The sequence below is a fragment of the Heterocephalus glaber genome, unplaced genomic scaffold, assembly GCF_053883595.1.
Source record: "Heterocephalus glaber isolate CG9 unplaced genomic scaffold, H.glaber_assembly_v1.0 deba00000071, whole genome shotgun sequence".
In the NCBI taxonomy this organism is placed as follows: Eukaryota; Metazoa; Chordata; class Mammalia; order Rodentia; family Bathyergidae; genus Heterocephalus; species Heterocephalus glaber.
Genome location: NW_028258137.1, coordinates 36,102,109 through 36,246,287, shown reverse-complemented (window position 1 = coordinate 36,246,287; position 144,179 = coordinate 36,102,109). Strand labels below are relative to the sequence as shown.

At 42.3% G+C, this 144,179-nt stretch overlaps 1 protein-coding gene, 1 long non-coding RNA gene and 1 pseudogene across 37 annotated transcripts; 2 read left to right on the top strand and 1 right to left on the bottom strand.

The window, feature by feature from the left end:
- Window positions 1–41,602: 41,602 nt before the first annotated feature.
- On the top strand, window positions 41,603–41,869 carry LOC101716488 (molybdopterin synthase sulfur carrier subunit pseudogene; annotated as a pseudogene).
- Window positions 41,870–69,960: 28,091 nt separating this feature from the next.
- Window positions 69,961–73,814, bottom strand: Cbln1 (cerebellin 1 precursor). The gene is made up of 3 exons (XM_004847961.4): window positions 73,237–73,814; window positions 72,958–73,077; window positions 69,961–71,650 (listed from the first exon to the last, which is right to left on the bottom strand). The coding sequence occupies exons 1-3, from the start codon at window positions 73,498–73,500 to the stop codon at window positions 71,453–71,455; spliced, it is 582 nt and encodes a 193-aa protein (XP_004848018.1). The 5' UTR covers window positions 73,501–73,814; the 3' UTR covers window positions 69,961–71,452.
- Window positions 73,815–73,955: 141 nt separating this feature from the next.
- LOC101715908 (uncharacterized) lies at window positions 73,956–142,735 on the top strand. 36 transcript variants are annotated; one of them, XR_015449528.1, is made up of 6 exons: window positions 73,956–74,237; window positions 84,688–84,738; window positions 111,377–111,465; window positions 117,417–133,864; window positions 134,785–134,846; window positions 137,705–138,069. It is a non-coding gene; the product is annotated as an uncharacterized LOC101715908 (long non-coding RNA). The 36 variants fall into 36 exon arrangements; XR_015449509.1 differs by lacking the exon at window positions 73,956–74,237 and adding an exon at window positions 74,254–79,397; XR_015449501.1 differs by lacking the exon at window positions 73,956–74,237 and adding an exon at window positions 74,254–81,309.
- The last annotated feature ends 1,444 nt before the right edge of the window (window positions 142,736–144,179 follow it).

The window sequence follows — 144,179 nt, the reverse complement described above, 5'->3', positions numbered from 1 at the left end:
TACCTTTGTCTCCCACCTACAAGCAATGTTATCTTACTCATACAGGCTTAAACAGCAAAGGGAATAATTTTTCTCCAACAGCAATGTCCATGAGCATTGCAATGTGGCTGGATCCAGCAGTCTTGGCTCTCCACACATCTCAGCCCCACTTCCTTCTGTATTAACTTGGTTCTCACCTCATGTGGGCAGCACTTGCAGATCTAACCAGCTTAGCACCCCCAGTGGGAAAAGAATGCTTCTTTTTTATGGTTCCATAAGTGTCCTATTTGTGTCCACCCATGAGCTGGGAGGTGGTCAGCCTCACCAAAAGCTAATGGGCAAGGATGAGAGTCAGATCCCTAGAGGAAAAATGAAGGAGGATTCCTGCTGGGCAGGCAGAAACAACTGATGTTCCAGGAGCACCCTGTCCAAATAGAAACATTTTCCCCAACTTGGTGGGAGACAGGGGAACTGGGAACAACCTGCCCAGCTGGACAACCTGTAGTTCCTGTCTAACTGCTTTGTAGTGTTCCCTGATAGAAGATAGAATTCCCCTTCCTGTCTACCTGGCTTTGATATTCCTGGATCATTTCCACCTCAGTCCTCTCAACTAATCCCATGTCAATTCAGCTGGTGCACTGAACCCCACAGGCCCAGTGGGCTCCCTCCCCTGCCAAGCTAAGGCAAGCAAAGGTTGAGGTTAACCCTATGAGCCCTGAGCCAGACAGCCTGCGTTCTGATGCTGGTTTGCATATGAATTAGCTGTATGACCCCAGACTTTCCATATCTGTAAAGTGGGCTACACTGGGATGTGCTTGATAGGGTTGTTATGAAAATCAAGTGAGACATGAAAAGTGCTTACCATGATTCCTAGCACATAGTGAGTATTCAGTAAATGTCAGTCGCAGAAGAAATTATGAGAATGATAGTACTTAGAACATTTCCTTCTTGATACTTCCCTTGTCCACTCTATTTTTTACTAAGCACTAGGTGGAAAGCCATATTATAGGAGCACAGGCAGTAGGCATCTCTATCGCCTGCTGCTCAGCTCAACTTTTCTTCCATTTCTCACAGCTGGGAAGTAGCCAAGCCAATGTCAGGACACTGAGAGGAGCATTTTGCTAGCTGGTTCTGCATGCTGATGCCAGCATCTATCTTGATGGCACAGAGGGGCCCAGGAGCCATGTCTAAGGTGGAGGCTATGGCAGTGCCCAGGGCTTGCTTTCCTCTGTCTGCAGGCTGTCTTCCTTTCATCCCAACCTGGCCAAGTCACTACAGCTCGAGAGGCCCAAGCTGTTCCCTTACTGCCTTCTTAGAAGCATCTAGAATGAGTAGCCTCACCGTGCCCAGAGCTTCCCTATCCTCAGCCCCTGCCCGCATCCCTGGCATTGCACTGACCATACCCCCTGACTAGCACCCTAGCTCATGATCACCAGGAGGCAGCTCCTGCATGGGCCCAGCACAGCTTAAGATCAGCAGGCACCAAGGAATGAATGTCTATTCCCTGTGGACAGTCACCCTAGTGGCCTTCCCTTGATAATCGCAGGTTTACCAGTACCTGTCACCATCCCTGTCCTCTCCCTGCAGTCCAGTCTTCTCACAGTACTGAAGGCTCAGGTAGAGTTTGTCCCCCCTCCCTCTTACAACCCTCCACTGGCTGCATGCACTGGCCCGCCCCCTCTGCACCACTATCTCCCACCATCCTCCTCGCTCTATTGCGCAGGCCATACATTGTTCTTCTGCTGTCTGGAACATTCTAGCACTGCCTTCTCAAGGCTCTCACTCTTTCATATTCCTCCTCAGAGAAGCTTCTCTGACCACACTGTCCTATGGAGCAGCCCAGCCCAGCCTGTTTTCACTACCATCTGCTTCCTTTCCTCCAACCCTTTCTCACTATCTGTTGTTACCATTTTCTCTATTTTTACTTGTTTGCTTCTTGCTCCTGTCCTAGAATGTAAGGCCTATTTGAGCCTGTCTGCCTGAGAAACTGCTGCATCACCAGAGGATAAAATAATACCTTAACATACAGTAAATGTTCAATAAGTACTTATCAAATGCATGAATAACATCATTCACTAAAATTTATCTGCATATTGCATGTCTTCCACCCAAGTTCTCATGCTGACTTTGGGTTTTCTTTTCTACACAAGTTCTTCAGGATTTGCCTACAAATCCAGGGTGATGCTCCTGGGGGTGGAGATACCTGCCTCCTTCCCACCCAAGCTCTTCCCACTTCCATTCCTGGAGCTGTCCCCAGGTACCCTCACCCGGAGAGAGTGTGGCCAGGGAGATGGTGGGGGCTGATCTGCACTGGGCTGATGGGGCTGATCAGATGAAGGGCTGAGCCCCATGCAAAGAACAGAAAGCCTTTGGCTAGAGCTGGGGCTATGGAGCAGGGCACACAGAGCCTGGCCTTCAGTATTGACTGCTGATTCCCAGGGAGCCCTGTTTTGCTCAAGCAAGGCAACAATGCATCATATGCAGCATGGGGCCTCCATGTGTCACAGCTCAGTAGACAAGATTAGTTCTTTGCTGACTCTGACACAGTAGGAGACAGAACAGTGTGCTGTCTGGGCTTCTTTGGGTCCATAAGAATTGCCAGACCAGGGCCAGAGATTTAGCTCAGTGGTTCCATCACCTGCATCGCAAGCTCAAGGTCCCGAGTTCGATCCCTGGTACAAAAAAAAGAATTGCCAGACCAGACTCATCCGTAACCTTAGTGGAAGACATCAGCTCCATCATACTTAGAGGGAGTTGGAGCTAGACTTTGGGTTCAAGTCCCAGGTACCCAGGTGGTCCTGGGCAGATCCTGTCACCTTTCTGTGCCTCAGGTTTATCATAGGTAAAGTATATATATAAAGTGAATAACAATCACTACCTCCTTAGAAGTTCCACAAGGAGTGAGTGAATTCATATGTACAGTACATACAAAATAACATCTGGTACACAATACACCCCATATGGTGGCAGAAACTGCTTACTTCATGGCAGCCAGAAGGCAGAGAGAGAAAAGGATTAGGGTTCCAATATCCCCTTCAAGGTCACACCCCAATAACGTAACTTCCTTCCACTAGTCTCTGTCTCCTACAGGTCCTGCCTCCCAGCAGCACCACAGAGAGGGCCTCACACCTTAGCACATGGCCTGTGGGGACATTCCAGACCCAAACAATAGCATCCCCTTTCCCTGTTCTTCATCTGGCCAGCTCCTCCTCACACTCCACTCCCCACTCACATCCTATTTCTTTGAGTACCTCAAGACTTGGTTTCTACATTATATTCTGTTGTTGACTGAATTGTGTTCTCCCCTCCCCAAATTTATATGATGAAGGCATAAGCCTCAGTACTTTAGGATGTGCCTGTATATGGGGCTCGTACATTTAAAGAAGAGATTGAATTCAGATACATATGTTAGGGTGGGCCTTGATCTGGTGTACTCATGAGCAGAGAAAATGCAGACACTCACAGTGTCATCAGGGATGCCCTCTCCCATGTGAGGACCCAGAGAGAAGGTGACCACCTGCAAGCCAAGGAGACAGACCTCACCAGAAACCAAACTTGACTCAAGCTTCACCTTGGACTTCTACCCTCTGCAACTATGACAAAATGAATTTCTGTTGTGCAGGCCACTCGATCTGTGATGTTTTGTTATAGCATCCCTAGCAAACTAATACATATTGTATCACATATTCTGTTCTTTTCCTTTATACACCCACCCCAATTTGTAAACATGACTTTGAGGTGGACATTACTGTTGCTCACCAATATTCCTCCATCTCAGGACATGGGAGGACTGAACTTCCTGGCTCCTGGGGGTTAACAGTGTTTGTGTGACATGTTTTTGCTAAGGAGACATGAGCAGAGGGACTATGTTGCTTCTGATGACAGCATTTAAGAGACAGCACCCAATCCTTGGTGCTCTCTTCCCCTGCTGTGGCACTCATGGAGCATAGGTTGACATGAGGGGGCACAATTTCCAGTCACCTGCAAATCTGAGCCAATACATAAAGGACAATTGTCCTACAGAGCCACCTGGACCTGCAGCAAACTTTCACTGAGCAAAAAAAATGTTTCTGTGGTTATAAGTCATCGAACTTTTTGGTTTGTTATTGAAACATAAGTGGCGCATCTGGCCTGGTGCAGTATTTATTTGTATTTTGTTTGCATATTATCTGTCTTTACCTGCTTTGCCTCCAGTGTCAGTTCTAGGAGGATAGGTGCCGAACTCTCTTTAGAAATTTTATTTATTAGCACGTTTGTAGTACATATTGATTACCTTCATTGTGGGGAGTAGGTACGTGTGCACCATGTATCTTAATTCTTTTTCTTCCTCTTCCCCTCCCTTACCTACCCCTTCAATCTCCATTTCAAGACCCCATGTCAAATGTCTTTATATTTCCTATTGTCTATCTTTTCTTTTACTCTTTTTTGTCCAGCTCTGAATCACCAGTGTTTTACACACAGACCGGCACATCATAGGTGCTTAGTAGATTTTAGTGGGATGAATGAACTCTCTGTCCCCCAGGTGACCACAAGGCTTGCTAAGAGTTTCCTGGACTAAACAAAATGCAATAGAACTGGGTCTTCATCCCACAAGTGCTGATTCCTCCCTGCCCCACTGCCAGAGCCCAGCTATCCCTCTTCCCCAGAGGAAGTTTGTCACCCTGCCTCACCAGTGTCACTACAGCTCTTGGGTTTAACACCTCTCCATTTGTTATCTTAAGATTAACAGTCTGGCAGGTTTTGCTGAAGCAGTGCTACACTCTGCTGGGTGAAGACAATATCCCCACACACAAGACAGAGGAGCCTTCCCCCTGGAATGTGCTCACACATGGGTGGAGGCATTTCTGGCCGCCTACCGAGTGATGAAGTGGGAAAGAAAGCCAGGAGCCTTGCAGGCAGCTTGCATCCCTGCTGCTGCTCCAAGGATCCCTCCCAATTGGCTGGACACAGTTTCTCAGACACAGTGTCATGTGAGCAAGAGGGGACAATGGGAGGGGACACTGTCCTGAACATTTTAGCAAGATCAAAAGCCATGCTGGGGTGACTTCATCCTTGGCCTAGCAATGGGAGGTCAAGGATGACCAACAGGATGCAGCATCTCATGTGTCAACTTCTATAATTAAAACTGTCCTTTGGAAGGGTCTAAAGCTGACCCAGTCAGACAAATTCTGTCATCAGTGTGTGATGTTTACCCTGATGGAGGGAGGGGAAAGCAAACATGCCACATTGTTCTTGTTTCCATTATAAATATCCAAGAAATGTTGGCAGAGGCCCATAAAACATGCAAGTTGCATCCCTTGGCCCCAAAGAGCCAAAGAATATTTGAAAATGAGAAGCCCTGGAGTGGGCAGTAGGTACAGAGTGAGCACCAGTTCTCTGTGCAGCTAGCTGCAAAGACAAAGGGCCTGGACCCTGCCCTCAGGGAGTCTGTATCTTGCTTGGCATATGTACACACAGACACACACACACACACACACACACACACACACTCACAGTGACAGACAGAGTAGCAGTGTGGCTCATAGTTCCTGGGAAGCCATGAAAGTAGCAGCTATTGGAGACCTGCTGTTTGGGATGAGGATGAATAGGGCAGCCCCATGCAGGAGGTGCTGCACTGCTCACCTATGGATAACCAAGACCAGACGTCCCCACTTTGGAGGGAAGATGGCCGGAGCAGGTTTGGAAGCCAAAAACCTCGGCCACTAACAAGCCACCTGCACAGCTTGGGCAGGTGTACCACCATGCTGGGCCACCCTCTTATGTTCTCAATCATTTTGATCTTAATTTATTTATAAAATAAACCTTAAAAGATTCCTATACAAGAAGTTTTGGGGAACACTGGTCCCCTGGGAAGAGAACTAGATATAAGACTAAAATAGCTGGTAGAAGTCCTAGTGCTGCCTGTAAACATCATGGTGACTTACTGAGAGCCGACTGCAGGCCAGACACTGTACATATACCTCCTCTAGTCCTTGTCATACCGCATGCCAGGTGTTAGGATACCCATTCCCTGTCTACAACTGAGCCTCAAGGAAGTTAAGTAATTTGTCTCAAATAACCATCAAAAGGCATCAGCAGCTGGGTGTGGTAGTGCACACCCATAATCCCAGTACTCTGTGCAGTTGAGGCAGAAAAATCACAAATTCAAGCCCAGCTTGGGCAACTTAGTTACTTCGCAAGACTTGATCTCAAAATTTACAAATGTGGGTGGCTGGGAATCCCCAGTATGGCCAAAAACAAACAAACAAAAAACATTACAAAATGGAATTTACACTCAGGGTTAGCTGACCCCTGGTGCTGGGTTTTTCCTATGACACCACCCTGACCTCCCTGGGCTTCGGTGTGGTCATCTGTAAGATGAGGGAAGAGGACAAACCAGACCAGATGTCCCCTAAGGCTTCTTGGATTTTGGAGGCTGTCAATGAGAGCAGACCTAGGAAGTACACCCACTTCAGGCTCCTGGGAGTCTGAGCACAGTGAAGCACTTTGTTTAGAGAAACCCAGGAAGGTGTAGGCAGGCAGGGAATTACTAGAATGTTCTGACTAGTGCAGGCCACTCGCATAATTGACCATACACCTGAAAGAAAACAAAGTTAGGCCTCTATTTGACACTATAGACAAAAATTCCAAGTGTATTGACAATTTATAGGCAAAAAAGACAAAAAAATGAGACCTAAATTACATCTAAATCTGTGTCCACAAGGTATGAACTACAGGAGAAGACACGCTACAGAGAAATATGTATAGTAAAATTTCATTGAGAGGAAAAGACAGACAAGAAAAAGGCTACAGAAAAGCATATATATGTCTGCAATTATCTGCCTGGGCTTGGAGAAAGACCTGGAATCATTGATACCAAGCAGCTGGCCTTCATCATCTGTCTGGGGGGTCGGGAGATGAGAGGTGGGGACGGAGATGGAGATTTTAATAGTTTCATGCAAAATAGAAAGAAAACAGCACAAGTAAAACATAAAATACTAAATCCAATGTCACTGCAAATACAAATTAAGTAACAATGTGTGCAAAGGTTGTAATATAATAAACTCAAATGAAACTGATTTGATTAAGGTAACAGAACTGTGAGCAGTTTTTATCTTAGATGTCTGCTACTTAATTTTTTTTTTTTTTTGCAATGGTCTAACACAAAAATAATGTGCTACTAGGCTTAAAATCGTTAAAAGTACATCTTTCTCAATTCTCTGGGTATGTCCAGAAAGAAAAGATTATTTCAACTACACTGCCATAGGAAGTTGCTGTATGGACCACCAAGCAAGGAATGCAGGGGCACCTCTGAAGGACGAAGCTAATCCTCTCCGGAGTTATCCTCTGTCTAAATTTCTACATGATTTTCCAAATTAAAGAAAAGGCCCCTTGTGAACCATGGTTTCATCTGTAGGGCTTTCTTGTTGGTCATTTAATTTAGATTCCAGTGAGTGTGGAGAAGCCAATAACAAAATTTCCTGTTTAGCAAAGCCCACCTTGGCAAGATTGGAAACATCATCGGTTGACTTTCTGATTTCCACTTCTCCGTGGCACCCCAAGTCTGTGCTAATCAGAAAGAGGAGGCCACAGTTCTCCTTAGTCCAGAGAATGAAGGTTTTCATCTTTTATTAAGCACTGGGAATGGCTAAAAATGCTTCCTCTGAGAAGTAAGGTTTAAAGAAGTAAACTGATATATTCTGCTAATTAAATCATTGAAAACCTCATTTACGTGTAAATAAGAAAGGCCCATTAAATGTTAATGTACAGTGTGGGGTACAAGTTGGCTCCTGTGCTGAGCAGCCAGCCTCTGACCCCAGGAAAGTGATTAAAAATAGAACTCCCACCAAAGCACTTTCCAGCCCTTATTGAAATAGGAGATGTTCCCTTAGACAAGAGGCATGGGTTCTAGGGCCCAGTGGAACAGGGGATAATTACCATCCTGGCTCTCAGGATCCTAGAGAAAGGGGGCCTTAGGACCCAGATGGAGCCCAAAGGGCCTATGGACAATATTGGGAACAAGAATCCTGGGAAGCCTGGGAGCCTGAAATTGTCACACCTGGGTATAGAGCCCAGGCAGCCCCTTGCTGTCTGTAAGCTTTTAGATGACTTAATGTCCCTGGGCTTTGGTTCAGTCTCAATAAACTAGGATTGGAAAGAATCAAACCCTCTTTATAACACCTAAGGAGAATGAAATAATGTCTATGAAACTGCTAAAGCACAGTTTGGTAAAGTATAAATGACTGATAAATATTTTTATTTTCCAAAAAATAAAATGATTTCTAAAACATAACAATATAGTAAAAGTTTTTGAAAAATATACACTAAAATATTCAAGTATTCTCTTAGAGGTTTTGAATTTGTTACTATTTATTTATATTGTCTAATTTTCTGTAGTAAGTTTACATTGTAAAAATTTCCACTAATACTCAAGAGACTTTAATTTTCTGCCAGCTTACCACTGCTTACAGGAGGTGACTACAATTTACTCTGAGACACAGATTTACTTCTTACTCCGTGTATTTTTGTCTTTTTTTTAAGCCAAGCATATTCATTAACTTTTGAAAATATGAAGGAATTTAATTAATTAATTAATCAAAAATGATCATACTATTATTTATAAATGGGGAAATCTGGGAAATGAAATGGATTTCCAAGCCAGTTTTCCTCTTCCAGCCAGTGTTCTTTCCCCTCAGCATGACTTCACTGCATTTGACCCTCTTGAGATGATTCAGTATAAGAAGAAGTTTTCCCTACTCTTTGAGAGATGTGGCTCTTAAACAACAAGGTACAAATAGTAAAGAAGAACAAAGAGCCAGTGTGCCTTAGGGTTTGGCCACACCTGCACAAAGCGTGTGGGAATAGACGGGGTTGGCTGTCGATTTGCCCAGAACACTGTACAGAATCACAGCAGAGGCAGAGAGTGTAAGACACCCAGATGCAGGACTCATTTAGGTATTGAATCATTCACTCATTCAACAAACAAATATTGAGCATTCGCCACATGCCAGGCACTGTGCTAAGGACACAGAGGTGAATAGATCAGGCTTGTAGGGAGCCTAGACTCTAGTCAGGGGAGCAGGGAGCAAGTAAACAGTTAAAATGAATGAGTCTTACATATGGTAGTCAGGGCCATAAAGAACAAACTGGTGATTTGGTTGGTGGAGGTCTGTAAAGGTTCTTTCTAAAGCAATGACCTTCACTGAGACCTAAAGGATATGTAAGGATAAGTGGAAGAAAGACCAGTCTAGAAGGAGGGACTTGCATATGTGAAAGCCCAGAGACAAGCTAGAGGTCCAAATGGCCAGTGTGGTTGAAGCATATGAATTTAGACGGGGGTAGGTGAATCAGGGATAGGGTGGCATGCAACATGGGTAAAAATTTGGAGATTTCCCTAAATGCCATGGAAATCTATGAGTTTTAAACAAGGGGGTAACGTTAAGTTATAAGCAGGGGAGAGACAGTCAAATCGATCATCTGACTCCTCTACCCATTAGTATGTCTAAGAAAAGCATAATGAAAGTTTGGTTTTTGTTCACCCCAAGCACCCAAAGAGTCCTATATCTGGCCCTTAAAGAATGAAGAAAAGGAAAAAGAATGAATAATTAGATGAGTAAGCAGATGAATGAGTGAATCCCTTCATGCAGCCTGTGTCTTGAGTATTCTTAGTGGGCTGCACTGGATTGTGTTGGGGCAATGTCCCTCAGAGGCCTTCCAGGCCAGTTGGGCAGAGCCAGCCCTGGCAGGAGTAATATTGGAGAGATTTTCCCAGAGGGGCTGACTTTGCCTTTTGCTTGGCTCAACCTTTTATTCTTCAGTTCATCAAGACCAAAATGAGGCAGCCTCTGTGCCAGAGGATGATTGTTATGATCAGTGCCCTGTGAATCCATGATATTGAACAATTCCATCATCTCTGGCTGCTAAGTGATTCCAGACCAGTGACTCGTGATAGAGAAGTGCAGGAAAGTTGTGGGGTGCTCCCCCATTAGCTCTCCTGCTCCTTATGTGCATGACCCAAAGTGGCATTGAGGACACAAAGCAGGTAGGCTCCCCAGTTGGATCTCATCATCCATTACCATGGACCCTAAAGTGGGAGACATTACCTGTTAATTATGCATTCTTGCCCCTGTGCACTAAATCCCAATAGCTTTGCCACTGCACCTCCAGCCCTGAGAATATCCAAGACTCACGGGTCTCTACCAGTTTGTAGCACTGGGCTCAGGTAGGGGAGCCCACCAGCCACATAGTGAAGCCAATGGGGCTGGGAGTGAGAGAGTAGACCAAATCAGAACCAGAACTGAAGACCAACACATTGAGAATCTTTCTGAAAGAGGTGGGATGTGGATGGTATATTGTAGGAGAAGGTAGAAATCAGAAGGCAAAAGAAGGAGGAAATAAAGAGGAAGGGGAAGAGGATATTTCAAGCTTGTGCTAGTGCAGTAGAGGTCCAGGCTTGCCAGGGTGATGAGAGATATTATTGAGATGAGATCGTCCTCTGCTTTGCCGTTAGAACCATGAGGAAGCCAGCTAGTGCCCATGGAGAAGGAAAATTTTCAAGAAGACCAGCAGGTTGTGCAGTATATAAGCCACCTTTAGACTGAGTGGTTGTGTCTGCCCTTATGACCAAGAAAGAGTAGCTCTGGTTGCTTCCCTTATGCAGGCTGTTTTGATGTCCAGCTGACACTCGGAATGCTCCACCAGGCTCTGCATCTCACTCACCCAAGCTGAGTTGTAATCTTTCAAGAGCCAGCCTCTCATCACATAATAATCAAATTGAGATGGATGGAGGAAGAACACAAACAGCATCCCACTGGTTTGGCTTACAATCAGGAGCCTTCCCTAGTGAGAAAGATAGATAAGAGAAGAGGCTTAAGTAATCCTCATCTTTCACAAGATGAGTGGAACAATAATTTCTATTTCTACTCCATGCATTCAGGTAGCGAAGGCTCAGTGCAAGGGCATAACCACCACGCCCTCCATCTTGAATCTCACTACACTCTGACACTGGGGTCTCAAATAAATTGTTAACCTCCCTGAATCTTTTTTTTCCCATCTGCGGACTCAGATGAACAATACCTAGTGATCTAGGAAGGCCTCTCTGAGGAAATGATATTCAAGCTGAGACCTAGTTTTTAGGGGGAATAGTGAATTTCAGGAGAAAGTGCCTTGCAGGGAGAGGGAAAAGAAAATACAAATTATTTGAGAAATAATAACGACAATGCCAAAAGCTGGTGAGGCTGCAATAGAGTGATGGGGCAGAAAAGCAAAGACGATTGTGTCAGAGAAGTAGTGAGGAGCCCATACAAGTGACCCAAGAGGCATGATGAGAAGACATCATTGTTTTAAGTAGAACAGTGATATGACGTGATTTTCATTGCAAAAATATTATTCTGGCTGCTATAAAGAGAATGGATGGAGTGGATGGGAAGCAAGGTGTAAGTACGAAGAACATTTATGAGGCCACCGATGTCATCCAGGCAAGAGAATATGATAGCTTGCAGAACTGATAGTAGTTCAGACTAGTGATGCAGGAGATGGAGAGGCAAGCAGACTGGGGATGTGTAATTAGACTCAACAAAACATGTTCATCATCATCACTAGCCTTCCTTCATCGACAGTAAACCCCAGTGTGTGATTGACTGGAGCCACAAATCACACGTCTACTCTCTAGCAAACAGTTGTCCACACCATTGAGTGTTCTCTCCAGAACACAGTTCTTCATGTTTTTCAATATGCATAGGTTGAAAATTTTCCAAATTTTCAAGTTCTAGTTCATTTTTGCTTACCAATTAAGTGTTCAAATTATTTCTTTCCTGTTTCATTTTACTATAAACAACAAATAGAAACCAGGCCATACCTCCATCAGTTCACTTAAAATCTCCTCAATCAAATAGCCAAGATCATCACATTCATGTTCTGCTTTCCACAAATCAGTAGAATGCAATACAGCCAAGTTGTCTGCCACTTTATAACAAGAATTAAATTCCGTTCCATTTTCAACAATGTGTTCCTCATTTCCATCAAGACCTTGCCAGAAGCAAATGTAATATTCACATTTCTAGTGATGGTCTGTCTCTTCAAGGAAATTTAGACTGTTTCTATCATGTACCTCAAACTCTTTCAGGCTTGCTTCATTACACAATTCCAAAGCCACTTCCACATTTTAGGTGTTTGTGTCTAGTATGTTGTTGGTGCATGAAGTTGGTGAGAAAGAATCAGGGAAGAGATCTTAGAAAATGCCCAGATTTCTTTAGCAGGATTCATTGAGTGAAGAATAGTGCCATTTACTAGAGTGAAAAGACTCAGAAATAGTAAGTTCAGGGAGTAACTGTTAAACACACATGTGGGAATGTAAATAAAGTGTTCAGAAATACAAACTTGATTTCATGGGACAGTTCAAGGTTTGAGATAGATTTTTGGGAAATCATAATCATGTAGATGGTAGGTAGAGCAGATAGCCAAAGAGTGAGACCTAAAGCCTTCTAACTTTTAGAGGTCATAAAGAGGAGAAAGTACCAGTCTGGAAAACTAAGGGGCAGCAGCAAATGAGGCTGTGGAAAGGCAAAGTGGTAAGAGCTTTAAGGAAGTTGGAGGGTTAGTAGATGTTATGTTTGGATCTAAAATATTCTTCCAATAAACTTAGAGAAGGGAGATTCAGGGAGCAGGACAGAAAGGGGACAGAGGTCATGGGGGTGACATAATCAAAGTATATTATATCCATGTATAAATGTACCAAAATGAAACCCACTTGTCTATCTAATATGTGCTATTTAAAAAAAGAAAGGATAATCTGTTCAGAGGTGGAGCTTTTAGAAGATGATTGGATCATGAGGACTCTAATTTCATCAATGGATTAATCTATTGATTGAGTTAAAATATGATAATGTACTGTACAAGGTTGGGCTTTCTTGTAGGAAGTAGGTCACTAAAGGTATGTCCTTGGAGAATGTGTCTTGTCCCTGGCCCCTCCCCTCCTCCTTGCTGGCTGACATGAGGTGAGCAACTTTCCTCTACCTCACCTTTCTGCCTTGATGTTTCTGCCTCGCCACAGATCTAGAAGCTATGGTGCCCCCCTTACCATGGACTGAAACCTCTGAAACCATGAGCCAAAATAAACCTCTCTTCACCTAAGTTGTTTTCTCATGTATTTTGTCACAGCAAACCTAACTAACACTGTAGATCTAAGACACTTGGATAGAACAAGAAATACCAGAATAGAGTAACTAAGATCGAGACAGAGGGTAAAAGGTGGGAAATTGTCCCTGGTACTGACTCCAGTTATCTCCATGGAGGTCCTGAGCTCCCCTAAGGAGAGGGAGGAGCTCTACAGGGCACAAAGGGAGGTCAGACACCTATCTTGGCAGTCTCTCTCCTGTCCTTACCCAGGAGCTTGAAGAGAAGGAGGAGGCAAGGCTGAGAGATGCCAGATCAAAGAGCCAGGAAGAGAGCAATTTAAAAGGAGGAAGAAGAAAGGCAAGTACAGGTATGAGCTCTGATTCTGCTGGAACAGAAGCCAACCTGTGAGGGCAAAGTCTTATTCAATGGTGGTTGTCTCTCTTCTGGTTGGTTTACCTAGTCAATAAGTTTAGTTTTCTCTGGGGAATTTTATTTTATTAAACCTTTTAACTTTAAGCAAATATCTAACTTTTGTGGCACCCCCCCCCACACACACACCCTATTCTGTACATGTGGTGGAATGGTGTGGGGAAGGTGACTCTAAAGTTGGCTTCAGAGAGATAAACATCACCCATCTCTAGTCAAATAGCATATCCCATTATCCTGGCCTCAGTGACTGGTTCAGGCAAGACATATGGCTCAATAAGATTAAATCCTGGTACTTTTGTTCAAATTATTGGGAAAAAGACCTTCTCATTCCAAACAGGTGCCAAACTAATAGAACACAAGCCTAAAGCTCCCAGATGTGATGACTCAGCCACCACATAGGAAGAGCCTGCTCAAGAATATAGTCAAAAACACAAAAGCAATGCTGAGAGATGGAGATGAAGCCAGCACTACTCTTGAACTCCTAAAGTTCATAAATAAACAAATATTTCTCTCCTTACCCCCACACAAGTTAATTTGAGTCAATTTTCTATCCTCACTAGTGGTATGCCCAATGTGTGCAGCACTGACTTGAATACTGAAATAGCAGAGGCAAGCAAGACAATCTCAGAATCACTGAGGCAGGTAAGGAGGTAACCTCAATTCAACTTAAAGGACAATAGAAGGGGTCTTGAACAAAGTCCAAAAAAAGAAGGGCTCCAAGATTAGCTACAGAGAGCCTTGGGATTTTACAATGTGCCATACAACTTTTATATGCATTATCTCATTTTATTCCAGAGCAGCCCTGTAAGCAGCAAGGGATCCATACTCTGTTTTGTGATTAAGAAAGTCTTTTCCAAAAAGGAAGCGGGTCTCACTCCACCAGATCCTAACCTGAGTTTTCTGACTGTACAAGGATACTCTGAAGGCCTCCACCAGCTGCCCACTGGGCTCCTTTGAGACAGTTAACAAAACATGCTTTATCCAGGCACTCATAGCCCCTTAGAGAGTTGGACTGACTGTTGTCCTCCTTTAATTCACAGCAATGACTGTCTACCTCTTATCCCAGTGCCTCTGTGCATAGCAAGCTTGTTCACTGTCCCGAGGCTCTGGACTCTGTTCTACACATCACATTTCTACTTGGCTTCCTTCTTTCTTTTTCCTTTCATTTATATTCTGTGTGCTCTTATATTGGTCCACTTTTTTATCTGAAACAAAATACCTGAGCCTAGGCACAGAAAAGAGGTTTATTTCATGCACTGATTTGGAAGTTGAAAGCCATAGTGCCAGTATCAGCTGGTGATGATGGCAGAAGTGTGTAGGAAAGGAGAGATCACATGGCAAGATAGAAATCCAGAGAACAGGGAAGAGCCAGGTTTGCTCTTCTCTAACCACCTCTCCTGTGGGAATTAACTAAGGTCCCCGGAGAACCATTTTACTCTCTCCTGAGGCAGGCAGCATGCCTAATGGCCTAAACACCTCCCATTAGGCCACACCTCTTAAAGTTTCCACACTAGCTCTCAACACTGCCACACTGAGGACCAAGCTTCCAACACATGAACCCCTGGAAAAGTCACTTAAACTACATTCAAACCATAGTACTCCTCTTTCTGCCTCAGTGAATCCATACACAAAATGCAGTTGGGTAAATCAAGGATCTCCAGCAAGTTTTTCTATTGTGAAATTCTATTTTGAAGCCTCAGCTGAGGTGTAAGAAGGAGCCACCCATGGAATTCTAAGCATCCCAACAGCATTCCTAAAATCACCTTTGTTCTGATCACAGTGTCATCTACCACTCAATTCCTTCAGGTTAAGCCATTGAAGACAATTATCAGAATGTGGAACTGGAAGCTCACCATGGCTAACTACTGTAAATTTAACATATGTCACTCTGTTTCGTTTGAGATACATATTATTATAACTCTTTCAATAAGGAAAATGCCAAGGTCAGAGAAGTTAAATAGGTTCACAAAAGAGACAAACCTAGTTCTGCCTGTTCCTAGAGCCAGAATCTATGCACCAGATCTTCCATTCACCACCTCTTATTGCTTAATTCCACTTTACCAGGTTCCACCCAGGACACTCTAGAGATTCAGAGCAGCAGAGTTTTGATAAGAGAAGAGTAGAAACCACACTTTCAGTAAAGCTGCCATCTCCAGGAGAAGTGGCAGTGTGGAGGCTCTGGCAGCATGGGCTTGGCTTTTACTCAGAGTCCCTATCAAACTATCACTTCTCCATGACATGCTGGGTGACTACAAGCACATTCTTTCACCTCCCTTGGTCCTAGATTTCTTGTTTGCTGGAAGGGGACTTCAGGTCATTTTTCTTCTTACCCAGCAGTGCTGTCATAAGGGCAAGGAGAGATGACATGTGACCCAAGGCCATGCCAGTGAAACAGCTTTGGCTTTATTAGGTCAGGACATTTGATTCTTTCTGCTCTTGCTATGGCTACAAGTCCACTTTTTAAATTGTTGGCCTGCATCAAGAAGCCACAGATTCAACCAAGGAATGCAGTCATCCTCAAGGAAAAAAATACTGTCTCCTTTGAAAAACTCCTTGAAAGGGTAAAGCAACACTTGAGCATGTCCTTTGAGCTGAAGTCACATCCCAAATTATGCCGGCCTTGGTATCTCCTTTGCAGGTGCTGAGCGAGGTTAGATCAGGGTTATTGATGCACCATTCCTATTTTAAATGCAAAACAAAAGAGACATCATTCGTCTTGAATGCAAAATAAAACCCCAGTGCATTTTTCAAGCTGCTAAGGCACAATTGGTCTAATATTCATTTCTGTAGCAAACATAGAATAAGCAAAACTTAGCAGGTTTGAGGTGTTTGTTTCCCTGTGTTTATAATTAAACAAACTCTAAGGAGACATTTGCTAATCTGCTTTTGCATGGACTCCTTAAATTTATATAAATAGTACTAGAAATGAAACCCTTGTGTCCTTACAATATTCCATCTTATTTCTGGAAACTAAACTTCCTTAAATTTCCAAAACAATTACCAGTAACTTAACATCAAATGCGTAATAACAAAAGTGTTGTTCATCATTTTTGTAGCTGCTGTATTAGCAGTGATCTTTAAAATAGCCTGTCCACTAAAGTTTTGCATTTGCATAGAATCAAATCATAAATATCTGCTAAAAAGCATATGGCTCAAAGGACCTCTGTCGGCCTTCCAATATCTGCTGCTAATTTTCTTTTCATGATAGTGTTGTCTTTCTTGCATTTGAAAAAAGACAGCAGCATTACTGAATCATTATAATAATTGGCCCCCAATAAGTAAAATTTTCTTTAGATGATTAGATTAATTCTATAGGAGAAATGTAATTTTCCAGTATCTCTGTTGTCTTATATCTTCCTCAAAGAAATGATCACCTTTCTCACAGCCCCACCCTTCTGATTGCATACAAACATAGACAGCAATAATTTGCTTCCTATTAAAGGGCAGTGTTTCATCTCTGCACTTGAGAGCTGATGCTATCATTCTCAAGGCTTTTTTTCAATGGGTACCTACAGAAAACTCATTGGTGATACTGGCTGGAGAAAGGAAGTGGTTGTATCTCAGTGGAATTCCAATCATTTTCCTCCTGGCCCTCAAGGCCAGGCACTCAGCTGGGTGGCAATCAAGTTCAACACTTCCATTCAGCTATACAAGTATTTACTAAGAAAGGGACTGGTTAGTCAATGCTGAACTCAGAACTTTGGGACAAACATGACAGCCAATGCTCAGCATGCTAAACTGCCCTGGGTTATGTTCAGTGCAAATGTGAAGTACCATGTGATTACTAGCCCAGCCATGAGGTGGCAGCAGGCAGAAGGGGCTAAACACGAGATAGAACTGGGTTTTAAGTGTGACTTTACTTTTTAATTGCTGTAGGATCTCCAACAAACAGATTAACATCCTAAATTTCCTTTTTCTGAAAAGTGTGGCTGACATCCTCATGTGTCCATTGGAGATGAGGTAGTGTGCAGGAGGTGCATGCTCAGCATATAGACGCCATGAGGTGCTCAGGAAACAGCATAGAGTGAACTAGTCAGAGACAAGAGGAGCACTGTGGCCCAGTGAGATGAGCCATAGGCTTCTTGGAGCACTCAGGTTTCAAAGGATAAAGAGTAGCTAGGTTTTGACCACTTTTAGTGTACAAATAGCTGGATGAAAGGCATGGTCCATAAAGAAGATACAGAGAAGAAAGCCCTAATTTCCACCCTGGATCTTTCCATCACTAATAACCACATTCATCAGTCTGAGTGACTCAAGGGATACACATTGGTTCCTACCAGTTGTCTGTTTGACTTAATGGAAAAGGCAAGATTGCAGCAAACTAAATTGTGAGAACATTCCAATTTGGGGTATATCAACTAATTTGAAATATCACGGAGCCTGCAAATAGCAGGTGCTCAATAAATCCTTGTTCATAAATGACACTGCTTTCTCCATTACTATGTATAATAATGCATAGAACACAAATTATGTATAGTATCAATTTAATATAATTACCCAAGATACTAATATTTTTGTTCCTTGCATCCACTTTTGAGAGAAAGATATAAATGATACCCAAAAGAGCTCAGAGCTGACAGTGTTTTGAGGATGAGTCACTTTCCATAGTTTGGTCTGCAGTCAGTTAGCATTGAGCTAAAGCTCTTATGCCTTCCCCACTTCAGTTCTGGATAAACAGGAACTGAGATTCAGGATGAGGACTTGAGATCTTACTGGGCCTTTTACAGAAAATAAATATTCTTCTGGAGTGTCCTTGCTAAGGCAGGAAATTGGACCCATGTATTTTCATAGAGTGTTGGAGCTAGAAGTGACCTTAGGGTAATCAATTCCAATCTCTCATTTCTGGGAGAAACTGAGACCTAGAGAGGAAGAAAGACTTATTTAAAGACAAAGAGCAACAAGCACTGGAACTCACCTTAGAATGCCTAACCTCTTCTCACCTTATGTGTACTAGAAAGATCACTAGTAGTAAAAAAAAAAAAATTTTTTCCAGTACTGGGGATGGAACTCAGGGCCTTGTGCTTTTGAGGCAGGCATGGTGCCACTGAGCCAAATCCCTGGCCCAGTAATAGTAAAAATTGAACCCAACCAAATAAACCAATGCTACATAGATTAGATAGCTAGATTGATGGGAAGATAGATAGAGAAAGTAGACTCTTCATTTCTCATGTTCTTGGATAACCTAAAGTTTAACCAGTTATAACACCCCATTTCTACTCAATTAGCAGCTTCATTCTTCACTTATGTCCTCATGAAGCAACCTCAAGTTCTACTTTCCCTTCAGAACAGTCCATTTCCAATATAGACTCAATTTGTGTGTGTGTTTATAAAATATTTCATTATCTTAGTAAAAGCCAGCCTCCTTTATTCTAAACTAGAGATGGCTGTCATTACTAGATAATTATTCCTGGTAAATCTGGGGACACTGTAAGACTAAATATCCTCTGTGGGCAAAAAGCCTGCCTCTCCTCCTCTTACATTCTCCATAGCAGAGATTCTAGAGCAGCGTTATGGACTTCCTGCATTAGAATTGCTTGGGAAGCTTTTCAAGTCTGTTCCTTGGCTCCATTCATTGAAACTCTAATTCAGTGGGTCTGAAGTGGGACCAATAGCCTGTATTTCTACAAAGCTTCCCATGTGATTCTGAGAATTAATGGAGCTTTGCAGCACCACACACTGGACTAATATCCCATGAGGCCCCCATTAAATACCTGCTAAATGACCTTTGAAGGAGAGATTCAAGCCTTTTCCATAAAACCAACAATTTTCTAGATATATGAGAGTTTTTTGGTTCAACTATTAGGTTGTAAAGACTGCAGGACATCCTCTTGTCATATTCTCATTTGAAATCATAAAGGAATTAATCTTGTTTTTAGGATAATTTTTTACAGAGTGTGCAGGCGGATGACTAGAAGATATTTAATCATTTATAATCCAGCAGAAGTTAGCCTCAGTGTGATGTAAAGGTATTAAAAATTACCTTTGGATCATTTGACAAATAATATCAGAGAAAGAGGGAGAAAGAAGATGAAAGCCTGAGAAAGAGGGACATTCCCTTGCCAAGACCAAAATAAACTACACCTACTCTATTATGACAACTGCTCTGCCTGAGAGAGATTGAAAGGAAGATCATAAATAAAGATGTTCATGGCCAGAGGCCCAGTATCTTCCTGGAAGCCAATGGCCAGTGCTTAGGCACACTGCCTATTTCAAAGTTTCAAACACATTTCCAATAACTGGATCCATCAAGGTGACCCAGGGCTAAGATTGATCTATCCAGATGTTGGGTGTGGTCATTTATTTTAATAATTTTTACTAGTAGTGAGCAGATGGCTTAAAGGGCAGAGGACAGTTAGTGTAAAGATCCAGGATTCTCATCACAGGGTGAAGTTGAAATCATATGACGGTCCCAAGAAAGATCCCTAGCTCCAAGGTCTAAACCTTAAACATGGTCAGATATTTGAAAGGATAGACAAGGGGATATTTGGTCTACATGTGTGGAAGAACCAGCTTATTTTGCCCAAAGAAGACACCATGGAGGTCAAACTTAGAAGCAAGTTGATGTTAAATCATGCATATGGATAAGAGCTGTCGCAACTTGACTGATGACAAAGAAGACTTCTGAGATACACATTTTTTTAAAAACCTGCTGGCCTCTTCTTGTCTCTAAAATAATAATATCACAAGAGATGAGCCAACTGGCAAACATCCATTAGCAAGTGGTCCTAGTGAGAACTGCTCATGCCCTGCCCCCCTGGACAATGTGACACTCTGCTCCCCAAAATGCCTGTTCAGCAAACTTCCAACAGCTATGTGTCAGCACCTTGGCAGAGCAAAGTCACTCTCAGAGCAGAGAAGAGCTCAAGGAATTTGGATGAAAATGGACCTGAGAACCTGAAGATAGGGCAAGAAGATTCATATTATTATGTTATGTGTGCCCTTTCACGCACAATCAGGAATAAATGAAGTGGTAAGAAGCAAAGAGTAATTCTTGCCATATTTATCCAGTTGAATGCATGTTAGACAACTCAGATAAGGTTTCTGAAATTTTTCTGAGCTCCTTAAAATCGGAATATCAGAGAAAGGGCACACTTTTAGACATCTTGTTTGTAGGGCCATTCTCTCAATTGACTAATGGAGAAACTGAAACCAAGAAAGTCAGAGAACTAGGTAAATAACTAGAGATAAAGCTCATTTGAGAGTCCCATTTTCCAAAATGCTCAGTTCTTTTCCACAAATACCATGAAAGAGAAAGGCACAAGGGGTGAGTAGGTGGGTGGATAAATCTCTGGCCTTGGTGCATAGAAAGGGTGAGACACCTGTAGAAGTGTAAAATCCAACCTAAGTTCTTGGATCAGCAGTTTCTACTTTCACTAACTCCCTCATCTCCTCAGGAGCTGAATGTCCCATAATTAAAGCAATGAAATTCCAAAGTAGGAAGCTCCTGTGCTCAATTTCCCACTTCTATTGCTATATATCCCCACTCCTTCACTGATCTTATCTAATCTCATGATTGTACATTGTCATCTAAATGTTGATATCTCCCAAATTTGTATCTCCAGCCTGGACTTCTACCCTGAACTTTAGACACACATATTAACTTCCTGTGCTACATCTCCCCTTAAATGTACAGCAGATATTGTAAACTTGCATGTTCTGGACTTCTAATCCTCCACACCTGGTCATCCTACAGTTTCCCTCATATCAGTTAATGACAACTTTGTTCTGATGGCTTTAAACTTGGAATCACCAATAATTCCATTTGTTCTCTTATATTCCATATCCAACCCATTGCTATATCTTGCTATACCTACTTCAACAAAACAACCAGATTTTAGAACCTCTTGGTACTGATTCAAATCTTGGTCCACGATACCATGATCTGTTAGCTGGAGCCTTGTAATAACCCCCTAAATCTTTTCTCCAGTTCTACCTTGTTTCCTTTCAGGATGTTTTCAACACAGATCAAAGGGATCTTGTTAGTATGTAATGTAGTTCATGTAGCTCTTCTGCCCAATTCAGAGCCTCCCATTTCACTCAAAGCAAATGCTAAATTCCTTAAAATGAACCACAATTCTCCACATGACCCAGATGCTCTCATCTCCAGCTTCATCCTCTTCTCTCCTTCCCAACCTGCCAGCACACTCAACTTCTTACCCCCCAAGAACTGGGCACCATCTCAGAGCATTCACCCTTCTATGCACTTCCCCGGGACCCCTCCCCCACAGTTCCTCCATGCCTGCTTCTGCTTCTCCTATGTATCTTTATTCCAAGTCACCTTCACAGTGAGGCCTCTTCAGGGTATAGTAGTTATAATTACAACCCCTACATTAAAAAGTTCCTGGCCTCTTCTTTTATTTTTCTTCCATATCCTATGGTTTCACCAGCAGTCCATATTCTACCCAGAAGTAGAAGAAAGTTAAACTGCCTCTAAAAGTAGCCACTTTGTCTTTCTTGGTCTTTTGCTTCCTTTTTGTGGAAACTATGCAAAGTTATGAGGCTTGACTCTTTCTATGTTTCCTTGGAAATCGGGCACTAAATCCAGAGTAACAGGACAGAATTAAAGATATTGATTTGCTTAAATGAAGCACACTTTCCAACATCTAGTTTAAAGGAGAAAAATCTCTCTCTATGCTGTCAAGAAACTCTATATTTTGTAGCCTTGAAACAAATGCCAGGAGAATGTCATTTCTTTTGACTCTTTTCCCTCTATAATACTTCTATTGTATTTTAATTTACCCTTTCTAAATGCAAAAGCAGAAGAAAAAAATCCTACCATGGTATGGATAGAGAGAGCTCTCTACACACACACACACACACACACTTGTCACATAACCTTCTTCACAAGTTTCTTTATCTCCTCTTTCTGACTCAGAGACATTAGCAGCGCAGTTTGGAAAGTGGGGTGGGTACAGGCTGAGATCCTGCCTAGGTAGTGACGATGTTAAGGAAAAGGGTCTGATGGCATTACTGTTTTCTAGATTCATTCCTTCAAGCCCACTTCTGATTAGTGATCATACCACCACAGACATAATGAATACTTCAGTTGATTGTCAGCTCTTATCTGCTCACTACCACCCAGGCTTCTCTCATTTCTCTTTTCCATTCTCACACTCACAACTTCTCTGTTCATTAAGGAATGTAGTGATTTAGGAATACTTGTGATTGACTCTCAAAATCCTCACCTCACGTTTTACCTGAGTGGTCTGAACGTTTTCTTCTGCTACCTACAGATATAATTGTGTATGTCCTTGAGTTCTAACTTCCTCCTAGGATGATAATGATTATTGTAACAATCTATTGTTTGTTGAGACCTCAGTATGTCTTACGATGAGAACATTCTAGTTGATCTTCCTCCTTCAGTCAACCAAAAAACACCTTTTGTTTTCTTTGGGGGGGGGTACCGGGGATTGAACTCCGGTACTTGCACTTGCACAGCAGGTGGCGAAACCACTGAGCTAAATCCCAGGCCCAAAAAACACCTTTTGAAAGAGTAAATCAGAGGTTATTATTCTCCTTTTCAGAGCCTTAGCATGAATGAATTGCTATTGAGATTAGAATACAATCCTAATTCTAGCACACATTTTTTTCATGATCTATGATGTAGTTTGTTTCCCTCTCAACTTTATCTTACCTCTTTTAGTCCATTCAGGCTGCTATACCTGAATACCATGGACTAGGGGGCTTATAAACAGTGCAAATGTTCCTAGAGGCTGGAAAGTTCCAGATCAAGGCCCCAGCAGGTTTGGTTCCTCATGAATGATGCCTTGCCATGGTTGAAGTTGCACAGAGACTCCATGAACCTCTTTTATTATTATTTTTGTTTGGTACCGGGGATCGAACTTGGGTCCTTGCGCTTGTGCAGCAGGCGGCGAAACCACTGAGCTAAATCCCCGGCCCCGTGAACCTCTTTTATAAGAGTACTAATTCCATTTGCGAGGGCTTCACCCTTGAGATGGAATCACTTCCTTAAATCCCACCTCTTAACACATCCCACTGAGGACTAGGTTTCAACCTCAGAATTCTGGAGACCCAAACACTCAGACCATAGCCCCACCTGTCCCCCCCTCGTTTATTATACTCCAGCCACACTGACCTTCTTTCTATTCTTTAAACCAAGCTCACTCCTGCCTTAAAATCTCTACATTATTTGTGACTTTTCCCTGAAAGGCTCTTCTCCCAGATGCCTGCATGGTTGGCCCCTGAAATTACCCCAAGGCCCACTGCTTGTCTTTGGGGGCCTCACCTTTCCACCCCCACTCCCAGCACACCCAGGAATTGCCCTTTGCTACTTTGTTACTTTGTGTAACACTAACCTCAAGCAAGAATTCTCTTATTTATTGTTCACTTATCTTCTTTATTTGAAATAGGAGACAATACTAGCACCTAATTTTATGAAGAATAAGAGAACATATTTAAAGTGTCCCAAATATCTATATAAGTGAGCAAAAAATATTCAGGAGCTATTGCTATTATCAACATCTCTCACTAAGTAATGTTAAAAATTGTGTGAGGATAAGACAGAATAAGAAAAGAATCTCTCTGGTCCTTCTAATCCTTGATTCCATGATTCTACAATCTTCCAGACCAGCCACTCTCTGCTTCTTCCCCTCAGGGCTGAGACAATGTCCATCTGAGTCCTCCAGATCTTCCATCATGAGCCCTCCCTTTCAGAGAAGAGAGGTTGCCACCTGCCCCTAAAAACCCAACACTTTTCTTAAAACTGTAGCTCAGAGCCAGGCATGGTGGCACACACCTGTAATCCCACCACTCTGGGAGGCTGAGGCAGGAGGATCCCAAGTTCAAACCCAGCCTGAGTAATTAAGCAACTTAGTGAGACCCTGTCTCAAAAGAAAAATCTAAAAAAGAACTATGCATGTAGCTCGTGTGAATGCCCTTAATCTCCAGCTCTATTAAAAAAACTGCACCTTAGAAGCACAAGCATGCGCACCTTCACATGCTCACACCTGCAATTGGAATCCTGCTTACCTTTCAAAAAGAAGAAAAACATCATTGATGGTGATAAGAACAGTGCTCTTATCTGATTGCGGTGGTTTATGCTACAGTCCCCACACTTCCCTCAGGTCTCTGCCTGCAGAAAACACACTCAGTTTATTTCTTTTTCCTCACAACCAATTGTACAGACTTTGAGGACCCTTTTAAGACATTTTGGGGTATTGTTTCCTAGCATATGTGGGCAGCGTTACTCCTTCCGCCCCCTCAGGACTACTTAACAACATCAGCAAAGCAATTAAGCCCAGTTTTCAGGAAGATGCCAGCGGCTCTGCAGTGTCTGGTTGGGAGTCTCAGCCCAATTATTTCCAGCTAGTTGTGAACTGCAGAAAAGTGGACTTTACTTCATTAGAACTTCAGCTCCCACTGATTAAAAGTCAGTTGTGTTGGAGACAGTAAGGAAAAATGAAACAATTAAACTTGTCATCAATAAAATTGCTGTGTCTTCCTCAACACAGGGCTTTACTTCTCTCCAGAGGAGTGATTAAAATGAACTGATTGAACTATAATTTGATTGACTGGAGAGCCTCCATCCATTGCATTGAAACTGAACTTCTACTTATTGCTCCTCTTAGCTTGGGACATAAAATCATCCTGAGGGCCTACCAGAGCCCAGTGACAGATGCTCAGAATCCGGCAGGTGCAAGCCCTGCCCAGGGATCACCTGAGGAACTGTGGCAGGCAGAAGGATGCCCTGATAAAGACAAGCCCTGCCCTAGACTCTCCACCTTGATGACAAAGGGGACTTTGCAGATGTGAAAGCAGGAGAGTGTCCTGGGTCAAGTGGGAGAGCCTGGTCTTATCACACGCAGAGACCCTCTACCCTTTCCTGGATGGGTCAGGGTGACTACAGAAAGTCAGAGATGCCACCCTGTTGGCTTTAGTGATGGAGGATGAGGCCTCGAGGTAAGGAAAGGGGGCAGCTCTTAGGATCTGGGAAAAGCAAGGGAATGGATTTTCCACTGGAGCCCTTAAGAAGGAACACAGCTTTGCGATACCTTAATTTTAGCCGTGTAAGATGCAGGCTGAACTTTATCTAACTTATAAAACTAAGACATAACACCTCTGCATTGTTTTAGGCTACTAAGTTTGTGGTAATTTGTTACAGCAGCAATAGGAAACAAAGGAAGGGATCCAGCCAAAGCCTGGCCAAGAGGGCTGGCATGAAAACACTCACCTCTGAGACTGAGGATTGGAACCAGATGCCAGGAAGGGAGCAATCTCGTGTGTGCATGGTGCAAGGTCTCAGAGGAGAGGAGATGGGCAGGATATATCTAATGCCCCGGACATGTCACAGAGCAACTCCAAAGTCACTGGACCCATGGTTTGCAAAGGAGATTGCATTTCTCGTGTTTAGCCAAGACTCTGCACACAGCAGGTGCTCAATAAAAGCAAACTGATTTAAGGATGAATAAAGTGCATATTAAAAGAATGAATGAATGGATGCTGAGTAAAATCGCCATACCCGAGTTTACTGTGTCAGTCCATTTTCTGACATTGGGACAAAATACCTCAGATAAACAACTTAAAAGGAAGGAGGTTTCAATTCAGTCCCTTGGCTTTGTTGTTTCTGGCCCTGTGGTGAGGCAGAACATTATGGTGGGGAGCACATAGTAGAGAAAAGCCTTCTCATAGAAGGGGGGGGGTAGGGAGAGAGAGGAAACAAAATATTCCTTATGGTAACCTACTTCCTCTAACTGGGCCCCACCTCTCAATAGCTCTTTAAGATATGGATCCATCTGTGAATTAATCCATTCACAAGGATAGAGTCCTCATGATCAGTCATGTCCCAAAGGCCCCCAACTCTGAACATTGCAACATTGGGAAGCAAGTCTTTTAATACATGAGCATTTGGGGATATATACATATGATCCAATCCATAACAATTATAAATGTGGACACTTTAACACTGGGCCAGGAAACTATATGGATTTTACCCATGGAAACCAAGGAAAAGGACTAGAATGAGACAAACTATAGGTCCACTTCCAAATTTGCTTTATGGCTCTGAGCACTTTGCACCAATGTCAAGGGCTTCTCTGAGATATGTACCTAGATTTCCCAATTTCTAGAGGTACATTGAATATGAGATGGGGCATACCATGTGTCTTAGTCAGCTCAGGTTGCCATAACAAAATACATATCCTGGGTTTTGTTTCTCACAGTCCTGGAAGCCAGAAGTTCAAGATCATGTGCCAGCCAATTCAGTTGATGAGCAGAGCTCCCTTCCTGGTATCAGACCTCCAACTTCCTACTATGTCTACACATGGCCTTTCCTTGGGGCCTGTGTGCCAATATCTCTCTCTTCCTGTTCTCAAAGGTTACTGATTCCAGCACGAGGGCCACACCTTCATGACCTAATCTGATTTTGCTTACCTCCCAAAGGTTCTATTTCCAAATTCCATTACACAGGGGGTTAAAGATTCAGCATATGAATTTGAGGAGGACACATGCAATCTTCACACCATAACAGCTGTGCAACTTTGGCTAAGTGGCTTACCCTTAGACAACCCCATCAATTCATCCAGAAGGGTTTGGGGTACAGTTAACAGGCAGCACTTACTTAGTACCTGTGCCAGCCTAAGTTTTGTGCTAAATGTTTTTTTGCCATTAAGCCTCTTACAATTTCTCAGTAACTCTGTCCAGACTGAGTATATTATCACTCCTGTTTATATACACAGAAAAGTAGCTTAGGAAAAATACAGTGATTAGTCCAAGATCACAGTAGCAGAGCCAAAATTTGGACTTTGAATTCAGAACTGGAAATATTATAGTGAGGCTCGTATCATGATTGCTTGAAAATGCTTCAGTGGTAGAAACATTCAAGGAGTGAGGCAAAAGCAGTCTGAGCCATGTGAATTTCCTCTCAAGAATTCAGAGGCTCTAAAATGTCCAGAGATGAATAATCAGGGTGTGTGTGCTTGTGTATGTGCATGCCTGCATACATTTTCAGACACTGTCCAAAAACTGTCATTGTGCAATAGAAATGTTACACATGGAATATAAAGTACTGCACATGGCCTGCCATTCACACAGGGTCCCTGAACAATTGACGCCTGCTGCCATTTTCCACTGGATGAGAAATGTGATTTTTGTATGTCAGGAGACAGTCTTTAAAAGGCCTCCAATGATTCATATTTCATTGCGCATTTAATCCACCCTGGCAAACAGCCTCTGTGGAGCCTGCCCACTGCCTTCTTCCTAGCAACCAAGGCCTTTTGTCATTGTGGCATCAAATGGGTTCATGGTTGCTTTGTGTGTGGACTCGGGTTCCTGACACCAGGGCCTGCTTCTCCTCTCCGGCTCACTGCATTGAAGGAAAGATGAATTAATGTAGCCTCTACCTGAGGAATTAGTTCAATGTTAAAGGTCTATGTCCATCTTGTTTATGACACTCCACGGGCACTACCAGAGCACCATGTTTCTCAGAAAAAAGGACCTCATCCTGGTGTTGGGGCTGAGTGGAGATCGCACTGTTCCTCTCTTTGAGGCTGGGTTCCCACTCCAGCCTTTGTACAAGCCTCCAAGGGACCCACCCTCTATCTCCCATGATGGAAGGGGAAGGAGGCATAGAGAAGAGGGAAGGGAATTTTTGCTTCCTGAGCTTCATGTGACTCTGCACATAGATCTTGTCTCCTCTTTATAGATCACATCTGTTCTTGGCTTTCAAACAGCATCTCTATGCCAGTGATTCACGAATTTAGTCCCCAGGCAAAATGCCTTCATTAAACTATGGACCCAAACAGCCAATCTCCACCTGGGTGCCTTATAGACATCTTAAATTCAACATGCCCACCTGGGTGATCTCTCACATGTGTAAATACATGCTCTTATCTCAATCTTACCCATCTCAGGAAGTGACACCTGCCTTTCTAGGGCATTATATCCCTGCTCCCTTTCCACTCTGACACACAACTCATCAGCATATCTAGATGATCCTACTTCCTAAACACACCTCCAATCTACTTTCTGCATCCTCACTGTCACAGTGATCTCCAAAATACTATAGAACTTCTAAATTATTCACACTCTGGCTCTTCCTGGTCCCCCCCAAAACTACTCACTTCATAATCGCAAGCGATCTCTTTTAAAGCAAAAACTGGATCACATCCCCCTGCTTTTAAAATATTTTATGGCTCCCCTTTTCACTTAATACAAACGCCCCCAGTCCTTGCCATGGCTACACTGCTCAACATGATCCAACCCCACTCCCTCTGCATCTTGTGCTTCTCATCCCCTCACAAACTCTGGTCCCCTCACCCAGACCTTCTCTTGAGCTCTTTCTTCCCCCATGGCCTTCCTCCACATGTGCCTGGGAAGGTTTCACTCCTGCTTTCCCCAGAGTAATTTCCTCTTCTTCCCTCCAGCCTCACAAACCCAGATTTGCTACCCCTAGTCACATGGTTTACCCACTTCTCACTCCTCCATTCCCCATCCCTTCACACACTTCATCTTTATAGTACTCACCACAATTCATTTCCATCTTTTATTTCCCTATCCTTTACTGTCCATCTCCTCTTGTAGGTTGGAAGCCCCAGGTGAACTTGTTGTATGCCTGCATCAGAATCAACATTCAGTACCAACTTACTTAGTTACTCATTGTCTAGACAAATGAGTTAACTGCCCAAGATCCCATAGCCGACAAGTCCCAAAACAAGATTCAAACCCTGTCCTTGCCAAAATCCATACCCTTAAGACCAAAGCATGGTTTTAGGCCTCTGGGCTGATTGTTGGCAAAGTTGTGTGTCTCCCTGTCTCCACTCACTGATGCTAGAGTTAGTGGTGTTATGCTGCCATCACCACTACAAGTTTCAGTGTAAAAGGTGATCCTCTCATAGACAAATCAGGGGTAGAAATACAGGCATCCAAAAGGAGAGATATGGGGAGCCTCAGTCTGGCTGGTATACCCAGGGTAGCTTTATGGTATATTTGTGTTTTAAATTATCCCCACCTAGGACAAATACTCTGATTCCATGGCCGGCATTGGAATAATCAATATTTCCAGTCATCTCTGTATCCCCAGAGACTATATCCTGAGTGAGTGAGACCATGAATACTTTCAGGTACTTTTTGGTCATCTAGGGGTCTGTTACAAATAATTTATGGCATTGGCCCACCTAACTTCCATGCAGCTATGGGACACCTCTCCATACCAGCCAACATCCTACCCCAAGCAGGCTTCAGTGTCTTTTCACTTTCTGTACTAAGATGTTATTCAAGGCCAAGGGGCCCTTTGGCCATAGACAGGTGCAGCCCAAAAGTGCATGCTGGACAGTACCTCAAAGAGCACCCTCAACCTATGAGGGATGGGAGTCAGTGCACTGATGCTCCTGTCCACAGTGGCTTTCTGTTCTCCAGAAAGACAAGTCTGAGATGTATGCTACACAGCTCCTCCAGAGAGCTCTAGCTACTCACTGTGGTGGTCCACTCAATGGCACACTGTTTTTCTGCTTTTTACTGGCTTTTTGTTGTTGTTTTCCTCTCTCATTTCTTCTGCTTCCTCACTGCATATTTGGATCATCCACAATTAAACTACTTACATCCAACTCTATGTCTCATGCTCTTCTTTAAGGGGAAGCTAAATGAAGAAAGACTCAACCCCCCCTTAGTTAGTCACCACCCCGGAAACTGGTGTTTCTTAGGAATTCAAACTGAAAAGAAAGGGGGAAAAAAGCCAAGTGTTGGCTCTGAGTAAATCCCCAACATGAAAAACAATTAGAAACACAGATGATGCAATGGGGAGAAACCATACTAACCAAGTCAGCTGCCCTTGATCATCAGTGACCCTGAATTTTTGAGGTCATCACACTCTGTTTTATATGTCCCTGTCCTCTTAGCATGATGCTTGGACCTTTTGAAACTTGGCTCCAACTTACCTCACATCTAGCCTTGCTCTTCTCCCTCAAATGATCCCTCTTACACCCACACTCACACTCCTGGTTATGCTTTATATCTGAATGTTACCCCAAAGCCTTATGCGATCATAGGTGGGGCTTTGGGAGGTGACTGGATCATGGGTACAGTACGTGATACTCCTCACTGGATTAATCCCTCTAATGGGTTTATAGCTGGTTGTGATATTGGGAGGTGAAGCCTGGTGGGAAGAGGTGGCTCAGTGCAGATGTGGCCTGCAGGGTATATATATCCCTCCTCCTCCTCCTCCTCCTCCTCCTCCTCCTCTTCCTCCTCCTGTTTTGATCCTGCTCTGCTTCCTGCCTACCATGCCATGAGCTCTCTCTCCTCTGCCATGCCACTCTGCCTAGGAGCTAGCTGACTATGGGTGAAACCGCTACAAACTGTGAGCCAAAATAAACCTTTCCTACTTTAAATTGTGGTATGATGTCTCAGCAATGATAAAGGAACTGAGACACTCCCATCCCTTACTGGAACACCAGCACTTCTCTACCTCAGGGCCCTTGCTCCTTATCCCTCCATCCTTCTTGCTCAGAAGTCATCTGGACAGGGCCAGCTTCATGGTTCTTCAGCCTGTGCAATCTCCTGGGCCCTACACTTAGAAGGGCCCTGTACCTGACTTAATGTTCTGCTATTTCCATTTATAAACTCTTATCTAATTTTTGAACAAGGGGTCTTGTATTTCATTTTGCACTGCACTCTGAAAATCCTGTAGCCAGTCCTGTTTTCAGAGTTTGTAGGATGAGAACTGGTTTTCAGATAAGAACCTACATATAGGATTGTCACAGAATCTCTCATATCAGGCCAAAATCTCACTTTTTCATCTCTTATCTCTCACACCAAAACATGTTAAAAGTCAAAACTGGACTATTGTTATTATTTGGTGAGAAAGAGAAATTGTTGCAAGGCTGTCTCTCTGCCCACTTCCTTAGACATTTGGGACCAAGGGCAGAGTTCATCACTAGGAGGGCCACATGTTCCAAAATATTGTCTAAAAGTGGAGGTTATATCTATGAGTTGCAAGGAGAAGAATTCCACGAGCGCTTTTCCACACCTCCTTTGTTGAGTCTCAATGTCTTATTTTAGTATTTTGCAGGTCTTTAAATACCCATGGTTTATTTATGAACTGAGGGTTATTAACTGTTTGAAACTTCATTAAGTCCTTCCCTGGGGATAGTCTCAGCTGAGGTCCTCTCAGATGATCCTTCCCCAAATATCTGTCTAATTTAGATTTAATAGAACAGTTTATTTTATGTTGATAAAATAATAATGAATTAATAAAGCCTTCGCTGAGACTTAGGTAAGGGATACATAATCTATCGTTGTTAAGGAGCCATGCAAATGTTTTTAATAATAAGCATTTAATATGCAGCAATCCAGATGTAAATCCAGCCTAAATGCTCATTTGGAAACTCATTTTAAGAAGCTCATGAGTTTCTTGAAGATGGGAAAATCTTAACACTGGTTGTATAGTGGGTCATCTGGCATCCTTGACTCCCTTAAAACCTGGTAGGGATGCTGGGGCCTTAACTCAGGAAAGGCAGAGAATCCACTGCTGGACAATGCCCCAGCTCCTCTCCCCAAGATGAAGAATGGCAGATTCTTTACGTTTCTGTCATATGTTTTAAGGGGCTCCACCCATTAAAAAAAAAAAAAAAGAATCCTTCTAACATAGGGATTCCAAACTCTAAATCCATGTTCATTTAAAATGTGACAAGGACCACCACTTAGGCACTTGCGGGATGGTAAATGGGATGCACTGACAACTAAATTTTATCTGATGTTTATTTCCTCCCTATCTCAGACTTGCCCTCCACTGGAGTTTTCCAGACAGGCAAACTACTCCAAATATTTAGCTCAGCTACCACATTAAAGGTTATCTTTTATCTCATTTCCTTATATCTTGTCCTTAAAAGAATACTGGTACACAGGTGGCTGGCACTTACAGTTATCTTGAATTTGTGTAAGAGGTCACATCTCCGGTTGGAGTTTTTATGCTCTTAGGTAAGTACCCAGGAGAGCTGAAGGCAAGTTGGCGTGTTCAACCCATTCACTCTTGTTCCAAAAGTTCGAGAAGGTCATCTCTGTTCACAGACAGAGACCTAAAGTATAACCAAACTATCTCCATCATCCATTGACCAGTTTCATTGCCTGAGGCTCCCGCTACTCTCACATTTCTTTGGAATTAGCTATAAAACCAAACTTTGGTGAAATAAGAGAAGTACTGGATTTGAAACCACAAGACCTGAGTCCAAGGCCAACACACCATCTTTCTAGCTGTGTACTTGGAGGGCCCCTTTCCTTCTGTGAGCAAAAGAGAGAAGGCTGGATTTCATGAGCCTGAAATACACTTTCAGTTTCTGCCTTCTGGCACAGGAAATAGAAACACAATTCTATTAGTAACCATACTCATCTCAGCAGATTAGTTTGCCCAATGGGCAACACTTTGGAAAGCAGAGAGCAGGTCAATGAGAGAGCGACCACCACCTCAGGCCATTGTAAAGTTAAATTGATTGGGAGCTAAGTTGGTATTGGGTGGACAAGTTGCAACCACAGTGGTGTCCCAGAGAGGAGCTGTGGAGGTGAGAGGCAGAAGGATGAAAGGGGAGAATGACAAAGGATGCCTTGTTCCCTGAGATGGCCCTTTGTCCAAGAATGACTTCTGGTCACTGGGAACAAGAAGTTCCCAAGCTGTGAAGCTCATCCTAGAGAAGTGAGTGCACAAGAGCTCATAGCACCTGGAGCCACATTGCAAGCAGCTGGTTCTGGAGAGTTGCTTAAACTCACTTTGCCTTCATGTCTTCATCTGGAAATTGAGAATAATATTTCTCCTAGAACTATTGTGAGAATCAAATGAGTTCATATATGTAAAACCTAGTTCAATGCGGGTTTACTATCACTATTATTCCCCCTTACCTACTGTGTACCTATTTTAGGGTCAGTGAGAAGAGGAAAGAGCAGGGAAAGAAAACCTAGTTCCTTTTTCCTTTAGCTACTTCCCCCTTAGCATTCCCTTTCCTTCCTGCCAATCTTGTCATCTCTCTGTCTGCCAAGCCAGGGCCAATCCCAAAACACCATAAAAAGGATTTATAGCCAAGCTGGAAACTCAGCCTGCTGTCTCCAAAGGGGGAATTTTATCCTTTGAGGCTCTGAAATTCTAAGGGAGAAATTATAGCATCAGCTCTTAGCTCTGCAGTGAGTACCTGCCTAACACTCCTCAGCCTTTCCAAATGTGTGTATACACAGATGCACAAGTGTGTTGGAATGTACATACACCCATAGGAATATGTGTCCAAGACATAACTGCCCTCACAGACATATACAGATCTGCAGCGAGACACACAAATATGCTTACATATGCATTTTCACAGATTTATGTGTATATGTATTGACATGTTGATGAAGACTGATAAGAGACAAATGTGCAGATTTATGTGTACACAATAAAATGTCACATGGCACAGTCACATTGTCACAAACTGTACATCCATGAGGTGGAGCATATGTTTGGCACCATCAAGAAACAGAGAACTTAGAAAGCCATTTCCCCAGACTTACTCCAGTCAAAGTCGACACTGCACAGGCCAGATTTGTGGCCGTGCTGAAGGCCCAGCATGAGGGAAGGCAATGGCTCAGAGGAGCAGTGGCTCCCCTGCTGCTGGGAATGTCCATCTGTTGTGACATGAAACCCCTGAGACCCATGGAAATAGACTCTGGTAGCCAATGACTCCATTATCCAGAGAAGGCCAAGCAGGAGCTCTTGGTTTCTTAGAGCTCTCAGTCCAAACCCAGCTATGAAAAGAAATTTCCAAAGAGCTCCTGGCAGACCAAGGGCAGAACCAGCCAAGAGTGTGGCAAACTTCATTCCAGTTGAATTTACCAGGAATAGGGGAAGGGGAGGTAGCTGATGAGGAACACCCTGACTCTTGGTATCTCCAGGATGGCTTCTGCTTTTTCTATAAGAAAGCTCCACCTAGGCAATTTCTGCCACATTTCTCCATGATGATTTCTTGACTTTGAAACATCCATGGCTCCTTGTTTCCAGATGCCTTCCCTCTGCCCTTCATGTTAGGGTTACAGCTCCAGGACCAGAAACCTCACATGGCACCTGTTGCCTTCTTGAAGATGACAACTACTACCTGCTCAGGGAAGACCCCAGGGCTACCATAAAAAGAAAGAAATGGTTCTAAGCAGTGGAGGTCACCAGAATTACTGGTCCCACTGAGAACAGCCTGGAACAATTCACATTGCAGGCTCTCCATAGGCCCAAAGGAAGAGGCAAAGCATAGCTGCAGGGGAACTGTGCCCACTTTGACTCCCTAGGGTGACTCAGAGTGTCAGCTCTCAGGGATTCCCCAACCGGTCTGCCGAAGTTTATCTGCCACCATTTGTGAGAGAGCTGTACTCACATGTACTTGAAACAAGTAGCATATTTATGATTAGGGGCTGTTACCAAAAGTAGAACTTGTGGGACAGATACAATGGACCCTCAAGTTACAACCAGCCTGACATATAAACAACTTGGGTTATGACCAGAATTTTAGTTTTAACTTACAAGCAAAGTCTTGAGTTATGACGCGAATGCCGGCCACTTGTGCTTCCAGATGGTCTCAGATACAGATTTAACCCTTCAAGAGTTCTGGAAGGAATATTGCAACATCTTTTCCTGTGTGGAGTTAATTGAGAAATTCTAGGCCAATGTCTCTTTAAGGACTCTGAGATCTGCCTGTGTACAGGAGAGAGACTTTGAAGGCTGTGTAGAGGAGCCTGAGCCTTCGGTGACCAACTTGTTACAATCATCCCTTGGGAACACATTGAGTTTGTAAGTCAAGGGTCCACTGTAACTTTTGATGAAGGCATTCTGAGATATCATCTGTCAGTTTAAAGGCTACCTCCTCTGAGGGACCTACTTTGACCCAGCTTTTCTGGAGGCTCAGTGTCCTCGGAATTCCCTGAGTACAATGTAGAACATTTTGCTTTCTTTTTAATTTCTTGGCTACTTGCAATTTTTTAAAGAAGAATACATTTATTTATCTTGCTTATCTTTTATCCTTAAGAGTAGCGTGGAGCCTGGTGTGCAGTAGATAATGAGTACAAGTTTCACACATACATTCACCAGAAGAATGGAAGACAGCCAGTGTCATAGAAAGAATATGGGCTTTGGAGCCAGACTATCTGGTTTCTCAACCTGCTTCTGCCACTTGTTAACTTGGACTTTGATTAAGTCCCCAGTTCTCTCTGTACCTTAGCTTTCTGTCTGTAAATGTGAAATAATAATGGGGTTGTTATAAGGAGCAAGTGAACTGATATATCCAAGATGTTTAAATAGTGCCTAGTTTATAGTAACCACTCAATGCATGTTAACCATTACTATTCCATCAAACAAGTCCAGACCCATTCCCATCTGGACATTATCAGCAATTCTGAAGATTTCTCTACTAACTCAATACCATCAAAGAAAACACAAGAAATAACTGTACTTGCCCTTTGGGTCTTTAACAACCCCTTCTCAAGGCTAAAGCACCCCCTATTTAGGCTGAGTGAACTTTATTTACAAGGGTCTGGTTAATCAAGTCTATCTGTAATGTAAATGTGCTTCTCATTATGCTAATGCAAGCACTAGACATGCAAATCCATAAGCATTTGCATGCCTAATGCAACAGTTCTTGTCCATCCTGTTCTGTTGCTATTTACTATTTAGTTTTTATGACTTATGGATTTCCAACCCTTTAAATTTATATCAGCACCGTGACATATCTGCAAGCAGCGACAGTTTTATGAGCACTAAAAAAGCTGCAACACACCACCACTAAATACTAATGACATAAATGGTAGCTGTAATGGCCTCTATTTTTATTACAATACCAAACCTCAATATATTGCAATTACCTCTGCACTCAAACCAGACCACGCCACAGTGTACAGGAGCCATGCTGGTGCAGGGGAGACAGACCAGCAGCAGTTTCCGGTGAGGAGCTGAGGTCAGCAACTGCAGCAGGAATTTCCTCTGAGCATCCCAGGGGCCAGCAAGTCAGAGGCCTCTGTCAGGCACACGTGTACCTGCATGCTTCAGTGGGTCTTGCAGGCAGACATTTCCCAGGCATGGCTCACAGGTTGTAGCCATCCACTCTGCCATCCCCATGAAGGGGAAGAGTGGAGTGGAGGAGAAGCCACCAGGGTTACCCAGCCCCAGTCTCAACTGAGTCTCTAACCTGCTCTGTGACCCTGAGTGAATCCCTTTCCCCTCTGGGCCTTAGACTCCCCATCAGGAGGAGTAGGAATACATATCTCTAAGGGAGCTTCCAATTCTGACATTTTAGGACTGACACTATGGAAAATTCAAGCTCAAGATATAGCCATTAATTTTCTCCAGAATGAAAATATATCCACCAGGACATTTTTATGCCTGGTTTTATAAGTTCTGATTTTGCGTCTTAAAATAATAACACCTTGAATTTATTTTATGGCATTTTCCATCTAAAACACTTTTCTGCCTGTTAACAGCATTCATTCTCAGTATCCCTGGAGGGTCATCCTTTCTATTGCACAATAGAGAAACTGAGGCCTGGAAAGGGGAGGGTGCTACCCAAGGTTGTAAAATATATCATCAGCATTAAAGCTCAAATCTTATTTGTAGCCTTCTATTAAACCCACCTCTCTCCAGCAACTTCCCCTTCTAGAGACTCCTAGCAAGAATGACACCCTCTTTGTACAGTGAGGATAGAAAGGATCCAATACCTTAAATTCCACCACTGTAGTTTTGTTCATTTGGCTTTTGAATCTTACCCCTGGGAAAGGTCTGTCCTGTCCCTAAATAGTTACCTATCACTATCTCAAGATGGACCAGTTTACAGCAAAGCTTTTCCCTGGGGCAGACAGTGAAGGGTATCCTTGGTGGATAGTTGTAGATTGCATCAGTTCAGTACACAGGGGCATCTTCAGCGCACAAGAGGCCGGGGTGGAGATATTAGCTGGTCAGAGGACACCAGGAGCAGAACCGACTTGAGAAGGAAGAAAAGGATCAGCGAGAAAGGCTGCCTGGACAAAGGCCAGCCCTACTTTCATTTGCCCCTGGCCTGTGACCTCTTCTGGGGATGGATGGAGTCCCACTGGCTGAGACCAGGAGCTGGTACAGAGAAGGTGCTTAACCCATATTTGCTGAGTAGCATTGCAACACTAGAGCTTTCGATCATCATTCCAGTAAGAATGATGGGGTAACCCACCCAGAATTCAGAAACAGGGCTAGGACTGATTGAAAGTTGACCTTAGGGACTGAATTCATTGTTGAGGTCTTAACTCCCAATCTGACTCCATTTGGGGATAAAGGCTATAGAAAGGTGATTAAGGTTAAATGAGGTCACAAGAGTAGAACCCTAAGCCAATAACTGGATGTCATAATAAGAAGAGACACCAAGCCTGTGCAGGCACAGAGGAAAGGCCAGGTTAGGGCACAGTAAGCAGGTGGCCATCTATAAGCCAAGTAGAGGGACTCCAGAAGAAATCAAATCTCCAGACACCTTGATCTTGACTTCCAGCCTCCAGATCCATAAGAAATACATTTCTGTTGTTTATGCCACCCCATCTACAGTATTTTGCTACAGCAGCCTGAGCTGAGTAAAACAGGCAGGAGAGACTTGATACTATGTTCACCTGTGGGCCAGGGGAATGATTAGTCTACTGCCCAGAACATATTTGGGAAGGAATGGAAAGAGTTGTCATGCAGCAAAACCATTCTTGTGGAGTGGTAGGTGTTGGGGTCCCCTCTGAGCAACACTTGGGTATATCTCTACACTCTCTATCTGGAGGGCAGGTCAGATGTTCATGAAAGAATCTCCCTCAACATGGTGAGGTGGGAGAAATCTGATGGGAGGCTTTCACACATTTGCTCAGAGCAGAGAGAAACAGCCAGTCAGTGAACCATTGCTGCTGGACCAAGTTTGTAATTTTGCCACCACCCAGCTGTGTACTCTCATGCCAGGCTCTTCTTTGTGCTGCTCCTGTACCTCTAAAACAAACCACTGGGCTAAATCAGTGTTCCCCATCACTAGGTACTTGGTACAAAATGTTTGCATAGCTGTATACCAATTGAATTGTTATTAACTGGATTCGTCTCCTGGGACTGCTGTAGCAAATTAGCACCAAATGAATGGCTCAAATTTTTAAAAATTACATTTTCTGTCATAGTTTCAGGGTCCCAAAGTCAGGATGGCAGTAGGGCTGTGCTCCCTCTGAAACTCTAGGGGTGACTCCTTTGTCTTGTCGTGTCTCGCGGCTCCTTTGCCTATGGCTCTCTGCTTCTATCTTCACATGGCCTTCCGCCCATGTCTCCTTTCTTCTTCTAAAGACAACCACCATATTGGATTCAGAGCCTAGTCTATTGTAGATAGCATATACTATATATATATTTTAGTACATAATTTACTGTTCTTATCCATTTAATTCAAATTTCCAGGGCAGAGACTATATTCACAATGCCTCAAGCAGTAACTGCCACAAAAATATCTCTCACCCCTTGTGCCTCTATATTTTTGCCTTTTCTTTAAAAAATACCAGTCACTGGATTTAGGTACTACCCTAACTCTGGTATAACATTATCTCAAGATCCTTAACTCAATTACAACTGCAGAATCTCTGTTTCCAAATAAGTTCACATCATAGATGCCGGGGATTAGCACTTGGACATATCTTTTTGGAGGACACTATTATTCAACATATACTACGTGTAATAAATATTTTTATTAAATTGACTATCAGTTCACTTTTTTCTTGCTTTGTAATAGCCACAAAGTTACAGGTTTGATGTGTTCACTCTATTTTCTTATAAACATTTTTTTTGTACCAGGAATTGAACTCAGGTCCTTACGCTTGCAAGGCAGGCAGCAAAGCCACTGAGCTAAATTCCCAGCCCTCTTATAAACATTTTTAAAAGTATTTCAAAAGTACAAGAAAAAAACTGAGAATAACATAATGAACACTTGTGTATCTACCCTCGGCTCTCACAAATGTTAGTACTTTGCAATATTTATTTCAGATCCCTTTTTCTTTCAAAGCATAAAATATCACAGGAATACGTTAGGCCTACTTTGTATGCTTTCGGACTCCATTCTCCTACCCAGAGGCAGCTACTACTTGAGACTGATTTATATTCTTACTATGCATACTTTTATACTTTTGGGACATTAATATGTCATGTAACACATCTGTCATATGCAGTCTCTGATTATGTATTTTATTCTTACATAAATACTATCATTATACTCTCTTCATTTGGAAATTTGCTTTAATCATTCAACATAATATCCTTTTGAGATTTATCCATGCTGATACTTGTATCTTTACTTCATTTACTTAACTAAAAGTTGCCCAAACTTTTCTGTAAAAAACCTAATAGTAAATATTTTTGGCTTTGCAGGCCCCACATGGTCTTGCTCAAAACTATTCAACTCTGCCATGGAGTGAATGTAGCCATAGATGATATGTTAATGAATAAGAATGACTTTGTTTCCATAAACTTTATTTATAAACAATGAAGTGTAATTTTCATATAATTCTCATCAGTTATGAAATACAATTCTTAAAGATATTTTAAAATCATTTGCAAAAACAGGTGGTGGTAGGCTGGGTTTGGCCCAAAGCTTACCAACCCCTGGGTTAAGTGATGCCCAAGTTGCCATCTGGACCACTGAAAGTCTTCTCATAGTCTTCTCATTTGATCTCTCATTTTTGTGGGTGAGCCAGGAGCCTCCATTACCTGCTGCCTCAGCAGCTTCTGGGGCCCTGGCTGGCCTATAAGCAGATATGGCTCTGACTGACTCCCTCTGAGTAAAAGACCAAACCTCACACTAAATGGAAGTCTATGTCTAAGACATTGTGGATATAAAATTTCAGGGAAAGGCCGACTCTTCAACAAGAACGTATCTTAGACATCTTCGAATCCCATGCAAGAATGGTCCATCCGGAATCACATACAGACAATTCTCCAATTTACAATTGTTCCATTTAGGATTTTCCAACTTTATAATGCTGCAAAAATGATACACATTCAGTAAAAACAATCTTTCAGATTTTGAATTTTGATCTTTTTCTGGGCTAGTAGTATGCAGTCTGATGTTCTCTCTAGATGCTGGGTAGTAGCAGTGAACCACAACTGGCCAGTCACGCAATCAGGAAGGGAAAGGACTGATACTCTACAGTGTGCTGTGCTGCTAAGCTAAGATTTTCAGTACATACAGATGTACTAAATACATTTTCCACTTATGATGTTTTTCACATTACCGAGGCTTTATCAGGACATACATCATCTTAAGCCAAGGAGCATTTTTAGTAGGAAAACTGCCCAGTAAACTCTGGGTAAAGAGTAAGACTCTTGGCACTTGAATTGTACTTTCTTTTATGAGGGCTGAAATTCTTCCATTAAAGGGCCATGTCCTTATTAAGGCATTGTTCTCTTGCATAACAGAGTTTATTGGCCACAGATTTTGGTTTCAATCAGGACATTTTTGGTTGGCAGGAAAAGTAAACTCAGCCCATATGGCTTAAACAAAAATGGATTCCTTTCATTAAAGGATCCAATAGGTAGAAAATCACAAATAGAAGCATTTTCATGTACTGTTGGGATTAGGAGCTTAAACAATATCACTAGCACAGGGTTCTCCTCTGTGTTGCTTAAATCATTTCCCTCCCTGTTTGTGTGATTGTCATCAAGCACCTCCCTTCTGATCCTATAATGCCTGCTAGTAGCTCCAGACCTCATTGGCCCCAGTGAAATCATGGAAATCATTCTGAACTAATCATTGTGTCCAGGAAAACTCAAGACTCTGACTGGCCAGGGCACAATCCCATGCCTGGAGACAGAGAAGAAATGGGTTCACTTGAAGTTCATTGCTGTGAGGGCACATCTTCAACAGAAAATTGAGAGCTCCTACAAAATGTAGGGTGAATGGATTGTTGGGCAGTCAAAAGACAACTAATGTCCGTTTGGCATGATTTTCTTTTACAGATAAATTTCTGAGTGATACTCTCAATGGTTAGGAGGAGGAAAGATAGAGTCATTAGTCAAAGAAGAGGTCTGAATGGGGCTCTGGGTCACTTCCCAAGGTGAAGGCACTAAAAAGGGAGAAGACCCCCGACTCCACCTCTACGGTTGTAGTTCAGCCTTGGGGTCCCAGGCAGGATGGCACCCAGCTGCCAGGTTGAAGTACTGTATTTTTCAAAAAGTGCTGAAATAGCAGGAGTTCGTTCGGAGACCATTTCTGTGCCACAGGAAATAAAAGTGTTGCAGCTTTGGAAAGAGATAGAAAGTCGACATCCTGGATTGGATGATATTAAAAATCAGGTGATATGTGCTGTTCATCAAGAGTATGTTGAGCTGGGAGATCAGCTCCTCCAGCTGCAACCAAGAGACAAAATTGCCATTAACCCCCCAATTAGTGGAGGATAATGCTTTTCAGCCATGTAGGAAAAATATGGATGAAGGTGAAGAGAAATCTAAAGACATAATAAAATGCACTGCCGAGAAACTTTCAGTAGATGAAGTCTCACAGTTGGTGATTTCTCCAGTGTGTGATACAGTGTCCTTATTTGTAGGGACTACAAGAAATAGCTTTGAAGGGAAAAATTCATTAGTTTAGAATATGAAGCATATATACCAATGGCAGAAAATGAAATCAGAAAAATTTATAGTGACATTAGGCAGAAATGGCTGGTAAAACACATAGCAGTGTTCCATAGACTTGGCTTGGTTCCAGTGTCAGAAGCAAGCATAATTATTGCTGTGTCCTCAGCCTACAGGGCTGCATCTCTAGCAGCTGTGAGTTATGCCATTGATACTTTAAAAGCCAAAGTACCCATATGGAAAAAGGAAATATATGAAGAACCATCATCATTATGGAAAAGAAACAAAGAATATTTTGGGGCAACTAATGATTAATCACATATTTTAGAGCATTAAATCTTAAATTTGGCAAATTTTCATTATTGATAATCTTTTGATTTTTCTTCCACAGAAAAGATAGTTTCCTGAAGCACGATCTCTTAGGTTTTACCAATGGATCAAGTAGAAGAAAAAAGAAGGAAAAATAAATGGTTTGGGGGATCTAAGAACTAGAGATGGGGAAGAAATGAAATAATTTAACTGTGAGGAAAGATGTCTGTGGTAGACATACCCTTCTATGACTAATTTCTAATTATGACTCAACTCATATTAATGTGAGGCTCCTCCTCACCAACTTCAACTGTTTCAGAGAGACCTCTTTGTCCACTGGCCCCAGTGCATTGATAGTGTTATCATCAGGGACGAATTGTAGAAATGTTGGGAGAATTGGAAAGTCACTATCAGACAATTTCGCTATTGTGTGTGTTAAACATTTTCAGAACTTACATATTTAAAAAAACCTAATTCCGTGATTTAGTGATAAACCTGAAATATGGAGACTTCTAATATTTTAGTCTATGATTGTACCATCATACTTGTTGTATTTTATTAGTTATTATCAGTAGACGAGTCAGCATAAAATTGTTACGAAACTAACAACAATATGCTTTGTGCTAAAATGTTACGCAAAGTTTAAAATTTAACATGACTGTTAAAGGAAATTATATTAGAGAGATTAATATTAGAGAAATCACATGATTTCTAAAGGATTTGAGGGTATTTTCCTGGATACTAGTACAACCTTATCATTAGTGAAGTCATTAAAAATTAAATTTTCTATAAGATTTTTACACTAAATGATACAGTTTTTGGTTGATCAGCCTATATACTCCCTTTGAGTATATAAGTCTCATTCTTTTTTTAAAAAAAAGTTATCAGCCTACTAAGGTATATTTGACAAATAAAAATTATATATATTAAAAAAAAAAGGGAGGAGAGTAGGCCTGGGAGCAGGAGACCTACAGGGGACTGACAAAGTTCTTAGCCCCACCATGTTGGGAAGCCTTGGTAATGATGGCAGGCTATGAGGTGTGGGGAGAATAACATTTTCCAGTGAAAAAAAATCAACCTTGTTCTTCAGGACCCAGCTCAAAAGTTATCTCCTAGACATGTGGCTCTGACATGGTTCAGTTCTGCCATGGAAAAAACTTGAAAGTCATCATTCCTATTTTGACAATAAGAAACAGCTGATAAAACCAAGTATTTTCTTAGACACATTAGAGAGAGATTACAGGGCAAACTGACTGTGCAAAATCTGCAGAGATAGGAAAATACAGAGACACAGCCAAGATCAGCTTACTCAGAGCAGAAGCCATTGGTGTATAATTGTTAGAAACTTGAATGTAATTCTGGTGAGTAGCAAGAGCGTGAATGTGGATAAGCTTGAGTGAGAAAATCATGGTGAGGGGGGTATACTAGTTTTAAAGATATTCTCAAACTTTCATGCATTTCACCTCCAGAAACCCCATCAGATTTTCATAGTGAAGAGACATGAAAAATCCTTTGTGGAAAAGTAACCACTCTGAAATATGTCCAGTGCTTTTTCCATCACAAAGGACTATTCCCCAGTGGGAGCCTCACCACATACAGGCAGAAGGTCAATTACTCTTTAGCCTCCCTGCCTCCCCTAAGTGTGGGGGCTAGAGAAAATAGCAAACACTGGTGAAGGTCTCAGCTCAGAGAAGCAGGCCCACTAAAACACTAAAACTTAATCAAAAGATTATAGAATACTTTCCCTCCCCAAATTAAACATCACAGGATCAGGGCTCCAAAGTAATAACAGGCTTATGGCAAAAGAGCTACAAGGCTCAGGTTCTATGTAAGAAGAAAACTCAAAGATAACAGTCCAGACCAAAATAAGGACACTAGAGGACTCTGAAGCTACTAGCACCTACGACTACAGCAAACATGAAGTCGAGATCAACATCTAACCAGATCAATATGAAACCTAACACTAAAGGCCCACTTTCCTCAGCTCATATTACCAAATATATTGCATCTGACTTTCAAATAAAACTACTTTAAAATAACTACAATTAATATATTAAGATCATCTCTAATGGAAAAAGTAGACAACATGCAAAAATAGGTAGGTAATGTAAACAGTGGTGAAAAATCTAAAAAGAATTGAAAAGATATACTAGAAATCAAAAATACTATAGCCACAATGAAGAATGCCTCTTCTGGGCTCATTAATTGACTCAACAGGGATAAGAAAAGACTCAGCAGGCTTGAATGAAGTTCAAGAAATTTCTCAGAATAAAATATAAAAAGTAACAAGAAAAGAAAAAAAAAGTAGAATATTCAAGAATTGTGGAATAATTTCCAAAGGTTTAACATACAGATAATTTAAATATATAATATAAAATAGGAGAGAGAACAGGGAAGAAAAAAACATACTTTCTTAATGGCCAAGAACTTTCCAAAATGATAGGCACCAAATTGCAGGTCATGGAAAAACAGAGGACCATCAACCAAGATAAATAAACACTCTAAACTCTGGCAATCATATTCCACCAAAGACAAAGAGAGTATCTTCAAAGAAGTTACAGAAAAAAAATATCTTACCTACAGAGGAAAAAAATTACAGTAAGCTTCTCATCAGAAACCACACAACCAACAAGAGAGTAAAGAAAAAGATTTAAAGTATTAAAAGGAAAATCTCTACCAACCTAGAATTTTATATCTATCAAAATCATCCTCCAAAAGTGAGGAGAAAATGAAGATCGTCTCAGGCAAAATCTGAGGCCATTCATTGCCAACAGATCTTCCCTGTAAGAAATGATAAAAAAGAAGTTATTTAGGAACAGGGAAAGTATATAGGTCAGAAACTCAGATTTATGTGATAAAAGGCAAAGCATCAGAGACAGAAAAGATACAAATAAAATGAAATCTTTTGTTTTTTTCATTACCAATTGATTTTACAAGTAAATGTTCAAAGCTTTAATAGTGACAGTGTATTGTGTGATTACTGTATATGGATTAATAGCATATAAAATTAATGATTATGGCATATGAAATTAATGAGAACATTTTTATAAGAGGTAGAAGAATTGGAAATATCCTCCTTTAGAGGACCTTCTTTACCTGTGAATTATTTATAATATTATTTGAAAGAAGACTTAAATTAGTCATAAAGATTATATTATAAACTTTAGGATAATTACTAAAAACATTTTTAAAAGAAGTATAATTGATATGCAAAGAGAAGAGAGAAAATGAAACAATAAATAGTATAATAATCAAAAGCAAAGAAGGAAAAACAAGATGAAGGTTCAGAGAATAAGTGCAGTGAATAAAAAGTTACTGTTCATCAAGGTAGTTACCAGTAAATACTTCAAATGTGAATAGTGTACATATACCAGTTAAAAGATGTCAGAGTGAATTTTTAAAACATCAAACTGTATGTTGTCTAAAAGAAACTCACTTTATATGTAAGTGCACACACAAGTTAAATATAAAATAATAGGGCCAGGGATTTAGCTCAGTGGTTTCGCCACCTGCTGCGCAAGCGCAAGGATCCGAGTTCGATCCCTGCTACCAAAATAAATAAATAAATAAAATAAAATAATATAATAATGTACTGTATTTCAAAATAGTTCTGAAAAGATTTTAAAATTTCTCATCAAAAGGAAATAATGAGTATTTGAGGTGACAAATATGCTAGTTAGAATGACTACATGGTACCCACAAATATATAGTTATTATTTATCAACTAAAGATAAAACAAGAATAAAAATAATGCTTCCAAGTCAAAATTTTTTGAGAAATAAGTGAGTTGACTGGCACCAAAACCAGACAAAGATATTACAGGAATAGAAAATTACAGGTCAATATTTCTGATGAATATAGATGCAAAAGCCCTTAACAAAATACTAGCAAATCTAATGCAACAGCTCATTAAAATAATCATATACTGTGATCAAGAGGGATTTATTCCTGATATAAAGAATGTACAAGATACAAACCAGTAAATGTGATACCCTATGTTAACAAAATGAAGGGTAAAATCATTTGGTACATACAGCAAAAGCATTTAATAAAATTAAACACTTTTTAATGATTAAGTCTTCAATAAATTAGGACTAGAAAGAATGTACCTTACCATAAAAAGACCATGTGTGATAGCCAAAGCTAGTATTGTACTCAATGGTAAAAAGCTGAAAATTTTTCTTGTAAGATCAGGAACAAGACAAGAGCACACATTCTTCTACTTCTAGTCAAGGTAGTGCTGGAAGTCCAAGAAATTAGGCAAGAAAAATAAATGAAAGGTAAACAAATTAGAAAGGAAGAAAGATTTGTGGTTGACATGGTCTTTCACAGAAAACCTTAAAGACTCTACACCCCAACATACCCACACACAAACTTGTAATAAATTCAGTAAAACTTCAGGATATAAAATCAATACACAAAAGGGTGTTGTGTTTTTCCACACACAATATATTATCTGAAATGGAAATAAAGAAAACAACTGCATTTATAATAATATCAAAAACAACAAAGTACTTAGGAATAAGTTTAACCTAAGTGTGGTGAAAGGACTATACACTAAAAACTATAAGACATGATGAAAGAAATTAAAGAAGACACAAAAAACTATAAAACATGATGAAAGAAATTAAAGAAGACACAAATAAATGGAATGCTATCTTATGTTCATGGATTGGAAGATTTAATATTGTTAAAATGTTTATGCTATCCAAAGCAACCTACAGATTCAAAGCAATCCCTATCAGAATTCCAATGAAGCCCTATAAATATATACAACAATGAAAAATTTTTAAACATATGTGTAATTTTATTTTTAAAATTCTAATTTTTCACAGAAATAGCAAACCAATTCTTAAATTCATATAGAAGCATAAAAGATTCCAAATACCCAAAGAAATTCTGAACAAAAATACAAAAGTTGGATATCACAATACCTAACTTAAGCATAATACAAAGCTATGGTAACCAAAACACCCTAGTACGGTACTGGCATAAAACAGACCAATGGCACAGGATAGACTGCCCAGAAATAAGCCCACATATTTATAGCCAAGTGATTTAGGGGCCAGTAGCACACAATGAGGAAAGGACAATCTCTCCAATAAGTAGTGCTGGGAAAACTAGATATCTACATGCAAAAGAATGAAATTGTATACTTATACCTTAGACAAAAATAAATTCAAAATGAATTAAAGACTTATATGTAAGATTTGACACTGAAAATTACTAGAAGAAAACTCTGGGAGAAAAATTCACAACATTGGTCTAGACAATGATTTTTAGATATGACCCTGAAAGAAACCACATCTGACAACAGCAAAAATAGACAAATGGAATGGTATCAAACTAAAAAAAATTTTGCACAGTAAAAGAAACAGTTTAAAAAGTGAAAAGACATCCAACAGAATGGGGGAAAATATGTTCAAAGGACAGATATGATAATTAATATCAAAAACATATAAGAAACTGAACTCAATAACAAGAAAACAAATAGCCTGATTTTAAAAATGGGCAAAGTTCCTGAACAGACACTTCTCAGAAGACATACAAATGTTCAACAGGTTCATAACATGAAAAATGTTCAGCATCAGGAATCATTACAGAATTGCAAATTAGAACCACAATGAGATATCACCTCACACCTGTTAGGATTGCCTTTATGTAAACAATGAAAGATAACAGGTGTTGGAGAGGATGCAGAGAAAAGGGAACTCTTACACATTATTGGTGAGCATGTGAATTAGTACTGACACCATGGAATGTGGTATGGAGGTTCCTCAAAAAACTAACTCTAGAAATGTTACTTGACCCAGTAGTTACATATCTGGGTTTATATCTAAAGGAACTGAAATCCACAAAATTCATATTTCAAGGAGATATCTACAATTCTGCATTCATGGCACTATCATCCACAGTAGCCAAAATATGGAAAAACTCCCAAGTGGTTACTGAAGCACTAATCTATATGAATATATCAAAAACACAACAAATAGATTATACACAATAGAATATCACTCAACCTTTGAAAAGGAAGTAATCTTGTCATTTGTGACAACACGTATGTACCTGGTCAATACTATGTTAAGAGAAATAAGCCAAAAACAAACAGACAAATACTGAATGATCTCATGTGGAATCTAAAAATATTGAACTCATAGAGCAAAAGTAGAGTGGTTGTTGCCAGGGGCTGCTCTGTGGGTGAAATGGGGATAAAGAGTACAAAATCTCAGGTAAGAAGGATGAATAAATTCTGGAGATCTAATGTACAGCTAGGTGACTATAGATGATACTGTATTGTGTACTTGAAATTTGCCAGGAGATTTAAAGGTCTTCATACAGACTCATACACACATAAACACGCAAACATGCACACATACACAGTAATTATGTGAGGTGATGGACATGTTAATTAGCTTGGTTGTGGTAATTATTTCACAAAGTACATGCATATAAGAACATCACATGTCATACCTTAAGCAAACACAAATTTTATTTGTCAATTACACCTCAAAAAAGTTAGGAAAAATAAATATTTTTTAAAGATAAATGAGTTGCACAGAAAGCTGGGATAGCTGTATTAATTTCAGGCAATGTACACTTCAGAGCAAGGATGATTACCAAGGTGAGTACTGCAAACATGTACTAATAAAGATATAAAAACTGAAAAAAAGATAAGCTGGGGGGTTACACAGTGGTAAAGGGGTCAGTTCCTCCCAAAAGATATAATAGTCTTTAACATGTATGTACTTAACAACAGAGTATCCAGTTACATGAAGTAAAAATGAACAGATTTTCAGGGACATTATAGATACAATCTAATCTCACAGTTGGAAACTTGAATAGCACCCTTTAGGTAATTGATAGTTCAAATAAGTAAGGATATAGACCACCTGAACAACAGTATAAGCAACCTGATCAAAATGGCGTTTCCATACTACTCCATCCAACACCAGCAGACTACGCATTCTTTTCACACTCACATGGAACACTCTATAAGTTAGAACATATTTTGAGCCATAAACATAACAAATTTTTAAAAACAGAAATAATACAAAGTATGTTCTAAAACTACAATGAAATTAAGCTAGAAATCTATAATAGAAAAAGATCTACAAAGTCTCAAATATTTCAAGATTAAATAACATACTTCTAAATAACCAATAAGAACTTCCAAAAGAAATTTTTAAATATTTAACTAAATGAAAAATTTAAATAGACATATTCCTCATTTAATGACCTATTTGTTTAATGACTATTCAAACTTACCACTGAGGTATACTTTTCAGACTTATGACCCATTTTTTTTTTACAGTTCTATACATCTTGTTTATAGAGCTTCATTGTCTTTTTTAATTCAGTACATTTTCTTTATATTACTATTAGTATTAGTATAGTATTATTATTTTTGCTAATTGTACTGTATAATGCAGTACTGCAGTTTTATATTCTGTTATACATTTCAGTACTGCATGGAGGAGTTATGCAAATAAAAGTAAAGTCATTAAGTTGGAGTTTTCTTTGACCATTTCTTTGTTCTGAATATTGTTATGTACATAAGATTTAGAATTCTTCATTTAGCAACCAATTCATTTAACAACCTAGTCCCAGGAATGGAACTCAACTGTTAAATGAGGAATATCTTCATAATTTAATAAAATGTGTGGCATACTACTAAAGCAATAGTTATAGGGAAATTTATAATGTTAAATACATAATATTAGAAAAGAAGAAAAATGTAAAATCAATAATCAAAGCTTCTACTTTAGGAAACTAAAGAAAAGAAATTTAAGCCTAGAAATAGCAGAAGAAAACTGGTAAAACTTAAAGTAGAAATAAATGAACTTGAGAATAGTAAAATGATAGAGAAAATCAACAGAACCAGAGCTGGTACTTTGAAAAGATCAATAGACTTGACAAACTTCTAGTCAGGCTAACCAAGGAAAAAAAGGGGAAAAAGACACAAAAGGCGAATATCGGAATAAAAAAGGGTGGGCCATTACTGCTGATTCCATGGACATTAAAGATATCATAAAGGGGTATAGAATAACCACAATTTGACAGCCTAGAAGAAATAGAATAATTTCTTGAAATAGATCTGAATGGATCAATATGCACTAAAGAAACAAAATCAGTAATTAATCTTTCAAAAGTAAAGTGCCAGATCCAAATGATTTTTACAGGTGCATTCTATAAAACTAGCTCCCTACAATCTTTTTCAGAATACAGAAGCAGAGGGATCATGTTCCAGCTCATTCAATGAGATCAGCATTAGCCGAATACCAAAACCAGATAAGACATTATAAGAAAGAAAGACTATAGACCAATACCTCTCCTGAGCACAGATGCAAAACTCCTCAACAAATTACCAGCAAATTAAATACAACAGCATACAAAAAAAAAATTATACACTACAACCACATGGGATTCATTCCAGGTATGTAAGATGGTTCTACATTGAAAATTAGTGAATACAATCACAGTGTCACCAGGTTAGAATAAATGAGAGCAAAAATATATGATCAAACCAATTGATGGAGAAAAGGCGTTCAACAAAATCCAGCACCCGTTCATGGTAAAATCTCATCACAAACTAAAGATGAAGGGGAATTTTTCAGCTTAAAGAACATTTACAGAAATTGTACAGCTAACATCATATGTAGGGGTGAGCAACTGGGTATTTTTCCCCCAAGATTGGGAGTATGGCAAGGATGGCTTCTTTGATCACTCTTATGCATCATTGTACTGGGAGTCCTACCTTGTACAGTAGGATAAAAACAGAAAGTGCTGTACAAAGTATACAGATTGAAAGGAAAGAAAGGCATAAAAGTTTCTTGTTTTTTTACTATTGACATGATTTCCCATGTAGAAAATCGCAAAGAATCAATGCAATAATTCCTGAAACATATATAAACAGTTATAGCAAGGTTGCAAGTTACAAGGTTAAAATTTATGTTAGCTTTTCCTTTATACCAGCAATAAGCAATTGGAATTTGAGAATTAAAACATGCCATTTATAATAACATTAAAATATCAGGCATTTAGATATAATTCTATTTAAATATGTGCATTATCTATATGTAGAAAACTATAAAAAAGAAAGGGAACATCCTGATGCAAAAAAGAAATTATAGAGACAGAACTTACACCCTTCTCAGAAATTAGCTCAAATGAGTCATAGACCTAACTGTAAAGTGTAAAATGACAAAAGTTCTAAAAGAAAACTGGAGACAAAAGAAAAAAAAAAGGAAACTGGAGACAATCTAGATGACAATGGATTTGGTAATGAGTTGTAGGCACAACACCCAAACCATAGCCATGAGAGAGAGAAAAAAAAAATTGACAAGTTGCATTTCATTAAAATTTAAAACTTCTGCTGTACAAAAAGAAGCAGTATGTTAATAGAATGAAAGAACAAGCCACAAAGTGAAAGAAAATATATCCGGAACACATACCTGATTAGGGACTTGTATCCCAAATATTAAAGTACTAAAACTTAATAGTAAGGTACAGACCAATTTTAAAATGGTCAAGCAATCTGAACAGACTAAATTAAATACGCAAGTGGAAAATAAACATTATTTGTCACTATTCAGTTAAAATTAAAACAAAAGTCAGAATGGCTAAAATCCAAAAAACTAAAAACACTAAGTGCTGGGAAAGATATACAGCAACAGAATCTTTCATTCATTGTTGGGAATACAAAAATGATAAATCCACAGGCACAAAATGGTAAGGCAGCTTGGCAGTTTCTTCCAAAGCTAAACATAATCTTACCATGTGATCCATCAATATACTCCTAGATATTTACCCAACTAACCTGAGAATTTATGTTCTCCCAAAAACCTGCAACAAATGTGTATAGCATCTTAATTCATATTTGCCAAAGACTAAGGCAACCAGTGTAAACTTCAGTAGCTGAATGGATACATCCACTCAATGCATAAAAATAAAAAATGAAGGGCTAGGGGTGCCACTGCCTACCTTGCAATCACAAGGTCCCGAGTTCAATCCCCAGTACCAAAAAAAAGTAACATACAAAATAAAAAATGAATAAGCAATTAAGCATAAAAAGACACAGAGGAACTTTGACTTCATATAAGTAAAAGAAGCTAGCCTAAGAAGGCTATATACTATATGATTCCAACTATATGACATTCTAGAAAAGATAGAAATAGACAGTTAAATGATCAGTAGCTGCCAGGAGTTGGAGAGAAAGAAATGAATACATGAAGCATAGGGAATTTTTAGGATAATTAACCTAGTCACTATGATATTGTAATTCTGCATGCGTGCTAGTATGAGTCTCTGAAAATCTGTAGAGGTTTTCAACAAGAAGAGTAAATTCTAATACATATAATTTTTTAGATTAGGAAATGTATCAGTCAGTGCTTACTGGAGAAAGAGCTGTAATGCAAGATATAATAATATATAAGAATTTACCAGGTTGGCTTACAATGGCCTCCCAAAGAGTCAGGTGTGGAAGAGTGCAAGAGGTCTGTCTGTGCACTGGGGATCTGAAGGATCCAGTTGAGGGCCTGGAGCTCATCATAGAATCCCGTGCAAGTTCCTATCAAGAGGCCAAAAGGTCTGCAATGGAAGGCTGAAAGGTCTGTGCTGGAAGCCAGGAGAAGACATCCAAGCTGAAGGCAAAGACTGGAGCTCCTCCAAAGAAACAGAAGCAAGCCTTCCTTCTTTGTTTCCCTTTTATACCATTCAGGCAACAAGCCTACCAAGGATGGGTCTTCTGTCTTCAGGAAAATCCCTCAGCCACTCCCAGAACTATGTTGATCCAATTCAGTTAGGCAATTCTTACTCAACTTGACACAATTAGTTAACTATCAGGGCAGATTTGGGGATCTCAGGAAGGAATGCAAACTGCAACAACTGAATCTTGTACATTAAAAATGTCTGAATCAACTTCAATGAAGGTGCTCAGAAGAAAAGATGCTTACCTAAGTAACTTCAGAAAAAAGTGGAGTCTATAAGACTGAAGGCAAAAGGAACATTACATAAGCACTATATTCTGATACATAGAGCTATTTTCTATGTGAGTACAGGTTAACAATTCTGAAGTCACTATACATGTATACTGGGATGGTAGATGATGACAGCCATTTTTCTTATTGTTAGAGTGGAAATTTACAGAGAAGCAAGAAGTGGAGGCTAGAATTACCCATGTGGTAAAAAGGAATAGAGTTGGAGACATCCTGATGAACTCATTTTTATCTATACACGGTTATGTATAGATATAACTATTGATATATTCATATAAACACATATATTTTCTTGTCCTATCAGCTAAGAAGTCCTATAAGCAATAACACCTCATGGCGATGAACACATACAACACCCAGATCTTGATTTTTGTATTACGAAGCATTTCAATACCATAACCAAATGTCTGATACAAGCTGCTTCATAAAGAGAAGAAGTTCAGGAGACCTGTGTCATAGCTGAATAGAGGAGGAGTCATGTCTGAGAAACTCAGAGAAGATCAACTAAAATCAGCTAATTGGAAAAGGGGAGGGACATACACCCTGAGGCAAAAAAATCAATTTAAAGAAGAGATAAAACATACACATAGGAGTTTTAAAAAGGAGAAACAACCTGCAGGACTGGTCTGCAGGGACTCTGCCCTCACCTCACAGGAGCAGCCATTTTGAGAAGTCCTCAAATAGCTGGAGGGTCTCTACCTGAATAGATTCACAGGATAGACCTGGGGCATACAGGCCCTTTGTCTCATCATCTCCTCTCCAAACACAGAGGAGGCTGCAGTCTGGTAACATATTTTCTGGCACACACCAGAGAGAGTGACCAGGGATAGGAACAGTTCCCTCCCCATCTGCCCCTTCTCAGACTCTGAGAGGATAAACAAACAATTGCAGTCTGTGTAAGGAGTCTTTAATATTAGACCCCAGGAACACCTGAGTCACCACTACGAGCCTGTAGTTTACCCCATCAGTCATCCAGTACACAGAGCTAACACTGGTCCAATTTGAGTCCATACTCTGTGGCACCCTGGGCTCACTTGATCCTACACTCAACTCTCACACCCCTGCTCCAATTCTAGACCTGTCAGAGACCCTGTCTAACATAAAGAGAAAAGGTTTATTTAGTTCACAGATTTGCAGGTTGAGGGGCATGGTGTCTTCACTGGCTCAATTTTGGTGAAGGTTCTATTGCAGATGATGGATGGTAAAAAGAAATGGCAGGTGTTATGGTTGAAATGTGAAGTGTCCTCCAAGACTGATGTGTTGAGGACTTGGTCCCCAGTACAACAGTATTCAGAAGTTGGTCTTAAAGGGGTGATTGGGTTATGAAGAAGTTAATTTATTAATCTGTTGATGAGATCACAGCTGAATGGACTATTAAGAAGGTGGGACCCAGTTGGAGAAAGTAGGTCACTGAGGACATGCCTTTGAAGGATATATCTTGTCCTTTTCACTTGTTTTGGTTCTTTCCTTCTCTCTCAGCTTCCCAGCTGCCATGAGGTGAACAGCTTTGCATCACTGTGCCCTTTTGCTATGATGTTCTGTCTCAACTCAGGCGCACAGCAATGGAGTCAGCTGACTATGGACTGAAACCTCTGAAACCATGAGCCAAAATAAATCTTTTCTCCTTTAAGTAGCTGTTATCAGGTATATTGTCATAGTTATAGAATGCTAACACAGAAAATTGGTACCAAGTAATGGGGGAGGGTAATTGGTGTGACTATACTAGATGATTAGGCTTAAAACCCTTTGTAATGTGCGGAAGGAGTATGGAAAGATTGGAGATGCAGACTGAAGATACCCTAGAATGTTGTAAGCAGAGTTTAATGAGTGATTCTGGTATGAGCTCAGAAAACCAGAATGCTGATAGGAATGTGGGCAGTAAATATCCTGCTCATAAGGTTTCAGATGGGAATGAAGACTCTGTTGCAAACTTGATAGAAGCCATTCACGTTACATTCTGGTAAGAACTTATCTGCATTTTGCCTATGTCCTGAAATTTTGTGAGAGCTGAATTTAAAGGTGATAGGCTAATCGGGCAGAGAAAATTTCAAGGTAGCACAGAATGGAGGCTGCGGCATGAATATTGTTAACTGCTTTTAGCCAGAATCTCTCCTTTTACAGTAAGAACTGGTAGCAAAAAGCATAGAAGAAAGATTTGGAGAACTTGCAGTTTGGCTCTAAAAGGAGTAGCTTTAAACAGGACAAAGAGGGTGTGATTACCGAAGAAAATTAGTGCCATTAAAAAGAAGTCAAGTACTTTGCACCAGGATGAGAGGAAAGATGTCTTGAAGGCAACTCAGGAATTGGCCAGACCCCACCCCTCACAAGCTGAACTATGTAAAACTGTAAAGTCATTTGAAAGACTGCTTTGAGAATAGGGTAGCTCTCAAAGGGCCACCTAGGAAGTTGCCTCCCAGGATTTATTTCATCATTTTCAGTCACCCACCAGGCACTCAAAGGCCACTGCAGCTATGGTCCAAGCAGCCTGGTTACTGCTGTAGCTGGGCACAGATCTTGCTTGGTGTTGTCCAAATGGTGCCAGTTTTGCAGGCATGCAGAATACAAGAGTTCTGGGGCCTTGAGGCTTTCACCAAGATTTCAGAGGAAGACCTTAGAGGCCAGGAAATGTGTAATAGGGGTAGAGTCTTTGTAGGCAGCCCCTGAAAATATGATGCGTGAAGCTGTGTGAATGAACCTCAAAGCTGCAGTGGAGACCTCAGGAAGTTAGAGATACCAGGAACAGGGAATATTCTGACAAGGAAAGCCACAAACACCAACCAAAGACCATCCAAAAGAAAGACCATGTAAATTGCAACTGGCAAGGCCATAGAGGCAGGACTACCTAAGTTCTTTGGAACTCACATTTTGCCACCATGTGCTCTGATGCTAGACATGGAACTACAAGACGTAATGTTTGCCCCAGTGGGTTTAAGTCTTGCTTTGGCCCAATTCCATCCTATGTCTTCACTCCTTTTTGGAATGGGAATGCTTATTCTATGTTAACATATCTTAGGAGTATCATTTGCTTTGTGAATTTCACATGGATTCACAGCTAAGAATTGCTTTGAGTCTCAGAGATTTTGAACTTGAACATTTGAGCAAATGCTAGAACTGTTAAGACATTAGCAACTCTTAGAGATGGACCAAATGCATTTTTTCCTAATAAGGTGGACATCAGCCTTTGGGGGCCTCAGGAGTGGGATGTTAGTCTGGATCTAAAATGTTCCCCAAAGGCCAGCTGATGAGCTTGTGGGAAGTGTTCAGATCAAGAGAGCACTGTACCAATAAAAGAATTTAAGGGGGAAAAAAAAGAGAGAGCACTGAATTCATACCTGAATGGGCTGGTAGGAGATGGGATCTACTTGAAGGAAGTGAGTCATGGGGATATGACCTTGGGGGCTATATCTTGCCCCAGGCCCTCCTGTTGCTTTCTGCTTCCTGTCCATGAGGTGAGCTAATTTGCTTTACCACATGCTCCCCACCATGATGTTGTGCCTCACCAAAAGTCCAAAAGCAATGAAGACAAGTGATCATGGACTTACCCCATGAAATCATGAGCCAAAATAAATTTTTCCTCCTTTAAGTTGATTTATGTCAGGTATTTTGTCATCGTGTTGGAAAGTGAACTAATACAGGAGAAGTACATGTTGAGTCAAGTGGGCACATCTCAAGCTAGGTAGCAGAGAGCACGAGAGAGATGGAGGTCATACAATTCCTTTCAAGGGCATGCTCCTACTGACATAAACACTTCCCATTATGCCCAACCTCTTAAAAGTTCTACTTCCCAATACAACTTTCCCAATGGCCAAACCTCCAATTGCAATGGACTCTTTGGGGTCCACATGTAAATCACTGCAGTTTCTATCATTCTTCAATTCAAAGAATGAGGGTTCATTCAAGAAATGACTGATTTTAGGACTGGAGCAAGAAATGTTCAAGATGAGCCTGGAACACCATTATGTTCCCCAAAGTGAGAAAGATCCAAAAAATATGTACATCAAAGGCAAGGTGTCAAGTGGATACAGCTGCCAACTCAAAGAGCTCCTGATGTCCAAAGATAGAACAGAATGAGCAACAAAATTATAATCCAATGTATAAAATAAATAGCCAGAGTTCACAATGACATAAACAAATGATTGAATAAATAAATAGAAAAGAGATAAATCCCCCTTGTAAAGGAGTTTTAAATAACTTATGAACTTGGCAAGTAAGAAGGGAAAAATAACTCTTCACTCTTTAAATGTAGGCTGCACATGGTAACTTCCTGCCAAAGAATACAGTATAGAAATTACTGTAGATTAACTTTATCATGGAGGAACCTGGTAAACACTACCTCATCCAGGTGGCAAAGGTCAAGATAAACAATGACAAATATGTTGATGCACATACATTAGATACAACATGATGAAAAACATCTTTTACTTCTAGTTTTCCTCCCCCAAATCCACAACTCCAGTCAAATCATGAGAAAAATATTAGACAAATTCCCAAAGAGGGGCATCCTAAAAAATACTTGACAGTTCTCAAAACCATTGAGGTCATCAAAAACAAAGAAAGCTCAGGACTTCACAGTTGAGAGGAGCCTAATGAGATATGGCAGCTAAATATGGTGTGGTTTCCTGGATGGGATACTAGATGAGAAAAAGATGGTGAATAAAACTTTAAAAATTTTTTGAATGAAGCATGGATATTAATTGATCACAGTGTATTAATATGAACTCGTTCATTGTGACAAAGGTATCATACTAACATAAAATGTTAATAATAGGAGAAATGGGGTGAGGATGGTGTGTGAGAACCATGTGCCATCTTCCTCATTTCTCTGTAAGTCTGAAACACTTCTGAAAAATAAAGACTATTGAGAATAGAGTCACCTCCTCCCTGAAGCCCTTTGCTTTTACCAAGACATCATAGGACTTTGGGTACCTCTTTCTACCATGACACTACCATGACATGAGCACATGTGTTCATGTCTATTCCCACCTGCCCCTGAACCTCCCCTGTGCACCAACACTGTTATCATTTGAAAAAAAAGAGAATTCCATCTTCTGAGAATTGTTTTGAAGACATCAATCTGTGCTTGCATACAGATGTTCTGGTCTCTTCCTGAAACAGCCATGTTCCTCTGCTTGTTACCATCTCCAGGCACACTGCTGTCTCCATTTAGAGACCCACCTGTCCCCTCTTTGTGAGGCACATTCCAAGTTAGAGTGCCAGAAGCAGAATCCAACTCAGTCCTTTCTCCTCTTGCCCAGATGCCCCCCATCGCCAGTCTGGAACACAGAGTCTCTTGCCTCAACGGGGATCAGTCGCTTAAAATCAGGAACACTGGCTTTAATCTGGATTCTTTTCCCCACCTGAAGCAGTTAAGCGGTTCTATTTTTAAAGCCCTTGGATTCTCTCTGTTTCACTCAGATGGTGGCTGATGCTCCAGGACTCTGCTTAGGATAAATGCTCCATCTTTTGCTCTTCCCTCGCTCCTCAGCTTTTATGCCATCGCCAATACTGTCCTCCCCCTGGTGCTGTCAGGGGAAACTGAGCTCATAATTCTTCCAGGGAAGGCATTAGAAAGAAAGAAATTAAGTTCAATCAAAGTGTCAGGCTTGAATTGTTTGTGTGCTTGGGTGTAGGTGAGAGGAGCTTAATAAGACCCTCTTCTGGGCCTCAGAATCTCCTCCCCCAGCCACCATAATGTAGCCCCTTCTGGATCCTTAACCTTTATTAGGTGACAAGAGGAGCTAATCAAATGAACAAGTCCCAATAGGAGGTGAATCCCACTCTACAAGAAGCCAATCATAGAAGCAGCCTCAAGAGGACAAATTTGGCTATGAGAATGAACACACACACACACACACACACACACACACACACACACACACTGAGAAAGAGAGGGGCAATAATTTAAGTCTCTGCAACAACATAACAGCTTTTGCTCAGAGCCTTCACTGACTCTTTTTGTGCCTCCCCTCAGGGCTTCTTGACTTACCTGAAAAAGGCTGAGGTCCATGTTTATTCCTCTAGTTCAGACCCATCCTCTGACCTCCAGACCCTGATATCTATCTATCTACTGCTATTAACATGAGATCTCAAAGGACCTCATATCCAACATGTCTCCCATTGATCTCACAGCCCCTTCTCCCCCCAGGTTCAGTTCTCCTCAGATAGTGCCAAGCCAATCCTATAGCATGACCAGAAATCTCAGGGAGATCAGAGACCACCACCCATTGATAAATCTCTCTTCATTGCCATGTCATCATCCATCTCTAAATGCTAAGGTCTTGGTTGCCAAATTTCTCTCAAGTCAACCTCGCTGTCCCTGTCCTAGTTCAGCTACCTTTATCTCTAAGCCCAGTGATTGTCACAGTTTGTCCCCATGTACAAGCTTCCACTCCTTTCCTCTCCAGGCCTTTCTCTTCCAAGCAGCCAGCCAGTGTCCTGCAGATGCAAAGAGAGTTGTGGCTCCTCTGCTTTAAATCTTTCAGCAGGGGCCCACTGCTATTAGAATGAAGACCTAAGTTCTCACCCTGGCCTCCTAGGTTTGCACGATCTGGATCTTCTTCAAGCCGCCAACTTCATTTGACCTCCTTTCCTAACCTATTTTGGGGAAAAACTGACCTTTTCCTCAGACCTTCCGCAGTTAAGATTTTCCGCAGAATGGAGTTTTGCACACACTGTTCCCTGTGCCTAGAATGCTCTACCCACTCCAGCTTTGGCCTTGCTAATTCCTACCTTCACATCTGAGCTCAAAATCTGACTCCCTTATGGTTCATGGTTCCCTAAGTAGGCATTTCCTCCATACCATTTGTACCTCTTGGTAATTATGCAACTCCATGGGATGATTAGATTGAGGTTTGCCTAGGGGCCTAAGGGCAGGGTCTCCTGTGCGTGGCTCAAAGTAGTGACTTAATCATTGGGTTTTACATGAATGAAAAATGGGTCCTCCTAACAATACTATGAAGTAGGTATTTATTATTCTGCTTCCTATGCAGCTCAGAGATACTCTGCCACTTACCCAAGTCAAACAAACTGTTTGTGGCAGGCTCAATACTTGAACAAGATCTAGTTTCCTCTGAAGTCCATACTCTGGATCAATCCTTTGTATTGCCTTGTTCCTCTGTTCATGGGCACAAGGGGCTGCAAAAGTCTTGAGGCTTTCTTCTTCCTGACCAGACTCTACTCACATTGGGGGAGAAGTTAAGAAACTATGGGGATACCTGATCCAGGGGTTGGAGGGATATACAAAAATCCATGGAAAGAGTACTTGCATTGCTGACCACCCAATATCAACACACACACACACACACACACACACACACACACACACACACACACACTCCTTACTAGTAATGACTAACATTCATGGAGTACCTACTATGTCATTTAAAAATCTTCACCACAATCCTAAAAAATAGGCATTATTATTATCCTCATTTCTTCAGATGAGGAAACTGAAGCCCAGATAAAATAAATAACTTGCAGAAAATTATGCAGCTGATCATACCAGAGCTAGGATACAAACCTAAATAGCTTGACTCGAGTGCCCCTACTTCCAGGCATCACTTCAACCTGAAGAACAGCACTAGCACTTCTCTCTACATCCTGGTGTGGTAAAATATCAAAATTCCCAGTCCTCCTCTAGATGAAGGGCAAGCTTGCGATTCAGTCCTCTCTCCAGGGACACAAAATGTTGAGCCTAGCTACGTAAGAATGACAGGTGGGTTCCCAAAGGGACTGTCATCAACTCTTATCTCCTTGCCTCTCCACTTCACAGCTAGGAGCTCGCTGCTTCTTTCCAAAGCTTTCCTCTTTATCCTTCCCTTTGCTTCTGTAAGCTGCCCAAGGGCATGTGAAGAAATTCATTTTCTGCTTAAACTAGACAATTTCTGCTCCTTGCAACCAAAGAATCCTAATAGAACCCTAAGATGAGGTTCAAATCAGAAGACCATGAACTGGGGCCCTTGATGTTTGGTGGCAGGTTTTCTTTTACTTAGAAATTAAGCTGACATCTTAACAAAAAGAGGGCAGCAGTTCCTGTCACAGCAATTACTCAAGGAGGTAGTGGAGAGTGGGCAGAGTCTTCTAAGACCATGCCAAGGGGTCAGGACTGCACAGCCCAGGGAGGAAGGGTGAGGGAGAGAAAGTGCTGGTGTTCATATTTAGGGGGACAAGAATGAACAAGAATGCCAAAGGGCAGGAAGGGATAGCAGACTTTGGCAGTGTATGTGGCCAAATTAAAATGACAAGAGTCAGGTGGGCAGGCTCTCCAGCAAGTACAGTTGGTACAAGGGCTCTTGTGAAGCTGCCTTCATTATCCTTGCGGAAGCCAGACAGAAACACAGTGTGCTGCAGTGGGCTGTCACCATTAAGGTAGAAAGTGAAGGATGCAGTCACCAAACAGCCGCCCAGGCATCCTATTGAGAGGCTGATACTTTAGCCAACACGGGCAGGTTGCCCCTTTCTCCTGCAAAGCGAGCTGATGCTAATTACACTTCTCAGATTGTCTCTTCAGAACTGCACAGTCACATCCTTTGTATAATCAGATTTCATTATGGGAGGTAATAACTAACCCTGTTCTCCTCCCACCTTCTACTTCACCCGAACACCACACACAGATGCTGACTCCACTTGGCAGTTGTTGAATCTCAACCTCCTGGCCAGAGCCCAGGGCAGGTATCATGAGCAATTGTTTGCAAAACTGGGCTACATAGCAAAATCACAGGTAGAGCTTGTGATGATGCAGAAGTTCCAGGTCCAGCTCAGAGTTATGGAATCAGAACCTTCAGGGGCAGAAACAGATAGGTGCAATTCACAGAACCCCCCAGGTAAATGGCAGATGAAGTCAGGGAAGCAGTGAGGTGGAGTAAGGTGCAGGCAGATCACCAGGGGCCATGGTAAATAGTTTATATCACATTCCAAACGAGTGAGGAAGCCACTGGACCAGTCAGCAGAGGAGGACCATGATCTGACTCGCACCTTAGCAGGATTGTGCTGTGGCTACAGGAGGAAGGATAGATGCAGGGCAAATCAGGACACGGTAGGTGACTTCCTGTCCAAGGGAGAGATAATAGTGCCCTGGAGTCATTGACTATGGGTTGATTTTGAAGGTAGAGCTCATAGGACTTTGCTGATAGGTTGAATGTGAACTTTGGCAGTCGGGTTGGCTGAAACAGGATAGCAGAGGGGCATGGTGGAGGAAAAGGTGCTCAACCCATGGCAGCAGAGGGAGAACGGAGGAGCTGGGGGGAGCAATTTATCCTTCCAGGTCACACCCCAGTGACCACCTCTAACCAGGCCCCACTTCCTAACAGTGAGTCAGCTATGTACTCATGAGTGGACTAGAAAGGCCTGGTAAGTGTAGCGCACACACACACACACACACACACACACACACACACACCATGATCTATTCACTTTCCAAACACATGAGACTCAGGGGACATCTTTGCTCTAAACCATAACAGAGGGAGAAGGTTAATGCTAGTAAAAGAGATATATGTCCCCAACCTTAATTTCTTATCCTTCTCTCTGCTACACACTCTTCAGCTAGAGTGTAGGTAGGTAGGCTCCATGCCTGGGTTCTTCCCTAGGACCCATGGGGCAAACCTGCTGCTGAGTATGCATGCAGTGGTTGTGAAGCAAGGATTGTCAAATGGATATTTGACAAATATTTCTTTTGTCGGGCAGGGTGGTTGGCAGCCTAAGGACACATCTTCCCAACAACTTTAGTCTACCTTGCTGCTATTTTGGCCCCTGCTGCTGCCTTCTTCTCTCTCGGGGACAGTTAAGAAGCTGCCTCTGATTCTTCAGCCCTCACTCTCTTCCCTCAGTCCTCACCTCGCCACTCATCTCTGCTCCAAGCTCAGTTACACTTCCAGGAATGACATCCTGGTTACTAGCTTCTCTGCCCCTAACCAAGCTCCCTTTGCTCCTTATTCTTGTGCTTATGTATTGCAGGATAACTTCAGTAGGAAAAATCCATCATTCACAGATAACTTCAGTTTTCCCTAACCCAATCTCATGATTCAGCTGAATTTATCAGTCTTAAAACAGACACTAACAAGCAAGAAGCCCAATCCTTTGGCATGTGGCTGAAAGACCAGTTTTCTAGCCCTCACCCTTGACCTCATGGCTGGCAGCATATTTCATCTCAGTATGACTATGGCTTCTGATGGGTGACATTTATTTAAAGGCACCCTTGAAAGACTCCTGAGCTCCTGAGTGGAGGGCCAATGAGGAGACGGCTCTGCTCTGATGGAGAAACATGATTGGATGGATGATTTGCCATTCAATCATTCATACATCAATGGGATCAAGCCTACCCTCCCAGGCTCTCCTCTAAACTCTGGGAATAAAGTAAGACATGCAGCAAATCAGCTCCCTGTCCCTAGGGAGGGAGAGAGACAGCGAACCCATAAGTAAACATTTCTTAGGATTATGACTTCTATATGAAAAGTCAACAAGGGCAGTGTGGGAGAGCTCAACTGGTGGTAAAGGAAGTGACCTAAATTAGAGTCATCAGGAAATGGTGGCATCTTAGCTTAGATTCAAAAAAAGAGAAGAAAGGACTCACTCAAGTGGAAGATGGATGAGAATTCTTTGCTCCCAAAGGATTGACATATGCAGAGTTCTGGCACATAAGAGGGCTTGGCATTTTCTAGAAATGAAGAGAAAGTCAGATTTTTTAGTAGGGAGAAAACAGTAGAAGATGAGGTCACAGAGGTCAGCAGGTCCCAGTCGTGTAGTCCTGTGGTCACTGTAAAGAGATTTGGTTCACAACAGGTGGTCTTATGTGAAGGACTCATCAGGGTTTTGAGAAGCACATTTTGGCCCATTTGGATTCAAGGGCCAAGAGAATCACATTACAGCTTCAAGAGCTGGTCATCGAATGGCTTATTCAGTGGACTTGGGCTACAAACCAGGATTCTGGTGACAATTTTAAGCTGGAAACTTTGACATGAAAACCTAACTGCCATTTTAGGAAGTTTTGCATTTTGTAGACCTCTAGTTGTCATGGGTCCATACAGGTTGACAGTATCACTCCTTGGACGACAAGCTTGCTTCTGCACTCACCCTGGATCCCAACTACTTATGACAGAGACAGGGACACATTTGGCGATCAAGGAAAACAGCTGAAAACTCCAGAGCCTCAAAGAGCACCACTGTCAGTCACACCGATGCGGGAGATGATTTAGTCCCACATGCTGGCGAACCTGCCAAGTAAGCTCCCACTTGGGAAGCATCAACAGCCCAGAGGAGGAGGAAAGAAAAGCACCAGACACTCAGATGCCACGTGAGAGTGAGCTGTGAGTTGGCACCCACAGCTCAATTGGTATTGCTAACATACCCTCTCCCTCAGCATCTCCAGAATCAGTAAGTAATTCGTCTACCTGAAATGAACTCCTTCAAGAAGAAAGGAGAGAAAGCATTTGGAACATTGCTGAGATGTAAATTGACCAACTTTGATCAAGATGAGTTAGTAAAATAGCAGGCTCCTCATCAGCTGCATTTTAATACCATATTTGGAGCCACTCAGTCATTATAAAATCATCTGAACTTCTCAACAAAGTATGCATTGGGGAGTTTATTTTTGAGTCTCTCAGAATACAAAGGAGTCTTTCTAATACAAGATCTGGACAGAGCACACAGCTTCCTTTTAAATGAGGAGGAATAAATGCCCAGTTGCCTCTCTTTTGTTAGTAATTCCCTCTTCCCTCTTTGAAAGTTTCTCTGAAAGTGTGCAGTAATTTCTGATGATGGAAGAAAGAGCTCCTGGTGCCTCACCTGAGTAAGCAGGTTGCTACTGGCTAGCAGAGCTTTCCAGAGAACTCTTTGTTGGGCTGAACTCCCAGCTGGACATTGAGGCTAAGGAATGTAAGGGATTCAGGGAATCCTTGATTTTCTTTAAAGGAAAATAGCTGAGCTAGCTCCACCTCCATGATCTGCACCAGAACCCATAGCTAGAAGGGACTGCAGAGTTCACTCTGCTTTCAACTCAAACAAAACCTCACATACCCTATGGCTGCCACGAGTGAAGACTTACCAGCCCCATCACTGGCTAAGACTCCAGGTGGCTACTGTTTACACCTGGCAGCCTACTGGACTTCAACAACTCACTGGCACCACAGGATACCACCACCACTAAGGCTTTCAGTACCTATTCATTGCTACAGACTAAATGGCTTGATCTTGGATTCATGGAACAACCAACTAATACTGAATCATGTTATTTGATGCTGGAGAGAATGGAAAGATGCTCTTGTCCTTTAAGAAAAGTCTTGGCCTGTGAGGTAGTCATAGCATATTGGGAATGGGATGGGGAAAGAAGCATGCAAAGACAACTTGTGCAGCAGGTTCAACCCCAGACAACAGATACAATGCAATTTCATCCTGAAATGTAGCTGTTCAGGAGGACAATGATGATTTGCAGAGGAGCATAATGCTGAGCCTGCACTCCAGAATCTCACAGACCAGTGAGTCCCATACCCAAAGTACCATATTTATTAAAGAAATAGTTCTTATGCTGGCTGTATTCAAGACACTCTACCAGGTACTTAGAATATAATTGTAAACAAGGGAGATAAGGTAGATATCTTTGTGGAGCTCATAGTCTGGTGGGTCAGGCAGATGTACCCACAATGCAACCATCCACTGCCCTCCCATTCATGTGTTCACTTATTTATTCAAGGAACGTGGAAAGAATATATTCTTCCACTGTGTCAGGTCCTGGGTACACACTCCAGGGAATGCACAGTCCAGGGCCTCATCCTCATGGAACTTAGCATCCACCAGTATAGTGGTCAGGGTGTGATCTAACCCACACAGTTCAGGTGGCCAGAAAGGGGGAGGCCCTGCAGACAAGGCGGAGCTCAAGCACAGCCCTGAGGTCGGGTTGGAGCCTGCCCAGATCAGGAGTCTATCTCTGGTCCCTAACCCTATGCCCCTTCCTAGAACTCTTCAGAATTCACCAAGGTAAGGAATGATGTTTTCAGGGTCTAGGCTAGGCCACACAATTGGAAGGCCTTTCTAGATCACCATGAAGTTCTCCTCCTTGACATCAGTTGTGCTGTTTCCTCAGTATTGCTGAAGCTCAAGCAGCCTCATTCATGTACAGCAAATCATCTTCCCAGTAAGAAGACCTGACGACAAACCTGCACATTGACCGATACATCTAATCTTGGCCTCTTCCCCATTGTCTCTTCTCACTGCCACCTAGGGTCACAGCTGTGACTTCCTGGGAATAGCTTGAGCTTGGAGCAAAATGGAAAGAAGAGCCAGAAGCAAGTACAGACATTTAGGAAATAAAAGTTTCTACTCTATTTGTTGATGGGGGGCAGGGATGAAATAAGGGTCAGGTAAAAGAAAGAACACAGGATCCATTCACATCCCTCCCCCTCCCTGGTTTCAGTTTACCCCTCTGTTCAAAGTGGGGAATACACCCAGCCATTCCCCTATATCTTGCTTCTGTGACAGTGTGACCCTCCAGGTATCTAATAGTCTTCATTATTGCTACCATTTTTTTTTAGCACTTACTCTGTGTTGCCCAATGCTGAGCATTTTAAAATACCTTTCATCGTAGTTTTCCCAACTACCTTGTTGTGAAGACATTATTGTCCCCATTCGAAATGAGGAAACTGAGGCTCAGAGAGAGTATGAATCTTCAGTGAGGAGCTCTATGCAACAAGATCATGAATCCTTTGTAATGGCCCCTGGGAAACCTTTCTTTGTTCCATGGAATAAGCTCAAAAGGAAAAGGGCCTAAGATTTCCCTCTGGGCTTGGGCTTCAATCCAGGAAATGCACCCCCACCCCCAGTGGGTGAAGTTTCCTATTTTGTTTGAATGCCCTGGGAGTGACAGGACTTGACCAAGCTCCTGCCAGGAGGTGCTTGACTGAGTGAGGGAAAGGCTTAGACTTAGGGACAGACTCGTGGTTCTGAAAAGTAAGGCAGCTGGAGAAAGCCCTAGCTGTCTTCTAGCTCACATTTACATTTGTGAGCTGAGGGAAATAAGGCTGGGACTGGGGGAAAGCATCGTGTAAGGTCACGTGTAAAGCCAGAGGCTGCATGCTTGCAGGGCACAGGCCTTCCCTGTTGTCGCTGGCCCCTAAGACTCAACCTAAGCCCCAAGGGAGAATCCGGCCCCTTACCTCTGCCAAGCAGCCCCCACTACCATCCCATTAAAGCAACAATTAAGGAGCAGGCAGAGGCTCCAGCTCCATCGGGGCTATTATGTTCTCATCAGGAGCCAGAGCGGACTGGCCCAGGCAGTGAGCTCCAGCATCAAGGAAGGTGCAGGAAGGCATGCTCCAGCTCTGCACATGAGGAAGTGGAGGGGTACAGGACAGCTCAACCTGATGCTGCTGGTTAGAAAGCAGTGACTGGGACCCTGGCCTACTAGGATCAGGAAATGCTTGACACAGTGTGAAGAGCCAGGCAGAGAAGCCAGCTTGTTGGGTATTAGAAGCCTCCTGAATTCCCCTTGCCATCCCCTAGGCCTAGAAGAATGCTGAATTCTGGGCAGATGATACCCAGACCCAGGCACAGAGACAGGCTTGCTGGGAAGCCACTAGCAAGAGAGATCACTCTCCAAAGAGGGAGGCCAGAGAAGGGTGACAACTCTGCTCAGAAGAGGTGAGGCAGGAAAGGAGGAAGTAACCAAGGTGATCCAACTGGGGAGGAGCCTTTCAGAGGCTGAAGCGGAAGGAGGGGGTGGTCCTGGACCCCCTATAGCAGTGGCCTCAGCAGGCTGTTTGTTATCACTGAAAGCTCTAAAAGGTTCACATACTGCCCTACAGGGTCTGATCTAAAATATTTTATGTTAAATGAAAGTAGGAGGCAGGGCCCTGATCTGCAAGGACATAAGAAGATTCAAAGCATTAAAGGAAGCCTTTAGGACTTTAGGGTCCCCACCCCCCAAGTCTCTGGTTGGGGCAGGAAAGAGGTCCTTACTGACCTGCAGACCTTTTCTTCTCCATCCCTCTGGATGCCCAACACACCAGTTGAAATCTGGGGCCATCCAGTCTAGGCGAAGGTGACTCACTTGCCCTTCAAACCCCCTTTTCTTCTCCCCAGACATGAGAGGTGCCTGTTTCCTGGTGTTAGGCCCATGAGAGGAGCTATCCACAGCCCCACTCAGACTAATGGGAGGCTCAGGCCTGAGGATGAGGCAGTTTGGGGGATGTGAAACCCCAGAGCCCTTAGGGCAAGGACACCAGTTTAGCACTCCTAAGGGTTTGCTGGTTTGGGCCACCGCTGCCCCATGAGACAGAAAGTAGAGTGGGGAACAAGCCCAGCCCCAGATAGCTCTAAACAAGGTCTGCTTGGAGAACAAGGAGGGGTGGTGATCCTCAGGACACCAGTGCCTATTCAGTGTGGACAGGAAAGCGTCCGAGAGGAAGCACCCATGTTGCTGAACTTCACAGATCCTCTATGGGATAGGATTTTGAAAAGTGCAGGAGAGAAAAGATACTTCAACTTCTGAACAGGAATAACAGGAGTGGAGACCTAAAGACAACAATGGAAGATGCATTCATCAAACGGCAGAGGAAGGAATCAGCAGGTGGAGGAAGAAGAGGCTGCAGCCAGACAGAGAAGGGTGTCTACAGAACAGGAGGGACTCTTGGAGATGTCTGGATTATTCTGTCTTTATGGAGATAAACAAACTGGGTCCCAGAGAGGAGGGAGAGAGAGAGAGAGAGAGAGAGAGAGAGAGAGAGAGAGAGAGAGAGAGAGAGAGAGAGAAAGAGAGAGAGAGAGAGAGAGAGAGAGAGAGAAAGAGAGAGAGAGAGAGAAAGAGAGAGAGAGAGAGAGAGAGAGGGATCACAAAGTCACTCAGCTAGGACACAGCCTGGTGATCTCCCAACTTCTGGGACCACAACCCTAGTGATTCTGCCCTCAGGAAGAGGGATAACCACACACCCCTAGCCTGATGACCTCCCAGGTGCTCTGGACTCTGCTTCCTTGCTGGTGACAAGAAGCTTGGACAGCCTGGAGCCTCTGCCTGCAGGGGTCTCTGCTTGCCTAGAGAACAGGCTCTGCACTGCCGTTCTGTTGGGTCAAGGTAGATCTACATCAGAGTTCCTGGCCTCTCCTTCCTAATAGGAAGACTGCAGGTAATGTGTCTCTTTATGAACAAAGAACAGTTTTTCTTTTCAATTCCTTAAAAACCCCCTGTTTCTCCTCATCCGCACTTCTCTTGGGACTGACTGGGGAGAAGGGGAGCTGTCGGACATGAAGGAAAAAAGGGGCTCTCTCCTCGCTACTCAGTCCCCACCTATCCCCAGGGGACCTCTGGCCTCTGAGGCTGCAGGGCTCTCCTGAATTGCAGGTGCAGAAACAGAGTCTGGATCTCAACCCAAGAAATCTCTAAGTCAGACAAACTGTAAAAATAAATCCGAGCAATGTCGCTTATTGTGGCCTTATCATCCCTCCTCTTCCTCTCTTCATCCCCCTGGAGCCAGTAATTCAACCCTGAATCTCAGCCAAGAAAAAGCCCCCAGGAGGGAGTGGAACCAGAGGAGCCCACGTGGCCTGCCGGGGATTCTGCCCTTTGCCCTCACTGCCCGCCTGCTCCCCAGAGCCCAACCTCCCTGCTGCTGCCAAAGAGACCAGGTCAGCTTTCCAGATTTAAAACGAAGTCGTTTATTTCAATTTTGCTTTCACATTATGTTCCGACACAATCTAAATTCTTGGACGAACCTCTCCAATAAAAGTCCTGCGAATGAGTGTGATCACAGATCCAGGGCGATGGGTCTTTCGGCAGGTGACTCGGGATTCAGAGACGTTGGTATAAAACGTAGGCTGCTTCGGGAACTGCGGAGCAGAGGAGGGTTAGGGGCATCCAGGTGCAGAAGGCCAGAGGAAGCTGCCACTTCTGGGAGGGTGGTTTCGGGTCCTGGAATGGGGGCTCATTCCGGTGCAATTGGAATCCAGAAAAACCCAAACTTTGCTCCCAGGCCGGGCCATGCCTGGCCTAGCATGGTTTCAGCCACATTTCTTAGGTTTGTGCCAAGGCAGAGCCCACAGGCGAAGCAGGGACAGCTTAGGCCTGGTGCAGGCGGGAGCGCCGAACCAGCTTCACGTCAGCCTTTGCGCCTGTCCTTTCTGGTGGCGTTCTCATGTTTCCTGCTTCTGAACCTAGCCCCGGACACCGTCGGCCCCCAACTTCACCTTAGTAGCCTGGGAAGATGCGGAATTCAGAAAGCTGTTTCAGAAAAATAAAAGTCCCACTTCGACTTTATTGGATTAAAGCAAAATTAAATCTTGGCTATTGACACGTATGTTACAGAGGACAAGGAAGCGTCCGGAAGACCCTCCTGGGCGTTTAGTGGGGCCACAGAGCACGAGGGCGTTGACAAGCATCAGAACACCAAGCAGCCTTAGACTCACGACCACTCCGAATAGGACATAGAAATACGGAAACACAGCCAGTTTCCACTGAGAAGAGTTCTTTGTGTACAAATGATATATATTATGTATATTTTAAACCAGTCACCAGTGAGGTGAGTCCAATCTCCGCTAACAGGGAGCCGAGGATACAAAGTATCTTCAGCAAATTAGCGCTTGAGCAGTGTTTTAAGAAGAGCAATACTTGTCAGATTGAAACTACTTTCCCTATTCAGAAACAAAAACGGAAAACAAAACAAAAACAAACAAACAAACAAAAACCTCTTTCCCTCTCCAAACTAAAAAAGGAGGGAGGAAAATATTAAGATTTCAGTAAATGGAAGGATTGGGGGAGGGGGATAGGGAGAAATAGTTCACATTATATAGTTAAATACAAAGTTTCTTTTAAATAAATCGCTGGGAACACGAACGTAGGAGTAACAAACAATGACAAGGCAGCCTCTTTTCTTGATTACTGGAACTGAATTGGGGGAGGCGAGTTTATTTTTGGAAACGGGAGTGCGCAGAGCTAAGCGGAATTTACTTGTAACAAGGAAACACCACGTTGTCCCACCGCCGGTGCGCGCCTGATTACCCGATGGGGCTGGGGAACGTGTGGGAAGTTTTAAGTGGTGCCGCTTTCTCGCCTTCTAAATTTCAGCCTCTTTGTCTCTCCCTCTCCTGCCTTCGCCCTCTCCCGGCCTCCATCCCGGTTAGGAGCCAGTCAGAGGGGAAACACGAGGAATCCGGAGAAGGTCGAGTACTTCCAGCCCCCCATCAAGTTCCCTCGCTCCAGCTTGAGGTATGCTCGGTCGCCTTTCTCCATTTGGATTAGGACTCCATTGCTGGCGGCCTCCCTGGTCACATCCTGGTCCCCAGCGAAGGCCGAAATCACCGGCCACCCGTTTAACATGAGGCTCACCTGGGAAAGAGAAAGACCTGATTTAGAACAGGAGCTACCGAGGCGGGGCGCAGGCGGTTGTGCGGGCGAGCACCTCCGTGCCGGACCGCTCCGGAGGAAAGGCTGCATAGGCCTCAGGGAGAGGTCGGCCGGCCGGAGGAAGCGGGTATTTTCAACTTACTGCTGAGGGCCCCATGGGGACCAGAAGCCAAAGAATGTAGGTGAGAGGAAGAGTATGCTCCCAGTATGGGAGTCGTCTTCCTTCGTCCCTGTTCTCAACTGCGCGCGCCTAGAGAACCAACTCTGCATTATCCAGTTTAGTGAATCGCAGCTGGCTCTAGCGCGGGGAGACCTTCCCGGTCTCTGCTGCTTCCCTCAACCCCAAAGAGAAACTCAGGCAATTCTGCTCCAGATGCTCCCGGAAAACCAAAACACCAAACAGGAAAACGGGACCTCCCCGTCCTAGCTGCCGGGACAAGGTGGAGACCTCTGGAGAAGCTGAGCGAGGCTTCCCTCTGATTAGAAAGCGCGCTCCGAGGTGCAATAGGCTACATCTCCAAAACACTGGCTCCCTCCCCGCCCAGGTCCAGCCCGCGCCCGCTGCAGCCTGGTTTGCCCTTGCGGTGGCCTCGCCAGCCCAGGGCAGGGTGCTGTCCCTGGCCGCACTTTCTTCCGGCTTCTGTCTGCGCTCAAAGGACACCTGGGAGTCTTTGGGAACCCGAAAACAGAGAGTGCTGGCTGGGACAAGGCTAAAGCCAGGAGGAGTGGTACTGTGCATCCTCCCTTCTCTCTCCACCCTTCATCCTCCAGGGCTCTGAGCTGCTAGTTCAAAAAAATCGGAGTCACCCATAAAGGGATGCCCCCAGGCCGCCAGATTCGAGGAATGGGACCCGGTCCTATCCGCGGGGCTGAAGGTGGGAGTGCAAGCTGCCTCTTAGCTCCTGGGCTGCAGCAAGGGCTGGGGGGTACTGGTGAAGGCGACAGTCCTGGGAAGCCTACAGAAGATGGAGCTGTCTGTGTGGCTAGCAGCAGCTGTCACAGAAAGTCCCTGGAATCCCCTAGGGAAGCCCGAGAACCTCTTCCAAGGGGCCCAGAAGAAGGAAGCAGAAAACTCTCTCCGGGGATGAGGATGGGATGCCAGAGCCAGCGACTAGGAAAGCAAGGGACAGTGCAAGCTACCGAACTGTGAAGCTCGCCTGTCTGTCCCTCCAAGCTACGCAGGCATAAGCAGCTGCCACCTCTGTCCCCCACCTCTGCAGAGTCCCCGCACCCCCGCGGCTAGCAGTTCCCTGCGGGAGACCAGGGCCTGGCCCAAGGCGGCAACTGACCTGAATGGTCTGTCTGTTGTAGACTTTTACCACGTGGAAGTTAAAACTGTAGATCCCTTTGCGCGGGGCGATGAAAGTGCTGCGTTCGGAATCAAAGTTGTTCCCGATGTTCACTAGCACCTATAAGGGGACGGAAGCGAAGGAAGGAGACCGGAGTCAGTCCCCGCTGCCCTTCCGCGCCTCCGAGGAGCCCTTGCAGATCTCGGGCATCCGTCTTCGGCCGCTGCTCCCCCTACCCCGCACCCGAGAGCCAATGTGCACACCGAGGAGAGCGCTCACCTGGTCGAAGTAGATGATCATGGTGCGGTTACTCATTTCGGACGGCTCGTGGTTGGTGCTCCGGATGGCAGAGAACGCCACCTTGGCGCTGCCAGAGCGCACGGAGATGCCCAGGGCTGTGCCCGTCGGGTCCGACGTGGGGTTGGAGTCGCACACCACCAGGCACTTGCCTTCCAGTACGATGGGCTCCGTCTCATTCTGCGCGCGGACCGGGCCTGCCAGCCACGCAGCGCCCAGCAGCAGCAGCTCCAAGACGCCCCGCATCGCGCCGCCGGCGCCCACCCCGCCCCCCGCCCCGGGGGCTGCCCGCGCCAGCCGCCCCCCGCCCCAGCCCCTCTCCGAAGCCCCCTCCTCAGCTCGGGGCGCAGCTCCACCGATGCCTCCTGGTCACTCCTGCTGTCCCTCGCGCTCCGGGACGAGCGTCCCCGCGGGATGCTCCCGGAGCCCCGCCCGGGCCTCAGGGGTGCCGCGGCTGCCCAGCCGCACTTGGATGCATAGCCGCTGCTGCCGTCGCCTCCTGCCCGCACCCGCCGCCGCCGCCACCGCTCTGAATTATTGATGCAGCGGACGCTGCAGCCGGAGCGGGGCGGAGAGCGCGCGCCGGGCACAAAGGCGCGGACCGCAGCCTGGCCCCGCCCCCGCCGCCAGGCCCCGCCTCCCTCATCAGCTCCACCCCCACCCCCGCCTATTCCCCGCCCTCCACCCAATCCTGGCGCGTCGCGCTCCCTGCCGGGCCAATGGCGGCGTTGTCCGCGCGCGGCCACCTGACCCCGGGCGCAGTTGTTATTAGGCTCGGCGAGGCGGGCGGCGCGCGGCACCAGGGTTGGGCTCTGGCCGGGAGTCGACAGAGGGAGCGAGGGCAGGGAGCGCGCCCGTGCGTGCGCGCGCTCTCGCGACCGGACTATCCGCCGCGGACACTCTTTCGCCCGCCTTACACTTCGAGCCTGGGCCCCGCTCAGCACCCTGGGCCCTTCCTAAGCGCCTCCCGCGCCGGCCCTCAGGTAGGCGGTGGCGCGCTCCAGGGTCGCGAGCAGAATTGCAGAGGGCCGAGAGGCGCGCGCGTGGGAGCGCGGGGTGGAAGGGGAGCGCCCCCAAGTGGGCACAGGGAGAGGGGCGGCCGCACGGGGCGGCTCTTGCTGGGGCGGCCAGGCTTCAGGGCGCGCGCACGGGGCGGAGCCGCGCCAGGGCTCGGGGTGGTGCACGTGGCTCAGTGGCGACCCGGCTTGCTCCGTCCCAGGCGGGTGTCTCAGCTGTGTGCTGTCCTCTCCCCGGCCCACGGCCGCGAGGACGGAGCTGGGCCTCTCGCCTTGCTCCCCTTGTCGAACCGCCTGCTCTGGGCGCTCCGGGGGTCTTAGGAGCCTCCATTCTTTCATTCATTCATTCGCTCGAGGTTGATCATATGAAGGGCCCAGCCCTGGGCTGGGTGCTAAAGATGTAGTGACGGGCAAAGGGGAAAGGCCCCTTACAGACCAGCGTTCAAGGCGGTAACAGGTACAGGGGCGTCGCATTCAGGCTCATTTACTTATTACTGCTGTTTTTCGTTTGCACTTGAAATATCTTGCATCCATACTTTTTACGTACTCTGTGCCCTTTTGGCATACTTTATACCCAAGAGTTCCTGTACATCATTGCCTCGAGTGTAGACACCAAATCCTGTGATTTATGGGCTATCTATCCAGGGTGATCTGGACCCTAAGTCAATTGCTGTCCCGCTTGTGGAATTAAAACCACACACAGACACAACACAAACACAAGCGCGCGTATTTACAAACGTGAACGTAAAAATACAGCGCGCGAGAGAATTGAGAGATTGAGGCTGAGATTCGCGGTGATGGTTGGAAGAAGGGCGCATCCTAGCCTGGGTTCGGGAAAGCAGAAATCTGGAGGATGAACGCGGCCAGGGGATCTGTCGGGGTCAAATCCAAAGCAAGGCACTGACTCTGGAGCCCGACAGAGGTCGGCCAGGATGTGCCAGGCTCCTGGCGCTCTGCCCACTGCTTCGCGAAGTTGAAGCTGCCGTGTTCAGCCAGGCTGTAGCGTGCGGCAGGTGGGACTCAGCGCGGACCTGGCGATATGGACGGGCGCGGAAGGGGTTCCCGGGGCTGCCCCTCATCTTCCTAGTGGGGTTGGAATCCGGGTTCACCGAGGGCAGGTTCTCCGCCCTGCTAGGGTATGCTCTACCCAAGCCCGTCCTGGAATCCCCAACAGCCACGCCTGTCTGCTTCTCCATCTCCTTTGTTTCTTCCAGACTTGATAGGAAACCCATCTCCGACTCCCGCCTTCATTCTGAGCCCTACCGGGTCACTGGGTGGGCAGGAGAAAGGAAAGGGGGCGGGGGGGGGCAGCCGCTGAAGAGGCAGCAGTTTTACTTTAAATGAAAATCACACGAAAATATTTTTCCAACTCCTGGCTTTTTTGAGACATCACCAGAAAGCACTGCCAGCTGTGATTACGTCTAATGTGAGAGCATGAACTAATTTAAGAGGTGAGAGCTGAATAATGAACCTACATCCAGTGGAGCAGCCAAGAGTAGCAGCTCTCCCCGTGGAAGGCACCGGGAAAAACACCCCTGTAGAACTAACCTCATACCCTTCCACAAATGTTTACCAAGTGCCAGCCTTGTCTGCCCGGTTGCAACCAAGAACAAACCTGGAACCTGTTTGCTCGGAGCACACAGCAGGGTTGAGATCACCTCCAGGGATGTGGTTGCCTCCTGGTCTCTCATTGTGGTAAGGTGATGCCCAGCCCTGAACTGCCTTCTATATGCCAGTGACCCTCCATTTTGTATCTCCCATCTGAGCCTTTTTCTGAGCCAGACCTGTCATCCTATGGGCCTATTGGACCTTTTTGCTTATGTATCTTTAAGGTACAATTAACCTTCCAGATCCTTCTTTTCCTATCCCAGTGACAATGACTGTGGCCACCTAGATATGCAGTCTAAGGACCCCCACACCTAACCTGATTGTATATGTCCTGTTGTTTAAGCCATTCTCCTTAGACTGTTAGGGGCTCATTATCTCCACCTGGGCAACTTACAGCATCTTCCTAATGTATCATTCAGGGATTAGTGAAGGATCGCCTGATACTGTTTATTCTTTCACTTGATGAATAGCCATCAAAGCCCTGAAATATGTAACCTCCACTTTTCTCCCATGTAAGTGAGATTTCAAATGTCGTATTACCTCCGATTCTCCCATCCCTTTTTCATGTAGTATATATTCAAAAAATAATGAAAAACAATTTAGTGTTAATAGTCCCAAATTGTGAGGACTAAAGGAGATTATGTACATGAAAAGGAAAATCCATTAGAGACTTCAAAAGCAGTCATGTTTATTTTTAGGCTTATTATGTTTTGGAGTCAGAATCCTTTTAGCTGCAAGTGACAACACCAATTCAAACTGGCTTAAGGATTTCATTTGGTTGATGCATAAAGCCTTGGATAGATCTTGCCATTTAAGGCATGATTGGCCCTGTCAGTCAAGGTTACCAGGATCTCTTTCCAGTATTGGCATCATTTTCAGACAACCTGTTTCCATATATGAGGCCCTTAGAGGTATTACTAAGTCCTAGCAAGAAAAAAAAAGCAGTATTTTTAGTCAATATTTGTAGCTGGAGTCCCAGAACCATTCTTACAAGGGCAGCTGCAGTCACTTACCCTCTCTGGAGGTAGAGAATGGACAGTTTGGTTGACTAATCTTGGGCCTGGTCGCCATCCCCTGCAAAGGGGTTTGTTGTGAGCTGCACATATTCTGGAATAGAGGGACTCTCTAAAGAAAATTAGAGAAGGGATGCAGGACAGGCAGAAACCATGATGTCTACCTTAGCCCTTCTTACAGGTTTAACTGCAGTACATTCCACACAGTAAGAATGGTGATGAGGATGACAGAGGAATAGAAGCAATAGATATGTGTGTGGCTGTGATCTTCAAGACCTCAGCTAAATAGGAAGTCAGGTCTATCAACCATGATGTTATCTGAGGTTCTCTTTGAAGTCTAGATGCACCTGATACGGTAGGACTACATGAATCTAAATCAACGGTCATAACATTTTATTCTAAAAAATTTTTTGCCAGTGTTCTGTTGGAATTTTTTTTCTTTTCTTTTCTTTTCTTTTGTACCAAGCATCAAACTCAGGACCTTGCACTTGCCAGGCAGGCGCAGGTGCCACTGAGCTAAATCCTCAGCTCCTAATTTTTATCTTTTTATTTTTTAGGTTCTCAGGAAGGTGAAGGTAAAATTTTCAGTTCTTTCTGGACATATACCTAAAATTCCTTATTATTCATCAACTGATGAAAATTTGAGAGAGTCTAAAGAGTAAAAAGTAGTTTCAGAAATGTACTGACTGTAGAATTTAACTTTCTAAGGCTTTTCAGGTGTTGAAATACTGGTAAAGTATTAAAAAGCCACTTCTCTGAAGCTTTTAAAATAACAAAGATTTAGGAAACTGCAAGATTACAAATAATGAATTTATACCACTACTATTATATCTTTTACTTTTGGCTTTAAATATGGTATCACATTGTGGTGCAGTCAAAGGTTTATTTCCTCTCCTGTGCTCTGAATTTCCCACCACAGTGCAGTCTAAGAAATGAATGTAGCCGCAGCCTCCACCGATGCTGTATTCATGGTTGCCCCGCTCCCCTCCTACTCCATACCCTGGGAAAAAACGGCAACCTCCATGGGAATGAGCGCATTTTCAGGAAAAGGGGGGTATTTTCTTAAAGAATGTGAAACAAACTCATCCTTTTATTAAATCAAAATGGATTCGCTAATGTTTATACACATCAAATGGAGTTTTATCTCTTTCCTCTTGTTCAAAGGCCCAGACAGTGCCATTCCCTAGGGCTTGGTTCATTTGCTCCTAAAGCAGAAGAGACAGTCCACTTTGTTCTGAAGATTGTTAATTTTAGGATATCAAGGGTCAAAGTCATTTCAGGCTAATTCCTAAAGTTATACTATAAAATACAGGAATGATTCTAAGTTGTACAAAGTATGAAATACTGTAATATTTTAACTTTGACCAAAACCTTTACCTTCCTGGGTGTGTCTTTTTTGCCTATTCAGATTCATATTAAATGCAACATTTTTGCTGTTTAAATTTTAAAAGTTATGTTTAAAAATTAACCTTATAATTGAACATTTTTACTAATACAGGAAAAAGACAGGATTACTTTTTAATGAAGGCCAGGTTTGTGGTAACATTTTTATTCTTTTAAAAAAATTTTTCTTTTGATCTTAAAAAATAAAAGAACACATTTAAAATGCCTTTAGTTCTTACGTTAATACCAAATTATGTATTTTTTTAGTCTGTTTCAGAAGGAGATACCGCCTTCTCAGTTAAAAGATGCTGACACTATTTTCAAAACAATGCCTTGAATCTGCTGTGGTGTGGGCAGGTAGGAATTTTGTATGAAGCTATTATTCAAGTAGAAGGAACTAAGGTCAAAGGCCAAAAAAAAACATTTAAAAGTGTATGTCTACAGAACTGCACCTGAGAGAAAACTAGATAATGTCACAAACTCGTTGGAATTTTTCCATGAATTATCTGTGTGCTGTTTAGGATGGTTGGCTATAGGGCCAAACCAAGGTTTAGTGAATTCACCAAACATTTATGGGGTGCCAAAGTATGCAAGACCTCAAACATCATGGTTAGAGGTAGCAAGCCATGCATATTTGAAGAACCTCCACTTACACCTCTTCCTTTTGGTTCTACTCAGAAAGCCTCCTGAAAGTGTTATCTTTGATTATTCTTTGTATTTGTGTACCTTTATCTTATCAGAAGATAGACAACATTTATACATATAAAATTAATAAATTACCAAACATTCGAACAAATAGTTCAGTACATAATTCAAATACATTTGACATTTATCAAAGAAATGCTGGGTGTTATCATCTAGGCAGATAGCTGGATTAACATTTGGGGAAAGTTATCACCCATTTTTGATAGGAATCTCAGGGAAATGTCCTGCATCTCATAGTCATTGACGATTGTATGAAGACTTCCTACAGTTCGGAAATCTCTTAGAATGGGATCTTAGAGAAAAGCCTGCCAACTAGAGGATTTGTTAAACCATGGACTTTCAAGTCACCAGAAGGACAATGAAAGAAAAACTTTTAAATAGAGATTGAAGAGAGGAAAATACAGAAAAATAAGAGGTGGTAAGTTATAGTTTTAAAAATTCTTTTAAGGGGAAAACTCTCCAAATGATATTTTCTAGTAGACTTCCAGAAATTATCAGAGAAACATGCTTGGCCTTTGCACCCCACATCAGGCCTCGATGACAGGTAACCAGCAGGCTGCTAATCACTGACCCTTTCCACCTTCTTCTTCTTGCTCCTGCCCTGGCTTCCAGTTGGGTCTGGCCAAGGGAACATACCAGCAAGAGATGAGAGATAGGAGGAAAAAAGAGTGTTTCTTCCTGTCCATCCCTGTTTCATCCAGGTAGTGTGAAGAAATGATCCCCCAAAAATCCCAGGTTATGGTTTGCCCCTTTCAGTATTCTGTCTCCTACCCAGCAGCCCTACTTCTCCTGAGCTCCAGCTCACACTCCAGCAACACTCTTTCCTTTCTTTCTGTCTTCTTCAGGGGAGTGGGAGGCTTACAGTCTGTGGCTTCTCAGAATCTCATGTTGTGCCCTCTGACCCTGCCAACACTTTTTCTTTAAAATCTCTCTCTTTGAACTGATTTCATTCTGCTTCCTCTTGGGAGCTCACAAATACAGTGTATCAGTAGAATATTTTACTACATCTTCAGAACCAATATATTTGATACATTTTATCTTTACTGGGGAACCATTAGTTGTTTAATCATTAGTTGTATCATAGAAAAAAATTCACTATGAATTAAACCCTGATTTATTACCAATTCGGATAATTACATGACATCACCAAAATTATGTACTTCAAACAAATCTATTTACCATAAATTTTAAGAATTAACTACAGATAAATGGAAATTTATGTATGCAGTTTTAAATTAAAGTTAAATGCTAAAGTATTCTTTTTTTTTTTTTTTGGTACTGGGGATCGAACTCGGGTCCTTGCACTTGCACAGCAGGCGGTGAAACCACTAAGCTAAATCCCCAGCCCTGTTAAAGTATTCTTAAAGTAGAAGATGCTAAGTTTCCAAGTAAATTTCATCCTATACTCTTGCAGCACAAAATGTGTCACTATCTTGAGAAATAGCATATTATTTTGTGAATTCATAAGCCTATTTTGAGTATTTAAAATATGAAAACCTTACCAAAATGTGTTCTGTTATTGGGAAAGCATGACAACTCTTGCTAGCCAATGTTTTAAGCTTATAAACTTATCTGTGCATGTTCTAAACAAATAACAATTTCTTATTGTTATTATATAAAATATGTGATGTTTTAGATTTTAAAATACCAGATTGGAAGCAAGTGACAATGAAGTATGTCTCACTGTTTAGATACTTGTAAGCGAATCCTTTTAGTCACTCATTTAATTTAACAATCCTTTTTATACCTATTGCCCGGTATTGTTTGAGGTCCTTAACAAAATAGTACTAGAGGCAACATAAAGTAATTAGAAAGTAATCTTTAACAGATAAGCTACCCATACATAGCAATAAAAGCTAGGGAAAAAAAATCAATGAAAGTATCTATTCAATCATACTGTTTCCTGGTCTAGAAGAACAGGTTAGGTGAATTTCTGTTTTCCTCTGGTTGTTGTGGTAACATACTATATATTGTAACAATTTTAAGTAATTATAGATGCACCAAAATTTATCTATGGCTTTGTCACCATGTTATACAATACCTCATTTAAAATGAAACTGGTGTCTATATTTAATGTACCAGTATCAAGATAGTAGTATATTATTGAGATGAGATTTCTATAGCGTTTTTAGGTAACAACTAGAATTTTGGAATGCCATGCACCCTGACTATCGAACCTTAATTGCTATTGAATCAACTGCCTATATTTTACAGAGGCCAAGATGGGGTAAGTTCCTTTGACACCATGCACACAAGACAGTGGTTCTTGTGTAGTGGCTCTAAAACCAGAATGGAAGGAAGGGCTAAAGTCTCACTCCAGTGCTCGTTAGGTAAGAGCACTCTGATAAGCTGTACAACCTCTACATTTAGTTTCCTCATCAACAAATAACAAGCATCTACCTTAAAGGCTGATTGTAGAGCGAGAATGAGATCATCTGTGCAATTATCCCCCACCTTGGCATGGCTGGTCTCCACCTGAGTGCTGCGCTCCCCCTCAGGTACTCAGGTAGCAGGAATGCCACAGGTAAGCCCCAGGTATGTTCTCTACTGCCCCATGCTTGCTCCAGACTCATCCTCAGGCCCAGTGAGCTCACCTTGCCCAGACAATAATGTCTTTCTTTAATATTGATGAATATGTTCCACAGAAAATTCTTGTCCCCTAATTTAAAAGAAAAAGTATTTGTCTCCTTCAGTAACAGTGCACACACAGTTGGCACAATTTCACAAAAATACCACATACTGAGTTTTTTCTATACTTATTCAACAAATGCGTATTGACTACCTACCATGTGACCAGTTTTATTTGTTGTAGGAAGTAGATATGTGTCAGTGAACAAAGCCAGCAAAACATCCTGCTGTCTGTAAAAGGTATCAGAGAAAAACATTTGATTTTGTAGCAATCATATTATTCTCCTGATAAATTTTATCACTTTCCTGCTAATGTTAAATCTCATTAATCAAGGTGACCACCTAATCCAGGCAGCTACAGAATTATGAGATCCATGAATTTTTTTTCTTGAAACATCCTTTTTAAAATACCTCACAACTCAAGATTTGGCTGTTTTCTATACGACATTTAAATTTTTTTCATTTCCACCTAGGGATTTAATTGGAAAATCAACATTATGTATTTTATGTTGTCATTTCTGTTTTTAAAATTAAGCAACTCCAAGGATTATAAGCCGGGCTGCCTGTAAATTAAAGGTGAAAGTAGTTGTATTGTTACCTTTTGTCATTTGAGAGTGGTTTCTGGGTGTTAGGAGAAGTTTTTAAAATAAATTTTGATGTGGCCTTTAAATATTCCTTTTAAAAAAATATTCCATTTCAACATGTACCCTCAGAGGGAAAACTCTGATATCTGTCTTTCTGGCTGAGCCTTCCTCTCCTCCCTGCATCAGCGAACCCCCATCTTGCCAGTCTGACCTCACAGCATGCTTTGGAGATCTTCCATTTCCCCACGTATAACCGTGTGAACACTTTCTGTATCTCTTTTTTCACAAATGAGTACTCACTTCCCAACCCGCTTGGGGAGTAGGGAAGGGACACTCTGACATTGTGCTTGTGTAAACATAATTGAGAGCTTTCCATGTCTCTGGCATCTTTGTAAATGATTTTTTGTATAATGCTGGGACAGTGGTTCTTTAAATAGAATATTCTCCCATGGAAATCGCCCACAATGCTGAGAGTACACCTTGCCAAAGGAGTCTCGAATATAGGATGCACCCTCACCATTGCCCAGAAGCTGAAGTTAGGGCTTTCTGGATATCAAAACCAAATTTATAGCAGTTCATTAATGAAAGGAATCCTGAAAACAGTGTGCCACCATTACCCATAGAGGAAACAAAGGGCTCAGACGTGGAGCTCTGAAGATGGAGGCATTCACGAGGGCTTGCATTTGTTCTGTAGAAACCCACTTGCTTGTTTTGAACCAGTTTTCTTTACAGCATATGTCTCACTGTGCAGCCAAAAGGGTGCTTATCTGCTAGTCAAAACTCATGTCATTTCCTCGGGATGATGCATGTTAGGACCAAAGGAGAGAGCTGATGAAGAGACAGAGTGTGGTGGTCTAAAGAGATGCCCCTACTGCAAATTTAGTTTTTCTTTTGTTTCCTCGTGATACTGTTGTAAGATGCAGCTACATATTTTTACTAGAGGATAAATGTAGAGACCTAACTCAATGTGGTTGTTCCTACTTATTGTAAATGAATACATGTTTGCTTCTGTCCAGTGAGATGAAAAGTACTTGGCACCCTTCATATCTCCATTGCCCACTGAATTATTTTAACCAAAATACATTTCTCCATGTTTTTGAGACAATTTCCAAGTGATTGTCCTCAAAAAGTATGATATTAAATGTGAAAAAACAATCCAAAATTATTTATGATGTGTTTTTGAAATTATAATATTCCTGTGAACTTTATTTATAGACGACAACTGGGAAAATGTATATTAATACATTGGTTTATTTTTCTCTTTGGTTAGAATTACGATTTCTTTTAACCTTTTTTTATAATTCCGGTATATTCCCACTCCCACACCTCAATAAATGTATTTTAATACCGTTTTCTTGAATGCCTAAAAGGAGAGTTTCTTTTTAGTAATATTAAAATTTACATAATGTCTTTTGGTAACATCAAGCATTTTTTCCCTTTCTTCAGCCTTGCAAACAACATACGAGGATGCTTATAGAAGCACCACTCAGACAGGCCCTTGTTTGCTTTCACACAAATCATTTGTTATTAGAAGTGGAAATCTTTTCTTCCCAACACAAATACATCTCTTTCGAAAGTAATTCTCTTTTGTGAATGATATTTAATGTCTAAGAAACTAGTATACATTTTATTATGTGCATTTCCCTAATCATTTATTTTAGGGGATGGACTCAAGGTTATATGTTTAAGAAAAGCATCAGGTTAATCCCATTAGGAAAACCATCTTATTCATAAACCTTTAACCATTGATAAAATCATCATTAGGAGGCTGCATAGGCATGTGTGGCTGGATAGAATTAATAATGTATTTGACAACTGACAAAACAGAGCAATAGCCTACATTTACAGAATGCTATCTACTGAAAACCAGTAAAGCTTTCTCAGACAAATGTAGTTCACCTCAACATGAGGCTTTAAGATGCTTATTAATAGCATGTGTTTGGATGTCTAAATATTGTATAGCAGAGGTAACCTGACTGGCCCAAGGTCACTTGCTGGCAGAGGTAGCATCATTTTCTGTCTCCCAACTCTTTCCTACCACACTGTCCTTCAGAAGGCACTCTGCTTGCTCACATGACAGTGATGTAGTATTGTAGCTAGTAGTTAGCTCTAATTTAACCTTAAATATGGTGGGGGGTTTTCCTTTAGGCAATGAGATTTAATTCAAAATATAAATCTTTTAATGATTTATTAGTATATGTTTATGATATATTGATTATATTTATCTTAAAAATGATAAACTTCTCCATCTTTTTTCTTCTTTCTCCTCTTTTGTCCCTACATGGTGTTCCATATATGTTGCTGCCAGAACAGATTATTAGCTTTTCTTTTTTTTTTTTTTGGTACTGGGGATCGAACTCGGGTCCTTGCACTTGTGAGGCAGGTGGCAGAGCCATTGAGCTAAATCCCCGGCCCTAGCTTTTCTATACCTTTTAATTGTTTTCACAGATGTTAACATGGCAACAATTACATTTCTGCTTTTAAAAATTGTTACAGGGATGCACAGAAAAAAAGAGGAAAGCAAAGGAATAAACTACAAGCAATTACGTAAGTGATATATTTGTGATCTGACATTTTGGGAACTGAAAGATAATGTGTTACTGATATACATTACTTCTTAACATCTCAGTTTTATATAAGATAAAATTCATATGCCTTCAACTCAGACACAATATAATGATAGAGCATCTATTATTCTCATTTTCATACCACTCAAATTTTTTAACTGTGGGAAGAATGCTTGCTTTGTACTGGGTTAAATGAGATTGCCTGACAATAGATGTGTACAATTTACCAACATGTCCTTTTGGAGAACATATATAAATAACATGCTGAGAATCATGACATTGTGCAAAGTGAACTAATGAGTTTAAATGTATAGACTGTACCTTCTAGTTGGAGATTTAAGAAGATTTGATAATCTAATGAATTTTTTAATGAATCATTTTATTTCCTCATCATTTTAAAGACTTAATATTTCACATATTTTTAAATCCCACTTCATTGAGATATGTAACTGTTTCTTTCCCATCACTTAACAAAAGTCCTTTATTCTGTTATCCTCCCATACACACTTCTGTACCAATGTGTATCAGTGTGTATCACTGTTCTTTTTACGGTGTCAAGGTCATTGCCTTGACAAGTCATATGAGACCACTCAGAAAAGAGCATGATTTTATAAACACCAACATTTTCCTATACATGCTCTGAAACATTATTAATTTCCTTCAGGCAGTGTGTTCAGATTAATGTTTTTGAAGAGTATCATGTGACCATTCTATATTACACAGACAGGGAGTCCCTCAAAGGTCATGTTTTGTAGGAGAAACACCAAGACATCCAAAGTTTAACCTAATCAACTTACTACATTCATTCTAAAACTTAACCATGACTGAGATATGTAAGATTTTTGTTTCAGATATGATTTGTTTCATTTTCCAAAATGCATCCCTATCTGCATTTTATATTGGCCCTTTAGCATGAAAGAATGTGCCTGAAGCCAGGCATGGTGATGTGTGTCTATAATCCTAGCATATTGGGAGGCTGAGGCAGGAAGATCTCAAGTTCAGGCCCAGTTTGGACAATTTAGGAATTTAGGGAGACCCTGTGTCAAATTTTTTAAAAATTTAAAAGGCTGGGGTTGTACACCAGTGCAAAGGCCTGTTCAATCCCTGTTACAAAAAAAAGAATGTGCCTAAGAGGAAACCATACTAAGGATATTTTAACCATCAGTGCCATCAAATCTGTGTCTGTTTGATTATTAGTTTATAATGCTTAATATTGATTTGGCTATCAAATTAACTTTTCTTTTGTTAAAAGACTCTGTAAATTAGAAATGTGCTATGTTATTTAGCAGACCAAAGGTAGTTTGGAGAATGGCAACAAGACTTAAATATGAAAGCTACCTAAAATAATGTCCTATCGCTTCCACTCAATGTTTCTTTGCCAAATAAAGTTCAGTTTACTCTGAATTCTATGCCAATATGCAAAAGTTACAGTGAACCTTGGTTTTAATATACCTCGACAAATGTAGTTCTATAGTCAGAATACCAATTTTAGCATCTTTACAAAATACAGAGGAGACTTTGTCAACCAGAAAAATCTAGAACCTGGCAATTCAAATACCATTCAAAGCAAATATTTAATCTAATAACTAGAATTAAATGTTAGGCCTCAGGGTATCTCAACATCTACTAAGCAAGTGTTAATAATAGGATGAGTCCTCTGTATGCAGAGCAAAGAGAAGTACACCACATTTACATATACAGAATCTGGGTTTGTCTGAAAGGCTCACACTGTTACAGCAAGCAAAGAATTTATTTTCAATGTGCTAAACATCCACACAATATTCTATATTTTATACATTGCCTTTTATAGCTAATAGTACCAAGTACCATGTTTATTTCAGTTAATCTTTGAACTAATCTTATGAATGAGGTACTTTTACCTCGTTTTGCAGATGAGGAAAGGAAGAGTAAATAGATTGTCTCATGGAAATTCATTCGGCAGAGATTTTCCTCATGCAGTCCGACTCAGAGGCTGTTCTTAGCCAGGAGCAGCACCTGATCCCAGGTGTGCCCTGCATGAGATGGCAGGATGGAGAGTAGTATCTGTATTGCACATGGCAAATCTGAGGTCCCAGGACTTCAGGTAAGCTAACTGAAAGTGAAAAGTGATCACAGCAGCACTGAGACTGTCTGTTGTCTTGACCCTCTACTTGGAATGCTCCTCTTTCCTATATGACTGCCACACTCTGCTTTGTTCTGACCCAGAGGAGCTGTGCTTGATGCATTTCTGTTTCTGGTTTGGAATGAAGCACTATATGAGTCACTTTTGTGATCTGTGTCCCCTCTAAACTGTGCCTCTGTGGCAGGATGGCATGTGATACTCTATATGGCATCTCTTCGTCCCCACCCCCATCCTCAGAACTATACCAGGTAGAGCTGGCCAGATGATGTTTGGGTCACTACTAGTTTCCCCTTTCTCTGCCTTTTGTCTAACAGAAACATTCCTGCCTTCCCCCTTTCTTCATTAGTACCCTTGTGTTCTAAAGCACCCCCCTACTGTAAAAATAGAAAGGAGCTGTGAGTCATTTACACTTTAGCTTGAATGTGCTTCATGACTTTTCCCAAAGCTATTTGTGCTTAACTCCTTTTCTCTGACTGCAGAATGAAGGTCTCTTGGCTGTACTGGCTCCTTAGCCAATGAGAATGAGCTAAGAATTTTTGGCCTAAATATCAGGACCCTGGAGACCTATTGCCTGGAGATGCTTGGACCCTCAGCCAAGCATCTGTCTCTTCCCAACTCTCTGCCTGAATCAGGTGTACTCTTGTCCTTCAACCCCTTCCAGCTTGTTGGGGATCCAGAGAACATTCTCCATCCTTCGGAAATAACCTGTTCTTTTATTTTCCTGTGGCCCACAACATGGTGACTGAGTGGCTCTCAGAAGCAGCCACAGGCTTAAAGTGCAGAGTCCGGATGTCACCAACACATGCCCATGTTTACATGCATGTAGGACCTCAAGGGCCTTTGAGGTGGAAGCTTCTAGAATGCCTGCGAAGTCATTAGGCCCATCATGGAGTGGGATCGTACTTTATCCCTGCCCCTTGCCTTGGAGACAAGGATTCAAGTGCAAGTGTTTAGGAGATGAGTCTATGAAATCCTGGTAAGAGATAAGCAAGGTAAAGAAATGAAGTCTGTCACAGGATGTGTCAGTAAGTCATTAACCATGGTGGGCCGCCCATCAGGGCACTCTGATAGTCAGTGTGGAATAGAAGCCTCAGTATTACTACCCCTAGGTGAGGATTTTTACCCTCAAGCTCCCTTCCGTCAATGGTGGGAGTTCTTAATGTTCCCTCAATTCCAGTGAGTTTCTTTGGGTCATAGAGGCTTTCTTTAGTTTCAGAAATCTCCTTCAGGCAGAGATCAGACACCAGAGTGGGCATTGCTGGAACCCCTGTAAGTGGTAAGGGTGTAAGGCTGTGGGCAGAGTTCCCCCATGCTCCCTGCTGGGGTATGTTAGGTGGTAGAGAGAACGCAGAAGGCCTGACTTGCTATGACTGTCTTCACTGAGAAGTTTTGTATCAACACATAACAGAGGATTAAAGTATTCACATAATCAGAGCAGTGCAGCATAGATGTGGAGAACTAACACCAAGTAGGAAGAAAGTATGCCAAAGTAGTTGATTTGGCTAAACAAGTACGGATTCTTACATTCATTGGTGTGAACTGTGTATTATTAATGTCTGATTACAGTGCTGTATAATAATAATTATGCATGTCATTAAATATGTGTCAGACTAACTGTCATAAAATTTATGACAACATTAAGTTTTATTCACATGCCCAGCCTTCATAATTTATTGCTTATGTAGCACAGTTCTGACTTCAAAAAAATCTCCAAGACAGTGTTGGTTGATGGCTAGATTGCTTATCCATGAGTGCAGTTTCTCCCCTCTTTTGAAATGGTTATGTCACATGGCAGTGGTCACCAATGCTGTTGCCAGTGAGACCACCAGCACAACAATGAAATTTTACTTGCCCAATCATTGTGGCTGAGAAATTATTCTCTTCTCTTTGAAAGTTCTCTTCCTATGGGTCATTGAGTGATTCAACTGACTTGTGTTTGACTCTAGCTATGTATCATGTGTTGTGGTACAGATCCAGGTGTAAAAGGAATCCAGTTGATATGAACTTAGATATGGATCTGGACCTGATTCTGCACTAAAAGAAGTCATGGTCTAGTAAAGAATCATACTGTTCTGTAAATACTTGTTCAAGAAGGAGGGAAAAGTGAATAAAGGACTATATATCTTCTGTTTCCCAAGGTGTAGAGTAACAAAGTCATTCCTGTGTTTGGTTTCCAGAAAACAAGTATAAAGCTACTTGTCATCATTTTATGCTTTCAGAAATGAGTAGCATTGTAGTATAGTACTTACTGCATGGCCTTAGCTTTGTGTGCAAGCTGAGAATTTGATAAGTGAAAGTCATTCACTGGTAAAATGTGTTTCCTTTTGCCAAGTGCACAGTGATATTGCCTTTTGAGAATCCAAGTCTAAAGATGTCGTCACACTCAAGGTCCAGACACTTCTTTTAAAAAACCAACTAGAATAATTTTACTCTTTACAGCAAAAGCAAGTACTATCCAGAATGAGGCAGAGCTAGACATATTCTTGAAGTTTTAAAGTTTACACAAAAATGATGTATTGGAAAGTCATGGCTTGCCATTGTCAGACCTCAGAATTGAACTTGGTGGGAGAAGTCAGAATTAGGATGGGATGGAAAAATTCAACAGCAGACAGACTAGGGAGAGGACTAGTGTTTCTCATGGGTCCAGGGACCTCCCCAAGATTCTAGTGTGGGTCTGGCAGTAGGCTGATAAGATCAACCACATATATTCATGCCCTAACATAGAGACAAGGTTGGTATGAAAAGAATTCAAAGAACCTACTTTTACTCCTTCTAAAGAATTATATGTTCCTAACGACCAACCTAGGGATGTTCCAGATGAACATGTAATTTAAGGCTGTGGTATATGCAAAGGAAACAAAGCAGCCTCATGAATAGCAGGAAATCAGTTCATAGCAGTCAGCTTTGAAACAACCTCATTCTTGCTTCTAAATGAAGCAGCAATTAGAGGCAAGATACCAGCTTAGACAAATGCATCTGTTAGTACATCCCTACGATAAGAAGAAGCATGGAGAATGCCTAAATTCAATGCCATTTTTCTCCCTCCATCCAAAACCTGTACTACTTGCTATTTTTTCTATATTTGTTAGAAATACTCCCCCCGACACACACACACACACACACACACACACACACACACACACACACACACACACGCTCCTTCAGGCTGGAACTTCTGGACATCTTGAACTTCTTCAAGCTCTTTACACACATCCGTGCAGCAACCCATCCTTTGCATCTCCTTAAACATTTCTCAGATCTCTGTCTTCCCTTTCAGCCCTTTGGGATCTGCAGCAGACACAGCCCTTCATGAGGCTCAAGTGTTTCTCATTTCTGTTCTTCCTCTTCAGTCCATCTTCTGAGCCATTGATGGCTCCACCTACTCCTTGCCTGAACACTTTACAGTTGGGCTCAACTCACTTTCCTAGCCTCTCCTCCAGGGACCTTCTGAGCTTGCCTTCATTGACATGTCATAGACAATTTCATACCCCCATTATTCTTACATGCTCTTCACTCTGCCCACCTCACTACCTCACTACTTCCCTGAAATGTTCTAAAACCCTCCAACAAAATTGATCCCTCTGGGCTTGGAATTTAGCTCAGTAGCACTGTGCCTGCCTCTCTAGTGCAAGGTCCTGAGTTCGATCCCTGGTATCAAAAAAATTTTTTTTGATCCCTTCTGTATCTGTATTCCAAAACCAAGTTTCCATTGAGGTGTTTATCGTATTGATTATAGTCATTCATTTGCCATCTTAATTAGCTTTGTAACATGTAGCACAGCAATTTAAACAGTGTAGATACTCAAACATGATTTTTTTAAGCTTATGATAAGTGAGTGTTTTGGGATGCCAGGCTCTTGGAGTCAAAGAAATTTGGCTTGTTCTTAGAGTCAAGGTATGTAGCAACCTTGGCTCATTTGAGCAGGAAATAAAAGAATTCAAGGCTGTTGAACTGTTCTGGGAGGTCAGAGATAGGAGCAATATAGAAAATCTCTGCAGAAAACTAACTCTGCTCTGTACTTGGTGCAGACTCTACCAGGTACAGCATTCACACCCCAAGCCTGACACTAGACTCTGCTGCTCCCTCTGGAAATTGATGTGGGCTTCAGTGCTGCTGCTGCCACAGCCAAAATTGAGTCCCTGCAGTCTTGGCTTGTCCTGTGTCATGCCAAGAGTCAACAGCATCTGAATGGTTGCACCTAGATCACGTCTGAGCCCTAGCTGCAAGGGAGGCTGGGAAAGTGAGCATCTGACGCCTATGGAATTGTTGGTCTCTGCCTCCTGTCAGTACTCAGGAGGTAGAGAAATCCACAGCCAAGAGATCACTTTAGATGCTGGGTGATGTCAAGGGTAACAGAAGGTGCAAAAAGGATGACAAGTCCCCACTAGAACTTTCTTTCAATACTCCTAAGCCCTAATTAAGAGCTCCACTCAACATGTATCTAGGACATGGCTGGAAAAAGCCTTGTGCTCAACTTTGAGAAGAATTAAATTAAAGGAATGATTACTAAGGGTGGGCAAGGTCTAGAGAACCACAAGAGACAGTGCAGCACTCCAGAACTGGCAACAGTAGGGAGCTTTCAACATCCTGGGCCTGAAGAGGCAAGGGGAGGAAGCATTTCCCAGAGCCAGAGGCAGGACTGCCTAACTGTGTGGAGAGAATCATTTAAAATAAACGACCCAGCCCTGGGCACCTCCTCACCAAGAGGACAAGAGGAGCAAATGCCACTCCTTCCTTTCCTGTGGTTCCCTGTTGAAGCTCCCCACCAGCCTGGCCAGAGACCAGAGGGCCAGGGAGCACATGCAGGTATGAGCTGCAGAAGAAGACTGGAGAGCAAATGTGGAGAAATAAACAGAAGAGGTTCTGCACTTACGGCTTCATCGATATGTCACTGGCATTTTTTCTTTTTTAAATTCAGTATCTCCTTTGGGGATGTCCCTTTACATTTTCAGTAGCTCAGCCCACAAGATCAATGGACTTAAAATGTTCTTCTCATCCTGAATTTAACGAGATGCTATTTCCCCCTTGTTTGCTATTTAGAATGTTCTATTGTATGGTTCAACAATCTGCACCATTAAAGGTTAGCAAATCCCAACCAGGACATTTTTTTTCCCTTTCTGGGCTTGGGGAAAAAGGAGAAGAGGTGTGACCTGCACAGACAGCATCAAAAATCTCCTTTTCTGAATCTTCCTGCAGAAATCCTCTCTATGTATTGTCTCAGCACAGGAGATTTCCTGTTGTTCATCCCTGCCTCCTCCTCATTAATATCCAGCCTTTTAAATAAAGCATGTACAAGAATAGTCAATAAAATAAACCCCACATGATTACCAACAGTTGCAGGCCCATGAGTTCCCCAAGGATTCACCCACTGTAACCCCTCATCCTTTGAAAGTACATGATAACTTGTGTTAGAGTAATCAGTTATTGGGCCAGGGATTTAGCTCAGTGGTTCCAGTGCCTGCCTCCCAAGCACAAGCTCCTGAGTTTGATCCCTGGTACCAAAAAAAAAAAGTCACCAGTTATTTAGTTTGGGAAAGAATACCAAGGGGAAACCTTCATCATCATCTTCAAGTATATGATGTGTTCCTTCCCAGAGTATGGAAAGCAAGTGTTTTCCCTGTCCTCAATCAAGGGAGTGAGTACAGCACGAGGAATAAAATAGAAATAAAATAATAAAATGGTTGCACTTTGAAACTACAATGTTAAGTGAAATAAATCAGACACACAAACTTGAATATTGCATAGTTTCTTTTATGTGAGAAATTCAAAATTTAAATAAAGAACAAAATAACAGATAATAGGAAGATAGATCATTCTCAAATGGGAAGGGGATTAAGAGAGAAGGAGAAGGAGGGGAGGATGCTGAAAAAATTAAGATGTTTTATGTATGTGTACCAACTCCACACAAAAATGTAAACATTATGTATTACAAACATACTAATAAAAACTGATGAAGAAAACAAGCCTACAGCTGGGCAAAATCATTAACCACAAAGCCTATTTTGCAATAAAATGTTGAATATTTGCCAAAAAATAACATTAATAAAAGTCTTACTTTAAAATGCAAATGAAACCAAATGTGGCAGCACACACCTGTAGTCCCAGCCCTCTGAGCAACTGCAGCAGGAGGATCACAAGTTTGAGTCCTGCCTGGGCAACTTAACAAGAGCCTGTCTCAAAACACAAAATAAAAAAAGCTGAAGATGTAGAATAGTGCAAAGGCCCTAGGTTCAAACCCTAGTACTACCACTAAAAAAAATTGCAAATGACAGAGAAATACACACAGCAAAGTTGACTTCTATGCTCTGGAAGTTTGAGCTAATTATTTCTAAAATTATTCAGGTGCTTTCACATTTACTACCTAAATTTTCTTTTGTTGTTGCGATTTTTGCCATGGCATTCACTAAAATTTGTTTCTTTAAATATTTTTTCTTAGGCTTCATGTTGCATATAAATGTAAATTTTTGTCATGTAGATTGTCTCGTTTAACTTCCCTCAAATATCCAGCTGGCAGCTGAATACCTCAATTTGGATTTCCCACCAACATGTGCCACACTTACATGTGCAGTTCAGAACCAGCATGTGCAATGCCGTGGTACCTTGGTTCACAAACTTAATGTGTTTTATGATTTGGGGGAAGATGGCTGCGTTTGTGTTTGTGTGGGGAACATGACCATGGTTGTGTTACCCAATGTGGAGTTTGTGAACAGAAGCAAAGTCTTATGTTACCACTTGTACAATTCCTCTATGGTTGGCTATCACCCTTGGGTTACTGAAAAGCATGGCATGGCATTCAAATCTTTGTCCCTCATTGTTCGTCTTGCTCCCCAGCCCATATCTCATTGCTTCATGGACTCTGATCACTCTGAGCCACTTGATATTCCATACCACTCATGGGGAGCCCACACATAGACACCAACATGCTTTTGCACACACTTTTCCCTCAGCCTGAGTTGTTCTCCATCCCATCTGGCCTGGAGACCTTCTCTTCACCCTTCTAGTCCAAACACAGTCACTCATTGTGTACTTGCATTGTTTCTTGTGCAAATAATAGGGCAGAACATCTGGCCAAAGGCTCCTGATGGTCCAGCTGAGAAGTAGTGCAGAAGACTAGATGATGGCCAGGGAAATGGAGTGGGCAGAGTCTAGGGTGGTGATGGCAAACCTTTTAGAGCTTTCAATGATAACAAACAGCTGGCTGCAGCATGCATGTCATAGATTCTCCTCCACTAGTCTAGGGCATACTCTTTGTGTAGAGTTTTCTAGACCTTCTGATGGGTTGGCTGTGGGGACAAGAGGAGAGAAGAAATCCAAATCAGAGCAGGCAGCTCCATCAGCAGGAACAAATTACAGGGAAAACTACACCCTGGGACCCAACTTCAGTAATTATCACCTCTGTGTCAGTCTTGTTCCTTTACACCCCAACCTCCTTCCTCCTGCTGCCCAGCCCCACCCACACAATGGCTTATTTTGAAGCAAGTGCCAGACATTTTATAATTTCACCTGTAAATATTATGTCTGTATTTCTAAAATAAAAGAACTCTTTTTAAAAAAACATAATACCATTATCATTTCTAAAAAAAATTACTGAAGAATGTAAACAAACAAAACTAATACTAGTACTTTATATCATTGGGTATACGGGTATACAGTACATTTAGCAATTACGTTTTCCCAATGTGTTATTTGTTGTTGGTTGTTTGTTTGAAATGGAATCTAAATTGGCCTATAGACAGTATTGATTTGTTGCTGTGTTTCCTAACTCCCTTTTAATCTCTTCCCCCCTTACCTTTGTCTCTTCCAGTTTGGTTGTTGTCATTAGTAATGTTGCTGTCACTGAAGAAACTGGATGTTCGTTCTGTACAATGTTAGAATTTCCTGATTGCATCACTGTGGTGTTGTTTAACTTGTTCTTGTGTCTCCTCTATTTCCTGAGAATTTATTTTATCAGAAACGGGAGTTTTGTTGCTGTTGTTGCCTTGGGGAAGGTCAGCATGACCATTTCATAGATGGTGTTTTATATGTTCATCAAGAAGCTTATCATGTCTTATTATCTATTTTTGTGATGTTAGCAACCATCAATGTTTATTACCTATATCTATTCATTTATTAGACCTGTCAAAGTGGCAGTATTCTGATTGTATCTTTTTTTTCTTCATTTTCTGAGTGAGATGTTCTGGAAAGAGGACAGTTCATACAGAAAAAATAGTAGAAGCTATGTGTTTTATATTCCCCTTCATATACCAATTTTCTAAATAATGAGTTGTTCCCAGGGGCCAGGGATGTAGCTCAGTGGCATTGTGCTTGCCTCGAAAGCCCAAGGTCCTGAGTTTGATCCCTGGTACTGGAAAAAAAAAAGAGTTATTCCCTGTCATCTTCCAAAGGTCATGAATGAATGAATGAATTTACTTTTATTTTATCATTAATATTATTAAGGGATTACTTGCTAAATATGTTTATATGTAGATTGCAGTTATATTTATTGATATCTAAATTATTCTGTCTTTGGTCAATGGAAGCCAAATCAAGTCAGCTCTAAACTACTTCTGATATGACCCTAATTTCTTTTACAAGCTTCCTCCTTTCTGGTATGTTTCAAGTTCATCTTGTGTATTTCCTGCTGCAGACCTGGAATCAGCCATTTCTCTTAGAATTTCCAGGTTCCTTTCAATGGGAAATATTGTTTAGAGACCACAATCTGGGCAGTAAGTACACTCATCGCTTCTCAGCTAGTTACTATTTACAGTGGGCAAAGACAGAATATGTGTGTGTGTGATTTTTTAAAGAAATTGCATGTCCAATTCAAATTCAGGATAACCATGGATATCCATAAAGTGTCTTCTTTCTCCTGTGACGAAAATCTCAATTCTAAACAATCCCAATGTAATTTCCAGTTTTCTCTATTTCATACTACACAAAATCAACTTCAAAATAATTAGACAAAAACTAAATTAACAATAAACTAACTATAACAGTTCAGTTTTTTTTCTTTGTCTTTCAGGTACATCCCACTGCGGATTATTGTCAAATTAATGTATTATAGGATCACTGAGAATAGTTCCTCTGTGTGTGGCTACACCACCAACTGGTTACATAGTTAATTTCACTTACTTTGCTTTACATTTTTAATAGTTCCTTCTTATAACTATGAAAATATTTACCTGGTTGCAAAGTCAAATAAATCTACAAACAAGGTACATTAAAAGCCTCATTCTCTTTCTCTACAATATTAAAACATGATTTATCCTCTTTCTTTTTATATGAGAAAATATCTCTACATGCTTGTATTCCTCTCCTCTTAGAGAAATGACAGCATACTATAAACACTTCCTCCTCCTGTTTTCACTTAATAGTACTTCTTAGTGGTAAATACCAGTCTTTGATTTGGGCTCTGGTTCACGGTACTTAAATTTTCAGCAGATAGCTGCAGGTTCTCACTCCTCTCTCACTCACGTGCCACATGCGAACTGTCATGGTTTAACTTCAGAATCCAAGGCCTGACCCCTCTCACCACTCTCCTCTACCCTGCCAGAGCTGTCAGCTCTTACTGGAACCATTGCAGTAGCTCCTCATCACTGCTCTCCTTCATCTACCCTCAGTGCCCTCAGGTCTGTTCTCAGCGAGTCAAAAGAGCCAAAGTCTTACTCACCTTTGGGAGCTCGCACCTCATCCTTTTCTCTCCCCACTCCACTCTGGCCACACTTGCAATGGCTAGTGGGCTCATCCTCCTTGTATCTGCAATGCTCACTCTCTCGCCCCCTTCAAATTGTTCTTCAAAGTAGCACCTTCACGGTGAACTTTACTCTTCCCCCTTCTAAAATTGCAGCCTGACCCATCCCCACCTCAGCTTTCCTTTGGCCTCCTCTATTTTCCCATACTACTTATTACCTTCTGTCATGCTGAAGAATGGTTATTGTCCATTCATTTATTGTTCTCCACTGGAATGTACATTCTACAGGGTATGGATCTTTATCTGTTTTGCTCACTAATAGATCCCCACTGCCTAGAAAAGTGCCTGGCACATAATAGGCACTTAGTAAATATTGTTGAATGAATGAATAAAAACTTTCTTAACTTCAACTGATAAAGTTACCAAACTGTGGCCTAGTGTTACAGGAATATTCAGAACCACAATGACCATCTGACCCATAGGAGAACAAGGACCCTTTTCCAGTGACCAGAACATTACTTCTTCCTCTGCCATATCCTGAGGCTCTGCATATGAGAGTTGATGAGGGTCATGTGATACTTTTCTACTATCACACAGCTGAAAGATAATAACAACTTACTATTTATATGGTTTATTATGTTAATGTAAGTTTTACATATACTAATTAAGTCATTTGATCAATAAAACAATCCAGCAAAGACCGTTTTATGATTTTGCTCATTTTAGAAATGAAGCCACTGAAGCACAAATAGATTTTTTTTTAATTGCTTATAACTAATAATTTATTTATGGTAGAATTAGGACCAGAATCTCCAGGGAGTTTGGCTCTAGAACTCATGCTTTCAATTAGTACTATCCAACAGGTTTTGGGCAATGATAGCAATGTTCCCTATCTGTACTGTTCAGTATGGTGGCGCTAAAGCAGTGATGGTGAACCTTTTAGAGACCAAGAGCCCAAACTGCAACCCAAAGTCCATTTATTTTTTGTAAAGTGCCAACACTGCAATTAAACATGAATACTGAGAGTTTAGTTTAGAAAAAAAACACCTCATACCCTTGGCTTGCATTCCAACAGAGAGGGCTCTGTGTGTCCACTGCGGCACATGTGCCATAGGTTCACCACCACTGGCCTAGAGTCACAAGTGGCTGTTGAACAACTGTAATGTGACTAATTCAAGTGGAACTCAATTTCTAATTGTACTTAGTTTTAATTTCAGTTTAAATAAGAATATGTCATTACTGTGTGGAAAGCTCAACTTTAAGCCAATATAGTCTTGTGCTTTTTAGGTATGATTGACAGAATATCAAAGAAGTTGTATAAGGGTTTGTTGCAGTTGTTCTTCAAATCCAAGGGTACATCTTTGTGGGATTCTAAGAAATGGCTAGAGCCAATGAACTTTAAGTCTCCCAGTGTCATCTATAACTTATGGAACATATGGCTCTCTAATTTCCAAGCATTCTTAGAACAAAAAGAAAAACCATAAAGAGTATGTTGTCCAGATACATTATGTTCCTTTTTGTTGAAAGAAATAGAGGATTAAATTGTTCTGACTCTAATTTGTCCTTATTTAAGTGCATACTTGTGAAGATAAAAATAAAGTTAATCATAAGAGGTAGAACATGACATTGCAGGTTCAATTGAAAATTGCAAGTTATATTTCTATTGATGTTTAAATTATATTTTTTATTTTTGAAAAATATATAAACTAATTTTTAAAAAAAGATGGGAAAAGACTAGACAAATTTTACCATCTGGAATTAATCACTGGCATATTTTTCCCTGTGTATATGAAAAATATATGTCTTTTTTCTGTGTATACAGTATTATTTGAATTATACAAGTGATATATGAATTGTGTTAGCTTTCTGTCACTGTGAAAAATACCTGAGAAAATCATCTTAGAGGAGGAGAGATTTATTCTGGCTCACAGTTTCAGAAGTTTCTATACATGGTCCATGGCTCCTTTTCTTTGGGACTGAGGTACAGCGGAACATCTTGACAGAAGGACATGGTAGAGGGAAGCTGCTCACCTCACCATAGCAAAGACACAGAGCTGAGACTGCACTGGAAGCTTCTGTCTTATTTCACTCTTGTTCTATCCAAATGCCTAACCTATTGGCTGGTGCCACCCACATTCAGGGTGGGTCTCTCCTCACTGCGTGCCTCACATGCCATGTCTCTAGAAACTCCCCACAGACAAACCCAGAAGTGGGCTTGACTGATCTCCCAGGCACTTCTCCATCCAAGTTTACAATCAAGATTAACCCTTACATAAATTCTCCCTTTAAAAAACACACATTATTGGGCCAGGGGTTTAGCTCAGTGGTTCCAGCCCCTGCCTTGCAAGCGCAAGGTCCTGAGTTCAATCCCCGGTACAAAAAAAAACAACACATTATTGATATTCTCTCTCTCTCTCTCTCTGTCTTTCCAAACACTGTCCTTTCCCTTTTCAGAAAGCAACAATATTCTGAACTTGGTGTGTATCCTTCCAGCCCATTTTGTATACTTTTATTCTTCTATGCATATAAAGCACATGACTTTTTGGTGTGGAGTATTTTTAATCTTTATATGAATGATTTTACAATGTATTTCATTCTGTAATTTTTTTAACTTCTCATTGTTTTTGAACTGTTATACCATGTGAGCATACCACAGTTTAGTTGTCCATTCTTTGGCTTATGAGTACTTAGGTTATGTCCAGATTTTTATTATTTCAAGTCATGCTGCAGCAAATGTCTTTGTGCATATCCTCTGTGCATCTGTGTAAGTATTTTTCTGGGCATATAATTTTAAGATCACAAAATCTGATCATTTTCCATATCACTAGGTACTTTGAAAACACCTCTAATCGATTGGGCCATTTCCATTCCTCTTGGTAGTGTGTAAAAGCATTCATCTGCTGCACTTGTGCCAATATCTGATGCCAACTTTAAAAACTTTGCCCATCTGAAATAGCTACCTTATTGTGATTTCAGTTTGTGTTCCCCTAATTATATATTTTGTTTTGTTTTGTTTTGGTACCAGGGATTGAACTTGGGACCTTGCGCTTGCAAGGCAGGGGACAGAACCACTGAGCTAAATCCTTGGCCCTGTGTTCCCCTAATTATAAATGAGGTTTCACATTCTGCCATGTTTAGTAGCCACTTGAATTTCCTTTTTTTGTCACATCTAGAATATATCACTTAGGTTTTTGCTATTGAATTATTTATCTTATTGATTTGCAGGAGTTCTTTGCAATGTCTGGTGAACAATCTTGCTTACTAGGAATGCTACAAATATTTACTCCTGGTCTACAGCTTGTCTTTAAACCTTCTTATGATTTAATTTGTCATGCAGAAGTTTTAAGTTTTAGACTTTAATTATGGCTTCTAGCAAACTTCTGTCATTCTTGTTGAACTGACAAGCCTTACTAAATCTTCATGTGTTATATTCTAGAAGAGATTAAACAAATGTATAGCTTTCTGATTTGTTGGTTGATTGCTATGTCTGAGAAAAAATTTTTCTTGTGCCTATTTATAGCATTTTTCTTAAGGGACAAAGTTTATTTTTATGTCATTGTGAAATGTTTTGCTGTGGTGGTAATGATTTTTTGATATCTAATAATAAAATGTTAACAGTGGTAAAAGCCTTGTAATAGATTTTAAAGTAAGAATTGATTTTGCTTTTCATTGCTTGCTCTTTGAAAGTGTTTCTTCATGGCTCCTTTTTTTTTGGACTTTTTAGTTACTGGGATCTTCTATCTAAAATTATGCTCAAAATAAATTTCATATGTTTAAAAATTATTTTAAATAACATCTCTCTTCAGACCGAAATCACAGCAGACTGAAGCCTGTTTACCAGCTTTGAGTCCTGGCTCTACCACCTGCTGCATAGAAACAGTAGGCAAGCCACCTTAACTCCTTGTTTCTCAGTTTCCTCTGCTATAAAATAGGGTGATACTAGAGCAAGACTCATGGGATTGCTGAGAAGGTGAAGCGAGTCGTAACTCATCAGAAGGCTCTAAAGCAGGGCACAGCTCAGGGAAAGCACGTGAAGGAGGTTGCCGGTCTGATCCCTCAGATGGCTTAAGATTCTTAGAAATGAAAGGAAACATGTAGATTTAGTGCTCTCTGAAAAACATTCCAGTTAAAGACCAGCTGAATTCTTTAATTGTCATTTCATATTCCATTAATGATTCAGAAAAATAGACAAATGCTAACACAGCTGCACCCAGCCGATCAATGCCAAACTATCTTTTATAGATTCTCCATTACACACTTTAAACTACCCTAGCTCAGTGCTTGCTTACTCCAAATACTTAAAAAGCAATTTGAAAGCAAACACAAAGCCTCACAGAAGACATATACATCTCAAAGAGCCTGGCCCTTCACAAGTGTGACTGTATTGTCATCTGTCTTCTCTGCTCCCACAAGTCAGTGTGCTCTATGAAGGCCAAGGCAGGATATTGGTAAAATCCACTTGTTACTGTGTGTTTAGCATCAGGCTGGTCCCTTCATCCTTTGTGTAAGTTGACAACATGATGTTTTGATATATGTTCACGCTGTGGAATGATTAAATCACACTAATTTAAAAATCCCTCACCACACACACTACCTTTTAATAAAAAAGTTTAAAATGTAATACTTTATTGATTTAGAATGCACAGTCCACTATTATTTCAGTCACCCTTCTGTGCAGTAGAGCTCTAAAGCTATTCCTCCTAACATGTTTTGTATCCTTCGATCAGCATTTCTCTTTTCCCCTTCCACTCCACTGCCCCAGCCTCTGATAACATTTTTAGATTCCACATATGAGTGAGATCATGTGGTATTTGTCTTTCTGTTTCTGGTTATTTCACCTAAGATCCTCTAGGCTCATACATGTGGCTGCAAATGATAGGATTTCCCCCTTTATAAAAGCAAATACTGTTCATATCTTCACTGCATTTCCTTTATCCATTCATCTGCTTTGGACACAGGTTGCTTCCATATCTTGACCTTAGGGGTGGTGCTGCAATGAACATGAGAATGCAGCTGTCTCTAGCATATTGATTTCAATTCCTTTGGATGTATACCCAGAAGTGGAACTGCTTGGTCACACAGTGGTTTTACTTTTAGTTTTCCAAGATACTTCCATACTACTTTCCATAATGGCTATATCATTTTACATTCCCATCCACAGTGGATGAGGGTTCCCTTTCCACACTCTCACCAACACTTGTCTCTTGTTCTTTTATAATAGACATTCTAAGTGTGAGAATTTGTCCTGCCAGACTCTGTGGCTGATTGCCTGCCTGGATTTGTACACAGGGATGCTTTTCTGCAGCTCACCTTCGAGGGCTGGGCTCCGAATGGGAAGAGCCACATTTCAGATCCAGCCCTCTTGCCCTATAAACTGGATAGTAATTGACATAAGCTTCAGATTCTTCACCCCTAAGGGAGAAACGATCATGAAAGATTGAGTGAAGTTAGCATGTAAAGTGATAAAAGAATGTAGGCTTTTAAATAATGAGAGTAGAATTTTACCAGACATTACTTCAATGACTCCAGCTGGATATTAAAGTGAACATCAATATATACATATGACAGGACCTGAACCAAATAATTTAATTTTAGCAATTCTATACCCTCTCCATATCTTGGTAAATCATTTTAGAACGAGCATGCTTCCCCTGTACCTCAGCTCCTCCATTCAAGAAGGATGCAATAGGGGCTGTGATGTTTTCAGAGCATTAGTGGCTGAACTAAAACCATTGTCTATCCTCTATTTTCCCTTGTGAGTGCATATGAGATAACTGCTCTCGCCTGTTAACCCCCAGCAGAAAACCTGCCTGCAAACAATAGCTTGCAATCCCAGCATGGTATCCAGTGTTGGCATAAAGGATTCAGTGAGCAGAGCGTGGGGGTCAGCCTGCTGTTGGGCGCAGGCTGCTCTTGTTGGCACAGCCCTTTTGTGCAGGATGTAGTCCTTGTTCTGCCACCTGTACCAGGCTACACACCATTCTGTTTACTCACTGTCCTTGAACTAACAGGCTCCTTTCCCCTAGCCATAAACAGATTGGTGTGAGAGAAGCATCTCCTACTGAGAGACTCACTTCTGCACTGACTCCTCTTTGTTAATCTTCTGCAAAATAAGGCAGTTTTCTGTTGAAGAGAAAGCAATCATTAATTTTTCATAAGAGCAGCAAAGTTGTGAATAGTGGAGGACCTCTTGAATAAAGAGCTTAGAGGTTCCAGAGAGAGGAGAATAATAAAGCTGGGTGGGGGTGGAAAGTGTGTTCTTTCTTGCACTGTTTATCATACCCTCCCCTTCCTCCTTGTTAAGAAGGAAGAAGCCATTTACTGAAGCTAACAGTTCTTCAAATCTCAGGAACCTTCATTTTAATCCTTATCAGTGCTTTTTTAAATGAATAATACAGTGACCTTCAGCTTTCTTCTGTAATATGCGAGGTTGATTTGTAAAGACTGCTTTAGTTTTTTAAATTAAGGCAGATGCTGTATGTATTCTACTCAATTCTAGCATTAGTGTTGTCCCAAGTGTGGCATTTATGTTCTTTCATTTCTTTGGTATAAATAAATATCAAAGTAGGAAGACCAGTGTGAACTCTACAAGGAATAATAAACTAAAATAGTATAGCATTGATTTTGTTCAGGATGTCCAAGTGTGTTTTTATGATTGTGTATGTTTATAGCTTTTTTCACAGAAGTGATATGAGTTCTGGGCAATTAAAAAGGGCATGAATTTTGTGCCATTTAGGAAGAGAATCTCCTTTCTAATAGCTGAGCATTCTACCAAGTTGTGGCTCTTAAGGAAGCACACAGATTTCATAATTGTACTTTAAACTTGAGAGTTATTGCCACTTTTATTGTTTTACAGTATTATTACCTTGGCACCACATTAGAGGACTTTATTTTGGCTGCTGAAGTGCTGTATTTGGATGGAGCAGTTTAATAAAGAAGCAAGGGAAGATTCTTTTGCACTGTGTATCTTAGTCACTTTTTCATTACTGAGACAAAATACTTCATGTTCACATCTTAAAGGAAGAGAGGTTTATTTTGGCTCCTGTTTTCAGTCCATGATCAGCTGGCCCAAATGGAGGAATGCCATGATGGAAGGTTCTGCTGAAGAAACTACCCACATGATGGCAGCCAGAAACAGAGAGAGGAGGGAAAAGATGGGGAGAAAGATAACCCCTTTTAGGTCATGTCTCCAGTAACCCACCTCTTCCAACCAGACTCCACCTCCTAACACCAAGTCAGTGACAGCATCCTCATAATCCAGTCCCCTTCCCTTCTTCTGAACACATGAGAATTTGGAGGGAAATTCTAGATCTAAACCATAACATTCCACCCCTTCACATGAGCCCAAAAGACTCATGTACATCTCTTTATGTAAAATGTATTTATCCATCTCTAAGATACACCAAAATTGTAACAGTTCCTGCACTATTGAAATGCCCAGGTCCAAAATCTCCTCTGATACTCAAGGCAAACTCTTAGCTATGAGCCCCTATAAAGATAAACAAGGAAAATTAAACACTCCCAACATGCAATGGCACAGGATAAACATTCCCTTCCAAAGAGGGAAATAGGTGGATAGAAAGGAATAGAAACAACGTAGCACCAAAACCCAGCAGGACAAACATTAAATCATCTTCTTCCATGTCCAGCACCTGAGGCAGGTTGTGGAAAGATGTGAATCCCAAAGGACTCGAGCATCCCTGCACCTACAGCATTGCTGGTTGCAATCCTCATGGCCTCTCTCTTGGGGTGGCTTCACTCACTATCCATGGCTTTCCTCAGATTCTATATTCCTGGCTTCTCTAACTTCCTAGGATCTTCAGTACACTTTTGACTTCACCCTAACCACTTCATGCACTCCCCTCTCAGGGGCACACTGCCAGGCCTCTCAGATCTTCTGAAGTCTGGGTGAAAATCCCCTTGACCTCTTGCATTGTGCATGCCTGTAAAATGAGCACCATGTAGATAACACCAGGGTCTGCCACCAACTCAAGCAGTAGCCAGCCCTGTTTGGATCATGGATGCAGAGGCCTCTGAGTCCCCTGATGACTGAGCACTGTGAAGAGAATCCCAGGGAGCCAATTCCTAGGTGGCCTTTCTTGAGCAAGGTGCCCTGGGGCTCTCTTCTAAAAATGAAAGCTTTATAGCTTTGCACTCCTGAGCCTATGATAGATGGGGTCATGTGAATTTCTGGTATACTTTCAACCTATTTGTAGGCACTTTCTTCCTGAGGAAATGGAAAACTTTTCAAATAGGCTTTTTGCTCCTGATTTTCAGTATAGATCTGACTAAAAGCTACCAGCAGTACCTGTGCCACAGCTTGAACTTTGGACTGCTTTGAATTTTCCTCTGTCAGATATCTGGTCCAACATTCTTAATTTCATACTCCCAGAAAGTCTCAGAACATAAACAAAATGTACACAAATTCTCTGCCAGAGTATAACACACATGGACTCTGATCCATTTGCCAAAAGAGTCCTTTTTCCCAATTGAAACCTCTTGAGCCTGGCCTTTTCTGTCTGCCTTATTATCAGCATTCTGATCTTCCAAGCGCCAATCAGAATCTCCCATCAAGCTCAACTTACAACATTCTAGGGTTGCTTCTCTAGCTGGCCTCTCCTCCAGTCAACCAGTTCCAAAGGCTTTGAAACCACATGGTCTGATAGTTGCAGCAATGACCTCACCTCTGGTACCAAAATCTGTCTTAGTCACTTGTTCATTGCTGGCACAAAATGCCTGACAGGCACAACTTAAAGGAGAGGTTTATTTTGCCTTATATTCTCACTCCATAGTCAGTTGGCTCAAATGTAGAAACAGCATGGTAGAGAAGTCTACTGAAGAAAGCTGCCCACATCATGGCATCCAGGAAGCAGAGCAAGAAGGGAGGAGCTTAAGAAAGAGCTACACCTTTCCAGGTCATGTCCCCAGTGACCCCTTCTTCCAACCAGACCTAACTCCTAACAAGTCAGCTACAACACTCTTGTAATTCAATCACCTTCCCAAAACCCTTCCTCTGAGCACATGAGAATTTGGGGTAACATGCTTGATCTAAATCATAACACTGTGCATATATGCTTTTTTTCCAGTCCTTTCCACCACAGGTTCCTAGACTGTGGCTTTGAGTCTTATGAGTGAGATCTCAACATTTTCTCATCCTGTGAGGCATGGCCTCCAGCAGCATATGAGCTCTGCACAGTCATAGAGGATTGGTCTGTAGAGGAGAGGGGAAGCCATGTGGGCAGACATCTATTCCTGAGAATTGATGTTCTCAGAAATTCAGTAAGATAATACACTAACTTCTCTGTCTCCTTCTCTGCATTAGTGTTATCCAACTTTTTGTTACATTAAATTATTCAAATAATACATAAATACCAACTGCTTGAAAATAAACATTACAAAGAAGTTAAAGTTGGACCTCTCCCCCAATACAAGTTCCTATTTCCCTTCCTGTCTTCAATACCCTCTACCCTTCCAGTATCTATTATCAGTTTAGTTTGTATCCTCTGAAATATGTTTTATGCCTCTAAGCATAGTACATGCAAATCAATAGTATTAAGCAACAGGAGAGCATTGTTTCAAAAAGCCCTCAAATACAGGTATAATATTGAGTGTATCTTTCTGCAACTGGCTTTTTATTCATTAATATTTCTTGAAGCTCTTTTCATGTTAGTCCATCTATATCTACTTCATTAGTTTTAATTGTTTTATGTTATTTCATAGTGTGCCTCTGGTACAGTTTAGCTTTTCTCCTACTCAGGGGCACTTGTTTTTCCAGTTTTCTACTATTAGAAATTTCACTGTAGTATGTGACTCCTTGTACACATGAGTGACTCTAGGTTTACACCTACAGGTGAAATGGCTGCATCACAAATTATGCAAGTTTTATAGTTTAATAGATAGGTTCAAATTGCTCTCTACACTGGTGGTTTCCATTTATATTCCTACTACAGGGCATGTGGTTTCTGTCTCCTTACCAACTGTTAACATTATTAGACATTAAAATGTCTACTGCTTTAATGGGTGGAAAATAATGTCTCTTTATTTAAATGTACATTTCTCTTACTACTAAGGAGATTGAACTACTTGTCATGTTTATTGGCTATTGGTATTTCCTTCCTGTGATTTGCTTATTCAAACAATTTGACCATTTTTCTGTTGGGTTATTTGCCTTACTGATTTGAAGAAGCTAACACATGTGTGGAATGTATATGTGTGCACTGTATTGTGATCCTGATATCTGTTGGATATATCACAATCTCCCAGATAATGGGCTGTCTTCTAAATTCACTTATGGTATTTTTCCCTATTGTCTATGCTCTAGGCTTATTTTTCTCAATCTTCTTTTCCCCAAATTTTGTTGTAGATATGCTGCAATTATTACTGTAAGCTAATTGTACACTTGTTATTTTCCCAAATAATCATGTTAATTTGAGGCTTAGAGCTGAGACTGTCCTGATGACTTCTATTGTCTGCCATTCACACTTGCAGAAGAGTCTTACTTGGGGTGAAAATGGTAACTGCTACTAAAACTCATTGCCTCTGATGGTAGAACAGCTTTGGTGTGAAACATTTCTTCCATGTATGTATCTGGGGTAAGGACTCGAGTTTGAAAGAATGTATGTGTGGAGATGCATTTTATATGTGGGGAGACTTTTTGCTTTGTGAGTCTTTTCTTTTTAAGGTATAATTGGGAAGTAAAAAACCCAGCTCAGCAGCTTACCTGCTCTCTACTATTCACAAACTATGGGCCCACAATTCCCAAGGCTATATTCCAGGCTTTATTGTATGCTTTAAATTGGAATCTATCTCAGAACAGTTACATTTAATTGGGAGATTATTAAAAACCATGAGCAAATTCAGGTTTTCTCACCCAGGAAATGCTGCCAGTGACCAGCTTAAATGAGGCCACTCTTCCCTTCATGTTTCATTGTCCAACCAGGAGCTGTCTGAGGAAGTTAAGCCAGAACAGAACTGTGATTAGATCAGTATCCCCCAAACTTCAAGGATTTGGAAACCAACTTTACAAATTATGATGGTCAATCCTGGTTGTCAATTTGATTGATTTGAGAGATGCCTAGAAGATTAATAAAGCACATTTCTGTTGGGTCTTGGTAGGTCATGGGGTTATGATCTTGGGCACTATATAAGTCCCTGTTCTCTTCAGGCTCTCCTGGTACTCTCTGCCTTCCAGATGCCATGAGTTGAGCAGCTTTCCTCTGCCATATCGTCCTGCTGTGGCGGGTCTCTGCCTTGGAGTCATTGACCATAGACTGAAATCCTGAAAACCATGAAGCTAAACAAACCCTTCCTCACTTAAGTTTTGTATGTCAGGCACTTTTTCCCAGCAATGGAAAAGCTAACTAATACACAAATATTGCCTTAATAATTTCCTACTCTGCTGTTTGCTTAATATTCTTCTTAAGTCATCTGTTTTTCAATTATACTTATTTAAAAGGTCAAATTTATCCTTTATTACTATCACAAGTGGAAAAGTTTCATTTGTCATATGTAACATAAACAGCAACTATGAAAGTAAATAGAAACACAAGTATTAGTAAACACATGTATTAGTAAAATACTCTGAAATTGAAGTCTGAGAATGGGACCTAATTTTAAAGGGAGATTTAGTAACTACCATAGAGAAAGAAGTTGAATATATAATGGTAGTATTGCAGATAGATAACTTAATTAGATATGTTGTAGGCACTTAGACAGGGCCAGCCCAGGAAGAACCAACATGGAGGACAGTCAAGGAGCCAACATGGAGGACAATCAATACACATTCACTGAAGACCAGAATTGTAAAAGGGGAGAAACTACAAACCCTTGTGCTTCCCCTGGGGATAAATAGCAGTGATTGATATTCTAAATAGGTATCAATCACCTGGATGGGGGGTCAAGGTGTTAACCCAACCTCTCCAGGAAATATCCCTGACTCCCACCCTTACTGAAAATCCTTGTATGCTTGCTACATGACTTGCTCCCCCACTTGACCCCCATTTAATCAATATTACCTGGGTGACTATACTTGTCATCTTATTGGTTGGTCATGGTTTTGTCCCACCTGATGCCCACCTTGTAAATTTCCATTGGGTCTTGTAGTTTTGTCCCACTTTGTACCCACCTCACCACATGGCTTTGCTGTATAAAACATCTTTGAAATGTGGGGGGGAAATATTCTGTGTGTAGAATAGAAAGAATTGAAAAAGGAGTAACTGTCTTCCTATGAGACTCAATCCTGTATCACCTGAAATCATGATGGGAGTCACCCCTATCTCATTTAGGAAAGTATTGGTGTAGACAATAAATTAGATTATCCCAGGAAAATAGAATATCTTCAGTTTAAGTGAGAGTCTAAAGATATTTCTTCCCCACTACCTGTTGCCTGGTCAATCCTGACATCATGTTATCTCTTCCCTCAAAACACCTTAGAATGTAACTGATTGCACAAAGCAACTTCAGATGAATTGATTGTTCAAAATCTAGGTGCCGGGCTGGGGATTTAGCTCAGTGGTTTCACCGCCTGCTGCACAAGTGCAAAGACCTGAGTTCAATCCCTGGTACCAAAAAAGAAAAAGAAAAAAAAAATCAACAAAATCTAGGTGCCTGTGTGTTCTTGCTGGTGTGAGGTTATTGCTCCATATCCAGATCACAAACTCGGCTGAGCTCCCTTGCTTCCACTGCAGCCTGCTTCACACAAACACAGTGTTCTATTGAAGTCACATCAGAGAGAGGAGGTTGACACAATAAAGTCAGTGGAACTAATGAATATTTAGGGAAGAAAACAGCTGGTTAACCGCAGTAACATGCAAATAGGATGCCATGGCCATATGAAAAGTGGAGCCATTAACCCTAGAGTCCATTTAATTTACCTTGGGGTCTGATGTCAACATGTACTCATTGTAATTTTAAATTGTTTTCAAATTATGCATGTAATTAGAAATCATCAAGTAATACAAATAAGGTTTTTAAACGAGTGTATTTGCTCTACAGCCCTTCTTTCTCCTCCAGTTAGACTTCTATAGGTAGCTACTTTTAACTCATTCTATTTATAAGGACTTCTAGTGGTTAGATCCACATTTTGAAATAATATTCTTATATTTTTATTTGATAGTTTGCCACCTTTAAAAAGTGCTTGCATGGAGGCCAGGGATTTAGCTCCATGGTTCCCCTGCCTGCTTCAAGTACAAGGACCTGAGTTTGATCCCCAGTACCAAAAAAGAAAAAGTGCTTGCAACTTCTATGTTAGATGAGAATTTAATTAATACTATCACCTCTGCCCTCTCCATCTTCCTTCATTATGTTTGGGCTGTTGAGTAGTTTAATGCCAATCTGACTGTCAGTCTTTTGGAGGTGACCTGGTCATTACTTGTAGAAACTTTCAGGATTGTCTTTTTACTTTTATGGCTCTGAAATTTCACAATGTACAAGATTTTATGCCTGAGTATTTTGGATGTTTTAAAAGATATCAGCTCAGTTATTTTCAATAATTTCTTACTGTTTCATATCTTTTGATGCTATCATAAGTGGTATGTTTTTATTTAAATGTCTGATAATATATAGAAATACAATTAATGTTCACAAAACTTATAATTAGTTATAATAGTATTTTTGTATAATCCAGTGGATTTTCTGCATAAGCAATCATGTCATATGTATGGGGTTTTTTGTTTTGGGGTTTTTTTTTGGCACCGGGGATCAAACTCAGGACCTTGCCCTTGCACGGCAGGCGCTGGAACCACTGAGCTAAATCCCCAGCCCCATGCCATATGTAAATAAAGACAGTTTTACTTCTTCCTTTCCAATCTGCTCTTTTATTTCTTTTACTTAACTTATTCCTCTGGATAGACGCACCAGTGCATTTTTAATAGAAGAGGTGAGAAAGAGCATCCTTGTCTTGATTCTAATATTAGAGGAAAATTCAATCTTTTAGCATCAAGTATGATGTTAGCTTTTTTTTATAGATGTCTTTTATCATATAAAGGATGTTCCCTTTAATTTCTGTTTCCATACTTGAGAATTTTTCACTAGGAATTTGTTAGATTTTGTCAAATGCCTTTTTCACATTTATTAAGATAACTGTATGGTTTTTCTTTAGAATTTAGTAATATAGTACATTGCATTTTAAATTTTTTTCATTCTAAAAATGAAAAATTTGGAAGTATATTTTCTAATCCTTAAATTTAAGTTTAATTGCTTTTTAGATATATTCTGAATTATATATATAATATGATATTTTAGAACATTCTTTATAGCCATTTGTTGTGCTATTTACACAATACAGAAAGGCATCAATGAGAATTTAGACACATATGTAGAAAAAAAGAACAATTATTAGAAAATAAGTCATAATAAATCAATGGTCCTTAATTTAAATAAAACTGAAGCTTATGGTCAAATTTCTGTCTTAAAAGGTATAGAAGCACTCAATATAATCATATTTTGTGCTATTTTTACAGCACTAAGTAATGGGAAGGATTTCTCATATCACTAATTCCTTTTTTTAAAAGATAAAAAGTAAAATTAATTTTAAAAAGATAAAAGGCTGTTAGATTATCCATTTCTTTGTGAATGAGCTTTGGTAATTTTTGTCCATTTAATCTAAGTTGTCAAATTTCTTGGCATAAAGTTCTTCACAATATCCCTGTTACTATCTTTTTCATATTTAAAGAATATGTAGTGATGTCCCTTTTGTCACTGATAATTTGTTTTAATTGGTTATTAGCAATGGTATATTTTTGCATTTGTTTTGTTTGTTTGTTTTGGTATCACTAGGGTTTCCCACTGAGCTACATCCCAGGTCTCATTTATTTATTTTATTTTGAGGTGGGATCTCGCTAAGCCACTAAGTTGCCTAGGCTACCATTGAACTTCCAATCCTCCTGCCTCAGTCTCCAGGAGTGCTGAGTTTACAGGTGTGTACCACTATTCCTTGCTCATCATTTTACTTTTAACCTGTTTCTGTCATTATAGCTTAGGTATGTTTCTTATAGTCACCATATACATGGTTCTGATGTTTCTATCAATCTGACAATCTCTTCCTTTTAACTGTGGCATTTAGACCATTTATATTTAATGTTATGGGCAATGAGATTAGAGTTACATGGGTTTTTTTTCTGTACCATGTGTTTACCGTTCTCTATTTTCTAACCCTTATTTTGGATTAATAGATTTTTTTAATAATTCCATTTTGTCTCCTTCAGGTATATCAGCTTCAACTGCCTTATTTTTAGTTGCTACATTAGGATTTATAGTATATATAGCTTATCACAGTCTAGCTTCAAGTGATTTTATGCTATTTCCCATATCATGAAGTAATCTTGCAACAATATATTTCTATTTTTTCCCTCTCAATTTTTTCTGTAATTATTATCATACATTTAACTTCTACAAATGTTACAAAGCCCACTCATTCTGTTATTTTTTTAAACAATTTTGTTTTAAAGATAGTTTTTAAATTAGTAGCACAGCACATATATGTACCCATTTTCATTGCCCTTCATTTCTTGTATAGATTTTCATTTTTATCTCCAATAGTTTTCCTTTTGTTTAAAGTATTTTCTTTAATATTTCTTGCAGTGAAGTCTTCTGACGATGAATTCTTTTAACTTTTATATGTCTGAGAAAAAGGTTTTATGTTCCTTTCATTTTTAAAAGATATTTTCACTGTATACAGAATTCAAGGTTAACTTATCTTTCCTTTCAGTATTTTAAAAATGTCACTTGGGGGCCAGGAATTTAGCTCAGTGGTTCCGGTGCCTGCCTCGCAAGCGCAAGGTCCTGAGTTCGATCCCTAGTACCAAAAAAAAAAAAGTCACTTGCATCAGGAGTAATGGCACATGCTTGTAATCCCAGCACTGTGAGAGGCTAAGGCAGAAGGATTTCAAGTTCAAGCCTATCCTGGGCAATTTAGTGAGACCCAGTCTCAAAAAAGGAAAGAGTCCTGGGGATTTTACTCAGTGCAAAGGCCTGGGTGAATCCTCAGTACTGTAAAACAAACAAAGCTGCTTGAGGGATAGGGATATAGCTCAGCAGCAGAACATGTGTTTAGCATGTACAAGGCCCCAAGTTCTATTCCCATCACCAAAAAATTAAGTTGCTCCACTGTCTTCTTATATGCATTATTTCTATCTAGAAATCTTCCATCATCTTTAGCTTTAATCATCTCTGTATCTGTGCCTCTGTTTCTGAAGCTGCTTTTTTTTTTTTGCTTAAATTCTTTTATTGGTACATTTTAAGTATACAATACGTTTACATTTATCATTGGATGCTTGTACCTGTACATGCTGTATCTTGGTTCTTATTTTTTCCCCATTACCTGTGCACCCTTCCCCCCCCATCCTTCCCTATTTACATAGACTTTGTTTCCATTTTTTTCTTTTCTCATAATTTTTCCTTTCCCTCTTCTCCCCCCCACCACTTCCCCTACCCCTAAATGAGACGCCCCAAATTCAAAGACCCAATTCAAAAATGGGCATCTGAAATGAAGCTGCTTTTAAAATGTATTTTTATCACTAGTTTTGAGCAAAATGATAATGGCATACCTTACTGTAATTTCCTTCATATTTCTTGTGCTTGGGGCTCAGGGGGCTTTATGAATTTGTGGTTTTATTATTTTGTCAAAATTGAAAATTATTTTTGTTTTGTCTTCTCTCCTCCACTTCAGAGACTCCGATTTCCTGTATACAGGCCACTTGAAGTATAAAGTATAAAATTCTCTTTCTCTTTGCCTTAATTTTGAATATTTTCTATAGCCATGTCTTCAAGTTCACTAAAAAATTTTTTTCTGTAATCTCTAATTTTCATCATTCCTATTCAATATAATTGTTATCTTAGGCATTGTAGTTTTCATCTCTAGTAATTTTATTTTGGCCTTTTCAAAATACTTTACATTTTCCACTTGACTTTTTGAGCATGTAGAATGCAGTTATAATAACTTTTATAGCATTTTCTTCTAATTCAACGTTAATTTGAGATCCATTTTGATTGATTTATCTCACCTTATGGCTCTGAGTTTCCTGATTTTTTATGTTAATTTTTGACCATGTGCCAAATATTAAATTTACTTTGTTGGTGCTAAATATTTTGTGTTTCTAAAAATATTCTCAAGCTTTGATAGTTTAGTGTACTAATCTATGCTGCTTCCCTTATCTCCAGGATCACTGCTTTTTGTTAGCTGATTTCTAGGCACTTGCACACTGTTGTTTCATATATTTTGTCCAATTTTTCATTGTTTTGAAGCCTGTTACTCCATTTGGTGGAAATTTAACATTTACACTTACTTCACCGGGGCTTCAGTCAGGGGAGGAAATAAAGCATGTGCTTATTCCATCATATTGAAGAAGAATCACACTGGCTGTTTTTAAAAAGATACTGCTGCTTGTGGTGTTAAAGCCTTTACTAATAATTTATCCCATGGCTTTGTACTTATGTATCCAAATTCATATTCTTTAAATTGACTTCTCTAAGTGTTTATTGAATGAGTGAGTGAGTGAATGGTGGTGTCCTTTTGGTAAGGTTACAGCTACAGAAGAAAGACTGAAGATAAGACTGGTTTTAACTAAAATCTTTAAATTTCAGGACATCATTTTCTACACTGCAGCTTTCTGGGAGTTGTTAACAGTAACACTTGCCCTGCCTCTGTGGCAGGAAACCTGTGTTTAGAATGCAATCACACACTTGCCTGCTAGAATGAGTCTATAACACGTCTGGGAATTTTATTCTTGGCTGTTTGTCCTGGTAGTTTTCTAATTTGATCTCAATGTGAAAATTATTGTGGAATAACAGAAAAATAGATCTTTCCAATCCATCTATGCTCTTGTTTTATTTTTGTGTAATACCAGTTTAATCCTCTAAAGGATCCTTAAGGTCCCATGTCTGATTATAATGGAAGTGGATATATTTTAAGGTCAAGTTTCTGCTTTACTTTTTCCTCCCTCAAGTGTGTAAAATTGTATCATATATTCATTTAACCTTTCGGAAGCTGAGATATTAGGGTGAAAAAATCACAATATATCATATTTATCTCTTTGTTTATAAAAGCCGCATAGCATAGTGATTTCAGGTATCATAGCATCTGATTACCTGTGTGCAGCTCCAGCCCCTACTAGCTGTGTGACCTTGAGAGAGTCACTCAACTTCTCCAAACCTCAGTCTTTCCATCTGTAAAATGTCATGGTAATGGTTCTTCTAGAATTGTTAAGAAGATTAAGTGGGTTATGTCATTAAAATGCTATAAATAATACTTGATACATGGCAAGGGCTATATAAGCATTAGTTTAAAATAAAATAAAGTGAAATAGCACAAAATAAAGATAAGGCTTTACTCTATCTTTCTGTATTTATTCTGTCTGCCATTTCAGAGTATCCTGCTTTGTTATATCAGAATATGTCATACATTAACTGGCTGCATTTTGGGAACCAGTTGTACAGGGTGGGTAAAGAAATTTTCCCAATTTCCTTTCCTAGATCCTCTATGTAGCAGTGATGCCTGCCACCCTACTCCCCCACTGGCTCATGTTTATCAAGTGTTTGCCCTTGGTACTTTTATTTCTAGTCAAAACCTTCAGTTTCCCTGGATTCAACTTTAAATTCTGTCTCTGAGCTGCCCCCTCCCTGCTGCTAAACTGATGCTAAAGATTTTCCATCATAATATTTGAAATCAATGCTCATCTTTGTTACTTACTATCATCTAAGGCACATTAACACTATTAGTATGTTTTCCAGCCTTTTTGATTTTCTTTCTAATTTAACATCTCTGTTTCCTATGGTATTCCAATTTCACAGGTTATCCATGGCTTATAGAAATTTTCTCAAATTGTGAGAAATAGACTTGATTTACCATTTCTTTTTCATTTTTTAGTTTATGCATGTGCTTTATTATTAGTGTTTGTACAATTTTCAATTTAACGTCATCTTTCTGGGTCATTATCATCCTAGCCTGACATGGTTTTGATTATTAAGAGGTTGTTACCAGAGCTTAATCAGCAGTCCATGGTTGATCGTACTTTGTAAATATATGATTCAGCTAATGGCTTTTTGAAACTTATACTGACCTCTTTTTTAGTTAGTTATTTCAGTCTGGATAGTGTTATCTTTGGGGAATTTCTGTGCACGATGTCATATCCCATCCTCGTATTTGTTGCTGACTGAGTATTTGAGGTAAGGTCAACTCACAGAGAGGTTACAGAAACAAAGATGAGTCGAAAATCCAAATCATCTCATTAGAATTATTGTCAATACAGCCCAGTCCTGTGTCACATCAGGAGATGTGACACCCGTCAACAGAGCATCTCAGACACACACTGTGCCCCCCTCCACCTGCCTCCGCCACACCAGGCCCAGTGCTGTTCTGCATGTGTCTACAGCAAAAGCTCTGTGGGCATCTGACAAGAGAGGCTTAGGTATGCAGGCCCCACTTCATCATGCAACAGCCCGGGTAATAGAAATTGCTCATTATGAGGACTGGAGAAAGTGGAGATTAAATAAAGGCACATTGTGACCGGTCACAATTTCTAAACAAATCCTCCTGACTAATTTGGGCCTGACACTTCCAAAGCTGCTGTTATTACTGAACATGAGCATGTGGAAAAACTTAAGTCAAAACAAAGGATAAAATTCTTGAATGTTTTGGTTTAAAATTCTCTATTTCCTTGTGTGTATGGACACTTTCACCTTTTATCTAATCTAACTTTGGTAAGTTGCTATTGTGCTCCTTCTCTAGATCAATTCTCTAAAGATTTAGAAAATAAGAGGTTCTTTTATCTATGTGTAGTAATGGGTTTTGTGGGCTCTTAAAGCATTATCTTTTATGAGTCCTTAAGTGCTAGAAGTGGGGAAAACCATCTTTCTTTTAAATTTAGCAAATAGCATTTATGTGCATATGTGCTATGTGCTTATGCCACATACACACCCCATAATAGAAATATCATGGAAAAGCAAACCGTAAGCTTTTAATGCGGCCAGGCAGGAGCTTTCTCCCTTGCATCCTCTCCTGAAGTGGCAGTGAGAAGAATGAGAGGCCTCTCTGAGTCTGAGGTTATAAGTTTACTCCGAAAAAAAAGTCCATTCCTTTTTAGGCTCCGTATCACACCATAATAAATGTGAATCTAACCAGTTCCTCAAGTGCTTTCTAAGCAATGCTTCCATCTACCATCATACACGTATCTTTCTTTTATTTAGTAAGTACCAATAAAAGCCAATTGGAATGCAGTGCCATTTGCATGTTGAACAATTTTACTCAATGTGGCATCCAGGGGTGGAACAAGCTCATCCAGTAGTCAAGAGAGGGGAAAAAAAATTGATTTTTTGTATCCCAAGCGAGTTCCTCTAGATTTACAGAGCAGGTGTTTTTAAGATGGGTGTGAGATAAAGCTCACAACACTTGGCTGTTGCCAAACCCTAGGCATGCTGATGGGGATACCGGACACCATCCGTGGGGCATCAGACCCTCACTGCTCCTTGAATGAGCTCTGTTTTAGGATGGTATTCATGAGAAGGTATTGAATTTATCATGCCATAAAATGTCAAACTTTCACATCCTTGAGCTAGAGTTGATTAAAGTGGGATTTATGTTTATAAATACATTTGATTACTAAGGGAAATAATTAGGGCACATAAAAGAAACATAATGCAGAGATGTAAAAAAAATGTGGGTTTGGAGTTAGACCCAAGTTCAAATCCCAGCTCTACATGCTGAGTGACATTAGACTAGTCAGTGTCTCTGAACTTCAGCTTCTTTCTCTGTAAAATGGGAGATCGAAAAGCTAGCCATAGTTTTGTTGTATTAAGTAGACTGATACATGCAAAACAGTTCACACATAGTAAGCACTAAATAAATACTAATTTGCGTGATTTTTACTTTTAGGCACTTAAAAAAGAATTTTACAACTGAGATATCAAAGGTGGAGATGCTGGGGAATTCTTTGACTTTAAAAAACTGGAGTACAAGATGAGGCCCTGTTTGACAACCAGATTTCATGTGACAATAAGAACATTCCAGCCAGATATATGCACCTCAAGATTTATCTGAGCAAAATGCTTAAAGGTACCAAGGTGTTTTTTTTGTATTTTTTCCAATTATAATAAAAGAAGTCCTCATTCCTTTCTGCTCCTCTCTCTGTTAGTGCTGTCGCTTTCACTTACTCTGTGGTCTGTGAATATATTTCTCTTCCTAGTCTGGCTCTTTTTTTAGATCTAGTTGTGAAGTCTTTATTCTCTCACATAGACATATGACAGTAGGGGAGGAGGGCATGTTTATTTCCTAAATTTTCATGAGAAATCTGTCTTGCCAGTCTCCATGGAATAGGAAACTCAGCAAGGACAGTTTAGGTTGTTAGTTTCATTTCCCTTTCAAGCCACATTCACCAGTGCACCTAGTGCACTGTGCACATTCATCAGACATTTTGATCATGGAGAATAGCAGAGGCTTCAGAAGTTTGGGGCAGGGTGATTTTGCACAGGTGGGAGAGAATCCTGAGCCCTCAGGTGACGTTCAAGCCATCTCTATTGTTGCCTCAACCCCTATTCACTGCCTCTTTGCCAGGCTGCCCTGAGGCTCCTGGAAGCCACCTCATCCATTAGCATGGCAGGCTGAAAGTCCCTAGGAGTTAACATCTCTAGGGGCCCCTTAACCAACGCTATGTATATAGGTGTAAATATTACAAGGATGTGCTTTGCACAGTTTCCCAAAGTTTCCCTGTGTTCGTTGGGGAAGTAGGCCAAGCCCATAGCCACCAGGCCCTTCCCCAACCTTCCTTCTGCAGGATGGCCGATTTGTACTTGAGGAGGGAGATAGCAGGGTCTGTGGCCAACACAATGTGAATGTGTTGGTTTCTAAGCATGAAGCCTCCTGTCTACTCCATCTCCTCTTCTCACAGGCCTAGCAGACAAGTGCTTTGTGTTTTTCAGTAACAACCTAGGTAAGCCAGCCACCATATACCTCCCAGTGTATCAGAAAACACCTGCCTCTCAGAAGGATTCCTGCTAATGGACTGTAAGCATGGTAAACACAGCCTTTCACTGCAAACCAGTCTGTCCTGTGGCAACCTGAGACCAAGACTGCATATCCAGCTAGGCAGATCTCTTGAAAGTGTCTCCTTTACCATATTATCTGTTTCAGACTTGTGCTTATCTCTGTCTTGTTTGGCCTTCTCACCTTTGTGATGCTTTATGTTCAGCACACCCACAGAAGCTATGTAGAATCTGTATATAGTATATTAGCATTCCAAAAACATGCAATCCCAGTAGTAGACAATAAATTTGATTTTGCATGAGTGGCATCCTTTATACTTTGCTCATAAGACAATCTCTCAAGTGTATCTTTATTTTTCTTGTAACACACACAGATAGTCTGTGGATTGCATGATGGTTTTTTTTGCTCAGCAAAAAGGACTTGGACAAAAAAGCCATGCTGGTGTTCTTATTTACAAAGTCTGGGAAATTAATGTCAGCTGTTGCTCAGTAATTAGGAAAATTTAGGACCCCTGATGCTCCAATATCTTGCATTAAAGGTTGTATGTCATTGGTGTTTTCATGAGAATTTGCTGGATTTCTGTCATTAATAATGGGCATAAACCCAGCAAGCAGTAGAATATGTATTACATTTAATCAATTTGCTGTTTGTATTCATTATGCATGTCCTCCATTTTGAGTCATGAAAAATTGAAAGGCCACTGCAAATAGAAAGAGCATCATGGATTACAAATGATGTAACAAGAGCATAAGTGGTATTAATTGGTCAATTGTGCTTGTCAGTACTTTTAAAGTGATTAAGGTAGAAAGATTAGAAAGGACAGGAATGTGCTTGGCAAATAAAAGCCAGGATCATCAGGGCTCTCTTAAGTCCTTTGTGCCCAGATAAATGTGCAAAACCCAATGGCATTTATTCCAAGTTCATTCAGCAAAAACTTGTTGAGCACCTACCATGTCCCAGGCATTGTGCTGAGTACAGCCGAAAACAAAGTAGGTGAAGTCCTTGACCTGGAAGCTTCTCTTCTAGTGGGGAGGAGGAAATGCAAAATGAGCAAATGGACATATAACATAATGTGTGGTCCTGTGAGACCCATGGTGACTATCAGAAGGCGTAGAGAACAATGGTGGTAGAAAAGGAGAACCTCTCTGGGAAAGTGACATTGAACAGAGCTTTAAATGCAGAAACTGTGCAAACATCTAGGGGACAGTGTTTCATTCACGACTTGGCCCAACACCCCACTCCCACCCCAACACTCAAGAAGAAAAGATTCTTGTTCAGATGGTCCTGACTTACATACCATGGTTCAATTTAAGGTTTCCTACTTTACAACCCTGCAAAACTGAAACACATTTCTGGAAACTGCTTCATTGAATTTTTATCTTTTCCTGGGCTAGTGTTTGCAGTCCGATACTCTCTAATGGTGCTGGGTAACAGCACAAGCTGCAGTTCCCAGTCAGCCATGCAATACACCTGCACGCTATAGTGTGGTGCATGGCCAGATCTGTGTGGATACACATATTCAACAAATTGCATGGGATATTCAACCCTTCATTATAAAGTAGGCTTTCCCTGCTTTTCTGCTGCACAGCTGTCAAACTCATCCCTGCCCCTAGGCCTGTGATTTGCTGTCTTCTATCCTTAGAAATTCACATCTCAGGGCTAGGGATGTAGGTCCTTAGCACTGCGCCTGCCTGGCAAGTTCAAGGTCCTGAGTGCGATCCTGGGTACCAGAAAAAAAAAGTAAATTCAGATCTCAGCTCCCAGATCACCTCCTCAGGGACCCTTCCTGACCACGGGGGCTGGACTTGCTTCCTGGGCTTCCCCAGATCTTCCTGCTCTGATTTGCTTACAGCATTTATTGTTACCTGAACTGTATGCTGTCTACTTCCTTGTTTTTTATCTATCTCCCACATTTGAATCTGAATCCTGTGAGATCAGGCAGATGTCACTTGAGTTCACTGCTTTGTCTGGGTGCCTAGAACCATGCTCTTAGCCTTGTGTAAATACTGAATAGTTTCTCTAGTGTGAGAAACTGAAAGTGTAAATAAGGATTAAAATGAATAATTGATAATTTGAAATAGGAAGAAAAGCTTCAAAGGGGCAGGGGAAGTAGGAGGGGAAGGGGAAAGCAAAAATTATGAGAAAAAGAAAAAAATGGAAAGAAAGGCTATGTAAATAGGGAAGGGGGGTGGGGAAGGGCGCACAGGTAATGGGGAAAAAATAAGAACCAAGATACATCATGTACAGGTACAAGCACCCAGTGATAAATGTAAACACATTGTATACCTAAAATGTACCAATATAAAGTTAAGCAAAAAAAAAGAGCCTTGGTGAGCTCAAGTTGAATGAATGAGTGGATCAATCAGTCAACCAACCAACCAGCCAAAACTAAGACTAGAAACAGACAGGTTTCTGCTTTTGTATTCAAATAATTGTTTAAAAAACTTTTTTCTGAAATTCCCATGGAAAAAATATATATAGATTCTAAACAGTGTTCTCAGTGACTAGGTAACATTGATATTTGTGCTTCACATGGCTACAACCTAATGCCATGCATTTCTAAATAATATACGTCGGGCCGGGGATTTAGCTCAGTGGTTCTGGCGCCTGCCTCACAAGTGCCAAGGTCCCAAGTTTGATCCCCGGAACCAAAGAAAAAAAAAAGTGTATGTGTATATATATATATATATATATATGTGTGTGTGTGTGTGTGTGTGTGTATATATAATGTCTTTTCAATATACTGATGTGCTTTGGCTGACTAAATGCTGTGGTATTGTCACTGAGTATTAACAAGCAATGGAATGTCAGTCCAGGGTGAACCATGGCAAATGGGTATTTCTAGCAATCCTCCTTCTTTAGAACTGACAGTCTTAGATGCCCTGCTTAATACATAGCATCTGGAAAATCCACCAGAAGAGGGAGATGGTGTAGTGTGATGGTACCAGAATTCCAAGTCCTTGCTGAGTGCATTCAGTATCTAATTCAAAGAAGACTTGTGAGTGTCTTGTGCCAGACTCTGAAGCAGGTTCTGGGGATATGGGATTGTGGAGATGATGTTGCTTACCTACCAGAAACAGCTGACATTCAACAACAGTGTTTCTAAAACCCACCTGCACGTTAGAATCATGTGGGGGCCAAGTATACCTATGCCAAGTGAATCAAAATCTCTGGTCCTGGAGTAGGACACATTCATCTGTGGTTTGTAGTCCCCAAGTGCTGTTCATGGGAAATCAAGGTCAAGACCTACTGGTTTAGTAGAAGGATGGATGCACAAGGAGCAAAACCACAAAGCAACAGGACAGTGGCTGTGACAACTGGCAGGTGTGAGCTGGAAAATGATGACATTTCTCTTCGGTGCATAACTACAATTCAGAAAGAAAGGCTTTCAGGCTAAATCACCTGTTGTTGTACAAGACATGTATGTTGCATCTATTTATCACTACCCTCCCAAAAGCAGACAAAAAGAGCAAATATCATTCATTTAATGATTGTTTTCCCTTCGTGGCAAATGAATGGTCTTATTTTTCTACATAAGCCAGGAATTGAATGTTGTATAATTAATCAAATCAAGAATTTTCATTAAAACATGGTGTCTTTCTTAATTAGCAGATACTAGAGATGGGAAAATATGAGAATCCACAGTGTAACCATCAAGAGGAGGAATTAGCATGTTCTCTTAGATTATTTTAGAAATGTAGAATTTCCTAAAGCACAATGGTATGGATGATCTGAAACTCCCTTAGACTGCCTGTGCCTGTGATAGTAGGGAATGAAAGTATTTAGGCTGGAGAAAAGCACATTTTCTGGGTAATTAACTGAAGTTTATCTTATTCAACTAGAGATTAAGCTTTGCTTCCCCCACCCTATTCCTTGAATAGAACAGGATAACGAGAATGGTTTTATAAAGGGTACATTTTTTTTTTGGTACTGGGTATCGAACTCAGGACCTTGCACTTGTGAGGCAGGCGGCAGAACCACTGAGCTAAATCCCCAGCCCAAGGCTACATTATTGTTCTGAAAGTTACTTCTGATTATGCTTGGAAAGTTGTCCCTGGTTTTTTGTTTTGTTTTGTTTGTTTTTTTGAGACAAGGTCTTGCTAGTAGTTCAGGCTGGCCTCAAACTCGTAGTGATCCTCCTGCCTCAGCTTCCCGAATGCTGGGATTACATGTGTGCACCACCACAATCTGCCTGTCCCTGGTTTTTGTCTAGTGATATAGTGCAGTGCTTTAAAAGACAATGTTCGGATTCCAGTGAACATTTTGCAAAAGTAAGCAAACATGTTCTAAGAAAGTCGTAGCCCTCACACTGCAGCCTGGACAACTCTAACACACTCACACTCCACTTCCCTCAACAAGGAAACATTCACAGGAAGGCCAGCAGTAGGAGGAGTAGCAGCCAGCCTACCCCTGGGACCTGTGCTGCCAACCCCACCCTTGAATGCCAGTTACCAAGAGCTGACCATGGGCTCCAGCAGTGTTCACAATCACAGGGGAGTTGCATACTTGAATCATTAAGGAAAGTGATATTTTCCCAAACAGGGGATGACCCAAGAGGTCAGCAGGAGAAGGACTGTGGGGATGGAGCAGGAGGTGAAGGCAACCAGCAAGACCGGGGCTCAGGAAGGCCACAGGGCGTAGGACTCTGTGGACAGCCCTCCATGCAGCAGCAGATCTTAGCTCTGCCTGCATGCTGGAGTCAGCTGGGTGCTTTAACAATTCCAAGTCCTTCAGCCCATGCCCAAAGACTCCAAGCAGGAGAAGGGATTGAGGCTACACCTCAGGGCACTGTTGGAAGCGCTCCCTGGTGCACCTAGTGTGCAGCAGGGCTGGAAGCACTGAAACCTCCAGATAAGTGATGGAGGAGGGTGATAAGGGGAGTAAGGTTGGTGATATGTCCTAGGTCAGCAAAGGGCAAGGACACTGAAGGGAGCTTTAGTGGGGAAAGATGAAGTCTAAGTCCAGGCAAATGTCCCCATCCTTCTGTTCTCTCCCTATTTCCTGGCCTGCAGAAAAGGCACTGTGCATGGCCAGAGGGCTCAGACACAGCCTTCACCTTCATGCCTGGCTTTCAGGCCCCTCCTCTAGCAAGTGACACTGTGGGGAGAGAAGCCCCTTGCAAAAGAAGTAAATATGTAAGAGAGAGTCAGAAGCTAAGCCTAAGTGGGAGGAAACAAGAAACCTCTCCCTCAGAATGGGGGACTTCTCCTGGCCCAACCCACTGCAGGTGCTCCAGGCTGTGTCACCAGGCAGCACCAGGGCTCTGTAGACTGTCCCCCACCTCTTGGCCCTGCCTGTCATGCTGGCAGATCTTACTGAAGCAACCTCACATGGTCACATGGTCACGTCCTCGAGACCTCAGGTCCTCCTGATCATGTCTAAAGGTACAGAGAGAGGGGCTGGCCTCTCCTCAGGCAGCATTTTCCAGTCAACACAGCAAATATTTCCAGGGTCCAACCACAGACTTCCCTTTTTAGGAGAGGCCCAGCCACGATTGTGCCCTGCTCTTATTTCTTAGCTTTAAGGCTGGCAGGAAAAGTTGAGTGTGTTTCACGAAGTCAAGCTCAAGGTCTTACAAGAGTTTTAGATTTTGTAAAAGAATTGGACAGATTTATGCGTGTTAGAAGCCGATTCATTAGAAGTGTGTTGATTATATGGTTTTAAACTCCAGATAAGCCATAGGAATGCCCTACATAAAGCATTGCACTGAGTGTGCAATGTAATCACTGTCTTTGATTATGATTATATGTTTTTTAAAATGTTAAAAATTATTAGGCACATGGATGAATTATGTTGCCTAGGCACTGGTTTATCTCTGTGAATTTTGAATAGCATTTTTATATTTGGGTTATCACGTTGAATTGTCCTAAAAGAAATTAGTTTCAGCTTACCAAACCACCACTCATGACTGCATGTTTATTTGCACAAGGAGAACTGAATCTGAATATAATCAGTTAGGTACGAAATCAGTTTTATTAAGCTGGACTTCAGAAAGGGGCATTTTATATTCTTGTTTCATCATAACTGATTTTGTTTTTTGCAGAATTAACTAAGAATCACTAGCTACTGAAGTAAACTGTACTGATTCCATAATACATAACATTCAATTTTTATCACTTCTCTCTGGCAAACTTGTATACTTATTTTTTGTTCAGATTAAACAAAATCAGATACCCTGAAAAAAAAAAAATTGAATGTGTTTCAGCTCAGTCGGTCCTCCCTGCAAAACAAGGGCCACTGATTTCCCTCTGGTCGCCCTTCATATCACTCTCCATCCTTCCCTCCCTCTTCCTGCTCCCAGGCCTTGCAGGCTGATGTCCGCACCATGCTTTCCTCTTGGACTTTAGACTGAGTTCAGGACCAAGAGGAGATGGGAGGAATGGGGAGAGAAATTGGGGTTGTTCTTCCTTACTGAAGGCCACATCCTTTTCCCCAGGCCCATAAAAACCTAGCTGTTTATTACCTTCTGCAGTATTGATTTATCTTTCCTATTTAGATTCCACCTGGAATTCATTTTAATTGTGAAAATTTCCAAATGTATTGAAAAGTTAAAAAGAGTTTAATAAATATCAGCAGCCTTCAGCTACATTTTGCCATAGTTCAATATATAAAATAGTAATATAAATAATTCATTGAGTTGTATAATGTTAGATTTTTTTCCTGAACCATTCGAACATGTTAAACATGTTGTATTTCACTCCTAAATACTTCAATGTGCATCTCCTAATGGTAAAACATTCTCCTACCTAACAGCCTAAAGCTAACATTAACTCAGTAATACCACCCAGTTACGTTTTTTGCTTAAAAGATACTTTGTTGATAATCCAACATTTAATAGTGCTTTGCTGCTGACAAAGGACTTTCACTATTATTTCATTTAATACCTGCAATAGTCTCCTGAAATAGCTCTCTCTCTCTCTTTCTCACTCTTGTCCTGGAGATTTAAACCCAGGGCCTTATCACAGAGCTACATCCCCACTTTAAAATTTATTTATTTGCCATTTGAGACAGGGTCTTGCTAAGTCACTAAGTTGCCCAAAGATGGCCTTGAACTCGTAATCCTCCTGTCTCAGCTTCCTAGAATGCTGGGGTTACAGGCATGTGACACCATTCCCAGCTTCATCTCTCTGTTACAGATGAGGAAAGTAAGAATCAGAGAGTAAGTGATCTACAAAGAGCACACAGCTGGTAAGAACCATGACTGGGATTCAAAGGCAGCCCTGCCATCTCCACATTCCACACACCTGGTCTGATGTGATAGTTCAATCTTCCCAAAGAATTGGCTTTTCTACACTTTAGGGCCCCTGACATTTTCCTTACCTCTTCCCTCTTTAACCTTTCCACTCATCAAAAACATGAGGCTCCCTTGTCCAGCTTCACCTAGACATAGTGGAGCTGTGCTAGTGATCCACCTGGACCTCTGCTTGCTGAGGAAAATTCAAGGCAACACGCTTGGACATTGCATTTAATTTAAGCGAGCATGATGGATTGCATGGTATTTCTTAAATGCATTAGGCTTAGTTTTCCTTTCATTCCCTGGACCCGGAGAGAAGAAAGCTTCCCACTGCAAACCCTTAGATTCACCCTCCTTGATAGAGAGAATGGGCTTATTCTGCTTCACAAGCACGTGAGACCAAGTGTCCTTGAACCCCCAGAAGGACAAAATCTCTGATTCTCCTTGGCTGCCAGACCTGCCCCCAAGGTCTCTGTGACCGTTCCATTTCCTTCACACAATCGCTGCCCCACTCCAGGCCACCTCGACACTTGCTAGGAAATCACAGCACCCCTCGCCTGGCTCCAAGTAGATTGTTGTGTGTACCATGCTCCAGCCAGATCTCATGGGGTTGCCAGGCCACAGTGCAAGGCACTCTGCCTGGAGCTGTGCAGTACAAGGTGTGCTGTGGCCTTTGCAGCTGCCTTTGGTCTGGCCCATGGTGACTTTGCTCCCCAACCTACCCAAAGTTCAGGCCATGCCAGCCTTGTTTTTCTGCACCAAGTCCAGCTCCCACATGGGCCCCTGAGCTTGCATTCTTCATCTGCAATGCTCTGGGGCCCCTTCCCACCCCAGAGGTATGTACAGGCCTATGCCACCCTGACTCAGCTTGAAGACCAAGCCCTGTGCCCCACGGTTGCATCCCCACAGATGCTTTCCTAGCACCCTACCCTTTGCCTGCATGTCCCCCAGCATCTTCACAGAGTGCTCAGTGGCCCATTCAGTGACTGCATCCTTACAGTGTCTCTGGGGAGCAGAGTGAGACGCAGAGGAGGAATAGCACCCTTAGTCTCCTAGTTACTTAGTGTCAGAACCAAGGCAGGAGTCCAGGTCTTTCTCAGCCTGAGCTGCTGCCCTCACTGCCTTGGGCCATCCTGACAGCACAAGACCCACAGGAGGGATGGTAAGTGCCTTTGCAGCCTCCTGTCTGTTCCACTCTGCACTCTCCTGCATCCTTTCACCCATCACCTTCACTATTACCATCACTTACTCATCAGGTATTTATGGAGCATAATAATCCATACCACATTGTACTGACCACAGAGATACAACCATGAGCTAACAGGTTGCTGCCCTCAGGGAGTTGCCACTGGAGTAGATAGGCCAAAAAAATCACACACACACACATATAACAGAACATGTGGTTGTAGCCACAGCAGAGCACCACAAAGGACAGCAGGAAGTAGAATGAAAAAGGAAGCAGAGGGCAGAACTCCCCACGGAACACCAGTCTTTTTTCTTCCTGGCAGAATGCCAGTTGCATTCAGGTGTCCATCCCCTCAAGCCCCTGGCCCAGACCCTCCGGAGAAACCACCCTTGCCCTAGTCCCAGGGGTGGGACTGGAGGAAAATGCCATCTGTTGGCCAGATGCCTCAGGATGAAGCATGGGGCACATTTCAGGCCAGTGCGCAAAGGTAATTCCTCTAGGGAGGCAGGAACTTCTAGGGAAGGTGTCTTGCTTTTCAGAGCCACAAGCCTCTCTTGTACCTCTGGTTGTTGTCATGTCCAGATGTCATGCCTGGAATTGCCACAGCCACTTGCTCCCAAACTCAGGACAAAGCCAACACCATGTTCTAAGCAGAGGTAGGGAAAGAGCTGGGTTCCTAATGCTACCACCAAGCTGCTAGAGCAACCAGGCCTGAAGCCCTGACTCCCTGTCAATGGGAGATTAAGGATTATTAATTTTTCTGTTTTTGTAGCAAAAAAAGCACCAAAACTGACACAGGGACTCAGGTCATAACTGCTTCCCTCACAGCTGAATCCCCAGCTTCTACCACAGACCCTCATCAGTGTGTGGGGGATGCAGGGTGTATCCTACAAGACTTCCCAGGAGCAGGTCTGCAGACCAGGCTTCACATGCACATGTGGGATGAAGGGAATAACCCCAGGGTGTGACCCTGGGGCAGGGGAGAAGAGGGCAGAGAAGTAAAAGGAAGAGGAGGGACCCAAGCAGAGGAGCTTGGGAGCTGGCCTTTCCTGGTCCCCCACACCTTGGTCTCTGGCTGAGGGGTGCCCTACAGGACATAAACAAGAAGGCACCACCCAGCGGAGCACCTGCTTACTATGGAGGCTCAGGGTCAGTGAAGCAGCATAGCAAGCACTGAAGGATGAGGGGATCCACCAGGGTCTGGGCAGGGCCATGGAGTTTGTGCCCATTCCTACACTTAGCTTCGGAGCAAGCAGCCAAGCCTAGGAGCCCCCTGGCCTGCACACACTTTCACCGCATTCCCCTAGGGCCAGAGGGGTCTTTTCCTTGGCCTGCACAGAATGGCCAAAGGAGCCCCACCTCTTATTGAAATGGGGGGAAAAACCTTTGCATTTCAAAATTATTATTGTACTTCATTATTCATCTACAAATTGTTTTTGGAACACATTGAAAGCCAGATCATAATTTGATGATGAAATATTGATTATTCACCTACATCTCGTATGCAGAGGTCTGTACCACAGAGATAGAATGCCCACCCTGTCATATCTTCTATTTTAGGTCAATATGAAGATGGATGTTCCTCCCAGGCGAATTTTGATAAAATACTTGTGTTGATTAAAAAAAACACTAATCCCAATGCAAGTCAATCCAGGCATATGGGTTTGGGTCGCTGCCCTTCCTGGCAGCAGCCTGCTCCAGGAGGGGTTTCCAAACACCAGCAGCTCCCAGCCAATCATCAATTCTCTTCATTTAAATCGTGTGAGTAGGAAATGTCACAGGAATGCTGGGTTGGCAGGGAGCTGCCCACTCCTGCTCCGAACTGAGAAGGGAATGAAACTAAAGGCAAACACAACTTGTAAACAAATCTGGGAGAAGCTTTATTACCATCATTAGCAGTGTGCATGTCCCCTGCTGCTTCCAAAAAGAATAAAATTAAAACGACAGAAGACTCCATCCTTCTTACGTTCTTGGCATATGGCGGACTGGGTCTCATCCTGACTGTGGGCATCTGCTATGCCTGCCCAGCATATATTGCCACTTGAAACTCCAATCATTAGTACTTCTTTAAAATCTCATTCATTGTCTGCTTTCCCCACCGAAAGGTAAGGCCCAAAGCTCAGGCATTTTTTTTTTTTGCTACCAGGGATTGAACTCAGGTCCTTGCACTTGCGCAGCAGGCGGTGAAACCACTGAGCTAAATCCCCGGCCCAGCTCAGGCATTTTTATAGCTTTCTTCCCCACTGTATTTCCAATGCCTGGAGGTTGAATTAATTTCTCTTCTGCTTCATTCATTCATCCAACACATGAAAAAACTATAGGGCTCTACTGGGTTCCTGGATGCTTCAAAACAGACATTTGAGGGGATTGGGGGGAAATACAGCTAAGAAGTACTGAGAGTAAGTTCAAAAGCTGTAATTGCATTGGGAGAAAGTGGGCAAGGTAAGAAGAAGGACTGGCTGTGCAGATGAGAAAGATTCCAGTTTTAAGTAGGGTGGACAAGGTTGGCCTCACTGAGAAGGTAAGTATGAGCATGACAGGGAAAAGGAATTTCCAGGCACTTGGAACAGCCAGTGCAAATACCCTAGGGCAGGAATATGCCTGTTTTGTCTAAGGAACCGAAAAACAAATAGTTGCTGGAGTGGAGTGAGTAGACTATTTGCACCAGTAAATAAAAATCGATGAATCTGAGGCTTCCAAGGACCCTTTTGCCCCCTCTATGACCACCACACAGAGGAAGCCCATAAAAAGAAAACGCTAAGTGAAGAAAAGTACAGGCCCCTGGATCCAGCCACACCTGAAGCAATTTCTAACCAACACCTTTTAGGTGCTGGAAGTGACAGGGTCCCTTTCTGGAGCCATTTGTAACTGAACAAGTCTTGGTAAAGCATTAAAACTCCTTTGTCTGGGGCTCTTGAGGCACTGCAGCCAGTGTGGTGTCACAATGATGTCTGTGGGCAGGTGCTGGGGCTGTGGGAAGTCCAGCCTCGGAGGGCGAGGCCCGGAATCTCTCTGCGCAGGGGAGGCCTGCGTAGCTGACAAGTGAGAAGGAAACTCTCAATTTTGCAATTTTCAAGTGTCAGAAGGATATTTTATCACTACTCTGACGCCCAGCATCAAAGGCAGATTCTCCTGGTCTTCCATCAACACATCTGCTGTGTGAGGTTGGCCTTTGCACTTGCATGATCCAGAACTCACAGCTGAGAATGAGGACTCCAGGTATCAGCAAGGCCCGTTCGAAGGACTAGACAGACCCTCCTCCAGTTACCAAAAATATCCACACAAAGGTCCAAAAGATTCTGTCCAATTCAACAAGTGCCTCCAGCAGCTGCTCTTCAAGACCCTAGAATGCACAGCTGTCCCCTGAAAAGGCAGGTACAATAATCTAGGGGGCAGGTGCCCCTTTCACTCATCCTAAGCACTATACTAAAGACACTAGGGTCCAGGGCAGAGCCCCCCACCACCAAGAGGAGAAAGACATTCACATATGAGTACTTCCATGTGACTACTCACCCAGTTGTTCATTCAGCAAATGGAGCAGGAATTTCCTATGTGCCCAGGACTGCTGGGGTTCTGACCCAGCAACCAGCAAGATGGGCAAGATCCCAGTTCATGTAGAGCTTTGTCCTATCAAAAAGATAAAGGTGATAAAGTGAAATTAATTGTACAAAGGATAATTTCTGAAATTGGTAAGTGCAAGTAGGAAAACACATCAGAGTATTTCAAAAGAGAGGCACTGGGGAGGGTAGAGCAAGATAGAGACATTGGGGAAGGCTGAACTGAGATCCAAATGAGGAAAAGGACCCCCTTGCAGAGTTGAGGGGAAAATGGGCTCTAGCAGAGGGTGTGGTGGGTCCAAAGGCCCAAGCAAGAACTAGCTCAGCACAACCAAGCACCAGAATCCAGGCTGTGTGGTTGGAGCTCAGTGAGTAGAGGGGAGAGTGAAGGAAGTTGAGTGCAGTTGGGCCAGCCCGGAGGATGCAGGGCCCATCTACCAGCGAGGATCTGGGATCAGATCACCTGTGAGTGATGCTGACATACTCCCACTGGGATATTTCAATGTTCTCTCCTTAACCAGCCACTGGGTACAGACAAGAAATGTGCCAGCAATGCAAAAAGATAAGGAGGGCTCTGTTTTTTCTCAAGATATGAACAATGTCCCTTGTATTTTTTTTAAAGAAGAAGAAAGTTTGCCAACAAGTATGGTTCCAGACAGAAAATAAAGAAGAACCACAATAAAGGAGGGAATGACTCCATCCCCAACACCCAGTGGGCAGCAGCACCAAGGAGGGAGCAGTTGGTTCCAAGTATAGGATGTGAGGAGGGGAGAACAGGATGTACAGAGGCAGGGGACATTGACTACCTGAGATGGGGGAACATGTGGCCTTCTGAGAGGCAGTAGCATGGGATCAGGTGCAGCAAGTGAGCTGGGGGGAATGAGGGAAGAGCCTGAGCTGTTGGAAGGCCTGTATTAAAGGCATGGTTCCCAGTGCAGTACTGTTGGGCACTGGTGGAACTATTGAGAGGTGGGGCCTATTGGGAGGTCCATGAGTCATTGGAGGTGTGGCTTCAAGCCATGAAGTTCTGCCAAATGTTCCCGCCATGTATGATAGCTGCCTTGCCACAGGTCCAAAGCAGCAGGGCCAATTACCCATGGACTGGAACCTCCAAACTGAGTCAAAATAAATCTTTTCTCCTTCTAAGTTAGTTATCTTAGGTATTTTGTTGTAGTAACATGAAGCTCACTGGTGCCTGGCCCTATCAGCTTCTGTCCTCCTGAGAGATCCTCAGTCTTTAGAAGGGGAGGTCTTCCCGGGTCTCTGGTTAGCATCTGAGCTGTACCAGCTACTACACTGAAGGGAGGGGAGGTCCCTAGGTTATAGCAAACCACACACCTGGCCCTGCCCAGCTGCTCCCCTGTCCACAGGTAATTGGAAAATCAAGAAGGAAGTTCATTTCTCTGTAGCAGCTACAAAGAAGAATGTGGGGGAAAAACAGCAGAAAAGGTCAGGTATGTCCTTTATCCACTAAACTCATCAATCAGGAGGAATTGTGCTCTGAGCCTCCCTCAGGAGGAGAGGAAGTCCTCTGCAGTGTCAAGGCCCACAGAGCCACTCCAAAGTGGTCCACAACAAGGGAATGTCCCTGCTCCACCTCCTGCTCCCTGGACCCTTTGGCCGAGCTTTCTAAAAAGAGAGGGCTAGGAGGGGCTGTGCCTCAGAAGTTAAAGGAAAGGCACCTTAGTGAGGCATGATGGGGTGACAGTCAAGGGAATGGGCTCTGGACTCAGGAAGATGTCAGTTCAATCCAGACTCCACCACTAATTCGCTGTGTGATCTTGGGCCACTCAGAACCTCTAAGAACCTGTTTCCTTATCTGCATTTCAGGACTGGTGACAGTGAAGATTCCTTGAGGATTAGTTCAATCAGCACCTGGGCTCCCCATGCATATAGCTGTAGTTGTGGCTTTTAACATTGTTTTTTTAACATTATTATTACTGTATCAGCCTTTATGATGACCCTCATTGATCTTTTCATCCTGGTTTTCACACGCTCCCATACTGAATGGGGTTGATTTATATACTAATAGGAAATGGCAGAAATGACATGAGGTGACTTCCAAGGCTGGGTCATGAAGACAGAATTGTGACTTCCCCCTTCCTCTTGGATGACTCACTCTGGGGGAAGCCTGGCATCACATCAGGAGGACACACAAGCTGGCCTATGATAAAGTCCACATGGTGAGACCCTGAGGCCTCCTGCTCAAGCCAACATTAGCTTGTCAGCTATGGGAACACACCATCTTGGAGATGGAGCCTCAGTTCCATCACCTACTAGATGACAGCAGCCCAGCCGACCTCTTGTCTGCAAGCTCATGAGAGCTGAGCAGAACCGCTAGCTCAGCAGCTCCTGAATTCTCAACTCAGAAATGCTGTGAGGTCATGGATGTTTACTTTCTTTCAAGCTACCATGTCTTGTGCTGCTTTGCTATGCATGAGTAGATAATTAGTATAATCATTATTCTGGAACTTTGAAGTGGCCGCTCCTCAGCCAACACTCGTGCAGGCTTCTCCTGCCTTCACGTGGACTGCTTTGCAGAGCCCAAGGGAGGCTAATTCTTTCTACTCCAAGAAACTCTGGATGAGAAGAGTCTCTGCCCTGGTCCTTTTTTGGTATCACCACTTCCAGGGAGCTCTCCTGATACCTCTTGGCCAGGATGGGGCCCTTCCTCCAAATGCCTGCAAAAGTGCTCTGTGCCACCCTCTCCCACACTTCTCACCACCTTGCCTCTTGGTTCTGGAGCCAGTAACATTCTCACCCATGCTTTGGCTCACAGCAAGCTCAAACCCACATTTTCAGTCTACTCTAGATGACTTCCAAGTCTTTATGGCAAAGAGATTGAAATCCTGTCCTTTAATCTTATTTTAAGATTATTCAGCAATATTCATATTGTATTTTCTTACCCTTAATTTATTTCTGCCCTTATTTCCTCATCTGTTTTGTGTGTTTGTTATGCAAATTATCACACATCCTTTGTGAGATGAAGCAGCAGTAAGCAAGTCACTGAAGGCCTGGGGGAAGATACAAACATCATCTGCTGACAGTAGGCCATATACTCCAGATAGCCTTGATCTCCCCTGCTCCTGCTCCTCACTTCTCTAATGGTGACACCACATTCTCCTGTGGCTGGAGGTGCATTGAATAACTTTCTCAGCTTCTCAGCTGCACATCAGATTTGCAGTTACTGTTTGGTTTTCCATGGCTGTTTTCCAAACTCTAGGGTGAGACAGACCAACAAGCTGTTCTGGAAGGAGACAGCGGAGTGAGCAAGGGGCTTGCTGTCCCCTGGGGTGGTGCTACAGGACCAGCCCAAAGTGTCCACTGCACTGAAGAAGCAGCCTCTCAACAGCCACCAGAGCAGGTGAGCAGTGCAGTGGCTTGAACATTTCAGATGGGATCCCGCTAGCAGACACAGGTGGGGTAAGCAGAGCCTAAAAGCAGCAAGTGAGTAGCTTCCAGCCTAATCCTGGACAGAGTGGGGCCTAGATTCCTCCATGGACCTGAACAAAACCTCTGCAATGTTGTTTCCCAGCAGCCATCATGGTGTGAAACCAATGTCATTAAGATTATCCAACAGACTCCCTAACTCTAGTTTTATGCCCACTAAGCATCCTTCCAGTTTTAAATTGGCTCTTCATGTCACGTGCAACAGGGAGAGTGCATCCAAAAAAAGGAGGCCAGCTGACTATTTCCCTTGGCCGCCATCTTTTTTATTAATAAACAAACTTTACACACACACACACACACACACACACACACACACACACACACGTGCGTGCATGCGGTGCTTCTTGCCACTCCTGACCCCCATCCACTGTGAAGGGGATAGTGAGAGTTATCAGTTCCATCTCCTGAGTGTGAATTAAGCCAAATAGCAGGGAAGTCTCAATGGTCCCTCTCAGTAAATCAGAGCTCAACAGAATCAGGTCAGAGCTGGAAGGATGCCGAGAACCCATTGCAAGTAATGACTCCTGCCCCAAGGTTTGCAGAAGTAACACTGGGGTCTGTGAATTCTTGGCAAAAACTCAAGAAAGCTAAGGGAATCCACACATTAGCCAGTAATGAGGCCACACAGACTAACTAAAGCAACAGCCACCTCATTAAACTGGGAAGCTTACTACTGTTTTTATTGCACAGTCACTTCTAAATATCTTTTATTAATAAAATTGGGGAAATGAGTTTGTTATTCCTTAATAAATGCAGTGTGTTTGGTTGATGAAATCTTTACAAGATGGGGATCAATAAGTGCTGAGAATACTAAAAGATATCCTTGTTCTACAGGGTTGAAAACCCCTGAGGTACCATCCCATACCTACCATTTTACAAAAGAAGATGTGATACATGTAAGTACCAATTCCTTAAGTGAATGCAATTTTATGTATCACAAACATATACTAATAAAAAAAGAAACTAAAAGGTAAAGATAAGGAGGAGGAAGAGGAAACAACCAGGCAGCCAAAAAAAAAAAAAACATTCTTTTTCACAAGCTTCACATTTTACTTAATCTCTTAAATTATTCTATTCCCAAGGCTATGGCAGCTTGAGTATGAGGAATAATCTGTCTAGAGCCTGTTTGTTTGCCTTGTCTCCTAATTTACTCAACTCTCCATGAATGAGAGTATGAAATTTTCATCGGTTCACCTGCTAATTTTGACAGGAGAAAGAAGAGGTTCAATATTTTGAAAAGAGAAGAGGGATGGGGGAAAGCACGTCTATTACATCAATAGTTTCTCCACATTATTCGATCTTCACAAAAATCCCAATAAGAAGGTATAATTTTCCCTTTTACAGACAAGAAATTTAACATTTGGAGAGGTTAAGAGATTAGCCAAAGGAACATAAGCTTAGAAGTAAATTCCAGTCTAAAGTTTATGTCCTGGCTCATTCCACTACTGCTCTGTAATGGTAACTGGGTTCAGCACCATGGACAGCAACAGAGCTTCTACAGTCTTCTGGGTGCTGGCGATGGGGCTGGAGAGAGTGGAAAGGTAGTGCTGATTTCCTGGGAAGAGATGTTTCTACAGAAATGCCTGACTGAATAGGAATAGGATGAGGGCAAGGAAAGACACATCATGGTAATTTCTTTACATCTGTATCAAACTGCTATTTTAGAATCATTTTCTATCCTCCTGCCAATTGCATAAGATAGGACAAGTATTGTATAATGACATTCCCAGACTGCCACCCACAGTTTGTGTAAGGCACGAATGACTCAATAGATGGGAAAGTTATCTGTAATTCATAAAAGACACTTTCAAGGAAACCACTATAACAAACCCCAAATCTCAGTGCCTTAACAGAATAGAAGCTTGTTTCTTCTTGTTTATTATGAAGCTTTCCTCCAAGAATGACACTGGTACCTGGTGCCTTTCTTCTAGTAGCTCTGTCACCTTCTAATATGATCTGGACACCAATCCAGAAGAGGAAAAATCACAGATACCCGGGGAGATATTCATCAGCTGAGTTTGGCATGACACAAATCACTTCAGCTCACATTTTGTTGGTTAGAACCCAGCCCATGGCCATGCATAGCTGTAAAGAGGGGAGCTAGGGGCATTGTCTAGCTGTGAGTACAGGAAGATGAAGAATGAGTCTTGGTGAAGACAAAGCAGCTTCTCCCACCTGAAAAAAGCTGAGAAACTGTCACAATCACAGTGAGTGTGAGTTCCGTTTGAGAGCTTGAGAGTGGGAACAAATTAAGGCCCAACCATGGAAAGCATCTCAATCCCTACACTTGTGCTGGATGCAACAGGCCTGAGCTGTCCTTCCCTTGGCTGTCTTGGATTTTCTATCTGGGCTTCCTCCATGACACAAAATCTGGGGAAAGGATCACAAGAGGGAGCTGTTAGTCATTAGGTTCCCCTGGAGTCTGTCTACATATAATGATATTGATAGATAGATTGGAATTTAGCTATAGATAGATCTCCACAATACTGAACATTCTAATTCACCTACCCAGGACAAATTCCTCTGGGGGTGGGTTTTTGACAGAGGAATTGGGATTCTTTCAGTTGTAAGTGACAGAAATCCACATCACATGGTCTTAAGTGAGAAAGGAAATGTATTGGTTTGGGGGAGTGCAGGGGAAGGTCTCCTTTCAGGCACAGCCCCATGTAGACTTCAGCAGTTTTGTCAGGATGTCTGGGCTCTCTGTCTCTATGCTCTGATATACACAGAGGCTCCATTTCCAGGCAGGCTCCCTTCATGGATCAAAGTGGCTGTTGGCAGCTGCAGGCACACCTTTTTCTTTCTTTTAATCAGCAACACCAAGAGAATGTTTCTTTCTTGGTAAAAACCCCATGGTGAATGCTTTAGGCACTAATATCCTGGCCTGGGTCATTTGCTATATTGGTTCAGTTTCGGGTTCTCTAATGGTGCAGAAGGCAATCTTTTAGCTAGGCCTATAAAATCAGAGATGGGAAAGTCCACAGTGGCTGTGTGCACAATGGAGAGCTGAAGGGTACAATAGCTGCTTAGTCCAGGAAGCTGAAAGCTGTGGAAAAGAGGCTCAAGGATGTAGCATCTGTCCAAGATGATGGAAGCTCCCTGCAATGTCTGGTGTGAATCTCTGCCAAAAGATAGAATCAACCGGAGTCTGATGCCCACAGGCAACGGCAGTAGCAAAAGATGCCCTCATTCAAGAAGAATGAAGTTTTTCAAACACAGGCTGACCTTTCCCTTTCATTCTGTCCAGGGTACTTTATTGGTTGGTGCCACCCACAATTGGAATGGGTCTTCCCCACTTCAGTTTGCAGGCATACATGCCAGTCATCTCTGGAAACACCCCAGAGACATTGCTAGAAGAAAGCTAATCTGCTAGGCATTTCTGGAATCCAACAAATTAGGCACATCATGATTAATGGTGACAGAACCCAAGAACTTTAGAAGGATCATGGGCACTAGAGTCAGCCTGCTTTGGGATGAACCTCAGCTCTGCTACTCAGGCTATGACCCTGGGCATGGAGCTTACTTTCTCTTCCTGATCCTCAGCCTGCATGTGTACAGAGGGTTTGCTCTGAGGATGAAATGAGACTAGGCAGGGAATGTGCTGTTTCTGACACCCAGAAGTGCCCACCTGCACCTGGGACAGATAGTGGGTCTTCATTTGGGGCCTGCAGAGCTTCCACTCACCCCACAACTAATATGGTGCCCAGAAGCTCAAGGAAATGCTCCCACTTTGCTTCTTCCCCGTCCCCTATAGCTCCCCATACTACCTCCCTGTGGCTCTCCTGATGCCCTGGAAACCAAATGCTGCTGACCCTCTTCCCTGCTCTCTGGTGGCAGCAAGACCACAACATTTCCACCCACATGAGCATCTTTCCTTCTCTCCCTTGGGACATTGTGGCTTCCCACCACCACTTTCAGCCACCAAACCACAAGAAGATAGTCACAACGTCCCCTCTGTTTGCTGACTTTCCTTAAGGTCACCCTTTGTGATATGTCACCAAGAGCGAACAAATCTTCACTGTGTCCATTCTATCAAAACTTGTTTCTATATGCATCTGTCATCACTGATTGCATTTGAATGGTCTTGGTCTCTATTTTAAATAAAAGATTTATGCCTTAGCTGTCAGAGCCTGCCTTTATTTGAAAATTTAATCTTGTTTCTAGGAGTCTAGATTAACTTATTAGATTTAGGTATCCCTCGTGTGTCTCTGAGAGAGAGAAGGAGCAGAATCTCCTCTCTGCATGCAGCCCTTCTTGGTGGAAGCCAAGAGCCAGGCCTCACCACCCAGCACACCAAGGTTGGACAGAGGCACCATCCTGGAAGCTGCATTTGGTAACCATGGATCCAAGGAGCCTCTCTCTGGGTCTGCAGGACTGGGGGTCAGCTCCCAGACACTTAGCCCAGGGGCCTATGTTCATTGCAAGGTCCTCCATCAAACACACAAACCTTTCTCCAGCATTCCATGGAGTTTTCAGAAAAGACCCCCAGTAGGAGACAAATTTGCCAACATGTCTGTGCCAAGGAGCTCTGAGCCCCCCTTACCTATACTGCGTCTTCTATGTCTCACAGAGCTCTTGTGCTGATTAGACCACAGGGTGAGGAGACTTGGTTTCAGCTCCACTGTGTGACCTTGTCCAGGCCACTTAATTTCTCTGACCTCATCCGAAGTCTCCTCATCTGGAGGATAGAAGTGATGTGAATGCCCACCACATAGGACTGGTGTGTTTCACTTATTGAGAAAACAGGGGATATCTTTGTTTTCTGCTACTATAACAGAATATCACAGATTGGGTGGTTTATATATAATAGAAATGTTTGGCTCATAGCTCTAGAGGCTACAGAGTCCAAGGGCTTTGCACAAGCAGCTAGTCAGGACCTTTACAGTGATATCACATGGCCCACATCCAGCCTCCAAGCTGTGACACCTCCTGTCAGTAGGGCCCCTCCCACAACCTTCCCACAAGCCACTGCAGAGAAAGCAGCCTTCATGCATTCATGAGGGCAGGGCCCTGAGGACCCAATCTCCTCTCAAGAGCCCTGCCTCTTGACACTGTTGCAATGGCAGATGAGTTTCAACATGAGTTTTGAAGGAGATATTCAAAGCATAGCAGGGCAAATGCTCAAGAGTTGTCCCCTACAAGTTTGTCACCACACTAGTTGGTCTGGAAACCACTAACTCCTTCAGAGATCAGGACATAGTGGCTCAAAGGCAGAAGTGATGTCGCAGGATCACAATAAAGTCAATGGCAAAGCTGGATCAGAACCAGGAACCCTGATATCCAACCCAATGCCACTAGCTTTCTCATCTCTTCTCTTCCTCCTCTTCCTCCTTTCTCTCTCTCTTCTCTCTCTCTCTCCCTCTCTCTCCTTTCGCTCTCCCCTCCCACCCCCATCTTTGTCTTTCTCTGCTACGAGGACAATTATGCCCCCATTCATATTTTGAAACTCTAAACCTCCCACGTGAGAAGACAGTGTGTGTATTTGGAGAGTCTTTAGGACACAGCTAAGGTTAAATGGGATTGGAAATCCTAATCCAATAGGATATCAGTCCTTTTAAGAAGAGGAAGAGAGAGGCCCCTCTCTGCCCAGGATAAAACCTACCTTGTCTTGCCAGTGGTTTGACCTTGGACTTGGACTTCGGCCTCCAGAATTGTGATAAATACACCTCAGTTGTTTAAGCCATTGAGTCTATGGTTTTTTGTTATGACAGCTCGGACCAGTATTCCATCTCCTTCGCTCCTCACCACCCCCCAGCAGTCCCTGACTTTCCCGTTCCACTCGCGCCATCTGCTGGACATACTCGGGATAGCAGGCACGGTCCACACCTCAAGAGATACCTCCTGTAAGACCCCCAAACCAAGACAGCCCCTTCTCAGACACGCAGGCACGGACTCACACACACGCACACACGCACACGCACTCACGCACACACAGACACACACGCACGTGCACAAAGCCTAGGGTGACAGCTGAGATGTCTCACCGCCCCAGTTTGCCCTGTCTCATATCAAATATCCCCCACATACCTCAATTCCTGACCTGAAACCTTATTTTGGGGCATATGCTTCTTAAAGCCAGGGCCTCAAAGGACCCGTCTGTTTGTAACCCTCACTTCCAGATGCTCTCTCCACAGATGGAACGTGAGAGGCACTCACCAAGGGTTCATGGAGTGACTAAGAGACCACACTTCCCTACCAATGTGTTAATTGGGCATCACCCCAGGGGCCCTGAGCTCCAAGGTGTAAGCACCCTGCTGGTGGAAGCCCAGCTTGCACACACAGGACCGTGTGCTTGTGCCTGGGTGACACTCATGCCCCGCCCCCAGCAGCCAGCCTCCCGGTCAGGCCAGGCTAAGAGGTAACTGATCGGGAGCTCGTCTTCCATCTCAGAATGGCCTCAAACTGAGCTCTGCAGAACGACTCTGAGCAAGGACATCCATTTCTTGCTTTGTCACTTGGCAAAACAACTCAAAGGAAAAGAAGGCACAGTGACTGTTCCCATAATTCAGTGGCCTGGGCCTCTGGAGGAACTGTTACCTGATGGGACTAATTAAGATGACTCTATCTAAAAGGAGAGGCAACCCCAGCTCCAGCTTTTTGACCTGCAGGCTCCGCTATCTCTCCAGTTCCTAAATCAGTCCCGACGAGGCTCCTGGCCCTGCACACTCAGCACAGGCTCAGTTCATCCTCTGTAGTCCAACCAAGGGGGAGGAGACCAAGGCCACAGTCTGGGCGCAGCATTCGAAGGGCTGTCATGAGGGCCTTTCCCACCTCCCTTTGCTTCAGGCTCTCTGGCTGCTCAGCGCTTCAGCATTGCTGATCTTGTCTTTATTTGAAATTTTAATATTTTATTGGTTGTGACATTTTGGTATAAATTTTAACTTCTCAATGTAAAAATATTGCATTAATGAGTTCAATCCCCAGCACCCAAATAAATTTGCATTAATGAAAACAAGAACTCAAACACATCATTTAAATACCCATGTTCGTAGCAGCATTCATCACAATCGCCAGAAGGTGGAAGTAAAGCTTGTCCATCAGTGGGTGAATGGAGAAGCAAAATGTAGTGCAACGAAATATTGTTCAGCCTTTAAAAGGGAGGAAATTCTGACACATGTGACAACATTCAAGGAACCCTGATTCATTATGCAAAGTGAATTAAGCCAGCCACAAAATGACACAGACAGTGTGAGTCCACCTGCTGTAGTTTGGCCCTGAGGTGTCTCCCGAGGCCCACGTATTGATAGCCTGGTGACCAGACTGGCACTAGAGGGAGGTGGTGGAAACTTTGGGAGGTGAGGTGATGGGGGTGGAGGGGACATTGGGGCCCCACCACCTCCTTCCCACCAGGATGGACGCTGCCCTCACAGGGCCAGGGCAACAGGGACAAGTGACCATGGCCTGAGACCATGAGCCAAAGTAAACCTTTCCTCCTCCTGAGCTGATTCAGCACAGGCGTTTGTCACAGTGATGGAACATTGACACACACACTTCCCTGGGCACTGCAGCAATCAGATGGCTAGAAACGGAAAGTGGCTTCCAAGGACTGGGGGAGCACGGAAAGGGACTGAGTGTTTGATGAGGACAGACTTTCAGTTGGGAAAGATGAAAATATTTTTGCTGACGGATGGTGGTAATAGTTGTATAACAACATGAACGACTCTGACCAGCATCACCCTAAAAAACTACAGGTGAACCAGAGACCCAAAAGCCAAGCCTCCAGCTCCAGGCTAAGGGCTTCGTCCAAGAAAGCTCCTCTGCCCGCTTCCTCGTCATCCCCAAGATGCAACACTACTGTCCTGGAGACTGCTGTGCCCCGGATGGAGCCTCAACCCACAGGAAAGTGTCTGAGTGGACCCCGAAATCCCAGGGCTCCAAGCTGTCTCCCATGAAGATGGGCTTCACATCTGATCTTGCAGAAAAACCTAAGACAAGGCTGTTGTTTGGTAGGTGGGGTCAGCAAAAACAGGTCAAGTCCAATTTTTGACTTATGTAGCAGGGAGAGTGGCTGCTACTTGTTCCCCATCATCTGTCCAACCTCTTCCCTCAGTCACAGAGCCTAAAGATTTAGCTGGGCCCTGGCTGCCTAGAATGAAGTCCTCATTCCTTGGCTTCTCTTGCTAGCTGGGTGTGTCCATGGAACTTAGATCTATCTGGCCTAAAACCCAGAAGCTGAAGTGTCACATGGAGCTTTGGCGAGATGTCCTTATAGAGCGCACATGCCTGGCAGGGACACAGACAGACCACAGCCACCACCAGCACCCTGCAGGAGGGGACAGCCAGACCCAGCCACACCCACACTGTCACCCTGAGGTCTGGCTCACAGCCTCCAGAAATGGGACAAATAAATGCTTGTTGTTCAAGCCACCAGGTTTCCAAAATTTTTGTTAGATTGCCCTAAACTGCCTGGCATACTTGCACACACCTGTAACCCCAGTACTTGGGAGGTTGAGGCAGGAGGATCACAAGTTCAAGGCCAGCCTGGACTACTTAGAAAGACTTTGTCTAAAAAAAAAAAAAAAGCAAAAGAAGTATAACAAATGGACACTTAATTTGTATTATCTGGTGAATGAATGACTGATGCTGTTAAAACTAGAAGCTCCCCCAAATCAACAAGGGTCTCTCAGCCCTGGGTCTTACCTTTATTTCCAGAGATTGCAGCTGAGAAATTGGTCCTGTGGGCTCTTTTATGAAGAATGTGTCTTGAGTCTGCCTCGGCCTCCATAGCCACATCACTGCCCTTCTCCAGACTCCCCTACCCCTTCACCCCACAGCCATGTTGGCACTCAGCCTTCCAGGCACCCCAAGTCTACCCCTTCTGCGGACTGCTCAGTCATGTCTCCACTCAGGCTCAGGAGAAATGACAGGGTGCTGGGAAGGTTCCCAGAGTGGCCTCTTGAGCAGAGATGCAGGAAAAGGCCCCTGCCCCAAGGACAGATGGAGAGGCTGGACCGAGGGAGGGGTGCGAGGACAGTGGCCTCTGTGGATGCGCAGATGCTGAGACCACCCCTCCTAAACTGTGATCAGAGTCAAGCAGGTTCATTTCCAAAGCACTTTCTGTGCACTGCCTCCTCATCCTCAGTGAGGAGACACAGCCAGAGACTCTGGGGAGTTTGCCCAAGGTCACACAGCAGCAAGAGGCATTGCTATGAAGTCCGTCTTTATCTTCAGATTCCAGGACGCTGTGGACCCACCTTCAACCTTCAGTTTGGAGACTCTCCCAGAAGCATGACCCTAAGCAGTGGGCAGGAAAGGGGCAGGTGGGACTCGCAGCTGAAGGTGTGCGGAGAGAGGGCTCCTTCCGACCACCCTCCCAGACACCTGCCTGGCTCCGTGGAGGGCCCATATCATACCCACTCCCCTCCCCTGACACAAGCACCCCAATATTTCCCCAGGCACCATCCCTCCCCACAGGATGCACTGGCAGAGGGTGACCCTGTGTCAGCAGCTCAGCCAGGCGGATCTGTCCCCTAGAGTGTCAGCAGAAGGGCGCACAGATGACAACGCCCCAGGAGAGGAGGTGCACACCATGTGGCTCCCCACCCTGGGCTGGCCCCAGCCGTAGTCTTCTACACCTTTCCCTCTGCACCAAGAGGCTCTCCAGGGCCTTCCCACAAACATCACTCTTGTTCAGGGTTCACTAGGGCCAGTTTTGGGGCTGGCCACCCATGCATCCTTCCAAGGTTGGAGCCGGGCCCAGGGAGGGACAGCTCCAAGGGGTTCAGGTCCAGCAGGTCCAGCGTGCTACAAGACCACAAGCCCTGGAGCAGCCAGCCAGCCCCATTCTCTCTCTCTCTCTCTCTCTCTCTCTCTCTCTCTCTCTCTCTCTCTCTCTCTCTCTCTCTCTCTCTCTCTCTCTCTCTCTCTCTCCTCTCTCCCTCTCTCTCTTCTCTCTCCTTTCCCCTTTCCTCCCTCCTGCCCTCTACCCCCTTCCCCAGCTTCTCCTGGTCATATCCTAACACACCCTTCGCACACAGGTCCTCCATGTGGCATCTGTTTCTGGGACCTGAGATGTCTCCCCTCCCCTCCTGTCCCCACTTAGGCTCTCAGAGGCCCTGTGATACTCAGCACAACACAGCCGGGGTGCTGAGGGTCCCCACCAGTGACACATAGCCACCTCCCCTGGCCATCATCACTACCTTCCCTTTGCCACCTCACATTACTCTTGCCCTATTCCAGCCTCCTGGGACCCTGTCTGTCTCCAGTGTCCCCAGTGTCTGCTCCCATCA

Coding starts and splice junctions, on each gene's coding strand:
- Cbln1 (XM_004847961.4), bottom strand. CDS start 73,500: ATGCGGGGCGTCTTGGAGCTGCTGCTGCTGGGCGCTGCGTGGCTGGCA. Junction 73,078..73,236: donor TGATCATCTACTTCGACCAG/GTGAGCGCTCTC, acceptor GTCCCCTTATAG/GTGCTAGTGAACATCGGGAA. Junction 71,651..72,957: donor ACAACAGACAGACCATTCAG/GTCAGTTGCCGC, acceptor TCTCTTTCCCAG/GTGAGCCTCATGTTAAACGG.